Raw genomic sequence first — 106864 nt, 5'->3', positions numbered from 1 at the left:
TAAACCAGTTAATGTCGACTTGAATACTCCCCTGGCAACGCAAGGTCAGTTTACTCGAAACCTCTTGCTAGATTGTGGGCTATGACGGTATTGTTTGCAATAAATTTGCATGCTTGTAAAAAAAAAATCATTTTAAAATATAATTTATATTATTTTTTAATATATTTTTTTAATTAGAAGTTTTTTAAACTTGAAATTTATGCAAATTCATATTATTTTATATTTAATTTTTATCAAATAAATAAAAATGGTGAGATTCAAACTCGTGACCGTTTGATTATCAAGACTTGGATACTATATCAAAAAATCATCTCAACCTGATAACTTAAACTATAAAATAAAATAAAATTTTAAAATATAATTTATATTATTTTTTATCATCGTGGTATGCATATGCATTCTACATAGCATTGCGCATTGCATATTATTGAACAACAACTCCTTTTGTTTTTAAATTTCAAAAACATTTTAAAAAAATTAATTTTTTTAATTTTTTATTTATTTGAAATTAATATTTTTTAATATTATTTTAAAATAATTATTATTATACTCCCAAACAATCTAGATAATCAATCTGGTGGCTGCTGATAAAATGCCGGCGGATAGGAATGATGTGGCTACAATTAGAGAGGATCAAATAGGCAAAACCCCAATTGAGAATCCCAGATTTGGTGATTAGATGGTGACCACCGGGAAACCAAGCTGTAATTGTAGACTAAGAGCAAGCAACAGGCTTGTTCCTCTTGCTGAGAATGATGCAATTGCAACAACGGTGTTGGACCAACCGCACCAAGCCCAGCCCACAAGAGACATTAAACACTATACAGATCTAGAAAATGTATTTAAGATAGTTGTAATAATTGTTTTTTAATTTTTATTGAAAATATTTTAAAATAATATTTTTTTTATTTTTAAAAATTTATTTTTTACAGCTATATACCAAAACAATAAAAAAATAATTTAAAATAAAAAAAAAAAACTTTTTAAAACTCACGTGTTAAATACCTTCGTAAACAACACACCTATAATAGGAAGCAAATTGTAGAGGTGATCATTTTCAGTTCGGTTTGATTTTTTTTTAAAATAACTAAACTGAATTTTTTTTTAACCGAGACCGGTTTCGGTTTGGTTTTTTTGGACAAAAACCGGTTCAAACTGGTTTGGCTTGGCTCGGTTTTTTTCTGTTTTTGTTCAGTTTAGTTTTTTCGGTTTCAGGCTTATAAAATCAAAACCGAACCGAACCGGTCAGTTTTTTAAAATTTTAATCGGTTTAATCGATTTTTTTTTACGATTTGATTTTTTTAATTATTTTATTTTAATTTCTTCAGTTTAATCAATTTTTTGATTTTTTTTTCTCAGCACTAACACGTCTTTACAAAGCATGAGTGAAGCCCAAAAAGTCTACACATACAGCACGTAATAAAGGAACTGATTTTGCCTTTTCAATTGGAGATCCAACTCAATCTCCAGCCACTACTTCTATCCAGTTTTGCAAGCAGGCCTATACCATCCTAGCATACCTATCCATGTGGAGCAAGGCCTCTTTTTTTGGTTCATCATTAAAGTTTTGATGCTTTCAAGGTTTTTTTTTTTTTTTTTTAATCTCTTTTCTCCTTGTAATTTGTAAAGAAAGAGCAAAAAGAGGAGGAAAAAAAAGATTTTAATAATATAAATTTAATGACCCTAGAAAAGATCACAAATAGTGATTGAAGTGACCCCACAAGTTATCCCAGAAGAATTAAGAGGTTTATCATGGTAGTAGAAATGAATAAACACCAAAATAAAAGAAAAATAAATAAATAAACACAAAAAAATCCCCAGGGACCTAGCATGGTGCTTGTTGTGGTGGATGAACCCACACATCGGTACAATAGCAACCTATGCCATTTTATGTGGACATATGCGTTTGGAATTTTCTTGATTGATTGATTCCAAAGGACATGGACCGTGATTCAGCTCATCTATCCCAATCCTTTGTCAAGGGAGAAAATTAAATTAACAGTGCAAAATATAGCCGGCCAGAGATTATAGACACCCGGTTCTCTCTCGAATAAAAATAATTGGAAGAGAAAGCCATAAATTCATTAAAAATAATAATAATAATTAGACCACTGAGCATGCATGTTTCATTTATAATCATGTAATTTTTTATATCATGGTGTTTTTTTTTTTTTTTATCGTTGTCGCATGTCTGCAATAACCAAAAAATAGATTATGACAATCATATCAAAAAAATATGTATAGAAATTCTCAAATACACATTAAGTATATATCAAATTTACAATTAATATTAAATAAAATCCTAGTATGCATATTAGTCATACAATATAATTTTTAATAAATTAGAACAAAATCAAAGAAAGACACTTGCTTGTTGAAACAATTTAAAATTGTTCAAGCTTTGTTGTTGTTAAGGATCAATCTTTTATTTTCAAAACTTTATTACTCTTAACTCGGTGTAAAAAGTTTTTTTTCAATAAGCCTCTTAGGATTCCAACAACATTACCCTGTTTAGGTGCATTTCTAAACATGGTCCAATGAACCATGAAAAATACAACTTAATGATTCATCTATAAGGACTAAACCTAAGATATAAATTATGAGAAAAAATATAGATGAAAATAAAAGTTTTGAAACAAAAAAAAGATGCTGGAAATTAAGGTGAAGAAAAGTGTTAAATTTTGTCAAAACAATGCAGAATTATATAGAGAATTTTAGGAACAAAAGCTCATGGAACTCCTTCACTAACAACTTTGATCACCCTTTATTAAACAAGAGTTAAACATGAAAATTACTAGAGTAAATCAAATAACTTTAGAGTTGAAAATAGTAATTATGAAAAATACTCATCAGGTTAGGTTGACATGCATTTGTGTAAGTTTAATCCCAAAATTCACTTTTCTTAGGACCTCTCCTATCTAAAAGCTTAGGTACCTTTTGTACCCAATTTTAACTTATCAACTTTCCACTAAAAAAGTCACAAGACAAACATCTTTATTTCCAATGTGGGATAGAGCTTTTAGAGAGTTTTAAGTTTCATCAAAACATGCCACCAAATGGTTCTTTAAAATCAATTTTTCATTCACTTATAATTTATTTAAATCATGTTAATGTTCCATGTTAAAGAGTTTATGTTAGCGATTAAATTCCAACAAAGTTTTAACCCAAAATGTGAATGAAACGCCTTTTTAATTTAGCCTCAAATATGCCAATTAACTATGTTTTTAAATAATTTTTTCAACACAAACAACCATTTGGGGGAGGTTCATTGTTCATAGCCAACCCAATTGCAGTTCGACACATATATTGCTAATGGACATGTGACAATGCCAAAGTGGTTATATTGAATTTCAAAGGTACCAACCTTTGGCTTACTCCTAGATTTTCTTACATATTTTATCATAATAACAGTTATATAAAAGTGGAATGATAATATATCTGAGATGACAAAATATGTGATCGAGAGGTGTACGACAAAACAATTGAGATAATAAAAACACATGATTGAAATGTGCATGGTAATACAATTGAAAGGATAATAAATGGTGGTTGGTTACATGAAAACATAACAGGAGCATTAAAAAACATCTAAAAAGAAAAAAATCAGTATGGATTCAAACAGTATAATGACTATTTTACCTTTTATTGCTCTTGATAATTTTTTCTAGGAGATACAAATGTTATTTATAGATTGAACAGTGACAATTTTATCGTTCAACTTTGAAAATACACAGTAAAAATATTCTTTCACCCCTGAAATATAAAAAAATGGTCTTTCGTTAAGGTTTTTTTCATTTTTTTTTATTTACACAGTGAAACAACGCTTATACCCTTGATTGCTCAAAAAAATAACCTTGCATAGATGGGTTTATTTGTCTTTACATTTGTTTTACAAAGTAAAATTAGACATTTAACCTTTGACTTTTCAAAATTTAAAATGACTTTGGAGGGCATTTTTGACTTTGTCTCATGTTTTTTTTTTCAATAATGATATGCACTTGGGCCATATGTTTATAATCTGACTTATTAAAATATTAATAAATCAGTAAAATATACTGACGCATGCCACGCACAAAGTATCACGTCAGAGTCTTTCGTGCTATTTTGGAGGCACGTGAGGACACTTCTAGTGGCCAAAATAACCCAATCGCTGTCTTATCCAATGCACAAGGTTGTGCCACAGCTATTTGGGCGGCACGTTTGGCGAGGCGGGCGGCGATTCAGCGACACTGATTTTTTTTATCCTGCCCCACTTTTCTCTTTTATGGGCCTTGATATTCGTGTCAGGCCTTCAAACATTTAGTTGTATCCTCCACTTTGTAATTGTTTTGAGTTTAATCCTCATTCTTTTGATTTATATTTGTGTTGATTTTAATGCTTTTTAAAGTTTTTTTTTTCAATTTCATCCCTCCTCATTTAATTTGATTTAATTTTTATATCCAATCTAGCCCTTATTCTTTTGATTGCTATTTTTTATCCTTTGCATTTATATTTTTTTTCGATTTTGTCCTTTAGAATCTTAATTCATTTTTTTCTTCAAATTTTGGACCTTATTTTTTTCATTGCTCTTTTTCTATCTTTTTTTTCATTTATTTTGTTTTCAATTTAATCCCTAATTATTTTCTTTAAATTATATTTGGTGCAAGATTTAGTCCTCATTGTTTGTTTTTTTAAAAAAATTTATAATTGAGAATTTTGCTTTGTAATTTTTTCATGTTTGCTTTTTATAGGTTATTCTCAGTCTCATGACTCGGTTCACCAGTTTCAATGATTTACCTGGTTTGAGTTCAGTCTATTTTTAAAAAAATCCTTTTGTGAATTTTTTTTCTTTTTTCATTTTCATAATTTGATATTGACTTATTAAGCGTTAAGCTTTGTGATTTGTCCTATTTTTCTTTTTGTTTGGGTTATTTCTGTCTCATATCTCGGGTTGCAAGTTAATCGAGTTAACATGTGTTGACTTGTTTTTTTAAAAAATTGATTTTTTATTGGGTTTTATCTTATGCCATTAAATTCTTGACCCTTAGGTGTTGTTATTTTTTCCACCTTCTTTTATGTGGGGTTATCTCGGGTGCAAATGTATAGCGCATTCGCACGATAATATGTGGTTTATATTATGTGTGTTAAAAAAAACAGTTTATATATAATATTTGCATTATCTGACTCGACCTAACCTGTTAAAGTCGGATAATATGAATATTACGAATGATAATAGATAAAAAAACCTAATAAATGGATTTCACGAGTTAAGTGGAGGTTGAGATTTTTGAAACTCGCTAAACTCGACTTAACTCATATTACCCAATGTAAGGAACTTAAGTCCTTGATACCTTGATATATATATATATATATATATATATATTTTTCCTTCTCTCTCTCTTCATTTCTTTCTTATCTTGCCTTCACACTTACATTCATCTCATATTCTTTTAAAATCTTTCCCTTCTCTCTATTCCCCACTTTCACAAAAATTATAGTTGTTTCTTTTAAAGTATGATTCGATGAAGTGAAATTGTATTTTACAATTCTAATATTTTTTATTTGGTAACGAAGAGACCATGAGAAAACAAATGAAAATCTCAAGAATCAATATTAAACTTTATTTTTCTTAGTCAAAATACAAACCCAAAAGCACTTTATAGTTTCTTCCTGTTAGTCTATCTTTGTATCATATTACACTTTAACTATTTGATATAATGCTTAACTATGATTTTTGTTCCTTTTTATTTATATATAGAAATTGTGATAGCTTTTATATTGTCCATAATATATGCATTTTAGGGGTCTTATATAGTTCTAACGATTGCACCCAATATTTTGTTTATGATTGTCGAAGAGTAAGAAAATTAATATACCCAACCTTGAATATCTGTAATATCCATAAAGATTTTAGCCCAACCCGATATATTCAAACTGCTAGGGTCCAAAAGCTTTTTGAATGGATCAGATTTATATTTGTAAAATATCAGAAGTTGGTTAGATACAATTATGGATCAAAACCCGACTCACTATATCCACGAACACCCCTAGTTTATGTTTGGGATATGTATAAATAATAATAATAATAATAATTACATTCTTACTATGACTAATTTTGCAATTGGTACATTTAGGGCCCGTTTGTTTGCTGGAGAGTAATTTTCTCTTGGAAAGTGGTTTCCATGGAAAGTAAATTCTTGAAAAATAAATTATTTTTTGATGTTTGGTAGTGTCATAAAAAATAAATTGGAAAACACTTTCCAGTATTTGGCTATGTCATGGAGAATGAGATGGAAAATAACTTATTAATGTTTTAATTTTTTTTCAAGTTTATTAAAATGATGAAGACCAAATTTGTAGATAAAAAAGTTAAAAAAATGATGAAATTGAAAAGAAAAAATATCTAATTTCATAAATTTTTTCAAATAAAACAAATAACAATTAAAAGAATAGAGACTAAATCTGACAGATAAAAAATAATGAAAGAGGATGAAATTGAAAATAGAAATTTAATTTCATAAATTATTTCAAATAAAATAAATGACAATAAAAAATGAAGACCAAATTTGATAGATAAAAATTTTAAATTCATAAAAAAGATAAGAGAAAAATAAATAACAATAAAAAGAGGACCGAAGTTGGTATAAAAATCAAATTCTAAGGAGTAAAATTAAAAAAAATAAAGATTCAAAATAAAATATATAGCAATCAAAAGATTGAAGACTAAACATGATATAATTAATAAATAATAAGATATTTTTTAATTTCTCACAACTTCTGAAAAACTGTTTTCTGCCTAAAATAAAAGGAAAACGTTTTCTTGAAAATAAAATCAAATTTTTTTTTGATTGAAAAGTATTTTCATTGACCAACTTTTCTAATGATAAACAAGCACGTGAAAATTTAGAAGATAATTTCTAAAAAACCACTTTCATACAATAAAACAAAACAAAAGAAGTCTAATTATTATTTCTTTTTAACTAAGATCTTGATGTTGTTTTGGTATATTTATTATATATTAATAATCACATACTTTTTCGTATAGAATTTAAAGTTATGAGAATATTGCATGTCATTTTTAGTTATTTCATTATTAATAGCACTTTAAAATGTAATTTTAACTATATACGTTTGAATTTTTTTTTATTTAACAAAAACAATTTTAAGGAAGACATTTTAATTCAATTAACAGTAATTAAAATTATTTTTCTCGAACTTCTTTTTTTCAAATTATAACCACAAAACCTATAACAAGACCAAATATTAATTTCATGTGCTTCAAATGGAATCTAAGGCTTGATTCATTGTAAGAGCCAACTTATTAGACTGAGCAGCAAGATTGACGGGACAGAGCCTTCGGGATACCATCTGACTAAAGATAATAATAATAATAATAATAATAATAATAATGTGTCAGGACTCAGGAGATGTGGACCACCCAGAGAAGCATAAGTCAAAATAATAGACGATATGCACAGACAGCCTTTTCTGGTACATTAATTATTGTCCTCAATTGTACACATGGGGTTATTGCCACAAGAATTTCAAGAAAACATTTAGAGATGTCGCTGCTGAGTTATTATATACCATGAGAAAAATAAATAAATTAATAAACACCATACCTGATTTAGAATTATATAATCATAAGAAGTTCAGTTAAAAAATGTGTTATAATTTTTTTTTTCTAGTTTGAGAATAAAAAGGATATTTAATTAATTTAGAAGATTTTTTAAGTCAATTTAATCGAGATACACACAAATTAACCTGAACACCCTATATAAATTAAAAAAAAAACTTGCATGTTAATCTCCTTTCAAACAAGTATTTGTTTGATATATTTAGATGAACTTAATAATTATTTTTAGATATTATCCCAAAATCTAAACTTATAAATATGATCTTTAATTGCTAAATTTATTTTTAATCAATATTTCCTTTTATTTTCATCTTTTTATTTTTTTTCCAAAATTCATTTTTTAATATCAATCATCTAAGAAAAAATTGCATTCATTCTATTTTTCTATTTTAATGGTACATATCTTCAAAGTAGTTTTTGTAAATTGAAATTAAATTATTTCATTTCAGATTTTGGGCAAGTTATCCATCCGTATTGATATTATAATTACCAAAAAAAATAATTATTCCAAGTCATTAATTAATCGTAACAAATAGTTCAAATTTTCTCTTGTATTTATTGAAATATCAAAGATAAACTAATTAACTCTTAAGATGGAATAATTAAATGCTTTACCCATGGTCGTGGTCTATTTAGGCTGATTTTCAGGTAGAAGAGCACAATGATTGCTCCCGAGGCTGGTCCAAAAACTGAGTGGAATTGGACAAAAAGTATTACGTATAATACTAGCTGTGCACTATGTATGCACAGAAGCCATCGGCTCAGCCAAGGTAGTCTTTAGCTCAATAAAAAAAATCCAAGTTATCAACAATAAAAGGTAGTCAAAACATAACAATCTCAGCAGCTGTTTTGTTATCTCCATGGTAAATCAAACCGTGTTTGTTTGAACCGCCTTGGCTGCGCTGAACCTCTCTGGATCCAAAGTTCTTTAGCTATATATGCTCTCTGTTCTGACATAAGCTTTCATTTTCATTTCAGACAAAACAACCCCATCGTTTTTATCTGGCCTTTTCACTCGTTTCTCCGCTCTTTTTACGTCTCTTTCCACTGTTCTGGTCTTAAAATGAAAGTGTTGTTAGGCCTGTCCGTATGGACTGTTTATGGAGGCGTTGTAGTGGTTGGTGCAGCAAGTGAGAGTAGTGATACAACGAGGAAGCTTGATCAAACACCAACGTGGGCTGTTGCTGGTATTTGTGCTGTTATCATCATCATTTCTATTCTCTTGGAAAAAATTCTTCACAAAGTCGGAACAGTAAGTTTTCTTTTGTGTGTCTTTAATGCTTTTCTTTAATTTTTCTGAGTTATACTTGATGTTCTTTTACTGTTTTGCCTTCTTCGTAGCAGAGTTTGTTGGATACTAACATCACCAAATTCTTTAGCATCCTGCTTCTTTAATTCGCTTCAATTCTTCTTCATTGTTGCTGTTGGGGGGGGGGGGGGGGGGGTTAAACCATTAATGCTATGTCTGTTTTATATTATTTAAAAAAGAATTAAGAACTCTTAAGTCATGAATAAAACTGTGCATATTTCTTTTCCTATTTTTTTTCCTGCTTGAATCTTGTTCAATTTTCCCACTACTGCTATGATAAAAATGATTTTTTTTTGTTTTCCTTTATTCTTGTTTCTTCTAATGCCAACTTTACTTGGTTAAAATAATTGTTTTTCTTTCTGTCAAATTTATGATTTTTTTATTTGAGTCTTTAATTCCTAACTCGATGATTTTCTTCCTTTTTTTCTTTTCAATTCAGTGGTTTACAGAAAAGCATAAGAAAGCTTTGTTTGAAGCCTTGGAGAAGGTTAAAGCTGGTAAAGAACTAAGCTTTATTTACTAATACTAATGATCATGATTCTCTCCTTTAGCCTTAACTTTTTTTCTTAATGCTTTTTTATGTACTCCTTTAGTGGGATTGTTATGAGGAAATTCTGAGTTTGGAATGATTATTGCAGAGCTGATGATTCTAGGGTTCATATCACTGCTCCTGACTTTTGGGCAGAGTTATATTGCAAAAATCTGTGTTCCCCAAGATGTTGCGGGCACCATGTTGCCTTGTAAGAAAGAAGGCAGTGAAAAAAGTAGCAGCACCGAAGGGGAACATCGCAGGGCACTTTTGTGGTTTGATCGTAGATTTCTAGCTGGTGCTGAGAGTGCAGTGAAATGCAAAGATGTAAGTGTATATGCTGCAAAACTTGTTCTTCATGGTTGATAATTTAAGATTTTCTCATCGCTATAGGTAAATGTGCAAGTGGTAGACTATTGATGAAAGTTTCTGTCATGACTAGCATGCAAGTTTTGTGTGCTGTAAATGTATCAGTAATAGTCTTGTATAAAAGAAGGGTTGGAAATTGTTTGAATGACAACCAATTAAAAGCATCATTTTACTGGAAACAACTAAAAGAATGCTTTCTAAATAATTCCTTTTGGATAGTGGATGGTGGGGGAGTAGGTGCTGGCATGCCAAAGCTAAATTATATGATATTTGATGCTTTTATATGTATTTGCATGAGGCCACCTAGTTTAGTTGCATGATTAGAAGTGCCACAAAAAGAAGAAGAAAAACCCTCTGCCAGCAAACATATATGAGGCATGCCAAATTAGACACACATGTTTTTTGGAATGAAATAGAGTTGTTCTGATGTTGAGAGTAACGTGAAATGCATTTTGATTCTTGAAATAAGATTTCCAGAAGTTAATTGGTTGGTATTTGATGCTTTTGAGATAGTTACCTTCACAACTTAGGCCATGACATTTCAGAACTAACATTGAAGGAACAAAGTGATAAATGTGGGGGAAAGCTGATCGAAGTGACACATTCTAGTGTTTAATGGGATTGATGATTGATGCTGTTGGGTATAGTGCAGAACTAACATTGAATAGGCTTTCTGGAACTAGTGATCTTAGAACATGCCAAGTTTGATTAAAAACAATACACATGCTATTGTGGGATCTTGAATAAATCTAGAGCAACAGAAGAAACTGCTCGCTGCTAAATGATATTAGTTCCTGGTATTGAAATTTAATGTTATCTAACATTTAGGCATCTTATAGGGAGCTGCATGAGAAGTTGTGAGAATAGAAACCACAGTTTATCCAATTCTGAAGATCCTTTTTTCCTTTTATGAAATATTTGAAGGTACCATTGCTTCATGCTTTTGAACAATAACTTAAGTGTTGTAACTAGATAACCATTCCACTAGTTAGTGCCATACTTCTGTAGTCTTCTTGGTGTTGCTTGCTTTAGAGTAATTAATTTTTATACTAACTTTTATTTACTCGCATTGATCTGGTAGGATCCTAAAATTTCTCTTTGTTACCGTATGAGAGAATAACATTGAAACATGTCTTGCTCAAAATGATAACCGTTTTGATTTTTTCCTGCAGGGGTATGAACAGCTCATATCTGTTGAAGGATTGCATCAATTACACATCCTCATATTCTTTCTAGCAATTTTTCATGTGTTATTTAGTGTTATTACCATGACACTTGGGAGACTGAAGGTATGGAAATGTTCTTTTTATAATACATTTGTTTTGCTATGCTATTTACAAACATCTAATTGCCTGAATTGGTTATGTGCATTACTGGAAAATAAGATCTATAGTAATGACTAAACTAGAAAAAAAATTTAATGTCTAAATCTAGGTAGACAAGCCAGTTGACAAACTATCTTTCCCCTGACCTATAATGTGATGTACCAGGTCAAATTCTTAGCTAGTAGTAATTAGTTACTTTTTACAGAGTCGTGCCTGGAAGCGGTGGGAGCTGGAGACTTTGTCCCATGATTATGAGTTCTCAAATGGTATGCTGTCTTATCTTAAAGGCCAGATTCCACCTTTATACTCTAGCTTTAACTTTTCTTCATTAAATCCAAACATCATATTTGCTTATCTGGGTTTGTATGCTATATTGGATATTATCTTATGCATAGATCCTTCAAGATTCAGGCTTGCTCACGAGACATCTTTTGTGAGAGCACACACCAATTTCTGGAGTAGAGTTCCATTCTTCTTTCACGTTGTAAGAAATATATCAATTAACTAGCACCAAGTTCTTCCTCTTCCTTGTATATATATATATGTTTGGTGTGTTCAGTAGCACTGTATGGTCTAAATTTGTCTGTATATATTGCAGGGATGCTTCTTTCAACAATTTTTCAGTTCTGTTAGCAGGTCTGACTACTTGACATTGCGTAATGGATTTATCACAGTGAGTCTTCATACACAGATTCATTTTTCAAGTGCTGGATTGCTACTTTATTTTTGACAGTGCCATGTTTATGTAGGTCCATTTAGCTCCTGGAAGTAAGTTTAACTTCCGTAAGTACCTCAAACGGTCATTGGAAGATGACTTCAAGTTAGTTGTGGGAGTAAGGTAATGGTTCAACTCTCTCTCTCTCTTCATGTTATATTTCTTTGGTTTTTCACAAGATTTCAAATATTTATATATCCTGATTTATTTTGATGTTCTGGCAGTCCTGTTCTGTGGGCATCCTTTGTTATTTTCTTGCTCCTGAATGTTAATGGTAAGTTCCTCTTCTTTGGAAATTTTTAGAGCATAAAGCACTTACAAGTTGAATTTGAGGACAGTCTAATATGTTGATGTGCTGTGTCCCTTTCAGGATGGCAATCTTTGTTCTGGGCTTCAATAATACCTGTGATTGTAAGAAATCTATTCTCAGTGATCAATTTTCCTGGTTGAGAGCAAACATCATTGTTCTGACCATTCATTTTTGCAGATTATCCTAGCTGTTGGGACAAAACTTCAGGTCATTATGATGAAGATGGCTCTTGAAATCAAGGACAGACATGCAGTAGTCCAAGGGATGCCACTTGTGCAAGGCTCAGACAGATATTTTTGGTTTGGTCGACCTCAGTTGCTTCTTCATCTTATCCATTTTGCTTTATTTCAGGTACTGTATGGCGTCCTCCACAGATACTAAACCTTACATAACCTATAATTACATCGGAATTGTTAGCTTAAGATTCTTTGAATATCAAGGTTCTTTGCTTTATTCATAGTAATTAACTGTAAGTATGCTAATTGCCATTTTCTTTATTTCATGGTGAGTGCAGAATGCATTCCAGATAACATATTTCTTGTGGATATGGGTAATTCACTCTTTTCAGCAACTCTGTTATGCAATAATGTATTGTCTGCTCCTGTTCTTTACTCCTTTCATCCTTCGCTTAACATGTATGTTTACACATGCAGTATTCATTTGGGTTGAAATCTTGCTTCCATGACAATTTCGATGTTGTTATAGCCAAAGTTGCTTTGGGGTAAGCTTTTGTAATTTCAACAGATGGCCATTTCTAGTGATAAATCCATTACAAACATGTTATAGACGATATCATTATCAGTCACCTAATTTCAGCATGGAAAAAGACCATGCTCTGGACATTAGTCTTTATTTTAAAATGAACTGATAGACTAAATTTCCATGACCTTGCAGGGTTGGAGCTCTATTTCTGTGCAGCTACATCACACTTCCTCTGTATGCCCTTGTAACTCAGGTACCTTCAACTCCCTCTGGTATCTTTAGAAGCTTGAGATGGAACAAACATAATCAAGTAAAATCTTACAAAAGAAACTTCTAATTTCAAATTGTTTATTTGTTCTGAAAAGCAAGCCTTTGATCAACCAACAAATCATGTCCCCGTTACTAGAAACGATGGTTTTGTTTCAATATCAACCGCTAGTTCTGTTTCCTGACGCTTATTTCTCGAAGTTTTCTATGGTTTCCTGGAGACTAATCTTTATCATTGGCCACCTCTCAGATGGGTTCGCGGATGAAGAAATCAGTCTTCGACGAACAAACATCCAAGGCTCTTAAGAAGTGGCACATGGCTGTGAAGAAGAGGCATGGGAAAGGAGGAAAGACTCCTGCTCGGACGTTGGGAAGTGTGAGCCCGGCTGTGTCTACCGTCTCTTCCTCGCACACATTGCAACGTTTCAAAACAACCGGGCACTCAACCCGGTCATCATACTCTTATGATGATCAAGACGTGTCTGATTTAGAAGCTGAGGCATTGTCACCCACAACAGCAACTACCAGCTTTATCGTAAGAGTGGATGATGATCATGATGATGTTCACCCAACTGAAGTTAACTTGCCACAATATGAGGAAGAAGAAACCAGAAATGAAGACGATTTCTCTTTTGTCAAGCCTGCCCCTCCAAAAGAACCGTAGTTTGCATAAACTGATGAATCATCCTCGTGTATCAATTTCTGAGGGAAAATTGTGGATTCGGATAGTGAAATACAGAATTTAATTGTTAAATAATATATTTATTTTGTTTTATTTATTAAGATTAGAATAATATTTTTAGCTTAGTTTATATATAATCTTTTTGTATTTAGGTTAAACAATGTAATGGAGAATTTTAATTTTTTTTTTCATGTTAGTATTTGTTTTGTATTAATTGAATTATTTTAACATTAATTTTATTTTTGTATATTTATATAATTGATTGATATTTTTTTCGTTCTTTAACTTAGCTTAATCCCGCCAATATAGGATTTTTAGTTAATTTCAAATATATAAAAAAGAAACAGTAATATTATAGATATAGGTTCATATCATAAAATTTGTTAAATGAAAAATGAAAAAATGATGTATTTATTTAACATGATGAATTAAAAATATATTAACTACCAAATTAAAAAATATATATAAAAACATTAATTGAAAATGAAAATGAAAAGTTTATTTTTCATAAGAAGTAAAAGATAAATACAAATATAAATATTTTTTTCTTATATATATATATGATTTTTGTTTTTATAAATACATAAAATAAATACAACTAATCTATTTTAAATATAACAAAAAGTAAAATCAAAGATAAAGTATAATAAAATATATCCTCAATCAAATAATATTTTTGTTTGATCCTAACTTAAATTTAAAGTTAAAATAACATATCAATTAATTAATAAATTTCATAGTTCTAGGGGTATTAATTTATAAAGGTTTAATTATATTATAAAATTATAAGAACTATCCAAAAGATCTATTATCATTTTTAAAAATATTTAAATTAAACAATTAAAAAAATAAAAAAGATAATAATTAAAAATCAAATTTAAAAACTAAAAAAAATATAAAAAGGCATGGCCAAGACTAGGCCCAGCCTAAAAGGTTAAAGCCTAGCCTAAAAGGCTAAAGCCCATGCATGTTCGCCTAGTTCCCTCTCTGTATTTTTTTTAAATGGGAAAATAACACATCATTCGTTCAAATTTTTTTTAATTTATTGGATGATGAGTCGTACATCTAGATAGACCATAAGTTGTCCATTATTATTTTTTTTTATAATTAAAAGTGACCGGAAAGACATGGTTTAAGTTTTTAGATTAAAAAAAATTATTTTTTATTTTTTTTCACTTGAAAACATCCACAAAACCATTATAAAAATTTCAATAAACTTATTTTCAACAAAAAAAAAAAAACACACACTCTCTAATAGCTTTAAAAACTCAAACCCAACACACACACACACGAGTAAATTAAAAAAAAACATAAAATATTTAGGTTTGGAATTGGCCAAGATGTACATCTCAAACATTTGGGTTAGAAAAAAAAATTAATTTGCAATGTGTCATTCATTTAAAAAATGAGTCATTTGTCATTGTTTTTTACGATCCCTTACCATTTTTTGAATTTATTAACGGATTTTTGTTATCTTGTTAATCATTTAGATAAACTTTATTTTATATTTGTAAAAATGACATGAAAACAATCCACTCAATATTATAAACAAAAATTTAACATCAAAAGCCACTTTTAAACAACTAATCAACATACAAATGTAATCTTAAACTTTTTAGATCTAGAAATTTAAGTCCCCTTATCACTCAAATTCAACAATAAAAATCTAGATTAGGTATCCATGAACTGATTATCTAGGACTTTCATTAGATGGTGATCGTGTTAGGTATTTTGATCGGATTCAATTTAGTTGATATTTTCTCTCTTTTTACTCTCTCTCTTGTTATGTTTCTTTTATATATTTATGGCGTTCATTTTTATAGTTTTTAATTCTCAGATTTAACAATAAAAATTAAGTTAATTAAAATCAATTATCCAAATATAAATATAAGGATAAAGATTAAAATTATGAATGGTTTAAAATAACATTTGTGAACAAAAAGTTAATTTGGTTATGTCTATGTCTCTATTCTTTCTATCCACAATTGTTTTTCTATCAAACAAAGAAAATAATTAAAAACCAAAATTTATTTGCATTCAATTAATAATATGTAGACGAGCATCACGATCAAAATCAGAACATTTAAAAAGAGAGAATAAAAGAGAGAGAGAAAGCCAAGAACTACCATAACCCCTTCCATAAATTGGCCACAGTGTATCAAACAAGGAATGTCGGCTTGTGATGAAGATGGTTAATCAACGTCTGGGAACGCGGCTGTGGCTGCATTTCTAAAAAATTTAAATTTAATTTTTTTATTAAAATTTAATTTGATTTGTATATTTTGGATCATTTTGATATGCTGATGTAAAAAATAATTTTTAAAAAATAAAAAAAATCATTGGCATGCATTTTAGCACGAAAAATTATTTAAAAAGCACCCGTAACCACACTGCGAAATACACTCCCGGTGTATACAGACGGTACCATGATGTTCACAGTCATCGTTGTCCTCGCCACCGTTGAAAATCAAACGAATGTGTCCGAGCAAAAAATTCCGTCCGAGTTTCCTTTATCGATAATATACAGAGGGCGGGTTGCTAATATCTCGAAATACCACTGGCTAAAAATCCCATCCTGTTTAATATTTTTTTTATCATCACCACCATATACCCATTGAAAGCTTGAGACTGAAATTGCCTCCCAAACCTTGAGCTCTTGGAAGCCCTTCTTTTTGTTTCTATGTATATACATAGCTCGACAAGAACACAGGGAGAGGAGGAGAAAAATAAAAAAGAAAACAAAGAGGGGAGTAAATTGAACTAAGCACCGAACACGCATCTTTTATTTAAGATCGAATATCTAATACATTTGCTTGTGCTGTGAGGCTTATATGTAATAACATGATGAAGCCAACTAATTAAATTAAAAGTGATTTAGTCCGAGAGGCAAGTAGAGAGGTGGGAAAGCTCGCCTCGTGTTTTCTGCCTCCGGAGCTGGAGATGGAGGAGGAACCCCCTGCTTCCCATTTCCTTTTTGCCTCCTGCTCACTCGATCTGCAAATTGATGCCGTTAAATCAGAATTCTTACAAAGCTCTTCTGTTGAGACTACAGACAAATTGCATGATTAACCCCATAATATATATCAAGACAGCTTATATATCAAGAAATCAAGGTATTGAAAACAAAATTAGAAGGAGAGCAGCAGCTTATTTATCAGAATATTCTTACCGATCGAGACCACTAAGATCCCATCTTTGCATTAATACAAAGGATCATTTTGTGTGGTGACTTGAGAAAGAACTATACATGCTTGCAGGTCATTGAATGAATCTCAAAGAACTAACCTGCACTGAAGAAATAATATTGTCGTAAAAGAAATGCCGCAGCAGTGAGGATGAGGATCACGAAATAGTTGAAGGTGAGGAAAAACATTGCTTCTTTTAGCTAGAAATCACGTTTGCTTGTGAATCCCAACCATCTTAGCTTGGTTTATATAGACAGGGAGTCATTACGATTCACAGCAGTTAATTTAATTACTCGGACGTCACCCAAATGTTCGGGTCGGACATGACTCATTATAAATTAAAAAAAATGAGACCGGTTATATTTGCATTTCAAAAAGTGTTTTTAAAGTTTTTTTTTACTTCAAATTTTTTTTTTTATGTTTTCAAAAGATTTTGATATGCATGTCAAAAATAATTTTTAATAAATAAACAAATATTATTTTGATGCATTTCCAAGCGAAAAACACTTTGAAAAATAGCCACAACCATGCTCCAAAATACCAAAAAAAAAATATAACTCAATTCTCTCCACAATAAAACAATGTTGTTTCTTTTTCTTTTTATTTATTTATTTGTGTTGGTTTAGACATGGTTTAACCAGCTTTCTAAAATTCTATAAAATTAATCAATTTTTATTAAATCAATATATTTTGAATTTAACTTTAAAACTTACCGAGTCAAAATTTAAATAATAAATTTTCTGGATTAATTTGCCTGTTTAATTGTTTAATTGTATTGTCTTTTTTTTTTTTTGTAGAATAGCAAGGGCATATTACAATATCTATACTTAAACATCTTCTAATTAAAAAAATATTAATTTAAAGTTTTTAAAAACATTAAAATTTAAAAAAATATAAAAAACAAAGTCTAAAAAGAAAAAAAGCGCATCTAAGCAATATTTTTTCAAACTTTGCGGTCACACGCGTACGAGAGATATTGCTAAAAAAGGGTGACATTAAGAAGCAACCACCACCTAAGCAGTGTGCTAACATCTTTTCTTTCCTTTCTTTTCTTACCCAACTAATTCCTTTCAATCGATATGCTTAAATTAGCTTAGTAGGATTTTTGCATAAGTGAAAATCATAGGCATTTTTGGTTGGAATCTTTCTTTTATCAAAATTATAATAAAGTTCAAAAAATTAATTAAAAAAAACTAATTTCTCTTTAACCTTACATAAAAATTCATTTAAGCCAATCATATCTAAAAGTTTAGGTTCTAACAAAATTGTACCATTTTTTGCAAATTGAAAACACATTCTTCTTTATTTGTGTGCTAGATGAATTGTCTACATCTAGCTTAATTATATCATTTCGTAGATTTACACTGTAAAATATAAACCCGGTATTAAAATATCTATTTTTTTTCAAAAAACTAAAACAATAAAAAATTCTTTATTAAAAAAAAATGTTTTATTTTTATGCATACAACTGAATCTTGAAAGTTTTTCATATATATTTTCTAAAATTAATAAAATCACATTTTTATTATGTTTTTAAAAAAAATATCGTAATCAGTTTATGATTATCCATTAGAGTTTATGATAGCCCATTGTCTCTCTTTTCTTTTTTTTTCTTTTTTTTTTTCATTCCCAATATGATTTCTCAGATAATGGATTAAATGATTGAATTTAAACCTTTAGACAAATCTCAATTGCGAGGAATTATAAATAAGATTTGTCAAAAGAAAAAAAGCCTGTCTATTAGACAAATCTCAATCCCTCCTTTTTTTTTAATGTATATTAGATACGTTAATTTTTTTTAATAAAAATAATATTTAATTTTTGATAATCTTGGTAAAATGCCAAATGCTATTTACCTACCTGCGTGAAATCAAGAATTGTTTGTCAATAACTATCTAGTAGGTGATCCGATAGTAAAAACTTGTAACTAAGAGGTTTGTTTTTTTGTGGTCTTAGATTCGAGTCTTGTGGTTGCTAATATGATAGACACCAGAGACTTATATGGTCGTTAACTTTATAATCAATAGGATTAGTCAAGTTACGTGCAAATTGATTTAGAGATCTATTTTAATAAAAAATTGCTTGCCAACTGCCAACTGCCAACTGCCTGGTTACTATTTTATACGCAAGAGAAGGATAGGTTCATGGCGTAAATCACGCCTGACTGAAGCTGAGAGGGATTTTTTTATTTCTTCTTTGTCTGGAGTCCGTACCAAGTTAGACTTACCGCCAAAAGATCAAGTACGTTGGTTAAAAAAATCACCAAGGTCAGTGTCACTTTGAGACTAATATTATTATAATCTATACACTTGGAGAGGTCATCTTTACTGTAGGGGAAAAACCCATTATACTATAGCAAGCAATTCATGATGTAAAAAATCATTACACTATAGCCATTTATGATTGAATTAGCCTTGATGCACAGTATAAGTACACTGATGGCTCTTAGTTTTTAGTTTTTTTTACCATAGATATAGACTAAAAGACAGAGAAATAAAAACACATCTTGTGAGTGTGGAAAATTAGCTAAAGTTATTGGTAAGATGAATTGGGTTATTCGAGAGTATAATAATAATTGTATTTTACTGAGAGTGTGATGATAATTGTTTTTTAAAGTGTTTTTTTGTTTGAAAATATATTAAAATAAAGTTTTTTTGTTTTTTAAAAAATATTTTTGACATCAGCACATCAAAATGATCTAAAAACATATAAAAATATTAATTTGAAATAAAAAAAATAAAAAAATATATTTTTTAAATACTTTTAAAATATAAAAAATAACAGGCCGATGTAATCGAAAAAAACAAGTGGACAATTAATTTGACATGGTCCTATGAAAAAAGTGGACGTACAGGGTTTGTTTAATTATACGTTCTTATCTTAACATGAGAGAGCTTTCAGTGCTTAGCACTTTTATGTCCAGGTTTCTATATATTCTTTAGACAGAATTGAACTCGTCAATGGTTTCAGGACTGTTATATAAACAACTATTTAACAAAACAAATGTATAAATATCAGCCAAAATATTTAACGAAAGTGATATTTGTTAAGATTTTGGTATCAATTATTAATTATATATATATTAGTTATCTGAGTATTACATATTGGAAAAAAAATTAATGAAATATTCTAAATATTAATAGCCTAACTATTCATCTATGCTAAAAATGCAAAACTATCCTCTTTTATCTAATTTACAGCTTGACCGTTACTGCAATATTCTAGTCTCATTTCCCTTTATTAACAAATAAAAAAGGAGTGAATTACTTGTTTTTTAATCCCTGTAACCTAAGAATTGAACCAACATGAAGCTAGAAGACCCATGCATGGTATGGGTTTTGTTTTTTGTTTTAATTAAAAATGTTATGGCAAGCATGGCATATACAATATCATCGCAAAGGGAATTTGCGATAGTAAAACACTACTGCTCTCGATCCCTTTTGCTCTAACCTTTTTCTCAGCATGAAATACAAGGCAGAGAAAGAGACCAATAATGGCATTAGATTAGAGAAGAAGAGGATAATAGGTTGCACGAAAGAGACAGAGAGTTGAATCGCAACACTAAGACAAGAATTAGGTATTTTTGGAGGCACATATATATTGCAGGTATAACAAATAAGTAAGCAAAATAAATGAAGACTATTTTGTCAGAAAGGTAATATATATATATATATATATATATATAGAGAGAGAGAGAGAGAGAGAGAGAGAGAGAGAGAGTCAGATGCTAATGGTAATTAACGTTTGGAATGGTAATAATATTTTTTAAGGATGTTGGTAGTGTTAAAAGTAATTAATTATTGGAGCATGTCAACGAGAAGAGCAGTAGTCATGTACCTTCATGTCGATTATCCCAAAGTCAGATCTTATCACAATCCTTAACAAAAAAATTCCTAGCACTTGAAAATGACTGGGATTATTGGAACGAGTCAATGAGTAGTAGGTATGTGGAAGCTACTTTCACGTCAATTATCCCACAGTAGTCATGTCGAACATGGTTTTTTTTGGAACATAGAGTATATATACTAATGAGTTTTAAATTCCACATTGAAAAAACATGGTTTTTTCCATGGGAACATAGAGTATATATATGAAAGGGCTTCAAATCCCACATTGAAAAGATACTATGTTATCCTTTTAAGTTGAAATATTTAAACCAAAAGGTTTTTATCCCACATTGAAAAAACATGCTTTTTTTCATGGGAACATAGAGTATATATACTAATGGGTTTCAAATCCCACATTTGAAGAAAAAAAAAACCGGGTCTCGTTCGGGTTCGCCCGGGTTCCGGGTCGACCGGTCGGGTCGCCTGGGTTTGGCCGGGCTGTTGCCACAGCCGGTCTTTTATTAAACCCAGACCGGTCCAGCCACCGGGTCGACCCGCCGGGCCGAGCCGAGTTTAATAACAGTGCACATAACACTGTTCATTCTCTCCAATTTTATTGTAGATGTATATATATTTTTTCAATTTTTTTTTTTTTACGTGATTTCATTCTTTTTGGATCAAATTCAAAAACAATTGAATTAAATTTATTGACAAATAATAAAATTAAAAGATAAAGCACCAAAATAAAATAAAATAAAAACATTATTAATGGATGATGGTTTTACAGTTCACACAAAATGTTTACATTAGTCCTCCAACTTACAATCTATATATATTCCATCCCTCAATATTTTTTCAATTCAACGTTGGTGTAAAATTTTATTTTTGTTATTTTTAAATCCTTGATTTTAGAGATGAGTAAGGTTGTTAAAATCCAACAATAGAAAGAAAATCAGTATTTTCATCGATTCTGATAACCTAAATTGTTGATCTTGGTGTAAAGATTTTTATTTTAAAAAATAAGGCTCAAGCACAGTTTTCTCTTGCAGGCCTGCACGTGGGCTCTTCCTTTAATGGACAAGGCACCAGCATTTCTTGCCAGGCCCAACAATACTTGGCTTCTTTTCTCCTCTTGTTTTTTTTTTATAATTTTTTTTTTAGAAAAAATCATACTTTTTTATATATTTTTTTCTTAATATTTTTTTAAAATATATTTCATTAAACATCCTTTCTCTCTGATTTTTTTATTTTTTTATTTAACTTTTTTTTAAATAGTGGTTTTTTCTTATTATGTTGTATGTATTTAATTTTTGAAGAGTTTATTCTAATTCATTTAAAAAAAAATTATGTTATATATTATTGAAATGTTTTTTATATATAGTATTTATAATAAGTGAAACATCGGGAGACATTGTTTTTCTCTATAATTTTATTCAGTCAATTTTATGTGTGTGTTTATTTTCACTGTCATTTTATTAAATAAAAAATAATAATTTTAATAAACATAGTTATTGTACATTATTGAATAAAAGATTCATGTTTTGGAATCAAATATCTTGATCTATATTTGCCTCTCGACTTTTTCATATAAGTATTTAATTATCTTTAATGATTTTTTTTATTAACACAAATTATTCTCAATTTATATAATTAGATGCGTTAATAAGAATTTTTTTTTGCTTAATATTTTTATATGTAAAAAAAGCATGTTGGAAAAAGATGCATATGCAAGATATTTATTTTCAGATAATATTTGTAATGTGTAAAATTTCATAATATTTTTTTGCCTCTTATTTTATTTAATCAATTCCATGTATGTTTATTTTTATTTTTATTTAATTAAATAAAAAATCAATTTTTTGAACAATTTCTAATATTCTATTTATTATTAATGAATTTTATTTTTATTTATCATTAATGATTATTTATTTATTTATTAACACATATAGTTTTCAATTTATTTTATTAGATATACACATAAGTTTTTTTATTTTGATTTTTTATATATAAAAAACACTTTAAAAAAATCTTAAATTTTCTTTTTTATAGAAAAAAAACCAACCAGGGAGTCAAATAACTAGTCAAAACCATAACTTGATTTCATAAAAAAGTAAATGAGTTAAGCCCGTGGGTATAAAGTCAATAAGTCTAGAGTTATAAGAATCTTTACCATAACTTGCAAAAACCTATATTGAGCCCAAGTCTATAAAAGCTTTGGGATCACAAGCTGGAGACCCGCATGGTCAGGGACGGAGGCCTCGGGGGGCAGAAGGAGGCTTTTGCCACCCCTGGGCCCATATAGTTATGTATGCTAGCAGTTTTTTTTTTTTTTTTTGTTTTTTTTTAACACTGTAGACCCATGGTTTTGTTATGTCCAAATAATTTTGTTTTTTAACAGTGTATAAGTTTATGGCCACGGTTCCATTTCTTTTAAATTTCTTTTTTTTTTAATTTTACTCCTTTCACTTTTAATAATCTCATATTCTCTCCCTTTATTACGTCTATTTTCCTTCTTCTTCTTTTTTTTTCTTTCTTTTGATTTAAAAACTACATGTGTGCTAGGTCACAATTTAGTTTATTATTAGATTAAGAGCCACACTTCTTCGCGGGTTGGACTAATTTCTTTGCAGCTTCAAAAAATAATGCTAAAACATTATCATTGTATTTTAAATAGCGAAAAAAAATCAACAACTTTATATAATTAAAAGAAAACTAAAAAAATAATAATCGTCAAATCTCAGGAATCAAACTATAAAATAATAAAATTAAGAAAACAATCAATGAAAAAAAAGTATTAAAAAACAAAGCACAACCAAAATCAAGTGAGGTTGTTACACTCACGAGTAATATCATGCAGACATGATAATCCAATAGAAGAAAAATAATTTTAAAAAACAAAGTTTTATTTTAAAAAGAATTGAATAAAAAAAATAAAAAATAAAATGATGAAATGATGAAATAAAAAAAATAAAGGATAAAAAAATAACAATTAAGAGAATAAGAATCCCTTTCGAAAAAACAAACTAAAATGATAAACTAAAATTTTAAATTGAAGGGAAAAATTGAAAAAAATAATAATTAACAAATGAATTGAAAATAAAAAATAAAAATCAAGAGAATGATGACCGAATTAAAAAAAATAAGGATTATGGATCTAAGAATGAAATTGAAAACAAATTAAAATTTGATAAAAAGACTAAAAATCAAAATTAAAAATCAAAATATTGAGGGTCAAACCTTAAATATATATATAAAAAAAATTAAACTGAAGATAAAAATCAAATTCATGAAAAAATTCAAAAAAAAAAAACAAAGAAAACCAATTTTCAATGAACTCAATGATGATGGATGAAAATTTTAAAAATAACTGAAGCCAACTCGATCCAATCTTCACAATTTATAACACAGATTATAAGGTAGGATCACAACATAAAAAGCAAACCCAAAAAAATAACAATGTAAAATTTTAAACCAACCAAAATAACTAGGGTAAACTTGAAAAAACAAATAAAAAAAGTGATTTAAAAAGATGTAGATTTGAAAAGAAAAGGAACCAAATATGACACACACAAAATAAAACCAAATCATAAGGGGTGAAATTGAAAAATAATTTCAATTAATAAAAGGATAAGAACAACTAAAACTAATAATCAAAATGATGAGAACCATATTTGATATAAAAATAAAACATCAAGGGATAAAATCCAAAGACAAATTAATTTAATAAAGGATTCAAGACCAGAAACATCACAATTAAAATAATAAGAACCAAATCTAATATAAAAACTAAGTGTAAAGGGATGAAATTGAAAAAAATAATTAATTTAATAAATGATCCTAGATCAAATACGTTGCACTTAAAAGAATGAGGATCAAACATGATATAAAAATAAAGTATCAACAGATGAAATTGAAAAAATAAATTAACTCAATAGATGATTCAAGACCAAATATATTACAATCAAAAGAATAATGACCTAATTTAACTTAACAAACAAATAACTAGTTTTTTTTTTTTACAATGGCCAGCATAGTTTTCTAGGAGGAGAGAGGAAAAAGAGGGAGGAAGGAAAAAACTCATTGACGAAGCTCCTCCACATGCCGTCGGAGAACACACGCCTCACCACCATGATGAAGGGTAGTGAGGTGCATCGAACGCTGTCCTGACAGGTGGTATTCGATATTGTGTGGCGCATGCGCCACCTGAACAGTGTGGGCGGTACCATCCACTTTTGAATTTTAATATATATATTAAAAAATCAAATCACCCCTAACTCCATATAAAAATTAAAAGAAAAATTCATAACAAAAACCTAAAATGACCTTGCATTTATAGTAAAAAAACAAATATGAAAAACCCGGAAAGCCCCTAAACTAAAGGTAATTTTTTTCAATGGTCATTTGGTAATTATACTATAGAAAAAAACATAAAATTATTAATGAACACCTTCTTTAATGTAATTATTAACAAGCTCCATGAAAAAAACTCATATCAAAACCCAAGCTTGCCCACCAAGAACAATATAGTAATTTTAATATGGATTGTACTGTGTATAATCAACAATAAAACACTGATATGTTTTAATTTTTTTTGGTAATCCATGTCTTTACGTATCAATCACAATTCATGACTATATATATATATATTAAAAAATTACAAACAAAAGTGATAATACCACGGTAGACAAAATATCATAGCCTTGCTGGTGCGCATGATGCTTCTAAAACTGCCTGATCACTATCCCTATAATCCCAAAGCTGAACTCGAAGGTAGTCTGTGTGCCCATTGATCCCTCCATTGAGCCGCATTTTCTTTTCCTTTTTCTTTACTTTTATTATAATCCATCAACAATAATTAGAACACGACAGCCCATGTTCCCTGTACATTCTTTAAGTTCTTTTTTTAAGGACTTCTCAATCCATGTTTACAGATGGTACGGTTTTATGGTACTTTCTGTATATTTCTTTTCTATCCAAGTAGAGAAAATTCTTTGGTTAATCGGATATTTTTCTTCTTTTTTACCTTAGATATTATATATAATTATATTTTAAATTTGTAATAATAAAACATACCACTACACAAATAAATATTAGTAATTAATTCTACCAGATAGCTTAACTGATCAGATCTTGGATTTACTTATCAATAATTACGAGTTTGAGTTCCCTCAGAAAAGATTAATAAAAATATCTGAATATTTATAATAATAATAATAATAATAATAAAAGATGTTAGTAACTGTTTTGATAAGTACCGTACCATAGGATTTAATTCCATGATGACATGACACAAACCAATCAGCTTTTACCTTCCACAGACGGAACTGGGGCCTGGGGGTGCTATTTCAATTAATAAAGCTAGTTACTGTCGTTTGAATCGATATGCACGTGGCATCAGTTACCTATCATGATGGTATTGGTCATGTCACACACTGAGGTCTCATGCATCCTTGTCAATTTTGGACTTCACATCCACCTCAATTATGAGCGTAGATTACTATTATTTTATTATTTTATTTTTTAAAATTTATTTTTATTTCAGCATATCAAAATCATTTTAAAAATTAATTTAAAATTTTTACAAAAATATTTCTCAACCATAAAAACAAACATAATTATATATATATATATATCCTTCAAATAATTTTTAAGTTATATTATAATGAATATATTATCTTTGGCCCTAAGAAATACAACTCAATATATTCATATCCCAACAAGATATGCATCAAGGCAATATTGACATGACCTAGTGACTATTCATTAGATGTGTATGTTTGAGACAAAAATATGGTTAATTTTTTTTAATATATTATTTTTAAAGCACAAACCACACCTAACTAAATATAAAAACTACATGTTTTTTTATTGTTTTTTCCGTGTGATCCACCAACAAAAACCCAACCACGGCTCGATCCTAAACAAACCCCCGCCAATAATTATGAAATTTTGGCACATGTTTTTACCATGATATCCACCAACTAATGTTTGAATGCTTGCCCAGGAGAAGATAATTTCAATTGGATGTGAAGTGGGAGTCAAGAGAAGGAGGGTGAGAGAGTGGCTGTTTGCCAAACTTTGCACATGTTTAGCAAGGCTATTTCTGCCAATAGCCTTGAACTTTCGGCAACAATTCACTGAACATTATCCGTTTTCTTTCAACCTCGTTAATTGAATGCACTGTGCTTCTCTGGTCCTATAATTAGGTATAATTAGAAGACCTCATTGCCTTCTTTTTTATGAAGAATATTTACTTGGCATTTCTCATGCTTTCTGGGTTGTTTTGAGCCCACACTCCACCCCCATGGAATTAACGGATAGTCTTTCTCTCTGGGGCACATAATGTGTCGTCTCTTCCAAAAAGGAAAATGAAAAAAATGATATATCTTAGAGCAGCTGCCAACACCACTTTGACACCAACTTAATGAGACAAATACAGTTAATGCTTGCCGCAATTTGTTTAGCCGGAATAAGTACGTGTGTGCCTCCGTCAGACAGTCAGTCGATTAGGAGTCATCCCCGACAAGGTTGCTGTTAAGCATACTTTTTTATTTAAAAATAAATTAAAATAATTAATTTAAAACCAAAAAAATTCAATTTATTTAAAAGCTCCCAAATACCTTCAACTTAAACTAATTAACCAAGGATATATTGATTTCCTCTCAAGAGTAAATTGGCTGACAGATACATTTGCTTTTTGGGATTAATGAGAATTCCTTCACCAAAGTAATGTGAATGCAGAATTGCATTAGTAATCTTTAGGACTTTTCCCCCCCTTTTCTTTGAATAAGGATCATATGATTCACCGACAGCTTGTTAATGTGTTATAATTTCGATTAAATTATACCTTTTAACTTAAAATAGTAGAAGTCGATTCGGGGTGTTTGGAGTGGCGTTTCAACTGGAATTTTTTTTTTAAAATTTTATTTATTTATTTATTTTTATGTATTTTAAATATTTTAATGTTAAAAATGAATTTTAAAAAATTATTTTAATATATTTTCAAGAAAAAAACACTTTAAAAAGCAGAATAACTTGAAAAAAATAGCTAATAATATGTATCAACTAGCCAAAACAACATTTTACACTTTCGGCTCATTTAACCTTATCTACAAAGATAAAAATTTCTTCTAATGGCAGGATTAGATTTAGGCTTTTTCTGGTTAAAAGTAAGATAATTCCAGTTATCAACAACATTAATAAAATAATGTCATATGCTCCTTAATATTGAAAAACAAGCTAACTAAAAATACTAATTTTATTTTAACACGCTATGCTTAAATTTACTTGAATTAATTATATGAAATCATCATCATCTTTATCATTAAATTTTTTACTCCTCAAACTTCATAATATATGTATTATTCTCCAATATTTCACTAAGAGCTTAAATAAGATTTTATTTTTGCGTTACAATCTATTTTTTTAAAATAATTTTAAAATTGTTTTTTTTAAATATTAAATTAATATTTTAGATAATTTTGATGTGTTAAAGTTAAAAATAAAAAAAATATTATTTTAATATATTTTTAATTAAAAAATACTTTAAAAAAATACTCTTCACTACAATACTAAACAAATACTACATTTAAACAAAAGATGAAATAAAAAATTTGAGATGTATCAATTCAATTCGAATTAAAGTTAGACTGAAGAAAGGATTTACACTGAAATGATCCAAATAATATTCCAACAATTAAAACAAAAAAAGAAGAAATTCTTAATAACTTAAATTATTATTATTATTATTATTATTATTATTATTATTATTATAAGGGTACCAAAACTCCAAAAGATATTATTATCTCAACCAATTGATTAAATTTAAAATCAAACAAATTGGTCCAACCAAGAAATTGCAGGGTATCTTATCCATAATAATAAAAATAAAAATAAAAATAAAATAATAATAGAGTAAGGAAAATTTGAGATGTATCAATTCAATTCGAATTAAAGTTAGACTGAATAAGAAAGGATTTACACTGAAATGATCCAAATAATATTCCAACAATTAAAACAAAAAAAAGAAGAAATTCTTAATAACTTAAATTATTATTATTATTATTATTATTATTATTATTATAAGGGTACCAAAACTCCAAAAGATATTATTATCTCAACCAATTGATTAAATTTAAAATCAAACAAATTGGTCCAACCAAGAAATTGCAGGGTATCTTATCCATAATAATAAAAATAAAAATAAAAATAAAATAATAATAGAGTAAGGAAAATTTGAGATGTATCAATTCAATTCGAATTAAAGTTAGACTGAATAAGAAAGGATTTACACTGAAATGATCCAAATAATATTCCAACAATTAAAACAAAAAAAAGAAGAAATTCTTAATAACTTAAATTATTATTATTATTATTATTATTATAAGGGTACCAAAACTCCAAAAGATATTATTATCTCAACCAATTGATTAAATTTAAAATCAAACAAATTGGTCCAACCAAGAAATTGCAGGGTATCTTATCCATAATAATAAAAATAAAAATAATAATAAAATAATAATAGAGTAAGGAGGACCTGCCCCCCCTACTTCCACTGACTCTGTAATTGCTCCCATCCCCCTTTCATTACATCCCCATGGGAACTGAAACTGCCTACCAATCTTTGAATCTCTTGAAAACCCCAACCCACCCCTCTTTTTGTTTATAAAAACAAGAACCTCCTCCAAGAATTCAATTCTTGATATCTCCATTTACTTCATCAACATTCCAACAACTCAACATCCCGATCCTTGCTCTGCTCCACTGCAATCATTCATGCCTCGCTTTACCAGAATACTCAACACCAAGGCGGCTGAGCCACCAGCTGCGGTGAACCTGGAGTCCGACTTTGTCGTTATATTAGCAGCTCTTTTATGTGCATTGATATGTGTGGTGGGCCTCATAGCGGCGGCTCGCTGTGCCTGGCTCCGCCGTGTCACCGGTGGCGCCTCCAGTGGACCACCTCCTCAGGCCAAAGCTAACAAGGGTGTGAAGAAGAAGAACCTCCAGCTTCTCCCCAGGTTCACTTACTCTGCTGGAGGTGGGGGCGCCACCACCAGTTTTGGAACAACAGAGTGTGCAATTTGCTTAGGTGAGTTTGTTGAAGGAGATGAAGTGAGGGTTTTGCCTCAGTGTGGACATGGATTCCATGTTGGATGCATTGACAAATGGCTCGGCTCTCATTCCTCTTGTCCCTCTTGCCGTCAGATTTTGGTGGTGGCTAGGTGTCAGAAATGTGGTCAGTTTCCTGCTTCCACCTCCTCCTCCTCTTGTGGTGGTGGAAATGCCACTGAGGTTGAGTTGAGCACTAGAGAAGATGGCAATGCCAATGATGGTAATATAAATCGTGCCAATGATGCAGGCGCTTTCTTGCCTTGACAAACAGAGAGAACAGCTTTGGGTTGTACTGTGAAGCTGCTTAGCATAACCAAATTACAGATCGTAAGCTGTGTGTGTGTGGGTGTGTGTATATATCAGCGAATTTTAATGTGCTATATCATTTAGTACATTTTTTGAATTTGAAGGCTAATTTATCGCTCTCCATGTCTTCATTTTGAGCATTGATATATAATGGGCTATGAAGTTTCCAGTTTGAACCTTCGGGCCAGTTATTGCACAACAGGATTAAGCTCTTACCAGGTTAGATCTTAAGCATGGCTGGTTTTCGCGCAATGAGATTAAATTATTTCAGGATTAGGTTCTGAGCATTGTCATCCGTACCTGGGCTGATGAGACACCGCTTTGATTCAAGTGTTATTATTGGACTAAACACTCGTTAGTTTTATAATCTCTCATTAGCTCTTTAATCACCCTTTTGATTGTCTTTGCGGCTGGATCTATCTAAACTTCCACTGGAAATGAAGGAGAGGCACTTTAAAGTCAATTTTTTCACACTTCAGCTTTTGAAGATTCATTTTCTATCAAGAAAACTTCCAAGGGGTCATTGACATTTGATACCCACCTTCCACTTTTGCTTAAATTATAGCATAAATCAAGATTCGAGCTCGTGCAATCATCCAGCATCTACATATTCCTTTTTGAATAGTGTTCTCTTTGCGTTCTAATTTCTATACCTTGTAGTACTCGCAATTTCTTTATAAATTATTTCCCTCTCGATCCATTACCTGTTTGCCATCTATTTCGAATTCCAGTTTCTTCAACTCCCAACTCGTTTTCTCTGCGTATGGCATCACATCACAAAAATAGTGAATTGGCACGCAAGAGAAATCAGGAGAAGAGAGAGAGCATAAAGTAGATGCCTTAGCCCTTATCTTATGCGTTCTATCCAATCTAATGAATCCAAGGTTGGAAAGTGGTGATATTCCAAAAGAGGCTCGAGAAGGGTGACTGTTCTTTATCCTACAGAAAGCACACCATCTACCACAAATCCGAGGTTATCCTTGTAGGAAAAAGATTGTAAATATCTCATACATCGGGGTTGAAAGGGATAAGCGATGTCTTTTTTTTCCTCCCAAGCATAATTGCAAAGCACTATAGGGACAAGCAACAACCGCCTAGACAATGAAGCGAACATGGAAGGATACAGAGAACTCACTCGCTTATGCCACCAGCCTGAACGTGTAAAGAATTGCGATAAATAATGTTTTTTTAAATAATTCTTGTTTGTAAATATATTAAAATAATTATTTTTAATTTTTTTATACTAGATAATTTTTTTAAAGTACAATTGAATCACAATGCAAAATAAAACCTTAGTAACTAGATAAACTTCTCTTAACTTTCCCCAAAATCCAGATAAGAAAATGCCATCTCTTCATGCAACTTCTCACTCGCGTGCCTTCCTTATTGAGTGCAAATAAGCTTCTGACTTTTAAATGTCTCAACACAAATTCCAGCCTAACATAGGTATGGTATTCAAATGAAATTGAAGGCGTAGAAGTGAACTTGTTCCATGGTCAAAAAGTTGAGTCTCAATCAACAAAATAAAGGGTTCCATTCCTAGAATAACAAGACTTCTTGAACTTGCATTTTCTACAAACATGGAGAGATCATCTAACATTCAACATCTAAATCAAGGTTGTCAATTCTATTCTGATTAGTGTTTCATTTTTTCTTATTTTAGTTCTAGAGCATTTCAATATTCCGTTATGGATCTTGTGTTTTGTGTGTGTGACACACACACACACACACAATTCAAAATACTAATTCAACATACATATTTTAATTCAAATCTAAAAATAAATTAACTTCAAATTATACAATACAAATATAATGTGAAACATCTAAACATAATTTTCAATTTTAAAACATTTCTAAATAGTCAAGACTATAGAGAACTTTAATTTAAAGTAATTCAACATTAACAAAATACCAAAATATTGAGAAAGTAAAAGGTTTAACACAAAAGAAGTATAAATCAAACATTATCTCCATCATTAACATATAAATAAGGATCTTGATCTTGTGGTGGTATGGAAAGTCATCAACTAGACATTCCAGTAGATGGTCATTTCCACTCAGTTCATCACACCATCAAAATGGATATGTTTATCATCTAAAGTTAAAATAGACAAAGGTGTCTTAATAGTCTCCTAACTTAAATCCTCCCCATAAAAAAGGTTAGGTTATTCACAAATTCACTCATTCAATAATTCAAGGTTATCAAGGCTAATGAAATTTAAAACATTTTTTTTTGCTCAAATTCCTATAAGAAAATAACATGAATATAACTATATATATTAGTGATAAACTCAATTTTTTTTAAAATAATACCAATGCTAATGAAAATAGTAATAATCATTTTTAATCTTATTTATATGAATCAGTGACCATCCCCAAAGCATCCATTAAAAGGCACCAATTATGCATATTATAAGGTTTGAAACTACGAGGATTCAAGAGGGATTGATTGGACTGATTCTGGATATTTGAGCTAAGAAGTTGGAAATTTGTTAGACTAGACCTTTATGTACTGTTTGGACCATATCTGGAGCTATAAGTGAAATTTTTCTATAATTCTAGTTGAGTTGGAAACTAAACATCTCAAGCTTTCTATGTATATTTTATAGTCCCGGTAATTCATTCAGATGAGAGATAACAACATGTTTGAAGTTAGGTCAAAAGTTGTTGTATAAGTTTTTGCTATTTGTTTCCTTATGATTTGTAAACTTCTTTTTAGCAAGAATTCTTTTTCTATAAGAACAATATAGGTGGAGACAATTGGAATTATTTTAGTAAGGGTTTCCATGTCAGCAACTTGTATTTTCTCTTGTTTTGTAGATTTCCACATTGACAAGGTATATGTATCATTTAAGAACATTAAAGGCGGTTTTGGACTTATATTCTTCAATGCACAATTTTACTCTGTAAAGAATATTTTTCGATCCAACTATTAGATCGAGCTAAAGAATTTTCTGATAGTTTTAAAGGCTTGTTTTTATATAGAGTTAAAATTTCATAGTAATCAAACATTGAGAAGGCCTTTTGATAAGGTCTAGAAACTACTATGTGGGAGTTGTATTAGTTTTTTAGTTGATTTAGGATTCTTTTTTCTATTTTATTTAGAACTCTTTTATTATTTTTTCAACATTATTTAGGGTGTTTTTACTTATTATAAATAGAGTTATTTATCTTGTATTTAGTTTTTTTTTTTTACAGAATTTGATTTCAAAATAATTTATTGTGTGATTATGAAATGATTCTCTTAATTTAGTTCTTGATTGAGCTACTATGACTTATCAAAGAACTAACCAAGCTTCGTGGTGTCTTTTATACTTGTTCGCGTCTCCTTATAGACATTGTGTGGGGGCTTAGTTTCTATACTTTTTGTGCCTCGATACAAGTAATCATTATATCAAACTCAATCACAAGCCTGAATGTAACTTTCTTAGAAAAAAATAGATTCGACTATGGTTTTTTTTTTTTATCTTTATATCCATTAGGTTCGTATCAAATGGTATTAGAGCGAGGCTTTAAATCATGTTATATCCCTTTTATCTTCAAGTGTTTCACATAGTTTATTGTTACCGAGTTCTTTATCTTCTCTAAAAACTAGTTGCAACATCAAGTTAAAAAAAAAAGAAATTATTTGTGATCTTGATTAAATAAAGTTTTATAAAAGAAAGAATAAAGAAAAATCACAAGAAAAATAAATTTTTAGGGTTTGTTGCAAATTTTGATTTAAGAAACATAGAATTCAACCACTTTTGATTTAAATCTAAAAACAATATTAATTCTTAGGGTTTCTTGGAGATAAATCTTGATTTGAGATATTTTAAGTTTATTTGGTTGGTCTTTCTTGAATTTTTTTTTTTTAAAATAGGTAGTTTTTGCATATTTGTTTTAGTTTTCACCACCATATATATATATATATATATATATATATATATATATATATATATATATATATATATATATATATAATGCTTTTGTTATTTTTAGTGGTTTAAATCTTATACCATTAGTTTCTTAATTTTCATAGTCTTTATTTTATGTCTTCGTATCATTCATATTTTGCACGAATTCATATTGATATTTTGCGATTTCATATTTCTAGTTTTGTATTGATAGTTTTCAATCTTTATTGTTTATTGAGTCTTTATATTATTTGATTATGTCATTAAGATATTAATCTTTATTTTTTTGTGAATTAGTTCTTTAAATAACTGAAATCTTGAGAATTAAGTGGTAAAAGACGAAGGTGAGCATATTAGAGTGAAAATAAAATTTTTTACGTAAAACATGAAAGAAATGAGATCTATTGAGTGTAAACACGTGATGAAGTGTGTGTATTGCTACTAACTTAATTTTCAACTCTTGACGTGTCAACTAAGAGTGGATCACCATCACCAAAAGATAGGAATAATCCTGAATCATGTTATTTGACCATGCAATAATAATTAAAGTTAATTCACCTAATTGGGATGATTGGTTTGAAAACTTAAGTGGCTAGTCTTTAAGATGGGTCAGACCGTAGAGATTTGGAAGGAAGAAGGTCTATGAGATGAGTTAATTTACCTATAGAAGAATCTACAACAAAAAATAGAGATGAAAAGACCAAGAATTTTGATGATAACTATGTTGGTAAGTTTCGGCCATATAGAAACCAAAGTCCCGGGATAGTTCAGTCACTTGAGCAATTCAACTATAGAAGAGCAGACATGGAGAATAGATTTTAGGATGGTTTTGATAGAGATTTGGGTTTACATTTGGACATTATTAAGATGAAGATTCCAACTTTCAAGGCGGAAAACTATCTGAAAGCTTATTTAGAGTGAGAAAAGAAAGTGAAGTTGATTTTTTACTATCACCATTACTCTAGGATAAAAAAGTAAAACTTTTTATTGAGTTTACTAACTATACTATTATTTGGTGGGATCGACTTGTATTGGAAAAAATAAGTAATAGAAAGAGACCCATGAAAACTTGGGATGAAATGAAAACAATCATGAAAAAAAAGTTTTTTTCTAATTATTATTATAGAGAACTATATCAAATATTATAGAGTTTGTGTCAAGATCTAGGAGTGTGATGAATTATAACAAAAAAATAAAAATTGTTATAATTAGAGCTAATACCATTAAAGAAACTACAATGCTAAGGTTATTATTGAATAGAAAGATACTAATGGCATAAATTGTGAAGACACCAGCAAGTGTGAAAACCAACATCAGCAAGTGATTTACGCAAATGTGAAAACCAAAATTTTTCTTTTTGCTGCAGTGCCTATGATAGAAATTTGATTTACTCTCCTCTCCTAAAACACTTTCTTTGCCAACGATTTATCTCTGCTAGACTGCCATACTAGCCACTGCTGAACCAACATGAGCAAGTGCCCAACATTAAAAATGACAAAAAAAGAAAGAGGGGTAGGACATTGACAGGTCCAAAAAAAGAACAGGGAATCATTCCAGTAGAACTAAAACAACAGTGAAATTTGATCTCTAGTAGGATGCTCAGGTCAATCATTCTTGGAACCCACAGCAAAGAACTCGGTGATGACTTCAAGGGGCATGCCCTTTGTCTCAGGAACCTTCAAGAAAACAAAAATCCATGACACCGCGCATCCAATGGCATAGATTGTGAAGACACCAGAAAGGCCAAAGAAGTTTAGCATAACAGGAAGCGAGTACGTGATCGTGATGTTTCCAATCCAATATGTCAGAGAACATATTGTGATGCAAATGCCACGAACACGAGTCGGGAAAATTTCAGCACAGAGGATGTTTGGAATTACTCCGAAGCCCATGACGAAACAACTCAAATAGATCATAACACTGCCAGTAGAGATCACTGCTTTCAAAGACGAGTCCATGTTGACAATACTGCCAAGGACAAAAGCAACTAGCGATGCTACCAAGATAGGAATGGTGTACAGCAAAATAGATCTGAAGGAAGCAAAAGAGTCTGTTGGCAGAAGTGGCTCTCAACTAGAAATATAAATAACTCATAGTTTCTAAATGAACAAAACCAAAAATTCTTTACTAGAAGAAACTGACCTTCTGCCAGAGACATCCATTAGTCTCATGGCAAGAAATATGCAAGGAAGCATCAAGAATGTAGTGAGAATACTCATCAAGTAAGATGCAGAAGCTGAACTCAAGCCCAGACTTGATAGAAGAACTACCACCCCTGCTTGCTCAAGAATCTGGGGTGTGTAGTAGAGAACACCATTTATGCCAGCAACCTGTAGAAACAAGAAGATTACACATGAGGCATAAATAGGAAAAAAGATGGAACATTTAATAATCTACGTTTAATATTATAATCGATGATTGATAAAACAAGAATTAGTTCATTGATGAACGACAAAATGTTATGCATCAGAGCAGGTGAAGGATTATTGTTGAATTGCGTTCTTCAGCCAAATGATAAAACCAAATAAAACCGATGTTTTCTCTCAAACAAAGCAGTCAGCTAGGAGAGTTATGAAATTCAAAGATTCGGTTGTTGAAATCCAGAAAGAGCAGAATTTGCTACAAGGAACAATCGCATATAAACAACTCGTGTTGCAAAATGTCCTGATATACCTGCTGGAGTATTTGAAGCCCTACTCCAACAATCAATGCACGCTTAACTCCTGGTTCAAAAAGGTCACCGCAGCTTGGACCTTTAGCAGCAATTTCTGATGGGTGAATAGCTGCTAGACCTTCTGATGCTTGACCCAGTATGTCCTTAGAACAAACAGCAGGTTGGCTAACCAGAGCAGCAGCTTGTACAAACTCATCTTCAGGAATGTCAATTCCAGCAGAGGAAGTAACTGAATGCTTCTGAGAACCAATCGTACCTTCCTGGTGCAAATATATCCTCTGAAGCCCTCCTTCCTTACTACCATCTTTACCTATCTTCTCAGACCATTTATATGCCAGCTGCCATCCGCCACCAATACCCATCGCACCTTCTTCCCCAGAATTTACGAGGCTGCTATTGCGCCAATGACTGATGCCCTTTTCCATGCTAGAATGTTGGTGTGATAGTAACGGGCTTCGCAAATTGTCATCAGAATCAGCTCTAGAAGCTTCTGGATAAGAGTCCTCGCCATCCTTGTCGCCCTCTTCGTCCCACTGTTCATTTCTACCTTGATTTTCTCCAACACTCACCATGCTTGCAGTGTTTGGAAAAAGCAAGCTGCGTGTGCTTCCCGTTGTAGGCATGTTCTCATGGACACTTCCAAATAGAGTGACAAGTGGATCCATCAAAGGCACGGTTTGGTTTACCAAACTGCCGTTACGGGACAACATCCCTAAACTACTGAATCCAGCGGTGACTGGTTTGGCAATCCACGAGACACCTTCCTCGGGCCCATATAATTTAACATGTTCTTTCGCATCAGTTTCACCAGTGATCTCATTGGCTGGGCCAATAATGTACTCTTCTATTGTTGTTTCGGTCCCAACACCAAGACCTTCAAGTAGCAAAGCCAGCTCACCTGCAGATCATAGGAGCTTTAGATTTGCCACCAAAAATCTCAACCACATGGAAGAAATAGAAGAGTTCCACTGAGAATGCAAGCTTATAAACAAACCTGAAACGTCTTCCCTACCACGAAGTCTCTGCAAAACCTGTTTAGCTTCGATCATCTTTCCTTTACTCACAAGCCACCTTGGAGATTCAGGCAAGAAAAAAAGCGTCAATGCTAGATAAATGACAGCGGGGATTGACAGAGTCCCAAGCATCAGCCGCCAGCTTGGTGAATCCATCATTGACATGAAAAACACCATGCAATATGACAAAAACATTCCTCCTGAGCCCATAAACTGTGGAAGTGTATTTAATTGCCCCCTCATCTCAGATGGAGCCGTTTCAGATATATATAAAGGAACAAGAGTGACAGCAAGACCAACTCCAAAACCATCAAGTAGTCTCGCCAAAAGTAGGACATAAACATTGGGAGCCCATAGTATAATTATGCTGCTTAGAAGATAAAGAATTGACGACATTATCAGCATCGGACGTCTTCCGAAGATATCTGATACTGTTCCAGAAAATGTTGTGATAGTAGTGCCACCGATAATTGACATGGCTACAATCAGCCCTTCTACTGCTGGTTGAGACTGCAAATTTAACTCCTCCTTGATGTAAGGAATGGATCCTGAAAACAGAAGGCCACAATATTTAGTTCCACAACGCAAATTGATACGAAGCCATGTTTTTTTCCCTTCTTCCGAATCTTATATAGACTTTAATTTCATTACTGTAAATCAAAAGCCTTGTGATGCACCTAAAGTTGAGATTTCCATTAACTCTATGGACTCAAAACTTCTATGTCCTTTAATATCTTCATATTCTCAGCAACCGAAGAAAGAGTTGAGGATAAGAAAAACCAAAAATACCAGCTTGCTCATGAATCAAGAATCACAGCATGGAATGCAAACGACCAGAATGCAACTTTAACAATAAATAATGCAATGAACAAAAAAGATATTTGATTTCTATATTATATGAAATTAAATAATGGTATACTGGCATGTAAATACCTGCAATGGTTGAATTATCCCATCCTTGTAACAGATTCCCCACCGTAGCAGCAAGTGCTACAAGAACAGCTCCCCTCATCTTTACAACCAATGAACAACCCTCCTTTCCCTGGAATAGAGTTTATATCAGAGGAGAAGGGATTGCTGTCAAGCTTTTCAGATCAAACACTTATATGGGCTGTCTCAAAAGTATAGGATTCACCAAGCCTGCATAAAAAAATGTCAAGAAATTAATACCAATACCAACTATATATATGTTGTGAAAAAAATCACTGCCAAATCGAAGACAAGAACTCATGATCCATTTGACGGCATTGAATCTATACTAATGCATGCTCATGAAAATAAGTTATGAAGCAATTAAATCGGTTTGGTTTGCACATTTAGTAATTTTCCAAAAACATTGAATCTTTCTCTATAACTTTGGAGAGAGAGAAGGTACCTGCCAAGAATGTCCAAAAGACATGGTTGAAAAAATGTCTATGATCAATATTACCAGTTCAAAATCCAAACACAAAAGGAAACCAAACAGAGAATGACATTAGGCCATGTCAGCATGTTAATGTTAGTAAAATAACTAATTTTTCATATCCAGGTTCTTCCTTTTTTAAGCAATTCAAATGATAGACATTGTCTGCTTAATTTAAGATGTTGTGTGGCACAAGGAATACAAATCATAGCTTCTTATTTCCCAAGTGGGAGACAGACAATCACCCTCTATTAATCTTAACCTATTTTTCACCTTCCCTCCTAGCAATCCTATTCATCACCAGTGAATTGTCTAAACAACACCAACCATTTAACGATTAGTGTCTGAAATTTATTGGTTAAGTCCACCGTCAATACTCTACAAATTAATTCGAAATGAATAGCCTTATTACTCTGAAATAGAAAGGAAAAAAAAATAACAAAGAAAGAAAGTCCCGATGATATGTCAATGAATTGGATAAATCACTTGTATAATCACATACTGCTAGCAATAAACATCCCCATCGATAAAATTAATTTTGCCACCTGCCAAAATGGATTGATACACTTCCATCTAAACTTCCCTTCAACATAAATATGCAATCCAACACGCAGTAATCAACAACCAATGACAAACACAAAAAGAAAACAACATAAACACAGAGCATCAGAGTTCAGAATTGAGGCCAGTCGAGCGGAATATTTCATAAATTCACTACTGTCAGCTTGGATGACATACCTTTAATTGAACGGAATGATGGACTCGAGTCTTCATATTTGCAAGTATCTATGGAATAACACGTAATGATTAAAAAAAAAGAAAAAGAAAAGCATGATCAGTGCTCCTACTTTGTTTTATTCTTCTGTTTTGAAAGGTGAATTTTTAAGTTAATGTTAGTGTTTCTACCGCATGTTTTGTCCCTTAATTGTCGCTTTGCATTCCTAAACAATGGCAAGGTTTCCATGTATATGACTATTTGAATGACAAGACACAATACCAAAATCAAATGATGTTGTCTATTGTGGCATCCTCGGTGAAGGTGTAGTGGCATGCACGTTTGTTTTTCTACGAAGCCTAATTGTTGAAAGCCCAAGATGGAAAGCAGCATGCCCAAGATCTAAGCTTAGGCTTGTGGTCATCGAATTTGGGTCTCTTTGCTCGGTTGATTGATGTTCTTTTTACTCTTAGTTTGTTTTTCTTTCTTTCTCTGTTTTTTTTTTTACCTAAAAGGTATTCTCAAGTTAATTTTTATACAATAAGCTCCTTTTTTTTCTTCTTATCTTTAAGAATTTTGAAAGAAATACTAACAAATAATATTTTCAATCAATCTTGATATGATTGTGATTTTGCTTTTTGTATTATATTTATTTTCGATTTGAATTTAATAAAAAGTGGAAGAAGAAAATTTATGTGAATATTATGATTTGATTATAAATAGTTTATTAAAAACCTAAATAAAAGATTTATTGTTGATATATGAAGAATAATAGATTATGCATGGGCATTAAAAAATATGTTACGCTACCTTTTTCAATTATTATCTAATTGCCAGGAAATGATCTTGCAATAATAAATAATAAATATGATAAATAACTTAGTCAAGTAGTATCATTGGATTGTTTAAAAAATATAAAAAACAACAACGAACGTTTAAGTTAGCTTTGGTTGTGCACATCTTAAGTAACAGTTAACGTGGCTTATCAGAATGTGTGTAGTCTTTTGGGTTGTGGAGGTTATATTTAGATAATCTTTTTAAAATTAGACAAGAAATTAAAATGTAACAAGTTTGGTGATGCATATAAAGAAAATGCTTTTTATTTGGGTTGGCAACTCAAACAAAGAAAAATCCATCACGGGGACCAATCCTACATGATTTCCTAAAAATTCCACCTAAATGCAAATTAAGACTTCCAAGAAAAATTAAAATAGCACCATGTTATTTTGTGTTTATGCATGAACTATTAAAACGACGTCTGCTTTTCTTAGCCATTACTTTCTCTCATTAACCTATTTTTTTCAAAGGGAGTCTACCAATCTTGCTAATAGCTATCTCCCACCAACCTATCTCCTCAAGGGGCACCGGTCTTTCATGTCAATCACCTTTGAGTGTCAGCTTTCTCACCAATGACACAATAAGAAACAATAACAACTCATCTTTTTAGGTTACCTGCAAGGGAAAATAATTATTCTCTATCATTACTTCACTCTTCATAAGGTAAGCTCACATGATCGAGATGTATAAATAAACAAACAAACCCATTTACAAGTTCAATCAAGAAAAACAATCATACATATAGTTCATATGCTCTTCATCATCCTTTTATTTCTTGTACATTATTTCCCCTTTTATATTTACTAACTTAAGTATCGAAGGGTCTCATATTCTAGTATGAAACTTGGTTGTTAGGAGAGTGTGGAACAACTAAGTTCAGTCACATTTAAGCTCGTTAACTGGTGGCCAAGTCTAGTCACCTTTTCAGCCCATCAACCAGTGGCCAAGTCCAGTCGCCCTAGTTAGCCCATCAAGCAAATGCATAAAGACCCATATCCAATTCAAAAAAAATAAAATTGACTTCATTAATAGCATTGTCCGTGGAAACCCGAACAAAAGCTAGTTTATTTTCATCTCACACCCTATCATCAAAAGTTCTTTTCATTGCTAATCACTTAGAAAATCCAAGGCACAAACGAATAATTGACCTCCTCACCACAATTACTCCAGCTCTTTTAGATCTTGAACAACTTTCTCGTCAAATGAAAGTGTTCACTAAAGTCATTCTAGCTACACAACAACAGGTTTGCACTTTTTCTTGACACGTGACACAATATCTAGCTTCACTGCACGTATTGGTAACAGGGTCTAATCCTCACTTTTGAAATACAAGGGTTGGATCCGGGAGGATGGTAAATGATAAATTAAGCTTTGGCTCGTCTTATTTGTTCATGTTCAAAATGAGCTCGAAAGCCACCACTCATACTCAATGAGCTTATCTGGTAAATTTTTGAATTTTGAATTCTTTTGAAAAAACATTTAAAATGTTGAAAATGACGCAAATAATCAAAAATATATTTTTTGGATTTTTGTTTTTTTTCTTTGCTATTTTTGGATTTTGTGGAAAAGTTTTTTAAAAAATAGGGTATAAAATAGGGTTATAATAATTATTTTGCTTTTGTGTGTGATGTTGAGCAACCATGGCTGGAAAAGAGCCCAACAATCCTTGGTGTTTATTTTGCTTTATTGTGTGTTGCAAAACAACCATGGTTGGAAGAAGTTACAGAATGTACTTATATAAGAGGGGATGAAGAGGTTTCCCAATAGATAAAGACATCTAGAAAATAATGTGTTGTTTTTTCTACATCAATTATTGTCATCTGAAATCCTGGTGGTGAGACCTATGATGTGACAGCCCACACAAAGGTATTGTGTTAGGTATTTATGATGGGATGATCCAAATAAATATATTATGTTAGGGGTCTATGGTGAGGTAGTCTGCATAAAGGTGTTACCCTCGATGAGGTGGCTCATACTCAAAAGGATGTTCTTGATAGAAGATAATTTTTAACTGAAGCCTAAACTTGATGATGAGTTCCTTTCAATCTAGAGAGACTGATGCAGGAGAATATTTACAAAAATAGATATTTTTCATAGTTATTTTTATCTCTTTCTATTTTTATTTTTCTATTCTTTATTATGATACTTTTCTAGTTTTTTTCATAATTGGATATAATTGTTTCTAGTTTATTTTTCTATTTAGTATAATTAGGGTTTTCTAGTTTTTTTTTCTATATAAAAGATTGTAATAGTTTTTTTGGCAAGTGGAGACATGAAGGAATAAAATTAAGTATTTTGATAGTGTTCTTATATATATGGTGTTATTGGTCTTTCAAGGTTTTGACTTGTAACAAACCCTTTATCACTACTTTCGTCTGCATCAAGAAAATAAAATATAAAAAATTCTATTTTATCTTTAATATGCATTAATATCAAATTTACACCGATAAAAAAATATTTAGATATTATTTTTTTACTTTAATTTGTATTCAATGTTGGAATTAATAATAGTATAATAACTTTAGTTATAAAACATAGACCAAGCTAATGAGCCAACTTGGGACCTAGTTGGCGTGAGGACTTGACCAATTTATTGACCTGATCTGACCTAATCCAATCAAAAAATCAAGGCGACTCGTGACCTGGTGTAAACTCCGGAGCAAACATCCATTGAATTTTAAATAAAAAATTAATTAAAATAATGTTATTTTGATCTTTTAAAAAAATAATTGATTTAAATCAACCTGAGTTGACTCTTTAAACCTTTGTTCCAGGTTGTATTTTAAAACTATAATAATTATTATTTTTGTTCTTCCTGTTTTTAGTTGGATAATATTAAAATTAAGAATTTTTTATATTAATATTTTAAAAATAAAAAAAAAATATTATCTTCATAAATATGTTTTTATATCTCTATTTTAGAAATAAAAAAAATTACTCCAAAATTATAAAAATAAATTCTTTAATAAACATGTATTTATTTTTTTGTACGGAGAGTATGAAACACTACCTTAGATTTAAAAAAGAAAAAAGAAAAAAGAAAAAAAAGAAGCAACTAACACAGCATAAATTAGGCAAGACATAAACCCTTGTAAATTCTTGCAGAGTTGCTGTCAGATTCTCCATGAAATTAACAACATCTGTCCTGTAAAATCCGATACAACTTTCAGACAGCAATTTTGATTCTGTGAAAGAGAAATTATAATAGGTTTTTGTTTTTGAATGTCTTAACAATTGAAGACAAGTAAAGAACAAGAGAGCTGCTGACATGGTTATGGAGAAAGATCAAAGGAGACTGAAAGCACAAGACTGCAGAGCAGCAACAGGATACTATGCTCTTTGTGCTGTTAGTGGAATGTTAAGTGCTGGAACCACCCATCTTGCAATTACGCCTCTTGATGTCTTAAAAGTAAACATGCAGGTGAATATCTTGCTTAATTCTGTTGTGGAATCTATTATTTGTGTTTTTTTATAGAAGGTTGGATTTTTATCATAGAATGATGTTCTTCGGTGATCCCCATCAAGTGAATAAGTTGTATTTAGGCCTTTTGTTTATTACTTAGTTTAATTGTCTTTTGGAGGGCATCGAACAAATAATATTCATGTTTTTGTTAATTTTGATTTGTAGGTGAACCCCGTCAAGTATTATAGCATATACTCATGTTTTACTACTTTATTGAGAGAGCAAGGGCCTTCTGCTTTTTGGAGAGGGTGGGCAGGGAAGTTCTTTGGTTATGGTGCTCAAGGTGGTTGTCGATTTGGTTTATATGAATATTTCAAGACCCTTTACTCCAACGTGTTGGTTGATTGCAACAGGAGTTTTATTTTCTTTATGAGCAGTGCCTCTGCTGAAGTTTTTGCCAATTTGGCTCTCTGCCCTTTCGAAGCTGTTAAAGTTAGAGTTCAAGCACAGCCCCATTTTGCTAAAGGATTGGCTGATGGGTTTCCAAAGGTTTATAGAACAGAAGGGTTTCTTGGGTAAGGAATTCATAACCCACGCCTTCATTCTTTTGGGTCCTTTTGGTGTCATTATGTGTGTGCTTCAAGGTTAAATTTTTTTCTCTATTGCAGTTTTTACAGAGGGCTTGTTCCGCTATGGGGTCGAAACCTTCCATGTAATTGCACAAGCCTTAAACTTCAATTACTCTAAATTACAGTTCAACTAAATGTTCATCACACCATTTACTGCATCCAACTTTAAGTGTTCCCTTTTATGTATATTATCTCTTTCAAGATCACTTGAATTTGAAATATGAAGGACTCAATAGTCTGAAATATGTGACCTTGATAGTTTCTCAATGCATGAGTACTGACACTTGTGACAACTTTTTCCACAGTCTCTATGGTTATGTTCTCAACATTTGAGCATTCCGTAGACTTTCTTTACTGTAATGTTATTAAAAGAAGGAAAGAGGATTGCTCGAAAGCTCAACAGCTTGGGGTGACATGTTTAGCTGGATACACTGCTGGCTCTGTTGGTAGCTTTATTTCTAATCCAGCTGATAACATTGTTGCTTCTCTTTATAGCAAAAAGGCTGATAGCCTCATTCTGGTATTATCCGCTATTCAAATTGTGTTTTAGGATACTTCTCTTTACTGTTAAAGAACATGACCTAGACAACTTTCTTTCACATAAGCAGGCTGTGAGGAAAATTGGGTTTTCCAACTTATTTACAAGAAGCCTTCCTATAAGGATAATGCTTGTTGGACCTGTTGTGACTCTGCAATGGCTATTCTATGACACCATCAAAGTTTTAAGTGGACTGTAAGTGCACTTTTCCTGACCCTTTTCCTTTATTAAGAAATTATTGCTGTTTGTAAGTTTGTATTAACAATCAATTATAAATAACCTTCACAATAAAATAGCCAGGCTACAATTTGTCAAAGGCGAAAGGAACTTCTCTAGAAGGATAACTTCAGAATAAATGAACCTCACAGAGCAACCTTCTAATCTGGTTTAATGACCCTAATCTGATATATGAAATACCATTTGAGCTCAGTAAATGAGCCACCAAAATCTCATAGTGATCCACATTCTGTAATAGAATAAAATTGAGTTTGGAAAAACAAAAGTCATGTTCTCGAAGGAAAAATGCCAAAGTTGAGAAGGGATGTAGAGTTTGACCCTTAAATGAATGAAATCATATGTTGTGTTCATTCATAGTCTCCAGGCTCTGAGTAATTAGATCCTTGAGACTGTTTACGAAATCCAAGTGTCCAACAATTTGCATTTTGTTGCTTCTGTACACTATGCACAGTGATAGCACATATCTGGAGAGGTTTCTGGTCTAGGGTATCCTAGATATGTCTTATTAGAGGAATGCTTATGGTATCAAACACTGCTGAGGCTTGGACTTGTGTTTTGCCAGGATAAGGTGTGTGCACAGATTGACCTAACAATGACGTATAACATGTGATCTCATGTGCTCTCTGTCTTTTACTTGAGGTGTCTATTTTCTCTTGAATCTATCTCCTATACATGAGCTGATGGCCTCTTCATTATAGATTGTTGGTCATTTAGGTCCCCCCAAATCAACTCTCCAAGATGCGACAGCTAATCTGCAGATTTTTCATTTAGATAAGCACTCACACACTGTCATGCATTAGATAAATAGAGTATAAAAGTTTTTGGCTGAATGCACCTCGGGGTTGATGATACCAGAGTTAGAATTGTATTCCAATTCAAGTTGAAATCCAGTTGCTACCTAATCAGCCAAGTTGCTGAGACCATGTTTGGAAGCAAGCATGAAGAGTATGATATTATTCGAACTTTCTTTGTTTCTGGCCATTATTTGAATTTTGAACTGAAATCTTCCAGGCCTACCAGCGGAGAAGTTAGGACTGACGTAAAAGTAGATGGAGCAGACAAGGCTAATGAAGTGAGATGATGCAACTACCATATGTCTATTTAACTACAGTCTATAGATAGTTTCCCCATTCAAACAAACAGAGAAGCACCGAATCTGTTTCACCTTTGTTGTTGAACTCAAAACTTTTGGATGGCAGCATTTTGAAGCCCTGCCATCGAATTTTTGGCTGCAGAAAATTATTTAGTAATATAGCTTGAGCAACTGCATTTTTTGTTCTAAGGTTTTGCAAGCTTTAATTCAACTTCTGCTGGCAACCTAGCATCATAAAGTTACAATCTATAATGTATGCCAGTCCTGCCATTGTTTGTAGAAAGTTGACTGTATTTCTGCCATTGTATGCCGATACTGTGTTTCTTTTTGTCTAGGGACAGTATCTGCAAGAAAATGAAATAGATAGAAGAGCTTTGTGTTTCTATGTTTGGAGCCCTTGGAAGGGATTTATTCAACCTAGCACCAGGTCTCTTTGTTTTTAGGCATCAAACATTGTTACAGTAGCTTCTTGATTTCTGATGTGTACTTTGGACCGAGTCCTTAATTCTATCTAGGCGATCTGTCTTTTTAAACTAGGTTTGTACCCACATCAATGAATTTCACATCTTTGTCAGAAAATAAAGGAGAAAACAGGATGAATATCAAGGTAAAAAATAAAAAAAACATCGGGCCAGTAGCCCACAAGGTTTGGCAGCCCAACTGCATGCATTTTTAGGCAAAGGAAACATGTTTGAGTAGATGGAAATTCCATCAATCGAAATTTTTCTGCTGCTGTTGAAAAAAAAATGGTATGTAGCTAATTTAACGCAACATGAAGAGTCAAAATTCTCATGCATCAACTAGCTAGACCAGCTCAGAATCAGGCATCTTCCAAAATTAAATCATTGATCAGCTAAAATTGCCAGTCCTCAACTAATAAAACTACCATTCCAAAAGCTAGTGATACGCATGCTTCAGATCTGACCGCAACCTTGCTACAGCATATAGCATACTGCAAGCATACAAGGCAAAAATCTCAAATGGTCGGCATTCAGTTGGAAAACAAATTAACAGAGTTGAGGCATGTATCTTAGCAATCCAGCAATATTGATGATACAAAACCAGCAACAGCAAGCCAACTTTCAGTGTCCATTTTTTGTTCTCCATAGTTATGAAGAACTCTGATGAAATAACAGAGCTTCTCCTTGTTTCATTAGTGAAAAATAGTATTTCAAACAATCTCTTTCATAATAAAACATGTGATGTCGAGCATCAACATACTTTCAGTAAGGACTATCAAGCGATTCAACCTTTTAGGGCAAGATAGCACCATTAATATTTTTGACAGTAGGCCCACATTAATGGCTCATACATAGCTGTCAATCAATGAGTTTCTCATCTCATTCACTATAGCATTTGGCTGAGCTTCCCTCAACTTGAAAACACTCTCAATGACAGAAAGTTCAGTAGCAGTAGTGTCTGAACCACAAAATGCAGTCCAGTCATTCACTGTCAGGCCAGCAGCTATCACTTCACTGCCACGGTTTATTGTTCCAGCCACTAAAGGCACCTGAAGGAGGGTTGAAAGTTCATCCAAGTCTTCAATGGATGTGTGGGGATGGACCTGCAACACAAATTGATCGGTTCAGAACATGATAAGCATACTTGGATATTTCACATCTAGTTGCCTGAATAAGCATCAGCCAAGTATATTAAACATCTTACCAAGCCACCTTTGTTGGAGAAAGCACAGTAGCTGCCCACAAGAACATTACCAGCAATTGTCTGCCTAAAAACTTCTACTCCAAGAACATCGGCAATCATTTCCTCTGTTCCCTGATCAAAACAGTCAAGACTTGTAATTACAGAAAAATTACAAGAAGCTGAGAGCATGAACAAACCTCTAAAAGCATGCAATAATATAGAGTATTCATATCAAATCAATAGTCAACAAGTATATAGTATCAAAAGCACATAAATAGGGAATAAAGAATGAATTCTAAGGAAGAGCTCAAAATACCTTGTCAAGATCAGTGTGTGTTAGAGCAACATGGTCATTGCAAGCTACACAATTTCCCAACGCAGATAATCTCTCATCAACTCTCTGAACCACAACTTGATCAGGTAGACTGTTTCTCAAGTGTTGAAGTTCTAAAACAACAATGATCTGTTAAACCATCAATTCGGCATCTTATACAACTACCCCAAACACCATTTTCACAACTGTATTACTCACCTTGATCAGTAGTAGTATGCGGCACAAGGAGTCCATTTTTGTTTCCTACCATTAAAACCAAAACCAATAACACAAGTCAGAATTTCTTTGTAAGACATCACAAGGCTGCAAAATAACAAAGAAAATAAAAGGCCTTTACCTGCACAAAGTCTACCGAGATTCAAGTCTCGCAGTAAGCAAAGCAAACATACATGAGCAATTTAGATGAAGAGTATATCATAAGTTAATTAGTTCATGTTTTTATTATTTTTAGTTAGGAATGAGTACTCACGTGATGAGTTTCTATAAAAAAATTTAAATGTTCTTATTATATTCATTAGGATTCGGGTATTATACTGTATTAGATTTGAAATAGATTTTAGGTTGAGTTTGACAATATTCATACATTATCCATTACCTATCAAGTAAGATAACTATTAAAAAAAACCCACTCATTTAGAGTAGTAACTGTCTAGTTCGGATTAAATTATCATCCATTATTTTTAGTATTATTTGTACGGAGTGAAATTGGAGAATTTAACTAGAAACAAAAAACATATTTTTTAAAGCAAATTAAATATCCTAAGAAAAATCGGCAATGAATTGAGTTAAATAAAATAACAGTTATTAAACTCGATCCTTGACCCTGGGCTGGGTTTCAAAAAACGTTAACACGGAGTTGACCTGATTTGACCTCGTCAACCTAGGCTGTCAACTTGCTACCTAGTCTATTCGGTTAAGACTCGATTTGATTTAAAAAAAAAATCAAAATGATTTTATTTTATCTTTTTTTTAAAAAAAAATCTTGAAATGTTGTGGTTCTAGGTCAACCCGGGTTTATCTACTCAACTCGTAACCTAAATTGGGTTTAATAACTTTGAAAAAAATATGAAAATACAAATTCAATAAAGAGTTTTTAAAAAGTAAATGTATTGATTGATTATTATTTTTCTAAAACACTGCATAAAAAATATTTTATCTACACTTCACTCCCTATTTGAAATTTTGAATACAATTAGGTGTTTGGGATTGAGTTTCAACCTATTTTTTGTCCAAAATTTTTTTAAAAATTCTTTTGCTTCAAATTAATTCTTTTAGTGTTTTTGGATCATTTAGATGTACTAGTATCAAAAATAAATTTTAAAAAATAAAAAATATTATTTTGATGTATTTCCGAGTGAAAAATACTCTAAAAAAAAATTTTGGAAGTGCAATAGCCCATTAATGAAGTCTTGACTTAGAGCTTTTTTATTTTGAGAGCTAAAGGCCCAACAAGTTTCTTCCAACCCGATCTGAAGAGTGTGTTATCATCCTTTCCTTAGTGCCCCTAATTAACCATTTCTCCCATATTTGATACCAATTATTGAGGAGATTTTGAGCATTGGACTCTCCAATAAAAAGAAATTCCTTTTATCCTCTTTAATTTTTTTTCATTCCAAGTACGAGCAGGATTTAATTCAAATCGATTGATACTTAAAGATGATTTCAGTAGTTAAATTAATTGAAGTCGCAAAATCAACAAAACTACTCTATGACAAGTTGTGCTATCAACTTATTGCATCTCTATTTCCTAGGATTTTACACGAGACTAGTTTTGTTTTCTGCATTCCTTTACAAGTATAAATTTGAGGTGTAACAAAGAGGCTTGTGATCTTTTTTTTAAACAAATGACGTAAATCCATAACATAGAAGATTCATTCGATCAAAACCTGGTAAGAAAAAAAACCATAAGTAGATAATAGTCAAACTCCATTTATTATAAAAAAATCCAAGTTAAAAATAGACAAGTCATGGAGAACATATTGATAGTGTAAGTAACCCTAGGCCAACAATTTAACCTTGAAAGCTTCTGCCCGATTGTTTGTCTAGATCAATATTCAAATAAAACTTGTGGGAGTTGCTATGATGTGAACTGATTGATTCGGCAAGTCCAAGATCAACTTGGATTACTAGAAAAAATATGAGTTGGCCTAAAAAAAAAGATGATATTTTTTTTCTATTGATTTAATATTGAGACGGCGACATATATATTGGATCACACACGGTCAATCGGGGTGAACATCAAATGTGCTACCTGAATAATAGACATGACCATAAGGCACTAACTTGGTCGGCTAGCTATCTCTTTCCTTTCCCTTTCTCTATTCTATCAATACTTAGGTGGGATGGGATTTGGGCTCTAATTAAAAAGTTATTATTGGATTAGAAAGTTATTATTGAATTAGAGATTTAATTAAATAAAAGTTGGACTCTAATTAAAAAATTATTAGGGAATTACATATTAAATTGAATGAGTTAAATGAGATTCAGAACTTAATTGAAGAGTTATTATCAAATTAGGGATCAAAGTGAAAAAAAAAAAAGTCGGCACATGCGCTAGCTTATGAATAGGAGTCGCCGGCTTCAAGCAACGCGTGCAATCTCTTACCGCCCCCAAAGGTGATATTCTTTGGTGTCTATAGTAGCATCTCGACATCTTTATTCTTTTTAGGTGGTGCGTGTAGGATACTCACCATTATTTTCTTCCCTTTTTTTCTTTTTTTTTATCTCTCTATCTCCCTTGGATTCTGCAATTTGATTTGTTTCTTCTTGCTTTATAGCTTTTCACTTTTCTTTTATAAATTTTAGTTCCTCTTGTTCAGATTTCTTTGAAAATGAAAAATCCAACCAATTTTCCGCACAATTTAGCGCAAACCCAATGATTTGATGTTTTCGACTTTGTGAGAAGGGCACAACAATTGATGAAATTAAAATACCAAGGCCAATCATGAAACAAATCAATACAAAAGGATCAAATAAAAAAAAGTAACATGAAAAAAAAAACAAAAACAAAAAAAACAATTGCAATGTGTGAATCCAGGCAGACTAGGAGGACTTCCAATTACCCAACCGGGAGGGAGTCGTCTCGAGGAGATTCGGCTTGCCTCAATATCTAATCCTTTTGAAATGGTAGTATAGTCCCTTAACTTTTGTGATGTTTGAGTTGGTCCCTACCAGTTACCATTAACACTAACTACTAACCATTCCACTTGTTAAAAAAAAATCATTTGAATTCAAAGCCTTGGAATTAAAACTCTCGAAGTTTAAACTACAGGCGTGTCTTCTTAGGAATCATGTGCCACTATATATTTCATGCCACAGAGGTATTAGTCTCTGGAACAGGAACAGCGCGACAAGCTAGGCCATATTTCAAATGCAAGATTAGCACCATCATTCGACGTTGATCGCAGTCACATTAGTGATCGACAAAGTAATCCATCTATGCAAATTAATGTTGTTGAATGGTGCCCAGACAAATAAAAAGGTGTTTGATCAAGGGATCGATCTGGGAAGAAAAAAGAATATAATGCAATATAAACTTAGAGATGCCAAAGTATAATAATATGCTAATCATACAAGACGAGAAAGGGAGTGTGCATCTGGATTACAAAGCCAAGCTGTTAGCTTGTCCATACCTAAAAGCAAAAGATCGAGTCCTATAATACTCAACCTCCTCCTGCTGCCACTTTCCATCATCGAAGTTCTTTGTATAACTACACATATCATAGTTCAAAAACACATGCCTTTCGTTGCTGCTTCTGTTTTTTGCATTCAAGATCCTGCAAACCTTCCTCTTTAGCTTCACAACACAAGCCAAGACCGCCCTCCTCCCCATTCCCACCACTAACTTTATCTTTCTTCTCGTAAATCTTCCAGCCACCCTTTCAATGGATTCCCATGCTCTCATTGTCACGTCGGCATGTTCCATATTCCTCTCTTCCCTGTAATGATCTACATCACTGGAAGACAACAACCTGCTGCAAGGAGAGTCTGTTATTACCATCTAACTTCCTCGCTTCTTTGATAAATGTCTCTACATGCCTTGTTTGTTAATGGAGGTACATTTATATTGACTAGGCGATTTGATTGTTTTTTGTTCAGAAGTCAGAATCAAGGACATGAACATTGTATTTAATTTTGTTGCAGCGTGAGAATGGCTGTTGCCTTAATACTATATACATGTAATTAGGGGAGATAGATTTGGTCACTTTGACCTAGCAAAGAGGCACCACTCGTGAAGAATCCAATGCTTTTTTTTTAATCGTTGAGATTATTCTATAACCAAGCTTTCATGTATTTCAACCTAGATCATTTCACATGTACTTGGTATATTATACAAATTTTCTTTTCCTGCAGGTCTTCTATTATATTTAAATCTCAGATAATAACATTAACATGTATATATATCCACTTGGCACCCAAATCAACATTTCAAGCGTTGGAGAATATCCAATGTTTAGGGACTTAAAAATTTGCTAATTTATGGACCGTGGAGAGCCCCCCTTTCAAGAAACCAGGAATTCCCCTTAATTGGTGGCAAATTGAAGGGCAACTAGGGCATTGTAATGTGATTTAATGAGTTAGTGTATTCCTAGATAAGGGTGCTTTTTATGCCGCGGACCGACACGATTTTTTTTTCAACTTAAAAAAAATACTAAAGCGATGCAAGTGTTTCTATAAAGTTTTAAAAAATTAATATTTGTGTTATTTACTCGAATATATTTAATAAACTCGGTTAATTTAAATAATACAAATAAAAAATTGCAACAACAATAAAAAAACTGGAAAAAAAATTGACAATGTAAAATAGATCAAAAAATCGGACTTGAGCCTATCCGAGATAGCATGTCAAATCTGCAACTTGGTCGTGATTTCGGGGTTACTATGTCGAAAGCATACTAAATAAAACTATAGGGCTCAATTATCAAACAATTCAATGTTGAATGGTAAAATTAAAAAAAAATTATAAAAAGCAAAGAAAAAAGATATCTGAGCTAACCCGGATTAACTCGCTAAACTTGTAATAATAGGCACAAGATTGAGATAACCCTATATATAGAAAGAAAATTAGAAAAAAAAAACACAAAGATCAATTACTAGTAAATAAAATGTTGAAGATTAATGATTTGGAAAAGAAAAAACATTTAAAAAAAAAGACTAGAAAAAGATCAAAGTCAACTTATGCTAACTTTTGAAACTTGCGATACTGGTCATGAGGTTAGGACTAACCCATAGAATGAAAATCCTAAAAAATAACGAAACAAAATTCTAAATCATTAAAATAATGAGAGATGAAATTTAAAAAAAAAATGCAATAAAAAATGATCCAAAACAAAAGAAATGAGAATTAAAAGAATGAGAATTAAATTTGATATAAAATAATTTGAAATCAAATGCTGATGATGAAATTGAAAATATAATTCAATTAGAAAAATGATAACAAAAAACAAACAACAATCAAAAGAATGAGAACCAAAATTTGATATAAAGATTAAATCAAATCAAATGATGAGGGGCAAACTAAAATAAATCAATAAAAAAAAGATTAAAAAATAGCAATCAGAAGAAAGAGGATCAAATTAGATCCAATAAAAAAATGAAATAACACATTTATATTTTGGCAAGAGAAGAGGGAGAAAAGAGAGAGAAGAAGAAAAAATTCATTGGAGCCTAACCCTCACGCTGTTGTGTACATGGCCACATCACCAAAAAGAACACAGCGGGACGCTTCCATTGCCGTCCTAGAAGGTGATGTCTGGACGTGGGATGATGTAACAAGCACCGTTCGAAGGGCACATGCATCGTATACGCCAGCTACTTTTCATTTTAAAAAATATTTATATTAATCAAAAGACCAAATCATCTCTATCAACTTTTTTATTACAAAAAAAAAACAATTTGAAAATATGAAAAAAAATCATTGGATGTAACTTTAATACTTTTTGCTTTTAAAAGTAATATAATCTTTATATTATGTTTTTAAAACATATAAAGACTGAATTGCCCCTGTTCATTTTTTAAAAAAAATTATTTTTTAGAGTAACATAGTTATTATATATTTAAAAAATGAGAAGAATGAATTATATTTGATAAATCTCATACTAACTAATTGACCCTATGAAAAAAAATCATTTTACTCCTAAGAACAAGTTGATTGATTTTTTTGTTGAAAGAGTAAAATAATAATTATAGTATTGTAATGAAAAATAATTCATGTTCTATATGCATAATGGATTCACCGTGCCTTTCAGTTTTTTTATTAATATTTTATTGGCCATGGCAGGATCGTTGAATAGAGAGGTGGTTGCATTCCGAGATGCTATTGTCACTATCAGTTCTGGTTATAGAAACATCTGCATTGGCCCACGAAACTACCACCATTATTCATTTATGATCTATGCTCTCTACAAACCATGCTGCCCTTATAGCATGTGAACCACCGCATATTTGTCAACGAGGCCATAGTTATAAGTTGTACCACTCTAATCCCTGTAATTAAAAATAAAAAAAAAAGTTTAAGATGATCCTTGATTTGGAAAATTATTTTCATAAAAAATAAATTTATAAAAATATTTACCAATATCATGAAAAACTTATTATCAAGTAGTTTAGTAGGTGGGATTATTTGGAGCATCTTCTTTATGCTTTGAAGGGTGTGCGGTAATGGTTGCAAGTGTTTTTTTTTTAGAAATATATTAAAATACTTGAAGCATCTTCTTTATGCTTTTGAGGGGGTGTGGTAATAGTTGCAAGTGTTTTTCAATCGGAAATACATTAAAATACTTGGAGCATCTTTTTTATGTTTTTGAGAGGGTGTGATAGTGGTTGTTTTTCAAAGTGATTTTTGCTCGGAAATACATTAAAATAATATTTTTTTTATTTTTTAAAAATTATTTTTGACATCAACACATCAAAATAATCTAAAAACACCTAAAAAATAATTTAAAGTAAAAAAAATTAAAAAAAATAACTTTTTTAAAAAATACTTTTGCGAAAAAAAACTAACAAACGAGAATGATTAGCCAACTTTCAACACATCCAGTGATTGGAAGTAGCTGTGTTCAATTAATTGAGGATGTGACAATGCACCAACCAGATCTAACCTGATTTCTATTTTGGATCGTCCTGGAATTTAGCATTATCTTCTGGCTTTTTCTACCCCTATAGCTTTATATCATGAATGGCCACATTAATAATCAATCATATTGTTTGTCCTTGTATGTATTCTGGGTGAGGCCTTCGAGTTTTTTTTTATACCTACAGCTGCTGGCTTCCCTTTTCTCCCTAAAAAGCTTCTTGTTTAAAGGAGAGGTCACTTCAATATAATAATAAGATTCCGTCACTACTTAGTGTGTATAACCCACCATCTTTTGTCTATGATTATGTAATGATGCATGTATGGCATTGCACAAGGCAAAATTAAGCAGCTAACAACAATTTCAAGCTGAGTGCAAATCTATATTAGTGAGAGCTGAATTCATATCGGAAACATCAAATTTTACATTAAGATCTACATGTCACCACTTTGGTCAAGTTGTCAAGTTTCAGGGGCTGTGTGGTATCAGAGGCTTGGATTCTGTACCAGTTTCCATGGCAATAGATTATTTACAGTTGGAAACAACAAAGTACTTGACAGATAACACACAGGATGGATTTCAAATCCAAGCTTGCCAGCTCTAATCTAGACTGATCATGTGAAGTTGTACGAAGCCCAGGAAATTATCAGCTTCTTTGCCACAAAATCCTGCGATGCCTCCCAACTAACTGAACCTATCAGGCCACTGATGTTTCCCTTCCGAAGTGGGGATAGATAGGTGTCTCCCTCACAGATCACAGGTCATGAAAAGTGGTTTTCGAATGCACTCTCTTGGAGAATACACCTCCAACCCCTTTGATGAGCTGTAAAGGAGACAAACAGGGTAAAGATATACTCGATTGGCTCTCGGTATTCATGGGCATGGAGCTCAATAAGATGATATTGTTAGCTCTGATTCTGGCATAATAGCCAGAGGTAATAATGAACTGCCGTTCATTGTTTTCTTCTCTTTCAGTGTTTTCACCATATGTTGGTCGTTATTTCGAATGAATCCAAGTACAACTATAATATCACAAATACCAAGCAAGAAAATGATTAACTAATGGCTAAAATGAACTTAAAACAATGTCATTTTTGTGAAATTGACATGTAAATATGTATCCGTTGTAAGCATGCTAAAAATAAAGATGCTCATCTTCCAACTTGTTAATTTAATCAGTCATCATTCATCAATTAATTTCTAGATAATCGGAAACATGAGATGCAGTGTACGTAAGCTCTTTTGTCTACGATCTTCTGTAAAGAGTCTAGCAAATAAACAAACTATATCGAAGTAGACTGCCGTTGAAGAAACACATGCATGTGCGGCTAGGTCAACTACATATTAAGTAAAACAAAATCAAGGGAGCTAACAATAAGCAACTTATTGCGTGCATGATTTCGTTTGCACTCAAGAAATTACGGCATAGCATTAATTAATCAACTATACTCTCAGTAAGAAATCATCAGGCACGTGAAAAAATGGCCATATAGCTATAAAAATGTTGGTTTATTAAATGTTTGGCAAGAACGGCAGATGTTAATGTTTACTAGAAATGCAACAAAAGCATTAGACAAAAGAAATTTTAAATTCTATTGAATCTAAAATAGAGAAACATATTCTATTACATGTGGTAGAGGTAAGGTTAAACTTCTTCGTACAATTAAGAATACACAGCATAGTATTTTCCTCGCCCTCCTATCTGCCGGCTGAATTGTACACCTCATTACGGTTCAAGGACAAACAGATACAAATGGAATAAAATGAAAAGAGCCAACTATAAAAACAAAACAATAATGAAAATCTGCAATTTGATGATCAAGAGTGAGAACCGTTTTATGAACTGAGTCCCCTGTTTGATGTGTGGATTTGTTGCACTGACATTTCTGCTTTCCAAACTGCTAAAACCTCTGCAAGATGAGAAACAAAACCTTGAATCAGTCATGCTGTAAGCATGCCACTTAATTAAAATCTGCAGCTTTATAACTGCCACCATCAATTCAAAATGAAACAACAAAGGCACAATCTGCAGCGTGAATTTATCAAAATCTGCCTTAGAAGAAGTAACTCTTCATTTTTATTGCATGCCAACCCCCTCCTCTTTGAAGTTTAAGCGAGCACACGCGCTGGCAGTGATCAGAAAAGGTCTCAGCCATGGTTTCAGTCCACTGATAGAAGTACATGATGCTGAAGATGATTCAAAAACTTACCCGACATAAAGATCGTGTTGTTTTTCATGTTACAATTGTTTTGATTCAGGCTTTCACATAGTCTAGGCCATTGCGCTTCCTTTTGTTAGACTTTGAAAAGAAGCAAATTTGAGCCCAACTCTTTTTCTGCTTTACAGGTTGGACTTTGACATCACTCTTTTCAACAAGTTCAACCATGTATTGAACAGCAGCCTGAGAAAACAAAGAAGGAAAAAGAAGTAAGCGAATTAAGCCTTACAATAGAGATCAGATCCTACGTAAACATCAAATGCAAGAGAATATAAATTACCTGAGCACCCTTTTCAGCTATATGTCTTGGTGGTACTTCCAAAGGATTTTCTTCAGCACGTAAGATACGTAGTCGTGTTAGCATCCTAAAAGAGTCTGGAAGGGCGTGTATCTGGTTATTGCTAATATCCAGCTCTTCAAGATTCTCAAGGTTCCCAATAGACCTTGGTAAGGATTGCATATCAGCAAAATTATTTCCTATATTCATCTTGACAAGCGAGGTAGCAAAACACAAGCTCTCAGGCACTGACTCAAGCTCGTTGAAACTTACATCGAGCTCCTTCAAGCTTAATAGAGATGACATTGTTGTAGGCAACTGTTTGATGTTATTGTACCGAACAGATAGAACCTCCAAAGTCTCTATCTTTCCAACAGCTTCGGGGAGTGCCTTGAGCCTGTTATAGTCTGCACGAAGCTCCTTTAGTGAGGAACACTTTCCGATAGTATGTGGGATTTCTTCAATATCATTTGTCTCCACATTTAATTTCTTCAGACTAACAAGTGATCCTATTGTATCAGGGAGTGAAGAGAGCCTATTTGAGCTCAGATCAAGATCCTGAAGTCGTACCAATCTGCCAAATGTGGCAGGTAGAAAGGATAACTGGTTACCCCTCACATCCAGAGCAACCAAACTAAGAAGATCCCCAATAGATCCTGGGAGTTCGCCAATTCTATTGGAATGCAAATCCAACTTCGTCAATGACGAAAGACCTCCAATAGTTTCTGGCAACGCCACAATCCTGTTCTCAGACAAGTCCAGTGTAACCAAACTCGATAGCTTGCCTATCGAATCCGGTAGCCAATCAACTTGATCCATCAACTTGTTTTGTAGATTAAGCTCTTGAGTTCCTTTTTTCGAAGACACTTCAATCAAACTCGCAAGCTTAATTAGACTCAACTTCTCCCCATCTTGACCTACACAATTCACAAAACAAAATCAACCTTAACATCACAAACACTATACACTTGGAAATTATAAAAAAAAAACTAAAAAAATGCCCATAATTTATCAAAATCCTATAAATCCATTCAGCAACACAAAGCATAACTACTATTAAAAATTACAGGTAACACGTTATCATTGAGATAAATCTGGGAGATTAAGACAAGCAAAACCCGTTAAAGAAGTAACACAAAAAACAAGGAATTGAAGCTTACTTGAACTGATTGAACTAGCTTTTAAAGTAGAATCCACAATCTGCGGCGTAGAAGAAACACCAATCCCATCAGAATATAACGAAGATTTCGCCTTCTTCACATAACTATCATCTCTAGTAAACAATTCAGCACTCCTCGTCGGCTCTTTCTCTGCATAATACAATCCGGACGTGGTAGCCATAGATGATCTATCAATCGAAGAAGAACCCGCCGCAGCAGCAGCAGCGCTCCCCTTAAACGAACTACTGCCCCCATTAGCATAATTGGAAGAAGAACCAAACCCAGAAACAGAAGTGGGAGAAGAAGAAGTAGGAGGAGGAGGAGGCCAAGAGAGGCATTTGGAAGCTCTTTGAATGAATTCATCGAACAGGTTATGAACATTTTCAAGATCAAGCAATTTTACAGCCTCCAATTTTTGTTCTTTGGTTTGAAAAAAGCTCAACTGTTTTTGCATTTCTTGCAGGATCATGAACAACTCTTGAGGAACATCTGGGGTCTTTGTCTGCTTCGAAATCGCTTCCATTCTCGCTTGCTCTTCCTTTTCGACATTCCGAATCAATGTCTTTGCTGCTTCTACTTCCTCGATCCCTGGTCTTGTCGGTAAAGATCTATGAATCCTCATAATTTCCTCCACCGCTTGATCAACAGATTTCACATTCGTTATTTCCATGGTTGCTGTCTCAAGCCAGAAGGATAAAAAAAATTTGATGTATTTCAAGAAATTGGAGGGGAAAGAATGGAGGGTTTTGGAGGGAAGGAGAAGGGTAGTATAGGTAATTCGAAGAAGGTGGAGCTTTTTAGCGTCGTGTTGTTAGAAATCCAGCTATTTTCTTCCATGCTCTGCGTGTTCTCTGCTGGTATTTCTGGGCGGATTCTGTGGTTTTTATTAATATTTGTTGGGATTTTTAAAAATTATTATCAAGATTTTATTTATTTATTGATTGAATATGGATGATAATGTGATAGAAATTGATTAATGAGTAGAGAGTTTGATCGGTTATCAAAGAGGATAATTGATCTGCTGCTGCTGCTAATTGTTAGTTAGTTGCCTTTTTTATTTGTCTTATTCCACTTTTCTATATTTTTTTCCATTTTTGCCCCTCGGCTCATCATCATGCTGTGTGTCCAAAATGAGGCGCCGTGTGGGAAAGCTGCCAAACAGTGTTTTATAAAATTTTAATTTTTTTTATATTTTTAGATAATTTTAATATATTAATATTAAAAAATAAATTTTAAAAAATAAAAATATATTATTTTAATATATTTTTAAATAAAAAATATTAAAAAAAAACAACAACTATCACCCGACCAACCACTTAATTAGTTATGTACTGTATTTTCCTCCTCTGTGGTATAAAGACAAGGTGCTGCAAAAAAGAGCTCCCCATGACAAGGGCAGGATGGATGTTAGGGACGAAAAACTGTAAAGGGGAGGGCAGAAGGGTAAATAGGCGGGGGCGTCATTTTCTAAAAACAGTTGGGGTATGCCAAAAACAATTAAAAAAAAGAGGCAAAAATAGTGAAGGGCAAGAGAACTGACAGCAGGGAGGAAGAAGAAGCAGCTGTGGGGGTGGAGTGAATGCAGTGTCCACTTGTCCGCCAAGTAATTGTGGACACGTGTGCTGTTCTTGAATTATTATAAAGTTAAGAAAAAAAAGGAAAAAGTGTCTCTCTCTTTCATTAATTTCACTATACAACTGTTACCAGCTGGCATAGCTCCAAAGCAAAGCTACTCCAGCCACGAACGTGTTTTTTTTCTTTGTTCTTCACTTTTCTATAATCTTTCTTACTTTCTTTTTCAGATTTCAGTAATTTTATGAAATGAAACGACAACATCAAGTAATTGACATGAGTGTAATGGAGCCAAGTATCTTAATTAATCTTTAAAATTTTGTTTAATGAGTAAAGGAAATCTATATCATTTATCTATCATTCTCCTAACCATCGTGGGATAATGGCCTCATCAGAGCCCCCAGACGAGGGGCTTGGATAGAGCACATGACTCGTTTCCACGGACGGCACCAACTGATGAAGTGTGTCCATATCCGCAGCATGATAGGCCCACCACAAAATATTATCCCACATGGCTTCCGGTGGGTTTTGTTTCTTAAAAGACGTCTCGCAATGAAAAATGTGTCTTTGGTGCCATATAAGCAACCAAGGCCCTCGTCTCCTAACCAATGTGGGATAATGGTCTCATTAGAGCCCCCCAGACGAGGGGCTTGGGTAGAGCACATGACTCATTCCCACAGGTAGCACCAATTGATGAGGTGTGTCCATATCTGCAGCATAATAGACCCACAACAAGGTATTGTCCCACATGGCTTCCAGTGAGTTTTGTTCCTTAAAAGGCGCCTCACAATGAAAAAGGTGTCATATAAGCAACCAAGGCCCTCGTCTCCTAACCAATATGAGATAATGACCTCATCACTTAGTAAACTTTATAATTTCTTCAATGAATCAATATGTACTAGTATAGATATTATTTGTTTATGAGCCAGTTCAAACTTCATGATTTACAGACCATTTATATACTCCAATCTTACCTATAAAAAATAAGAATCATATATCAGTGCAGAGCTGATTTAAGCTGAGAGCTACATTATTCTTCAAGACTGCTATTTAATAAAAAAAAGTCTTAAGAATATCCATTATGTTTTATAAAATGAATATTACTCTTACTTAACAAAATATCCTAAATACAAAATAAAAATTATTCAAGACATCACTTATCGGACATATATAAAAAATATAAATATATATTTCTTTAATATTTTAAAATACTTTATTTATAGTTTTCTTCAAGATCTCGTTCACTATAAATCGATTTTATACCGGTGAACCTCAAAATAAATTGTTTTTTTTTTCAGGTTTAATAATAAATATACTTTCGGTTTTGGGTCAGTACTCTTGCATCGGATGGTAAGAGAATCAAATTTAAAAAATAATCACTCATGCTTGAATCAACACATTTATGGCAGCATTTGTTTCTGGGCAACCCTTCTTGTATTTGCATCCAAGATAATGATATAGCATGAGCAAACATGCATGTGCATTGCATCAACTACGCAACTTAAACAAGTAATTACCTATTTATGACCCTTTTTTATAATTTGTGAAACCCAGTGATAGATAAATTATGAGACAGACAGCCTCACGTTCTATGCTTCTTACCTGTCTGTGTGAAGCTTTTATGATGAGAGTCTTTTCAGATTGATGCTGATGAGGACTGCTGCATCATATGATTCTTGAGTATGCTTCCTCTTGCGATATTGTCGCCATGCAACTTTGTTTTCTTAAAAAATCAATCTTGTTCTTATCCTTTTTCATATCACCCTACCTGATTATTCGATCTCAAGTGCCTAGATGATTTTATATCTAGAAAACTGTAAAACTTCTAAAGTTATTTCTCACTGCAGAAAGCAATGTTATTAGCTCGAGTTCTGAATTCCGATGGGCGGGATAAAGCTTATCTCTCACCAATCCTCCTCCTCCTCCTCCTCCTGTTGATCCAACCTTCATTTTTATTTTTATTTTGCAGATATGTAAGTTGTAATGGAGAGATTTTTCATTAATTTCAAGGCACGAAAATAATATGGTTTAACAGGATGAGAAAATGAGGAATAATGATATACTGATCATATATAGCGTTTGGTGCGTTCCCTTAAATAATAATTAAAAAAGAAATAAGATCCATAGATTATGGAAATATTAATTGTGAGCTTGCCATATTCAAATTTGATAAACGATATAGTTATGAATACGTGATAAAATATTTGCTAAACGATTTTTTTTTTTATGTGTAAATGATTTGATTAAGAATTTAACCTTAGCATAGAAAATCTAAACCGAGAAAATCCTTCCAATTTTGTTTTTTTTTTTTTAATATGTTAATATAAATTAATTGGAGAAACTGTAACATGGGCCACATTAATTCCACCCGAAGATGTTGCAGGACTTGCTATTTTAATATTTTTTTTAATAAATAAAAGGTTTAAACTTGAGACTTCTTATCATAAGAAAAAAAAAATAATGCATACTAAACAATAAAATTTTGACACTTGATATTCAAGTTAGGAGATTTTAAAAAAAAACTAAAAACTAAAAAGTAAAAGAGAAGGAAGTTTTACTATACCCTTCCTTACAAAATGAAAATATTATTCATTATAATAGTGAATTTTTCTCCATTCTTTAGCTTCTTTCTTTTTATATATAATTTATGATTTTTTTTTAATTTAAATTTCATCATTTAATATTAGATTTTTTTAGAGATTGGACTTCATAATTTTTTTTATAAGATTATCCTCGTCTTATAACCCTGACTACAAGTTTAACGAGTTAACTTTATTGAATTGAGTTTTTTTTAAATTTTCTAATTGATTTTTTTAAAAAAATTTATCCTTCAACATTGGATTTATTGAGAATTAGGCTTTATGAATTTTTTGTTTTCTTTTTATGAGGCTACCCCCATCTTATGATTCAGACCACGGATTTGACAAATTAACTCAGGTTGACTCGAGTCAATTTTTTTGTTTTTTTTTCAATTTCATCTTTCAAATATTAGTTGATTGGAAATTGAACTTCATAATTTATTTCAATTTTCTTTCTTTTGGGCTATTTTGGTCTCATGATCCGGGATGCGAGGTTGACAAGTTAACTCGGGTCATTTTTATTATTATTTTTTTCAATTCCATCCTTCAACATTGATTTTATTGGAAATTGAGCTTTATAGCTTGTTTTTTATTTGCTTTTCATAGGGTTATCATAATCTCATAATGCGACGTACAAATTGACAGGTTGACCCAGGTTGACCCAAATCGACTCAATATGTTATTGTCTCAATATTTATAAAAAAAAAATATCATCTTCAATATTTATTTTGAGTTAAACTATGCTTTTATGGGTCATCTAGATTGATTTTAGACCCTTTAAGTCGACTCGCTCACATCTGATCAATCTCACATTAGCAATGCCTAGATATTTTTTAATGATAAAAATATTTTGATTTGATCCACAACATAGTGCGGGCCAACAAATACTATTCAATGGAATAATTTTTTGACAAATTTTCCCCTAGCTAAAAAATCACCGGGCTAGGATTTGGGAGCAAGATAGTTTTTTTTTACCATGATTCAATGTCATTTTAAAATTATTTAGGGGTAAATTAGTCTTTTAATTTTTTAAAACAATTAAATTACTTCAATACCACAAGAACCAAAAAAGGATGGCTTAAGCCTAGGGGTTTTATGTTTTTTTTAATTAAAGTTAAATTGCTTAATTACTCCTGGGTTCAAAATTAACAAAACTAACATCCAGGGGTGTTTAGGTCTTTTCAACATGGTTTTTATGTTAGAACAACGAAATTACTTAAATACCACGGGAACAAAAAAAGGATGGCTTAAACCTAGAGGCTTTTATGTTTTTTTTATTAAGTTAAATTACTTAATTACCCCTAGGCTCAAAATTAACAAAACTATCCCCTAGTGCTGTTTAGGTCTTTTCAACATGGTTTGCATGTTAGTGTCAAGTTAACTCAGAGGCATTTTTGTATTTTAATAATTGTTTAATGTGAAAAAAACAAAAGAAAATATAGCACGCGCTAACAAGTGAGTTGTCCTTATGCATTTCGAGAGGCTCATGTAGGGCTATCTGGTCACCGAACAATGTCATTTTCTAGTAACGTTTGAAACGCCTCAACACCCTCTCTATGATAAGTTAGTGTGTGCGCCAAACTTACCTTTGGTTTGGCGCTAACGACCATTCAATTTTTTTTCCTTTTGTTCCTTCTATCCACCACGAATTTCGTGTCAGCCTCTTTAATTTTCACCCCTTAATAATATTTGGTCCTTGTTCTTTTTATTACTATTTTTTTATTTTGAATAATCTATAAAATTAGAATTATTTTTTAATTTCACCATCTTTCTTTTTTTATCTTTCAAATTTGGTTTCCATTCTTTTGATTGATATTTTTTGGGATCATTTTTAATCTATTTTTTTACAATTTCATCCTCCTTAGGTTTTTGTTCTCATCAATTTTAATCTTTGTTCTTTTGATTGTTTTTTTTAATACCGTGGTAAATTTATTAAATTGATTGTTTTCACAATTTAATCCTTAGACATTAAGTTAATTAAGAGTTAAGCTTCTTAATTGAATCTGAGTCTAGAATTTCACGGGTTGCGAGTTTTAGATATTAAACCAAGTTCAAGATATTCTCACTAGCTAGTTTTCTTGGTTTTTATTTTCCTTTATTTAATCTATTATTTTTTTGGGTTTTCATCCTTTGGGCGCATTTATTCAATTGGAGACTATGTTATGTTCTTTTTATTTATTTGCTTCATGTATAATTTCTTGTTGGTCTTGAAAATGACCTTGATTTTTTTGGCTAATTTCTTCAATTGATATTTTTTCAGATTTTATCCTTCAGTATTTGAAATAATTTCTTAAAACAATTTATAAAATTAAAATTCTTTTTCAATTTTATTCCCCTTTAAATTTTTAATCTTTCAAATTTAGTTTTCATTCTTTTGGTTGCGAGTTTGAGACCTTAGCTTAAGTGTAGAAGGTTTACCAGTGTTTGCTTGGTTTATTTTTTTTAATTTCATCATTTAACATTTATATTATTAGTGATTAGGTTTTGTTCCTTCCACATGATTTTTTGTGAATTTTCAAAGCAACCCGAGTTTCTATTTGATGTATTTTACAAGTTTTTTTTTCCTCAGTCAGGTTTATACCTCATATCTTGTTTTTTAAAAATGTTTTTAAGATACTTTTGCATCACCTAAACATCTTTTCTTTTACCGTTAAAAAAAATATTTAGCTGCAGGTCCACAAATCTAATAACTTACTATATTTGTTGTGTGTGAAAATTGTTTCCAAAATATGAATATATTAATCTACATAGGGATTTATAAGTGATATCTTAATTTTGCAATTTCCTTCCAAATTATGAAATCAGCAAACAAATCTAGTTAATGAGCACTAGTCTGGGCAGTATCAATTACAGATTTTATCAAATTCTTGTTTTGTTTTTTTATCCACTTTCTTAATAACTAGAGTTCTGCAGTCTGCACATCTCAAGTTATTAGACAACTTGAAACAGCCTGTTTCATGCATATCGGTATAATTGCTTGAGTTGGGGCCCGATAAGGTATGGCATAACATAACTTCTAGGGTTTTCTTGCTGCCCATCCACAGCCAATATATATAGCTAGCTCAATTTTTGTCTGCAGATGCCTTGGCAAAAGCAGCTGCTTCTGCTCTTTAATTCATATATCTTCATTGAAAACATAGAAATGAAATCGGAAATTGAAATATATATTATTTTTTCTTTTTGGATATATCGGCCTGATAAACCTTTTAATTTTTAACAAGTCTTGTAAAGTTCAAAATACATGCATACATACTTTTTTTTCTTCTTTTTTATGAAAATGCACGAACTAAAGTTTTATTAAATGCTAAGATACGCAAGAAAATATTTTTTTGACTTTTCTTTTCTTTTTGAAATGCTAATAAAAGCACAAGTAGAAGAAAAGATATATATATATTTTTTTTTGCAGGTCTTGGCTGTGGAGATCATCAAGAAAAAAATAGTGAAAAACCTAACTGATTATTTTGTGCTTTTGAGATCAGTGGGCATTTTGAAAGTTAAAACAAGACCAAACATATGCACCCTAATTTAGAATGCTTATAAAAAAGCAACAAGAGCAAAGGCATGCCACACCGTTTCCTTTAATGTCCATGTATCCGAGTAATCATGAAAGAAATCTTACTTACCCTAAGGTTTAGTTCATTGTATTATTAATTTTTTTTATATATATATATATAATCGTGAATGTCCGGGTTAGTTTACGTGTATCTCGACTAATTCTTTAAAATCCTGAAATTAATGATCATGTAAACCTCTAGTAACCCTGAAATTTATAGTAATTCAATTGATAACCTCTAAAAACAAGATGCAAGGTTTGCTCTTAAATTATTTTCAAAACATGTCAACAATAATTCCATGATAATGAACAAGCTTTGCCATTTCTTGGTCTTGAAACAAATAATGTACTCGACAAAGATCCACACACCACATGCCAAGACCACAGGAATTATATAAACATCAAGCATCCTTTTTTATTTTTAGTTTTTGCAAAAAGAAAATGAACCATGAATATTAACTCCCATTCACTTAGAACTGCCATTTATTACCCAGAAGAAAAAAAAACATGGCGATTCCTAGGTTTCTCTAATGAAATGTTACTCTTTCTTCCTAAGGCCAAACATCTTTATGCCCGTAAAAGACAAGAACCCAGATACTTTGGAAATCAAATAATATTCGAACAGCAACCCTTGTTATAGCTCAACCTACAAACTCGGCAAGAAACACGTAATTCCAGGGGCATTATGCATTATTCACATTCATGCTCTTGCAAATCTGGGTTTGAAAACACCACCAGTAAAATCACATACACTAAAAAGAAATTATGTCCTCTTCTTTTAGTTTTACTGCGTTAAGCGAAAGATGCATTAGCACATAAGTCATGAAAATTGGAGCTGAGGACATAGATAGAAAAAGATCCTTAAGGATTGACCTCTATATACAAGGAAGACAGACCTTTATACCTATTATGGAGATGGCAGATGCTCCTTGCTTCCCAAAAAGCTGAGTTTCCGGCTCCCAAACGGTGAATAAAGCTTCGGTGATTCAGCCTCACCCCCCCCCCCCCCCCCTAAAAATGTTTGAATTACTTCTTTTTTTTTAAAACAAATTGATGATTGTTTGAAGGTAAGGGAACGACAAGTCAAATTGTTTGGTTTCTTTTTGGCATGCTCCCCCTTTTTTACAGATTTTCTTTGTGTTTTTGGGTTTTTACTATGATCTCTCGTTTTCTTTCCCTCTCTCTCCCTTCTCTTTTTGTTTCTCCTGGAATGTGTATGTTAAATTCAAATTCCAAACGAACACATACTCTATCTTTTTTTTTAATTCAAATTTTAAAAATTGAATTTGAAAATAGATTTATATAGTTTAAACATAAAACTCACTATATTCCATAATTCTTCTATACATTATCAAATTGCACTCTCAATAAAAAAATCCATCCCTAATCTTTTAATTCTAAATTTTAATCCCTTTTAAAAAATTAAATAAAAAACAAAAGTAGGTTAAAATTGGATTATAACAAAGTTTAAGGTTACAATATAAAATCCAAAAATTAAAAGACTAAATAATTTTATATATTGAAACTAGAGATCAAGCTAAAGTTTTTTGTGCCTAATAGTAAACATGAAAAATGATCTATTTTATTAATTTTGATCATTCTTCTTTCAATTTTATTTTTAGCTACATTGTAAATTTTTATTTTGTAATATTGATATTTAATTTAATATTAAAGTTTTCTCAAGCACTTCACATGCAAGAGAGAATGCATAATGAACCAAATTTCAACACATAAAGCGGTATCAATATACCTTACAATGATAAAATTTTACAAATAAAAAAGTTCAATAAAAAAAAACACTTGAATAGTGCTTGCCACAAAAAAATAGAAAATTGTAGTTATTATTTTAATTATAAATAAAGTTAAAAAATGTGAAAAAAATACTGTTTTTCCACGTCTATTAACATTATAAATTACAATAATAATCTATAATAATGGCTTTTTTAAAAGGTAAAAAATATGTCTCTATCTCCATTGCACTATGGATTATAAAAAATTTGTATTTAATATATTTTTAATTTTTTAAAAAATAATTTTTATATTTAATATATTTTTACAGTCGGTGCTAATTGCTGAAGTGTTAATAGTCCTCCCTTGTAAAGTTATATGCACTCTGACCTTATTTACAAACATGGTGTGAATCTGTAAATAACCAAAAACATGTTACTAAATTACAAAAACAAAGAGTTTTGGAGGTCAATATAAAAATAAAAGAAATAAGGTCGACTCACACCACATAAAATCCCTTGTAGCAAAACCCTGAATTTTGCTACTCTTCTTTTCTTTGCAGCCGAAACGCAAAACACAAACTCGCATACAAAGAAGAGCCAGCCGCCCCCTTCATAAATTCACAGCCACAGCTCCACCGTCGGCTCGTCACTGCTCCACACTACTAATCCAAACACAAAGAGAAGAGAAAGCTATACACCAAGTTAAAAAAAGCCGCCTTCTGTAAGTTCTTTTTTTTGTTGCTTTTTTATAGATGGTTTTTTGCTTGTGCTTCTTGGTTTCGAAATATGATGCCTTTTGTTGTTTTTACTGATGGGTATTGTTTTTTCAGGTTAAGTGGGGATTAACAGATGGGTGTTGAGTTAACCCATCAATATACAGAATATAGAGCAATGGAGGATCAAGAGGAGGTGGAGGAAGGTGTTAGTATTACTGATTGGGATTTAGTTTATCATGTTAGAGATGCCCTTTTATCTGTCAAAACGGTAAGCTGTTTTCTGTTTTTGAATTTTATTTTTGATAGTTAATGATAAGTAGTTTAAGGAGAAATTGTTTAAATTGGTTTTGCTTGAAACTTTGATCCCTTTTCTGGTAAGAAACAGTAGAGTTGAATTCACATTGCTATAGGAATTGTATATAGGCGGGGATGTTGAGTGGCTTGGTTTGATTGATTAAACCAAGCTAACTTGGTGACCCTGTAGTTATGAACTGTTTCAGGGTTATGGTGGGTTGGGGATTCACACTGTACTTCATCTTTTGTATTCTCAGTCTAGGAGAGGTGCTTCATCGTTTGAAAGAACTGGGATTCGTTGTTTAAATAATTTAGGATTCGAATAGGAATGGAAGTTAGATTGAGAGAGAAGTGTTGTGTTTGTAATTGGTTGTGGAGTTGCAGAGACAAAGGCTTGTCTAGATTTATGGTGCATGCTGCACCATTTTTGTATTTCACTTGACTATGCACCTGCCTCCCTACTTTCTTGGGCTGATCATTTTTTTTTTTTTTACATTTTCTTGAAGGTTCATCTTTTACTTTTTGCTTGAAATTATTCTTTTGAATACTAAAAAAAATTGAGCGAACTAGAAGCTCTCGGGTTGACCGATCCATTTGTTCACTCTTTGAGCAGGAGTCCTCAACCCTAATACAAAAACAAACTAAACTGATATTTTTCAGTTTGGTTTTCATTTTGGTCTTTCTTGAAGAACAGTCCGGTTCCAGTCCTCAAAGTTATTTGGTTTTGGGTTCGACTCTGACCTTACTCAAAACCAACCAGTGAACACTAGTAAGGGTCAGAAGGTAGTTTTTCTAGCTAGTTGTTTCCAAAATAATAATAATAATGATAATTTTCTCACACAGGCTTGCTTGAATTCTTATTCAATTCATCTGTTCATTCAAGCATGTTGTTTTCCAATTCTTTGTTGCATTTTTGTAAGCAAGTAATAGAATGCTGATTTATTTTGGGTGTGCTCAGGGTGACAGGAGCAGTTACCACCAGCTTGTTGGGGTTTTGCATCACAGAGATCGTTCTGCTCCTGATAAAGTGGCTTTGCTTTTGGTGGGTTTTTTCTCTGAATCAAAACTATATTTAGTTTCACATTGCTTATTTGAAAGTTAGGATTCATGGAATTGTCAATTCAGCATTTGCATGTCAAGCCAACTATAGTCAACTAACTATTCCCTGATTTGATAATATTGTTTGTGCTCACTTTGCAGACGAGTCTAAAGGCACTATCTGGGGCAGTTTCTTACATAAACGACGTTGACCATGTCTCACTTCTTCAATCTGTAAGTTGGTCTTGTTTGGATTTGTTATTTTCTAATTCCTGTGTCATTGGATTTTTCTTTCTAATAAGTAGTTCTCTTGCCAGATTTTTGGAATGAGCATGTGGAACTGTGCGCCTGATGTGATGGATGCATTGCTTGAACTTATAATATGCTTGGTATGTAGTCTTAAAATTGCTTGCAACTGTATTTCTAGAGTGTGAGGCAACCATCATTTATTTATATATTTTTGGTCTCTACAGGCTGCTTCAAATGGAAAATATGTTGATTTATGTCTTGATATGCTTGTAAACAATTTTATGCCACCGATGGAATCAGATATGCTCCGGCATCCACGTGGTCAGGCAAAAAAGGACCAAGTTCTTCCTCGTGTGCATACTGGTCTAGAAGTTATTGTTGATTTGGTGCCTTTGGCAGCCTTGAAATTGTCTACAAATGTTGTACAAAAGAGGCCTATGTTCTTCAGGAAGGATTTCAACATGGATCGTCTAAAATGTCGCGTAAGTTCAATTTTCTGTTATGTTTTGGATTCTTTTTGTCTCGTTGGACGTGCTTGAGCTATCTTGGAATAGATGTTAGTTGGGTTGGGGAAATTTATATTAAAGTTCTTATTTGTAATTGCTGTTAACCTGGCCAGCAATGTCCTATAGATAATCTATCCTGAAATAGGGTCCTTTAAATTTTGCCTGACAGCTTTTGCCTAGGATTGTTGTTTAGAGTTTGTTCTTATTATTAATTTGCTTTTTACAGATGGAGATATATTTGAAGAATATGCTAATGTTGGAGGGTGGTGCTATTAGAGAATTTGTTGGGCACAGTATGCTCGTGGAAGTGGTGAATATGATGCTAGAATTGGACGTAAGTGGTTGTAATAAGTTGCGTCCTGGAATGTTTCTTATTTTTGCATCACCTTTAATGTTCAGTGGTTTTCCCTACAGGTTGCAATTGGTTGGGATGAATTGTTAAGGGATGATCCTAGTAAAGGCATCTTTACAATGGAGTTAGAAGATGAGGAAGAGGAAGCTGGTGACGATGGTCAGGCAAATGATGGTGAGGTATGATTGTGATGCAGATTCCACGAATGATGATTATAGAGTTTTATTAATTTCTGGAACGGACAAAAATAGGTGGAGGGTACCCCGTCCGTGTTTTCCCTTCAGTCCGTGTGCATGTTGATGATAGTCCAGTGAACTAATTACATGACCATTTCATTTCTGAGAGCTCTTTGAATGTTTCACCATCTTCAAATTTTGTGCATGGTTGATAGTTGTCCTGTAAACTAAATACATGTCTTCATTACAAGTACTTCAAAGCGTGGGAATTTCTTGACACCAATGCTAGTGCTTGGGTGTATTTTACACTCGTGTAAAACAATTTACCTTACTGTGAATCTACTGATAAGCTTGTAGAAGATCACAGTCATTAGTTGTTTGCACATACATGCTATTGATCCTGTCTGCACACTTGCAATTCTGATGTGTTTTATGTGGAGGTAGAAGAGTTACAAAAAAACTTGAAAACTCTGCACCATCAAGCTGTTTGGTGACAGCTTCAATGTAATTGTTTATAAAAATCATGTTGTCAGCCTCTACTTCTTGGTTTTAATTCTTGATGGTGCTCTTATGCTCCTTAATTGTGAGGTAAAATATCACCATCTGCATCGATATTCAAGATATAGTCTCAACAAGTGAATGTGTTAAACAATTCTCATTCCTTGATGGTTTTAATGTGTTGTATTTTTTAAGTGTATTGGTCAGCACACATGATAGTTCCAAATTGTATTTCTACCTTTTTTGTTTTGCTGTCCTAAGGGAAACTAATATTCTTGTTATTTGCCCAGCTTCCAAGCACGTTAACTCTCAGGAATTTAGGTAAAAATGTCACTGCTGACTTGCTGGATAGCTTGATGATACAATTTCTCGAGCATCTTGAAGCCTGTGCGGACAAGAAGCGTTTGAGTGAGGTATTATCTGAAGTTATATTCATCATGTCTGTATTTCATTAGGTTGCTTCATAAATAATTTTTTCCCTTGATGCTATAGGTATTTGAAACTCTTTTATCTTCATTCATGGCAACTATTTTGAACACGTACAAGTCAAAGTTTTCTCAGGTAAGCCCTTGTTCTTGCATTCATGCTTATGTAAATGGTTGGGGTATGGTAAGACTGCTGCGATGTTCATTAGATGCATGGCTGTTCCCTAGATCAACTAGTAGGGTCCTGAAGGAAGACTGAAAAAAAGAGAGGGGGGTGGGGGAGTGTAGAAAGAGGGCTGTCTGTTTGCATTTTTAATAGTGGGCTATATGTTTTGCATTTCAGGAAGAGTGCTGTTCTTACTTGTTTTTTTTTGTTTGTGCTTACAGTTCACGATTTTCTATGCCTGTGCACTTGATCCTGAAAATTGTGGTGTGAAATTTGCTCAAACACTCGTGGATTTGTTCATATCTACTTGCAACCCACCGGTTACGAGGTAATGTGGTTTTGGTAGACATGGAGATTAGGTGGCCAGTATTTTTATGCATTAATTTTGACAGGGTTGTTCACTCCTGAGTGATAAGGCACTTGGTGTGTCTCCAAACCTTTTTCCCTTGTGCAATGCAGTCCATGCTTTCTTTTATCTTCGACATTAAGTTTTAAAATAATGTTAATTTTTGCATGGGACACGATTGCGATGTTGACTACTGATTTTTAGTTTTAAATGAATATTTTGCATGTTTGATACAGGATGAGTGCTGTGGCTTATCTTTCTAGCTATTTGGCTCGTGGGAAGTTTCTATCTGCTGCCTTCGTCATGAACATGTTGAAAAGGTTAAGAGACATGCTTAAAATTCTGTTTTTGAACTACAAATATCAAGTCAATATTTTTGTTAGTGGTATTTTTTAAACAACTCTATAATATAAAGGAAAATAATTGAAGATAATTTATTTAATCTGCTGCTTGAGTTTATGGTGTTTCAGGCTGGTGGATTGGTGTTTGAGATATTGTGAAGAGCAGGATAGTGACATGAATCCAAAAGCACATCAAGTTTTCTATTCTGCATGCCAGGTATATGGAGCTTTGACAATAAGTTCAAAAGTTGTCTTGACATGGCTGATGTATTTTTTTGATATGATCTATTTTCCTTTTTTGGAAATATAAGCATGGACTATGTTAATTTTAAAATGTGGGTTCATGATATCATGTAATAGATAGTCTAATTTTTTTTACCTCTATTATACGAGGACATTCCATCCTATAGACATTTTATTACATGTCTATCATCACCATCACTGCTTCAGCTACCAAAAGGGAAGGTGTTAACACTGAAACTGAACTGCTTCCTTTGCCTTGAGGCAGCTTCACACGAACCACCACATTTTCCACTTTATAGTGCTTATCTCTCTGTAGTTCATTGCTACTTGGTAGCCCTGCCGCTCCCACAACTACTCATTTGTTGCTCCATTATTGTTGCAACGTTTATGTTGTTTGAAATTGCACATGTTGGAGTCCTGAACCTTTTCTTTCAATCATTGCAAAATCTATCCTGCATATTCTAATAGGAGGTTCTTAATTTATGATATGATAGATTCTTCCTGGTGGATGCAGTTGTAAAGCTGATTTATTGATGTTTACTTTCTTACCGCAGGGAATTATGTATGTGCTCTGCTTTCATATGAAATCAATAATGAATGTTCCTACCCTCAAATCACAGCTCCTCCTCATGCCTATAGAGCCAATATTGAAGCACAAATTGGGGCCATTGGAGGTGAGTGATGTAGAGCAAAAATAACCACCACGTCATCCCCCAACTACATTTTGGAAAAAAAAAACCTTGTGTTAGCAGGTTCTAAGCTTGTATTGGTTTTGTTGGATTAATAGGTCTGCTTGCCATCAATTGTAAATGAGTTTCTCAAACAAGCTAAAGCAGCACATCTGTTCACCATCTCCAAAGCATTCATCTTCGAAGATTTGCTGGAATCAGATCTTTCTAGGGATTTTGGTGGGCTGGAGAGGCTGGACATGTTCTTCCCATTTGACCCATGTTTGCTGAAGAAATGTGACAGGTTTGAATTTTACCTCTTACATGGACTTTTCTTTCAAGTCTTTGTGACATGTTCTTCCCATTATTCAACAGATTTGTAAGTCAAGTCACTATAACAAAGTAAATTATGACAAGTAAAATATTCAGGGGTATGAAGGAAGTGATTTTTGGCATAAAAAATAGATATCGTCATCCCTTTAACATAATTTGTTGAGAAGTTTCATTTTGTTTGTCCTTGGAATTATGTCAGAGGTTTCATCCGGCCAAACTTTATATACTGGAACCATGTCAAAACTACCTATGATGATGATGAGGAAGACAGCAGTGATGAAGACATTGCTGATGATTTTGGGGTTCTGAATGAAGAGAATTTCATGGAAGAAGGGATGGCAAGGAGTTTTGATCAAGATATCGATCTTGATGAATTTGACTACGTCATGAACAAGATGTCCATCACACCTAAGAACACGTCAGGTTTCCACTTTGGTGGTGAACGAATGCCTTCAAAGATAAGACCCTCAACAAGTCCAGAGTCCTTGTGATTCGCCTGAAAACATAGAAAAGGAAAACTGCATCTCACAAGTTAATGAAAAGATTATTTTGCTTAGTTGCTCGGCTCACCAAGTTTGGTCAGTAGTTTTGAATTTTGATGGTGCTGTAATCTATTCTTTGTCCAACTTTCTCGAACATTTTGTAAACTTATCGTATGAGGTTACAAATTTTGTGTCAATTCTCTCTTGTGCATTGATTTTCAGTCTGAACATAAAAAGAATAGGGAAGAATGTTGTTGCCAAGAAAAATTAGAGAACGAACGAGCTACTATTTTAAGCTTCGCAGGGAAACGGCATATGATGTTCAATATGTAAACGCTGGAGTGACCTATTCATCTTAATTTCCTGTTCTAAAGACTGGCATAGGAAACATAATTCAAATGATGAGCGGAAAGAAACAAAATTTAATTGGATTATAAAGCTGGCTACAATTAGCTATCAAATTCACGAGGTAAAGCAAATTTAAAGAATGTGGGGACTTAGGAAAATAATGTAGACAAGGTGTGTTTTGACGTTGATTGAAACAGTAAAGTGATGCTTTTGCTCTCATCAAAAAAACCTAATGGCCTTTCATTAGAGGTTATTTATTCTTTTTATATGTCCATTTAAGCATTATAAAATTGACAGACAGCTAAATTTTTTATTTAACAAAAATATATAGTATAGTTACTTAAATACTCTTAAAAAAAATATCTAACTTAGTTCTAGAGCTTTTATAATATTTCACTCACTACACAGTAAAATAATTTTATTTTTCTTAAAATCAAAATTTCCTTACCTTGCCTTGGTTTTATTAGAACATTTTTTTTGTGATTATCAAGTGGTTTTACAGACAATTTGATATTTTTATAAATATATATAAAAAAAATAGTTGGCACGTCCGTTGAATGCGTCAACGAATAAGTCACGCTGTCGTGTTTAAGCAGCGCATGCAGAGGCTAATGGTGGCCAAAAACCAGCTTCAATCATGTCGTTAGAATTGCCGCAGAATTCTTTTTCTTTTGAGACGACGCATTGCGATGTTGGAGTGGCAGTGCGATGCCAATGGCCTTTTTTCTTCTCCCTACAAAAAATACACCGGCCATTTGAAATTTCAGAATTGCCCTGTTATTTATTCAGATGTCAACTCCAGTCCTTCTTTTCATTTTTAATTTTTGTTCTTGACCCTTTCGTAAAATTTCAATTTGTTTTCAATTTCATCCTTCAATTCTAATTTATGATATGTTATTTTTTCCAATTTGATCCTCATTCATTTGATTTTTTTTTATTTTTTTGTTAATTGATTTTTATTTTTGATACCCTTCAATCAAAAATTGCTTTTATTTTTTATTTTAATTTTGATCCTCATTCATTTGATTATCTTTTTATCCTTTTGTTGAATTGACTTTTCTTTTCAATTTCACCATTCAATCCAAAATAAAAAATATTTTTTATTTTAACTTTGATCCTTATTTTTTTAATTGCTATTTTTATTTTGCTTTAAATCCTTATGTATAATTGAAAATATTTTTTCAATTTTATCTTTCAACATTTGATTAATTGTGAATTGAATTTTGAGTTTTTTTCAAAGAGGGTGTTTTCAGTCTAATGACCTGGGTTATGGGTTTGAAAAGTTAACGTGGGTTGACATCGTCCCTTTTTTTTTTACTTATTTTCTTTTCAGTTTTCATCATTCAACATTATATATATATATATATTAAGCTTTGTGATTTTCTTTCCTATTGGGTATCTTAATCTCATGATTGGGCCGCGAGTTTGACATATTAACCTTGGTTGGCTTGACTCTTATTACTCGGGTTACAAGTTTTTCATGCTAACTAGGGTTGACTCAAACTTTTTTTTAATCCAATTTCATCATTCCCTATTTAATAAGTCAATTATTGAGCTACATTGTTTTTCTCTTTTGAAAAAAAAAAGATTATTTTTTTCAAATTATCATGATTTTTTTTTAATTTGATCCATTTGTTGTTGTTGTTTTTTTTTTATCATATAATTAAAATAAAACTAACTTATTTGATTCAGTTGAGTTTATAGTACAAGCCATGAATTTTTTTTAAAAAAAAAATATATTTGGGGCATTTGAACATTATTTTTATATAAAAAATATTTCGGTCCCACGTCGTATCACGGGTCCATGGCTAGTTAAAAACTATTATTTGTAAACATTTTTAGAATAAAAATTCAACGGTAATATCAAAATATATCCGAAGTAAAAACAGTCACATCCAAAGGGCCCAATCAAGATACAAATTTATGTTAATCTCTTTGATAAACTGAAGTTCCAGATGAAGGGAAGCAGAGTAATAAATTCCTAATATATATGCAAACATCTTCTGGGTCTAGTTCATCTCCAAGGCATATTTGATATGTCCTATTAATTGTTGTTGGTACTTGGTAGTGAAGGGTCCAATGCTTTGGTTAAGAGGGAATCTAGGCAGACCAAATGATTGATTAAGAGTTTCATGGGATGCCGAGCTTCCAACTACCGATGATCCTGGAACAAGCTTTGGTGAAGTAGACAAATTTTGAACTTTATTCCTTAGCTTGGAATCTTTCTCATCTTCTGAATCTGCAGTAAAACTAGCAACAATAACTTACGAACAAAGCCAAATCTTAATGTCTCAGGAATAGAATGCTTTGAGAGTTATGGCAATAACAAAATAATACATCTAAAGAAATATATATATATATATATATATATTGATTGGTATTACGATGAGATATTCTGAAGCTTTTTTTCTTTTTATTTTTTTATTTTTCTGAAGGTAGCATTCTTGAGCTAGCTTGCATGGATCGAGGCAGACCATTCGTGTTGAGACCTGAGACTGGAGCATCCAATAACTTTCAAGTAATAGACTCTTACTCTCTATCTGTCAAGAGGGAAAAAAGTAGTTGGATGCCTTGTTGGGTTCCTTGAAGAGGCAGAGAACAAGCTTGCAATTCTAAGTCCAGTACAATTGGATCTAGGAAAAAAGAATACAATTAAATGCAACATGAATGGAACAATTTTGCATGGATTTCTTACTGGGTAGAAAAGATAAGAACAACAGTTTGACCTGAATAGGAGAGGCAGCTCTTAGAAACCACCAGCTGACCTAGCTAATGCAACACGTAAACCAGTAGTTCTGTGGTGCTGACCATTGATCTCTGAAAGGAAAGAGGATCCAGAAAGTGACTAGATTTCGAAAAATCCTAGCAGCACAGCCAATAAAAGGAAAGTTATAGGATGCTTAAGAGCAAAACTCTTGCATGAATCAAAATTCAGAATCACAAGTGTTGACTTGTAGTAAAAAGGTTGATTTTCTTTTTTCTTTTTTAAAATTAAATAGGTGAGTGATGAGGTTCACATAAAACCCCACAAGATGAAGTTCTTTTCGTGAACGATAGGTGAATTAAGAGATTGGAACTTTTGGACTTGGGTTGCATGAACACCTACAAAACAAGTCCTCTTTGTAGATTGTGGAGGCCTTCTAATGATTCCGTAAGCAAACAACTAGAGCTGTTAGGGAATTAAGCTATCCCTCCCCAGTTCAAGGGAGAAATGGGTCACATGGGCCCAAAAGAAAATGACACGTGTCTGGGTTTCATGACGCATTAGGGTTTTGATCTTGTATGTTGAATGGGTGTTTTATGTATAGTTCGGAGGAGTAAATCCCGAGCCCATCAGCACGATTATTCTTTCTTTGGTCAAGGGTAATGGGGAATCGAAAGAAGGAAAAACGAAAGGAAACCTCGAGGCAATGAACAAGCATCGGCTTGTAGTAAAGGCTAATTAACGGGCCTGCACTTAGGCCTATTTAGTGACTTGTTTACTCCATGGAATCATCATGAATAGCATTGAAGGCTGGGAACCATCTTTATACGAGGAGAAGATTATTTAACCAAAAAAGAATTTGATTCCAAACAACACGAGGAAAGTATAATGAAAGTGGCATATGGTGTTATAGAGTAGTCAAAAAGTAACAGCCCACCATCCCTTCAAACAAAGGGAAGCTAATGAACACAAAAGGTAAAGAATCTCAACATAGCTTTGAAAAAATGCGATCACGTTTGATTATAAACAATCTGATTTTGTGTTGATTATCAAGCTCACTAAACAATGTTCAAGATGGAGAGCACATCATCAAGGACAGAGGTCATGAAGCCATTATTCCTTAAAGCTGGCATACCTCTGGTTCTTTCTGTTGCTGGTTTTGTTTATGCCAGGATTGTTCTAAGAAGAAGTACAATAGCTAAACCTTTTCCATTGCAAACCACAGTAAGTCCTGTATTAGATACCATTGATTCTAACGATGATTTTATAGATGAAGCAAGCATTCATAGTCTCCAGTCTACATCTTCACCCATCAAAGATGATGACCAGGAGCACATGATCACAAGCTCCCAGGTTTGTAGTTCCACAGTAGCTTCACATATTCATTTTGAAGAGGAGATATTGGGTCTAAAAAATGAAATTGAAGAGCTCCAAAAGAGAGAACACAGCTTGGCGATGCAGTTTCTTCGCTATCGTGTTATGAAAGAGCAGGATTCTGTGCTTGAGGAGCTTAAGAACATGTTGTTATTGGAGACTGCTAGCGTCAAGTTCTTGGATAGGGAGATTTCATTAATAGAAGCTCAGACACAAGGGTTTGAGAATTTCATGGTGGAGTGTCGTAGAGTTCTTGAACAGATTGAATTTGCTAAAAAGGAAAATCGGTTGCTTGAAAGAAAGGTAAAGAAGCTTTCGAGAAGAACACGAGAGCAATCACGCGTTATAGGTGAAAAGAACGCAAGGATTAATGGTTTAGAAGCAGAAATAATGAGATTCTGTGATGCGCAAGAGATGAGGACCGATGTTATCAAGAAATTGGATGATGAAGTTAGGGAATTTGAAGCTGTTGTCAATCGACTACAGGAGGAGAAGAATGATCTTCTGGTGAAGCTTGACGCAGCAGAAAGTCAAGCTTCATTGATCTCAAAGGTCGATTTTTATCTTTTCCTTGTACTCTGGTAAAAGTAGAACTAATATACAACTAATAGTCTAGATTTCTACGACTTATGTGACTGATTACTATATGAATGCCATTGGATTAGACTGAAATTTGATGTAAAAGTAGGTGTCTTTTGCTGATTTTTCTTGGTTATCGTAGTCTCAGATTTTTCAGTTCTCTCAATCTGCAGATTGAAGCAGAAGGAATAGGAATGGAAGCTTATAATAGGCTTGTAAATGAGCTAGAACAACTACACAAGGACAGAGCAGCTGAAACTACAGAGCTTATTTACTTAAGATGGTCAAATGCATGCTTAAGGCACGAGTTGATGAGAAGTCATGGACATCAACAACAGCTACAGCTACAGATCGAGGACAAGAAAAACTACTTGGAATTAGAACTAGTAGGTCGAGAAATTGCAGACTGTGACTTGGAGCAGCAGCAACAGCATGAGAAACCTTGCTTAGGTGTGGCCAGCAGTAGTAAGACGTATTCAAAGAGGAAAAGGTTGCTAAAAAAGCTTAAGAAATGGGTGGAAGGGGGTGATGAAGGCATGCAATCAAACATGGATGAAAAAGGAAAGCATGAAATCAATTGCTTTGGAAGGCATTCTGTTTCAGAAGGGGCCGAGGAAGACCACCTGATTTATTCAAGGAGGTCTTGTTCTAGTGCATGAAAACTACTTCCATAACAAGCTGTCTTGCTTGGAGAATGTTGTTCTAACCATATGGAAATAACTCATCATGTTTAATGAATTAAACAGACACAATGTGGGTGGTGTTCATTATATTATATTACATTATCTTGCTTTAATGTGGCTGGTGTTCTAACCTTTTTTGGGGGAGGATTTAATATTGGACAAAAAGAAAACAGAAACGGGAAAATGGAAATTTTCTCCAATTATATTATTACATGGGATTTCAAGAATTGAGAAAATATGAGAAAAAATAATGAAAAACAAGGTGGGAGCTGTTTTCAATGAAGAAAATTATTGTAAGATTAGGGATTTTGAATTTTTATATTTTAAAATCTTAATTCCTTTCTTGTTTTTGTTTACACGAGGCTCCGTTCTTGTGGGCTTCTTCGGCCTCAATATTTATAGTTATGAGGAAATTAAATTAGCTTCCGTTCCTCGACAATTATCAGGGTAAGAAAAAAAAGGTTTGTCATTTCATTTGACTGCCCGAAGGCTTGAGTTTGGGCTGAAAATACGATAGATATTATGTTTTAAAATATTTTTATTTAAAAATATATATAAATATTATTTTTTATTTTTTAAATTTAATTTTCATATCAAAACAATCTAAAAAACACAATAAAAAATTAATTTAAAATTTAAAATATAAAAATATTTAAAAACATAATTTGAGTCTAATACCTTTCAAGTTTTTAGACTGTCAGTTTGAAAATATGATAGATATTATTTTTTAAAATATTTTTATTTAAAAATATATATAAATAATATTTTTTATTTTTTAAATTTAATTTTCACATCAAAACAATCTAAAAAACAAGATAAAAAATTAATTTAAATTTTAAAATATAAAAATATTTAAAAACATAATTTGACTCTAATACCTTTCAAGTTTTTAGATTGCCTTTGTTTTTCATCAGTTTTTGTGTTTGCGGTGAAACAAACGCAGCAAGGTGTTTGGTAACAAACCAAACGGTGTTTTGTACTGCGGGACCCACACTTCCACCAAACTTTTATAAAAATATTATTTTTATGCATTTTCAAATAAAAAGTACTTTGAAAAGCAACCGCAACTACGCTTCCACCAAACATTTTATACATGTTTTTTGCTACTCATAAATTTCAACAATAATTTTTACCAAACACGTATCTAAATCCAACTAACCACAGCTAACCATATTTTTTTAAAACCAGAACCACAAAAACTACCTCAAAAACAAACGCACTCTAGTATATTTGGGTTTTGTTTTGCTTTTTACTTTTTTTTTTTTTTTTAGCTCATTTGAATGAATGGGCTAACATTTCAAAAAGCACATTTAATTGTTAATATGATTCTCTTAACAAAATCCAAATTTCAAAAATCTAAAAAATACAAAGCACATGTTGCTGAAGAAGAAGAAAATAAAAACAAATAAGGAATCAAACCCAAGTCCTTGTAAGAAATGGTATGGCATATAATTATTGATATCCAAAGGAAACATATACGAATTCTGTGCTGCCCTTTCCATGGAATAATTTGCTCCATCGTTGGGTGGTGCTGCCGGCAATGCATTAACATAGCAATTTATTAGTATAAAAACGTTTTTGTAAGAAGCAAGTAATAAACACATACTAAATAAATGACTCAATTATAATTTCTTTCCTTGTTATTTTTCAGAGCAGATTAATTAATCCATGGAGTACAAAAAACAATTAAATAGTATTTTGACCGGATGTTTAATGTAATAATATTTTGTTTAAAAAATGCTTTTTTGGTCAATCCTTCTACACCATCTACTTGTTTTTTTACCTTTAATATTTTTAAAATAAAAAAAAGGGGAAAAAAGGGGAAATGAATGAAGAAAATTAAGCTATAAGATAATATAAAAATATAAAAATTATACTATGGGGATTGATTAAATAGTTTTTGCTAAAATTCAATCACTCCTAGATAATCATTTATCTCTTTCATGTGATCACAGCAAGGCAGAGGCTGCTCACAAGAACAAAGAAAGACCCAACGGCCACCACCCAAGAACACATCCCCTGGCTCTTGGGAGATGGGACTAAACTTTTAAGTAGTAAACAAACTCGCATCACTTCCCACTTCCAAACCCTAAAAGCTCCCTCGTTCCTTCTCCATCAAAACCTCTCTCTCTCTACCTCTACCTCTACCTCTAGATCTCAATCAACTCACAAAACCCAACTCACCTTTCTTTTCCTTCAAATGTAACACATCCGAGAAAACACACAAGAAAAGGGTGTCTTTTTAAGATTTACTACAACATGGCCTCAGCTTGTGTTAACAACATGGGCATGTCCCCTGAAAATTTCCCACCCAAAACTTACCAATCTTATGGCTGGTTGAGCCCGAGAATCTCTTTTAGCCGTGAAGAGGATAGTAATAACACAACCACCTCTAAAACCACCTCCGCCAAATCATCATCAGCAGCAGCCTCCTCAGCTCCTCTACCCCCACCTCATCCACAGCAACTAGATCCACCGGAGACCAAGGATTCTGTCGACTTTGAGTTCCGATTAGACAACTCCTTCACCATGCTCCCTGCAGATGAGCTGTTTTCTGATGGGAAATTAATGCCATTACAAATCAATACTGGTAACGCCAAACCATCTTTGCCACCATCTACTTCTACCTCGGTCAACGAGTTGACCGAGGCGGTAAGGCTGCCGGAGCCCGGGAGGGAGCCGGTGAAGTCTTGCCGGAGATTGGAGATGGAGATTTCTGGGACCGATCCATACTTGTTTTCCCCCAAAGCTCCCAGATGTTCGAGCCGGTGGAAGGAGCTTCTGGGGTTAAAGAAATTACACCAAAACCCTAAGCCTGAAACTCAAAAACCATCAACCAGGACGGCATTGTTTTCTTCGTCCTCGTCGAATCCCAAGTCCCTTAAACATATCTTGCACAGGAACTCAAAAACCTGCAATTGCAACACATCGTCCTCAAGCTCCTCCTTCTCCTACACCTTATTAGATAATTCATTGAGCCTCCCACTGCTAAGAGATTTGGATTGCGAATCGCTCTCCATATCTTCTTCTCGCTTATCGCTGTCATCTTCATCTTCATCCCACGAGCACGAAGATCTCCCAAGATTATCCCTCGACTCTGATAAACCAAGCACCAACCTCAACTTAATGCAAAACCCAGTTCCGAATCCATTCATTCTCAACCGAAATCAAAACCAAAACCCACCAAGAATGAGAATGGTGAAGCCATTATCAGAGAATGGAAACAACAATAGCGGCACCTCTTCAACTACAAGGGTAGGGAGGAGCCCAATGCGGAGGGCAGCAGGGGAGTCGAGTGAGGTTTCAATAAGTAGTGGGGTTTCAGTGGATAGCCCAAGAATGAATTCATCAGGGAAAATAGTATTTCAAAGCTTGGAAAGAAGTTCAAGTAGTCCAAGTAGTTTTAATGGAGGGCCAAGATTTAAACATAGAGGAATGGAGAGATCTTATTCGGCTAATGTTAGAGTGACTCCAGTTCTTAACGTTCCTGTTTGTTCTCTTAGAGGGAGTTCAAGGTCAGGTTTTGGGTTCGGTCAGTTGTTTTCTTCTTCACCGCAAAAAAGAGATGGCTTTAGCAAAGGGTATCAGCAGCAGCAGCAGCAGAATATTACTAGCAGCAGCAACAAGTACAGGTCTGAGAGAGGTTAACAGAGAAGAGAAGAGAGGCATAGAGAGAAGGGTAACAACAACAACATTTTAGTGTTTTTTTTTTTTTTGAATTTATGTTATTATGGGTTTTGTTTTAAGAAAAAAAAAAAAATACCACATGACATTGATGCTTTAGATGTTTTGTATATACGAGGGAAGGGGTTTCTCTTTGCTTCTGTTATTGTTGTTTCTTGTTAATGTTTGTTCGTAGGAAGTATCAAAAGTGTAGCTGCTCTTGTTCTATTGAGGTAAAGCTAACCAACCCAGATGCTCAAAATGCAGAACCAAATCAATTTATGTGCTGAGATTGTTGAAGGTCTATTTTCTCGATCTCTTTTTTTCTTCCCTCTCCTTTGTCTCCTCGAGAATCGGCAAGATGTCAATATCCCCCATTAAACCACAAATCGAATGGGGGGTTGCTCTGTTATTTTGATCCGATCAAATATTGTGCTCCAGCCATCAATCTACCCTGTGTCAAATATTGTGGGCTCTTCGTTTTCTTGATTGAAAGATATGGAATCTATGACTCTGTCTCTGCAGATGTTTCTTTTGAGAGACATTTGAGGGATGGGACTCGGAATTGGGAATTGTGCGTTTGAAATGCACTCTCTCTAGGGCAAGTGAGAGACTTCTTTTGAATCCCCTTCTGGGCTTCGGAGATTTTTCAAGCTTATCTAATCTGTCTCTGTCCGAGAAATATTTTTTAATATATTTCAGTCGTTTGTTGTTTTGTGGGAGAGTTTGGGAAATGATGCGAAGATTCAAACAGAGGCGCCAGCTCTGCTGATTAATCTATTGCACGTCAGTCTGATCCCAAAACCTCTCTGCCTAATTGGGGTGTCATGCACGGGATTTTACCATTCTAGCATAATTTATTTGTTAAAAATTTTAGAAAAATAATATAGATTAAAAAGATATTTAAAAAATAACATAATTTTAACTCAATATTATTTTGTAACTATCACTATTTTTTAAAAAAGCGGGAGAGGTAAAAACATATCTCAAGTACAAAAGTTAATAATTTTTTTTATAAATATTAAATAGTCAAAAAATAAGATTTAATATTCGATAATAGTTAATAAAAAGATGAGAAATAAACTGATGTGGCAGGTGAAAAAGAAAAAAAAAAGAATGGGTCATTAACAACAAGGATTTATTTAACTTAATTCCAAATAAAATTTCTAATAATTTACGATCTTATTTAGTGATCGTTTAGAATGATTAGAATTGTGAGTTGTCTAAATTTGTCAAAAACAGATTTCTCATTTAGAAGGATTAGACTTGTGAATTGTCATAAACAGATTTCTAGTGTGCTTCGTACTCAATTTTTTTTTCTCTCATCACATTAGCTTATCAGTTTTTATGTGGGGTGTTCTTTGTCCTTAATTTTTTTTGAGAAAGTAATTTGGGTTTTAGAATTTTTTGGATTCTAGTTTATTCTTAGTTTTTTAACTGATGTTTTTGGTAATTTAAAGCCGCAAACGAGTTTATTTAAATTTTTACGGTGTTTTCCATATATGTGAGGAGAAGAAATAGTATGAAATGGATTTTATGGTCCAAAAATCACCTCCCTTGATTTTTTAGACACCTCTATTGTAGTTAGATTTTAGATTGCAGAAGACGTCTCGTCTGCATCTTTTCTAAGAAAAAAAGGATGGGTGACACGTTTTTCATCTAGTTTAATAATAATAAAAAAAAAACCTAGACGCAGAAGCTTGGGTTGGCTAGCCCATACACCCAATTTTTTTTTTAAAAAAAATCATAGCATGCTAGGCCAGCCCAACTTTTTTCTTTGATATTTTTTTTTTAAAAATTACATCATTCAATATTGAATTTTCATTAGTTATCTTATGGATTTGTTTTTCAATTTTATCTTGTAACATTTGGTTGATTTTGAATCATTATTTGCAATATGTTTCAGTTTTTATTTTGTAGGATTATCACAGTCTCGCATGAATATTTGGTTATTTGGTTGGTGTTCAATTTTGCGAGAGTATATCTTTGTTTTTGTATGATTAAATAAAAAAATAATTTACAAAAAAGAATATTGAACCTGGTGAAGTTCATGACCCAATCCGCTGGTTTAATAGGTTAACTTAGGTTCAATTGGGTCTTCTTTGTTCCTTTTTAATTGAATATTTTATCTTCAATTTCATTCTTCGATATTTAGTTAATTGTGAATTGAGTTACATAATTCATTTCGATTTGCTTTCAACGGGAGTTATCACGGTCTCGTAACCCAAATTGCGAGTTTAGAAGGTTAATCCAGACCCATTCAATATGCAATCGTCTCAATACTTGAAAAAATACGATCGTCCAACTTATCACTATCTTAATATTTTTTAAAAATAAAATCTAATATGCATTAAATTCTGAATTCATATCTAATGAAAAACAGGTTAATAAAATCTAAATTTAATTTTTTTAAAAAAACAATCCAACCAGTGACCCGGACCAATTATCCGGTTCGAGCTAGCTAGTAGCGGAGGAACAAGGCATGTGGTAGCCGGGATTGCATTAAGATCCAATCTGGAGGTAAGATTTGGGAGGAGGGGGGAAATATATGTGGCTAGATGTTTCCGAGAGGGTATTAAAAGAGAAAACCCGAAGAGGCAGGCAGCGGAGGGGGGCAAGAGGCACTCATGGTAGTATCCAGGGTGGCCTACAAGATTTGCCTGATTTTTAAAACGACGGAGTCCCATGTGCTAAATTTCCGTAGTGGTGAGAGTGACGGAGAAAACATATAAAAAACAGAGGCATCTCTGGTTTTACCAGATTTCACGTTGTCGTTGTCCAGTGGGCCCATCATCATGTCCCTTTCTGCCAAGATGACAATTAACAAGACTCTGCCTGCTCCTTGCTTTGTCCGATACAGGTACTTCTTTTATTTTATGTTTTTACGAGGACGCTACTGTGCACTCCAATAATTAAGTTAAAATTAAACGGGATTGTCTTTTTATTCTTTCTTTTTATTATAGGTACATAAACAAATGCAACGAGGATTTTTCTAGGACTCCTTTTCTTCTTCTTTTTTGTTTTCTGAGATTTTTTTTTAATTTTCTTTCGTCCTCTAATATGAGATTTATTAAGAATAGAAGTTTATAATTTATTTCGTTTTATCTTCTTAATCATGAATTTTGCGAGTTAGTTGTGTTAATTCGAGTTATTTTTTTATTTTTTTTAATTCATCCTTCAACATTAAATTAATTGGGAATCGAACTTCATAATTTTGTTATTCACTTTCTATGAAGTTATCCTAATATTTTGATCCAGGTTTGACAAGTTAACTCGCATTGACTCGAATTATTTTTTTCTGTCTTTTTTACCCTTTTTTCAATTTAATTCTTCAAAATTGGTTTGATTGAGAATCATGGTTTATATATATATAGTTTTTTTTTCTATGGGGTTATTATGATCCAAGTCGCGAGTTAGACTTATTGACTCGGGTTTTTTTGTCCTTCTTAGTTGATTTTTTTTTAAAATTTTATTCTTTAATATTAGGTTAATTGAGAATTAAAGTTTATAATTTGTTTTGGTTTGCATTCTATAAAGTTATCACAGTTTCTTAACCTGGGTCACAAGTTTGATCAATTAACTAGAGTTGACTCGGGTGGTTCTTTGTGTTCCTTTTCTAATTGATTTTTTTTAATCTCACCCTTCAACATTGAGTTGATTGAGAATTAAGTTTTATAATTTACTTTGATTTGCTTTCTATGTTGTTATCCTGGTTTTATGATCCATATTTGACAGATTAACCTGAGTTGGCTTGATTCATTTTTATAATTGAATTTTATTTTTAATTACATCATTTAACATTGGGTTGATTGAGAATGAGTTTAATAATTTTTTATTTGTTTTCTATCGGGTTTACTTGGGGACTAAAATCCATCTAATTAATATGTCACTGTCTCACGAAGTTTTATTAAAAGTAAAGCCATGTTTTTTTTACTAATTATCAATATTGCATTAATTTTTATAAATAAAATCAATCAATTTAATTTGATTTAACTCCAATAAAATTTACTTTGAAATTCAAATGAGGTGAAAAGTTAGATTACAAGATTTCAAAATTGATTCAATTGCATTAATTTTTAGAAATAAAATTAATCAATTTAATTTGATTTAACTCCCATAAAATTTAGTTTGAAATTTAAATTAAGTGAAAAGTTAGATTATAAGATTTCAAAATTGATCTAGTAAAAAAATTCTTTATATTTTTAATATTTCAAAAAATTTATCCAAGATATGGCGAAATGGGGATCGATAGACTAGTTGTTCTTTAGTATTATATTCATTTCTTATCGTCTCTTATAATGATGTGGTGTTTGACCAGTCTTCTAAGGCCAACCAATTTTTGTCCATTGGTGTTTTGGTCTGTGACAACATGAAAGCAAGAAGCAGTCCACTTGTTTCTAGTTTATACTTTAAAGCATGTCTAACCACCATGTTCTCCTTTTGTTATACATGATGGATTTTTGGGGTGAAATTCCGTACTATAATTGATATATATATATATATGTTCTTGTTAGTTATAATGGTTAAAAGAGGGATTGCCAGTTTGAAATTGTATTAACTTTTTTTAAAAATATTGTTTAAAAATATTTTTTTCGGATTGTATATGATATGTTAAAAATAATTTTTTAAAACTAAAAAAAAAACGTAATTCAAAGATAACCGCTGCACTCTTAGAAAGCAGGATTATCATGGAGCAAACTCTCACGCAAAAAAAAGTTCAAATCTGTAGTTCAAGTAAATCTAATTAAAAATAAATCTCTATGAGCATAATGATGACGATAAAAATGCACATAAATCCACGAGGTGCGATGAAAACTAGAAAACTCCGATCAGAAAGGGACTTTCTGAAGCCGGAAAGATCAGCTAATCTCATCCATGCAAGGATTAGAGGCTTAATTTGAATTCTAATGATCAGGTGCTCAGATGATACATGGTTTTATCACTTATGAACGACAAGACGTGGGGTGTCCTTCCATTCCTTAATTATCACACATTTCATCAAAGCTATCAAGACATTTCCAGTCAGTTCGAAGAGGTCAAATGTCTGTGATGTAAGAAGCCAGAGCTCTCACCAATTTGGTGTTGCCAAACGAGTTAACAGGCAGGGAGGAAGAGCGGTAGATGGTAACGCTATTCTACGTGAATGCTTATATTATTATGTCACAATAAAGTTTCTTGTTTGTCGCTCCTGGTGTTCAGCAGCAGAGAAATGGGGTGGGAAATTCCTACCTGTAATGCTACGAGGCACACTATTCAGCACAGAGGGTTTATTGTATGTATATGCTGATAGTAATTAATTAAGAGTATTTCTGAGACACCTAATGTTAGGCCATCAATTTCTATGGCTGTTGGATCGGTGAGATCTCTCTCTCTCTCTCTCTCTCTGGGTGTGTGTGTGAGTAAGTAGGCGCCTGAAAAGGCTGGAAACGAGGGCATCAATGAATGAAAGAACGTGCTCATCTTCTGAAGAGATTCCCTGTTCTCCAATCTCTTTACCTTTCTATCATGCGCTTCTCTTTCAATTCATGCAGTAGATTTTGGGTTTTTTTTATTATTATTATTTGAATCTTTTTCTCTTTTCCCTTTTTTTATGTCGTTACTTGAAGAGGAAATACAAGAATGATGAATTATTTGGATTTGAGTGCGATGAAGTTATGTGATTAAAATTATCTTGATCAATTATTTAAAGTGAAATTAATTTCTTTTGCAATTCATCATATTCGATTTCATTATGCTGAATTAGTTAAACATATAAGCTAAGTCTAAGAACATTTACATTTTAGTTGCTAGCAATCCTCAATGTATCTCGCACTAGTTATTTCTGGAAACTTTTAATTAATTTAATATCTATAATATTTTTTATACGAGGTTTTGCATATCAGAATCGAGCTCTCTATTTATTCCTAAACTAATATATTTCTATGAACTTTTTCTCGCAGATTGTTTTACTCAAATCTAATATAATTATACAAGTAACAAATTAACCTAACCATCACTTCAATGGTTTGGTTTTTCTTGAAGGTGATGAATATCCTTCACATTGAGTTTCGAATCTCCCTTCACAACTACGTAATCTGGTGTTTTTGGATTGGACTTCTTCTGGGATCTGGGGCGAATGAGTGGTTAAAAAACAAAACCCTAAAAACTTCAAATTAATTAACAAAGATTAAAATTTATATGCAGCCATGGAAGTGGCGAGGTGACGCTCGGCAAATATTCCTGAACCTCCTTATCGTCTATCAAAATTTCCTCAGAATATATCTGCCCATCTCAATGTATATTGGTGGTACAGTGTGGTGGCATGTGAGCAACTTGAGTCCCATCATGGTATCTGGATGGTAGTATGCTATTTCATGAAAATTATCTGCTGCCATTAGCAATTTTGTCAGTTCCATCCCTACATCTCTGATTTACAACCCAGTTTTCTGTTCCAATGCCTCCTCTCTTCTTTTCCCGCCATGATCTGAGTCACAGAGGGGTCATGGACAGGTGTCATTATTACCAGTTTGAAGAAGGTTAACATTGTATGCTGTAATTTCCCTTTTCCTTTTTTTTTTTAACATCCTTGTATGAAATAGATCATGCCCGTCGTGAGTGTCATTCACTTCTCTCTTTGCCGATATTAGTCTTTATTTTGTAATGATTTGGTTCAAGCGCAGGCTCCCTACAAATCTCATGCATTATGCAGGCATGGCTGATCAAAATTTACTGCTTAAGTCAGAAATTGAAGATAGTTAAACTTAGATGATGACTAACAATAACTAATGAATTATACCTCAGCTGACATTCATCTACTCCTCTTCCAAGAGATTTGAGATTCATGATCTACCCTTTCAAGAGATTTAATTAAGATTTCATCTTCTTCTCCTTGAAAAAAAAAAAAAAAAACCCGAATAGCACATACTAGTTTCTTTTCTCTCGCATGATGCCACATAATCATTCTCAAAAACCTATTTTTACTTAATTTTACACCTATTAAAATTATTACTTTGAAGACTATCAATGATTTAAATTATAAATAAAAAATGTATTTATCCAGTTAAAATCATGTCTTTTTATTTACGCATTTTTTTTATTTGACATATACATGTCTTTTTTCTTCTTCTTTTTATCAACATCATGTTTTTTAATGCAAATACTACTAGAAAATTGGTGAATGTTGATGAAATAATTTGTTGGCATTTAGAATCATTGACAAAATATCTCATAGTTAAAATTAGCTTTTTTCGCTCATTTTTTGTTGGACAATCTGGTAGCATTCGAAAGTGTCGACGGAATAAACGCCAATGGAAAGAATATCCCGTCAGCATTTGCAATTTTTTTTTTGAAATCTCACAATCAACACAAAAAGAAAATTCTTCATCTTTTTCATAGATTAACATCTCACAGTCAGCACAAGAGAAAATCAACACAAAAGAATAATATGCATACATATAAAACTTGCAATAAAGCTAATAGTTGGGTAGATTCCATATTCTGTACAAAATTTTAAATTGTTTGATGGTAAACAATCTCCTCTCCCAATCCCACATATTAGTAAGTCCCAACCAATCTTGAAAACTGTATATAAACAAAAGCACTGAGAATTTATACTTCTAGAACCTCTTTTTCCTGTTCAATATTTTGTACAAAAGAATGATATACAAAACTTAGGAACTCAATCTAGATAAAAAAAAATAATAATAATGTTTCTGTTCACCTGTTTTTATTGACATACTTGTAAGAAAACAACAATGCAAACGAAGCGAAACAAATCCTACTACAATATCAAAATTTCAAGAAGGTGATCATCAATATGCACTATCACAATCTTTATATTTATTGATAGAATTTTCCATCGGTATTTGTAATATCATTTCATTGATAATTAGTTTTCCGATGGAATCACAGACGAAAATGCTCCGTCGGTGAATCTTTCGTCAGTAATTTTTTGTCCGTTGCTAATAAAAAAATATTCTTACCGATGTATTTACTAACGGAAAAAGCCTGAAAAAAAAAATACCTGCTTCATTCCATCGGTACTTCCCTCGAAAAAATATCGTATGTAATTCCGTTAATGATTATTTAAAAATATTTTTTTAAAAAAAATCTATTTTACAAAACTATAGAATAATTAAATTAATATAAATACTCAAAACTGAGTTGCTTGGAAAAAAGAAGAAAAAAATCAACTCAAACAAATTTGCAACAAATAAAAAAACAAAAAAATAAATTCAACTGAAAAAAATTCATATGAAAAAAATGAAGTTGCGATTGCTAAAAATAAATCAACTAAAAATTGATCTCATATGAAAAAAAATCCTACAATAACATTCATACAATTATTAAGAAAAAAAAATTAAAAATAAAATAAAAAACAAATATAGTGAAAAAAAACATGAAAAAAGAAGAAAAAAAAAAAATCTTACCTTAATGTAGTTGCAAGTGAAGCTGAGAAGAGAAGAGAAAAGAATGTTGATTTTTTTTAAATATGGGGAAGAAGAAGAAGAAGAAGAAGAAAGGAGGTCTGTCTGTTGTGAAATTAGGGATTCTAGGTTATTTTATTGGGGTGTTTTACCGATGGTTTTACTAATGAATAATTAAACATTAATATTTTTAATCATTCTGTTGATGATTCCGTCTGTAATATTTAATTAAAATTTTTAATTTAATAAAAAAAATTCAGAAACCACCAAATAACACCAATAAATTTTCAATCCGTCGGTGATTTTGTTTGTAATTTTTATTTTTAATTTTCAATTTAATCAAAATTTTTCAGAAACCCACCAAATAACACCGATAACTTTTCAATTTGCTAGTGATTTTTTCTGTAAAGAACAGTAATTAACAGTGCAATTGGGAAGTGAACAGTTCTAGAGCTCTCTGAAAAATACTGATATAATTTTTCGTTGGTGATTCCCTTTGTAATTGACATAATGAACAGTGTTAACAATTTACCAATAATTTTACCGACGAAAAATTTATTCCGTCGGTAATGCTGTTGGTATAAATGACACGTCATCGTATTTTTTAGCTTTGTTTTAATTTTTTTTCCCACTGTGAAATATTTCCGTCGGTAAAATTCACAGCAATTTATCGACAGAATAATATTTGCATCGGTATTTCTGTTTGGAATTATCTAGAAGTGATGCATGCTGCTTGAAAAATAGTTCTAGCAATCAAAACAATCATAATTTAATTTAATAATTAGTCATTGATAAACAAAATGATGGAACAATTAGTGGAACACCACTAAGCATATGCTTGCTGCTTGGAAGTGCTAAGCTTATTTCTTGTATAAATTGGGACCAATCCACATGACAAGTTACCACATTGCTTGTGCAGTATCCATATGACAAGTCTCCACGTTGCACCAATTCCGCTCCTGAATTTCAGCTATAATTGAAATTCCACATCAAGCTACTTGGAAGCATGCTTGGATATCATTCAGAAAATGCGACAAACATAGATAAAGAAACATCTTCATTTATGCATTAAGAGCTCCCAGAGAAAGAATATACCACCACCACCACCAACAATCACAAGCCTGAAGTTTGGATAATAAACAGTTTGCTGATCAGCAAACCTTACACAAATCACCAAAAACAAAACCCATAAAAAAGAAAATAAAAAAATGAAATATCAAGACATTGCAATATTATATTTTTTTGATTTATTTTTAATTTGTTTTTACTTGAAAATATTCAAAAATATCTTAGAAATCTCGGTAACCCCATTTTAATCCCAAGAAATTATCCTAAAATAAAAAAAAATCAAATTGAACAGAAATATTATAGATCTTGATTTACATTTTTTTGTCATGTTAAAAGGATAAAATAAAGACCAGTGAACTCTCTTCTATGAGACAAACACATAACACCCAAATTGATTATTTTTTTTGTGGTTAGAATGTGATTGATTAAAATCTTTTTTTTTATAGTTATTTTCTCTCTCATCTCTTAGAACCTAAAGACTAAAGCTTGATAAAAATAAAATTTTAGGACTAATTAAAATGTAAAAATATAAAATTCAAGGGACCAAATTGAAAAAATAAAAACTTCAAGTATCAAAGAGAATTTTTAGGCATTGTTATCTTACATTACAATCCATTGTGTCTCTGGGTGCAGAACTTAATAAAAATAGGTTGAAAATCGCTACCACGTGTTTTTATCAAAACAAAAAATAAAATGCGTATATAATTAAGAAATGAAATTTAAACTTAAGAAAACATATTATTATCTATAATCTAAATTATTAATATACTTTTATTCCGATTGTAATTTAATAAAAATAGGTTTTGAGAATCTGCAACGCTGGCATAAAGCTAGGCGGTTCTAACAATAACTAGAAAAGTGATTTTTTTTTTGTTTTTGTTTTTTTTTTATTAACTTATGTGACTGTGTTCATGCATGATGATGCCTACTGATGTGATAATTTGAGCAACAAACATGGCTGATGCATTATTTATACTACTTTATAAGCTAGCTGGGCCCTAGCTCCAAGCTTACTTGCTAAAAATCAAAGTATCCATGCTACATGATTGAACCGAACCGATTACGTGGAGTCATGCCAAACCCTATTATAGAGCTTTACTATAAATCACTTTATAATCCTTTCACGTGCCTAATGAACAGTGGCATCTGTGACCTGTAGCCTGGAAGGAAAGCCTACAAATTTAGGCTCAGGCTGGAGATTAAAAGCTAGTTGGGGGAGGCTAAGACCTAGAGGACAAGAGGGCTAAGTCTTCAAGTTTTTTAAATAGTTGCAGAAGATAATCCAATTCGTACCTCTCGTTACGTTTTTGGAATCCGGGAAAACCCCAAGACAACACAGTTCATAGCCCTGTTCCTTCAATTTTCTTGCCCACTTGGATCTTCCACAGTACCTTTTGTATTCAAGAGTTCTATCGCCTCATGACCTTTCAATTCTACTCCTCATGGCAGATGGATGCTCTATCTAACAATATATTACACAGCTGGGATCATCATTTATCCATACATTTGCGTCATGAACCAGTGATGATCTTAACTGGTTTTTTCTATGTTCTTACAAGATTTGAACCAGATGTAATTTTCACCCATAAGAAGTTAGTGGATTGAGAATTTGAAAACTAGTTATATCTAAATCGTTGGAGGAACAACACGAACCGAATAATCATTCAATCACTCCCATCGTTTGAAAACAAAGGCCCAGAATAGTCTTGCCAAGTTCTGCTGTTGCGCTACCAATTTGATTTGATTATTAAGAATCTTTGTCTTTTAAAGATAAAAAATGATAATGTCACTAAACACAATTACTCTGATTATTGCAGGAAAGGGTGACAGGCGTGGATAGATACGGTGGTAGAGAAATGTCACTATATATTTATGTTTTGGAATTTTCTGGTTTTTTCTTCTCAGTTCACAGTCTCACCCTAACTCTCTGTTGAGTGGGGAAAGCTGCAGTGATTGTTTTGACCTCATTTAGGGAAATGCGTAAGGGTTTCGATCATACTTTTTTTTTTGTTTGTTTTTAGGCCAAATCTTGACAGTTTTGCAAATTGAAAAACAAAGTAGAGAAAACAGTACGTTATGTCCTGTTTTTTTTTCAAGTTTCTTTAATTTGTCACGTTAAAAAAAAAAGAAAAAAGAAAAAAAAGGGGCAAAGCTATTTGCTGTGCATTGCGAGGAGAGATTCTATGGATTTAGATGATGTATTGGCCGTTTTGTTCTTCATTTCACTTTGCTGTGCATTGCGAGGAGAGATTCTATGGATTTAGATGATGTATTGGCCGTTTTGTTCTTCATTTCACTTAATAATTGCAGCAAGGGTAAAGTCATCTTTGTCAGAGAATCCAAATATCATTTATTAATTGATGGGGACAATTTAATCATTCAATGTTTTTAAAGAACAGTAAAAATATTTGTTGCTCTTACAAGCTAAAATAATTGGCCTTTCATACAGGGGATTTTGTGTCTTTTCCTGTTTATTTGCACAGTACAATAATATTAGTACCCTTCAAGGCTTAAAAAAATTGACCTTGCAAGGATATTTTTTTTTATTTTTACATATTTTTTGTTAAATAAAATGACATATTTAACCTTTGATTTAAAAAAAATCTAAGACTAACTTGAAAGGGCGTTTTTATCTTTGCAGCATGGTTTTTCTATCATATTCATATGCCATTGAGACTCGTTTAGTTATTTACATTATTAAAACTTTAATAAATCAATTAAAAAGGCTAATAATTGTTATACACGCGTTAGCGCGTCAACGTCCCATGCATCATTCTAGAGGTGCATGGGGAGTATTCTGGTGGTCAAAAATTATCGATTGTTGTCTCATCTAACATATAATGTGACAACGAAGCTGTTAGGATGACACATGTGGTCAGGATGACGGTGGTTCGATGGTTATGAAGTTTTTTTCTCCTCCCCTTCTCTTCTCTTTTCTAGACCTTGGTATTCATACTAAGCCTTTAAAAATTCAGTTGTGTTCTTAAGTTTGTATTTGTTTTGAATTTGGTCCTTATTCTTTTGATTTCCATTTTTTTTTTAAATGCTTCTTAAAGGTTTTTTTTAATTTCATCTCTCATTATTTAATTTCATTTGATTTTTGTATCTAATTTGGTCCTTATTTTTTTATTACTATTGTTTATCCTTTGCAGTAATTTGTTTTATTTTGTCCTTCAATTTTTTTTTTTGTTTTCAATTTTGATCCTTATTTTTTTGTTGCTTTTTTTTAATCCTTTTTCTTCATTTATTTTGTCTTTTAATTTAATCCCTATTTAGTTTCTTTCAATTCTTTTTTTTTCTTGTGCAAGGTTTAGTCCTCATTGTTTTAATTTTAATTTTTTTATGATTTAGATTTTTTTTATAATTTTTTAATGTTTGTCTTTTATAGGGTAATTTCAGTCTCATGACTCGGTTCACCAGTTTTGATGATTAACCCAATTTAAGTTTGGAGCGTTGTGATTTTTTCCACTTTCTTTTATACAGGGTTATCAAGGGTGCTGGGTGGTCAAGTTAACACATGTTACCTCGTTTTTCTATCTTTTTTTTTTTTACTTCGGTCTTTTTCTAGGACTTTTTTTTAAAAAAATTATTTTTAGATCCTGATTTCATATCGCATTTGGCAGGTTTGTAAAGTTAACCCGACTTGACTCATGTATTTTTCTTCAATGTATCTTTTTTTTACTTTATCGAGATTGATTTTTCTTTTTACTTTCATCATTTGACATTAGATTATTGGACCTTAAGCTTTGTAGTTTTTTTTTTTTAATTTTTTTGCAGGGTTATCCTGATCTTATAGCTCGGGTTACATGTTGGCTAAATTAACTTGGATTGACTTTATCATTGTCTAGACATCTTTATTTATTTTATAAAAAAAATTGATCTGGCTCGCAGTGTAGCACGGGTCACCACTCTAGTATTATCTGAAATTTACTCATGCTTTATAATAAAACATTATCAATACTAGCTAAAAGATATGGAGTCATTTTAACTATTCACATGAACAATGAATCATGTTAATATATTTTTTTAGTTGATTTATAATAAATTTGCTTTGTATTGAGTTAGTAGACACGTGCTGAAGTGTGTTTAAGCTCTCTCTCTTTTTTTTTTCTAGATTCTTTTATCTCTAACTCGGGTCTTTATATATTTAGCTTTGCCTCTTTATTTATAGGTAAGGATAAAGGTTTTGGAACCTTTATTTATTGGTGGTATGATCATGGTCATTGGTCCATATAGATTAATCTCCATCTTCCATAGTTTTACTCTTTGGCTGATATGCTTGATTTTCCCTTTTCACATAAGTTTTTGCAGTGTTTTAGAGTGTTGGAGCTGAATTTCTTGGGTCGAGCATGTAGTAAACATGCGTGCGAGGTGAGTGGTGTGTTTCTTAGGCTAAGTGGGAGGAGTGAGAGAGAAAAACGAGAGGCCAAAACTATGAGAAAAAGGAAAACAAACAAAGATGCACAAAAGCCATGGGGAAGAAGAAAGCGTTATTGGAGCCATGTATCAAAACAATATTATTTTTGTTTTTTTTTTTGTATAAAAATTAATAACTCACCATTTTATTAACCCTTCTTCTTTTTGTTTTTTAAATTCTAAACAATGTCATTTAAGTTTGGCTTATTTTCAAGATTGGTTCTTGGATCTTTAATTGTTTCATTTTTCTTTGGCAAATCTCAATACTTTTATCTATATTTCTTTTAATTTCAACCTTGATTTCATTGAAAGTAGTCTGCCCCTTTTCCAATTTTTCCTTAATTTCACACATGATTGTAGTAAAAATGCCCCTCAACTTCTCCATCTTTTCCAATTAGTCCATTTCAACCCTTCTCAATATTTCTTTTCAATTTCATCCCCGATTTTATTTTTTTTTCCAAATATTTTTAATCCCCTCCTTTTTTGTTTCTTTTTAAATATATTTTTTTAATTTTTTTTTCTGATTGGAATATTTTTCTTGGGTAAAAAATTGTGTTATGACAATGCTATTCTTTCTTGATTTAATAGGTGTTCTTCAATTCTTATTGTATGAGAAATCTTTTCCATGTCAAATTAGCATTTTCTTTTTAAATTATGTTAGGAAAATAATTTGATCTTCATGTATCATAATGAACTTTTACATAATGATTTGTACACATAAGCCAATTTATTTTGATAATTGTTTTTAATAATTGAATAAATATTATTCATTGATTGAAATAGAAATATATATGTAGGGTAGCAGCTTGTTATATATAATACAAATGTGGCAAATAAATTATTGATATCTTTAAAAAAGAATGCTTAGTTTTGATTGATATATGGACTTATTTGACAAAGAGACGAAACCATTGCGGTAAATGGTTTTGCTGATTCGTTCTTTCCTTCCTTTGTTTTGTTTGCACCATCCATTCTCTTGTTATTTCCTGAACTACATAAAACGACATCATTCTCTCCATTTTATTACTCATCCCAAACAAGCGCGAGCCCAATTCTCTTCCTGGGCTTGGGTCATGCCTCTTTTGGCCCACCTGATTTTCACTTATTGATTAAAAGAAAAACAATCACAAGGCCCGATGGTCACAAATAGAAAAAACAACTTAGACCCAATCATCGGCTTGGGCCTACCTTTTATATGGGCTTGGTAGGTGCTGCTCTCGGCCCTCCATTGTTGTTAGTGATATTCTCCTTAACTCTTTTTTTTTTTTTTTTCCCTGCAAGGTAATAAATCTGTTTCCCCTCTCCCTTCAGAGACAATGTCATTAAGCATTCACATTTTGTAACAGATTTCTTGGTTCATGTTTAATAAAGTATATGTTTTAAAAATAAAGTAAAATATATAATTATCCAATGGGAAAACATGAGCAAGCAATGCATTCATTCTGTTATCTCCTGCAATTTCTTTCTACTTAAGGGAGCATTTAGTGCATTTTAGGAAACATGAAGAAATTGCTCAAATGGTATCTTTTCTTAGTTGAGGTTAGTTATTAATATGTTATTTTATTATTTGTTTTGTTTATTTTTTATCATGTTATTTTAGCTTCATGATTGAGGAATAGTGTTTAACATGTTAACTTGAGCCGACTCGAGTTTTTTTTTTGTGTCATTTTTTTAATTGATTTTTTTTCTTATTTCATTATTTAACGTTGGGTTGGTCAGCAATTAAACTTAATAATCTTTTATTTTATTTATTTTATTTTTTATGAGGATATCTTGGTATTACGATCAAGGTTTTGAGTTTTGGCATTTTAACCCCGGTTAAGTCGGGTTTTTTTCTTTGTAAGAGGTTATCTTGGTCTCATAACCCGGGTCATGAATCCTTCAACATTGTGTTTACTTTTTATTGGGTTGTCCTCGTCTCATGATCCAGGTCGCAGGTTTGACGGATTAACCCAATTGACTAAGTTATTTTTCTTTTTTTTAATTGACTTTTCCCTCCCTTCAATTTCATCATTTAATATTATGTTTGATTGAGAATTAGACTTCATGATTTGTTCCAGTTTGCTTTTATTTATGTTATCCCAATCTCATGACCCAATAATAATGCTTAATGGGTTAACTCAGGTTAACTTGGCTCACTTTATGTGTCATTTTTTAATTAGAATTTTTACAAATTTCATCGTTCAACATTAAGTCCGATAAAGGCGATTGAAAATTGAGTTTTAAAATTTATTTTGATTTGCTCTCTATGGGGTTATCTTAGTCTCACAATCAAAATTGCGGTTTTGACAAGTTAACATAAGTTAAATCAGGTTATTTTTTTTAATTTTTTTTCTATGAGGTTATCTGAGTTTAATGACTCGGGTTATGAGTTTGACAGATTGACTTGAGTTGTTTTTTATGTTTTTTTTTGTTCTATATAGGGTTATCCAGTCTTCAGACTAAAGTCGTGAATTTGATAGATTAACTTTTGGGTTAAATTATGTTATTTTTTTGAGGTTATCTCAGTCTAATGACCCAGGTCATGGGCTTAGCGGATTGACTTATGTTTTTTTATTTTTAATTTTATCCTTAAATATTGAGCTGATTAGGGATTGTAATTCATAATTTGTTTTGATTTGCTTTCCATATGGTTATTTCAGTCTTATGACTCGGGTTATGGTTTTGAAAGGTTAAATCCATCCAATATATTGTTATCTTAATATTAAAAAAAATATCATATTGAAAATTTTTTAAGTCAAATTATATTTTTATGGGTTGTATGAGTTGTTTTTAGATTAACAAAGTCAATTGGATTATATCGGGTTAACTCTCGTATAATTATAAATTTTGTTTTACTAGAAAGAAATATTAGTAAAATCTAAATATTTTTTTTTTTATGTTAAAAAAAATTTAGACCAAGAACCCTCAGTGTAGCGTGTGTCTGTGATACAGTGAAATAGCTAAATTAGATGCATAAGGCCACTTGAAATTGTTCATCACACGACAAAGCAACGTGCCTAATTGCACAGAAGAAGCTAGTGTATAAATGATGACAATTATTTGGCCATTAATGGATAATATTGGAGAAATAAATTGAGGAGGAAACTGAGACATCAAAGGAAGCGTACGGCGGGCGTTTCTGACAGACAAGACGGCAACAATTATCATAAGTTGACAACAGATGAGAGAGATGGAGAGGTTTCTTGGGCTTGGCTGTTTTCAATGCAAACCTCCTCCTCTTTCTTCTTCTTCTTCTTCTTCTTGTTTTTTTTTTGACCTTTCCAGTGCAAGACAATTACTAGAAAAATAAATATCCTATGAGTTGTCCCTTTTCTACTCACTGCCCTCTAGGCTGTTTCCAACGGGATATTTCTCGTGAATTAGAGATGGAAATGGTATTTTACTGTAGTCTCTCTCTCTCTCTTTCTCTCTCTTTTTAATGTATAGATGATAAATTTATATATTTTTTTTTTAACCAAACAAGATTTTTTTATAATTTTTTTGTTCATACTTTATATTTTTATCATTTTATAATTGATTTATTTATTTATTTTTTGTTTTTAATTTCTTGTAATATTCTTTTAGTTCTTTTTAAAATATTACATTTTATTCTTTATACTTTCAATATTTGTCATTCTACATTTGGTCTATTTATGCCATTCTTGCTATTCTTATCTTTATTTTTTATAATTTGTTTATTTTTCTTTTCTTACACCTTTTCTTTTGAAAAATTATTAAATAGAGAGCAAGGAAATGGTATTTAAAAAAGAAAACATTTAAAAAACCTTGTATATTTATATTTTTTTGCTAAAGAATTTTCCCGAGATGAAATGCTGAAATATCTTGATAAAATTTTTGAGCTCAATCCGAGAAATGATGATAAAAACTGTAACGCCAATCATGCACCTGTTTGTGTCCGAAGTCAATTATTTATGTCTACTTGCTGCGATTGTCAAACAAGATTATTTCTAGTTCTTATGAGATGTGGAGTATGGAGCAATTATAGGTCTCCCCCTTGAGTGGGACCATAATTGGGATTTATCCTTTAGGGAAAAGTTGAAATTTTTTGTTTTTTAGCTGAAGCATTGAGGTTGATTTCCATGAAATTAATTGATGTTTGTTCTTCGTACAATTATGCGCCTATAAGTTTGATGCATATTCCCATATCATAAAATAAAATAAAATAAAATAATAATGTTTATGGAGAGAAAGTGATTATATATATAATCCTAGCAATATATTCATGGGGGCCATATTCATAACAGTGCCCATCGTTAATTAGATGCCATCGATGGCGGGTGATATCATTTAATAGAAATGACTATTCCATTGGATGATATATTGTTGTGGTTGGATATATTTTTTTAGATAAAAAAGATACTAAAAGTATGAAGAATTTTTTGAAAATGTTATTAAATCTGATTTAATAAATTAATTTTGAATTTTAGCAACCTAACTCTGGACCTACCTTGAGTTTTAATCTAGATCTCATGGGAATTAGCCAAATTAAATTGATTGATTCATGAATCAAAATATAATTTTGATGACTGATAATAACATGACTTAACTTTTAACAAAACTTCAAGATGATATTTTCTTTAACAAAAATTATTGAGATAGTGACATATTACATCGGTTTCAGTCCCCAAGCAAACCGTGTCACGGACTCCATTGAGTTTAATAATTTATTTTTTATATAATATATATATTTTAATTATGTGATAAAAATATATGGTCACAAAATGAAGTATCAATCTAAAAATAAAAACATATTTAAGATAATGATAACCCCAAAGAAAGCAAAAAAAATAAAATAAATCATATAGATTATTTTCCAACCAATCCGATATTGAAGGATAAAATTGAGAAAAAACTATTAAAAACAATTAAAGAACAAAAAAAAAAAACATATCCGGCCAATGGATGAACTCATCAAATCTATGATCTGAGTAACCCGGGTTAACACACCAAACTTGTGAAGCGGGTTATGAACTTAGTTGGATTATATTTTGTTTCAAAAACTATTTTTTATTTAACTACATGATAAGAAAATAAACGATTGCAAAATAAAATACCTAGTCTAGGGGACTTTTTGCTTTTTATTTTTCTAATATGCTTTTAAACTTTTTTTCTTGAAAAATATTAAAATAAACTTTTTAAATGTTTTTAGATTACTTTAATGTTCTATATAATTTTTTTTTAAAATATCATTTTAATATATTTTTTTATTAAAAAAAACATTTTAAGATATTTTGAATTGAAAAACAAATATAATGTAAAACCCCAATTATTTGACACTTGTAGTCCATTCATTGCAAAAGAACGCATCATTCTCCGTGAGAGTTTAAAACATGGGTCAGAAACCTTCTCTTCGAACTTCTGTTTGTGATGTGCTCTGAAAGACCTTTGGATTCTATTTTCACTGGTCCTGTTCATCCCTTGCACGTCCAAGTATGCCCAATTATGGGACCCAATCCATCGTTTTATAAATGTAAAAGTACAACGTCTTAGAAGCATCACCAATCCCATGGAAATAGTGAAAAGATTATTTGTCTACCTAAGAAAATATGCACACACTAAACCTATATGCAGGTTCTTGACCACAAGCAGTGGCTATGGTCGATGATGGCTTCTGCTACACTTGTTGCTCGATCTGTTTATATGGAAATCATATATTGATCCCATGAGTTTCTTTTCTAAACTAGGTATATATCCATGAAATGGTGCCCGTCGTATTTAAAGTCTGGCAAGTTACATGCAGGCTGTTGTACCTAATTTGATCAATTAGCTTCATTGAATTCCTGCATTCCTCAAGTCATTGTTCTTTTTCCCTTGATTTCTGGGTGGAGAGTGGAGAAGAAAGTCACTGAAAGAGAAGATATATATCACTTTAAGGAACTTCTAAATGATACTTCTTGCTGTGTTTAATTACTTGTTGACTTTAGGTTTGATACAGAAACGTTTCATCGAGTTGGCATTCGTACGTAAGCCGTGAAATCAGTCACAGGGATCAGTTGATTGGAGGGCTGAAAGGTCCTTAGAAAGACCACTAAATTATTCACTAGCGATTTGGATGTTCTCCCCTTTAGATGTCTCTGTTAACTGGCTGGAATGAAAGCGAAATTTGTTTGCATTCAATTTTATACTGTGCTTATCTTGGCCTTCCCCAGGAATTTTCTTCATCTAATAAATCCAAGAGATTGAAAAACTTTCTAAATGCGAATCTGGCATCTTTAGATTGTATTTTGTTTAGCAACTAGATTATTAATTTCACATAATTATATGATCATATTGATGTAATCTTTAGATAGATGCTGGCGATTCATAGCTTGTAAAATATGCTGGCGATTCATAGCTTGTAAAATATGCTGGCGATTCATAGCTTGTAAAGTCAATTATTATCATTCCAAGTAGTATGATAAAAATTTGCTCAGGTTTAAATTAAGTTGGAAGATTGCAAATCTTAGAGACTTATTTTAAACATTTACGATGGATATTGTGACTATGTAATTGTTTCCGTCTTTGCATATTAGCTCCTCTTTCATTATAATGTTCCCTAGAACAATGCAATATATATATATTCTTTTTCCTTTTAGTAATTTTCATTTTGGTTGCTATTTTTTCCCGTACAAATTAAATTAAATAAGATTTCAGCTTACAATTTATTTTAATATCTTTATGTAGGTTCTCGAGAAGTCAAAAAATATCTTGATATTAAATTGGTGTTCAATTTGACAAGATAAAATTCAATTTTATTGATTAAAAAATTTAAACTTTAAGGACCGAAATTGACAATAGAAAAAATGGCCCAATTTTTCTTCTTAACTATACTTGAGGCGGCTTTTTAAACTTTTGTTCTCAAAGTTTTTTATTTTTTCAAGTTTCATAACTTTTTGAGTTTTTCTTTATCCAAGATTTATTTTATTTATGTTTTAATCCTAAGTTTGAAAAAGGAGAGAGAGACGTCGTCGAAAAAAGAAGAAGAGAGAAAATATTAATGATTGTCTACATTCCAGCAATAAAAGACTCATTCTTGATGTTAATGAATTTCATTTGATAAGGAGAGTTTTATTAAGGTGTTTTTTACCTTTCATTTTGTTAGGTTCTAAGAGTGTTTTTTTAGGTGTTTTCAGATAAAATGGGTTTTTAGGTAAAAAAATCTACCCTGACTTTCTAGTGACCTCTTAGTCACTAGATTCTGCACCATTAGACAGTGGGTCTCAACTAAACAAATAATGTGTCATCTGCATTGTCCTTTTTTTTTTAAAAAAAATCTAAGATCGGACGATATGTTATCCATCCTTTAACATAAATAAAAAAAGAAGGTCTGACCTTATTTTTTATGGGCCAAGTACTCGGGCCCATAAAAAGTTAATTAGAGGTGATTAATTCAATCTAAAGAGTTGTCATCTAAGTATATAAAATGAAAGGATTAAAACATTGCCATCTTGAGAATTGTTTCCTTAGATCATAATAGATTTTTATTGGGTCACATTAGATCAGCTTTCACCCTGTTAAATTTGAAATCCGAGCAAGGAAAAGGCCTATCTCTAGGTTAGCAAAATAATGTAAAGATTATTTTTTACACGGGTTATATTTCTTTATTGAAAAAAAAATCAGGATTTAGCAAATCATTTTGTTTCAATGAAATTTTAATAATTCTATTTTTGTTTTTTAAAAGTAAAAGTTAATTGTTATATAATTAAAAAAATTAAAAAACTTTCCGCTGTTAAATATTTGAATCTATATTTATTTTTTGGTTTCCCACATTAACAACTCTTCTAAATATTTTATGATGCCTTGATCCTCTACGTATTTGATTAAGTGAGTGTATTAAATTTTAAATCCACAATAAAAATGTTTTTTTTTTTATGGTAAAAAACACACACTTGACAATAAAAATATATATTTTTTACATTGAAAGAACTATTAATCAAATCAACAGCGCACCGACTACTTTAGATTCCATTTAGGTA

General features: G+C 32.0%; 9 protein-coding genes, 1 long non-coding RNA gene and 2 other non-coding genes across 17 annotated transcripts; 7 read left to right on the top strand and 5 right to left on the bottom strand.

Moving 5' to 3' along the window:
* The first annotated feature begins 8346 nt into the window (after window positions 1–8346).
* LOC7492117 (MLO-like protein 8) lies at window positions 8347–14095 on the top strand. Its single transcript, XM_002307165.4, has 15 exons — window positions 8347–8867; window positions 9364–9421; window positions 9563–9780; window positions 10995–11111; window positions 11353–11413; window positions 11543–11631; window positions 11746–11820; window positions 11897–11985; window positions 12087–12136; window positions 12233–12273; window positions 12350–12523; window positions 12687–12722; window positions 12826–12893; window positions 13067–13127; window positions 13392–14095. Exons 1-15 carry the CDS (start codon window positions 8679–8681, stop codon window positions 13803–13805), a joined length of 1740 nt encoding a protein of 579 aa, XP_002307201.2. The 5' UTR covers window positions 8347–8678; the 3' UTR covers window positions 13806–14095.
* A 2483-nt stretch (window positions 14096–16578) lies between these two features.
* Window positions 16579–17319, bottom strand: LOC18099096 (uncharacterized). The gene is made up of 2 exons (XR_002981613.2): window positions 17109–17319; window positions 16579–16817 (listed from the first exon to the last, which is right to left on the bottom strand). It is a non-coding gene; the product is annotated as an uncharacterized LOC18099096 (long non-coding RNA).
* Window positions 17320–29370: 12051 nt separating this feature from the next.
* LOC7492116 (RING-H2 finger protein ATL8) lies at window positions 29371–30431 on the top strand. The gene has a single exon (XM_002307164.4). The coding sequence runs from the start codon at window positions 29611–29613 to the stop codon at window positions 30211–30213; it is 603 nt and encodes a 200-aa protein (XP_002307200.1). The 5' UTR covers window positions 29371–29610; the 3' UTR covers window positions 30214–30431.
* A 5019-nt stretch (window positions 30432–35450) lies between these two features.
* On the bottom strand, window positions 35451–40169 carry LOC7480447 (monosaccharide-sensing protein 2). 3 transcript variants are annotated; one of them, XM_002306383.4, is made up of 6 exons: window positions 39979–40169; window positions 38772–38978; window positions 37820–38386; window positions 36825–37723; window positions 36294–36481; window positions 35451–36182 (listed from the first exon to the last, which is right to left on the bottom strand). In XM_002306383.4, exons 2-6 carry the CDS (start codon window positions 38848–38850, stop codon window positions 35756–35758), a joined length of 2160 nt encoding a protein of 719 aa, XP_002306419.3. In that variant the 5' UTR covers window positions 38851–38978; window positions 39979–40169; the 3' UTR covers window positions 35451–35755. The 3 variants fall into 3 exon arrangements, with proteins under 3 accessions (XP_002306419.3, XP_024458060.2, XP_052309289.1); XM_024602292.2 differs by lacking the exon at window positions 39979–40169 and adding an exon at window positions 39214–39663; XM_052453329.1 differs by lacking the exon at window positions 39979–40169 and having other exon boundaries at window positions 38772–39149.
* On the bottom strand, window positions 40042–40230 carry LOC127905401 (small nucleolar RNA snR46). The gene has a single exon (XR_008059376.1). It is a non-coding gene; the product is annotated as a small nucleolar RNA snR46 (small nucleolar RNA).
* A 3596-nt stretch (window positions 40231–43826) lies between these two features.
* On the top strand, window positions 43827–46881 carry LOC7492115 (mitochondrial phosphate carrier protein 1, mitochondrial). Its single transcript, XM_002307163.4, has 6 exons — window positions 43827–44213; window positions 44421–44770; window positions 44864–44907; window positions 45130–45344; window positions 45433–45557; window positions 46611–46881. Exons 1-6 carry the CDS (start codon window positions 44061–44063, stop codon window positions 46678–46680), a joined length of 957 nt encoding a protein of 318 aa, XP_002307199.2. The 5' UTR covers window positions 43827–44060; the 3' UTR covers window positions 46681–46881.
* An 824-nt stretch (window positions 46882–47705) lies between these two features.
* Window positions 47706–52670, bottom strand: LOC7492114 (eukaryotic translation initiation factor 6-2). The gene is made up of 6 exons (XM_024601363.2): window positions 52303–52670; window positions 49008–49069; window positions 48869–48913; window positions 48653–48783; window positions 48358–48468; window positions 47706–48256 (listed from the first exon to the last, which is right to left on the bottom strand). Exons 1-6 carry the CDS (start codon window positions 52668–52670, stop codon window positions 47999–48001), a joined length of 975 nt encoding a protein of 324 aa, XP_024457131.1. The 3' UTR covers window positions 47706–47998.
* A 4642-nt stretch (window positions 52671–57312) lies between these two features.
* Window positions 57313–60422, bottom strand: LOC7480446 (plant intracellular Ras-group-related LRR protein 4). Of its 3 annotated transcripts, none has more exons than XM_052453327.1 (4): window positions 59400–60422; window positions 58243–59156; window positions 57950–58145; window positions 57313–57641 (listed from the first exon to the last, which is right to left on the bottom strand). In XM_052453327.1, exons 1-3 carry the CDS (start codon window positions 60067–60069, stop codon window positions 57999–58001), a joined length of 1731 nt encoding a protein of 576 aa, XP_052309287.1. In that variant the 5' UTR covers window positions 60070–60422; the 3' UTR covers window positions 57313–57641; window positions 57950–57998. The 3 variants fall into 3 exon arrangements, with proteins under 3 accessions (XP_052309287.1, XP_024458131.2, XP_024458130.2); XM_024602363.2 differs by having other exon boundaries at window positions 57313–57869; window positions 57954–58145; XM_024602362.2 differs by having other exon boundaries at window positions 57313–57653; window positions 57954–58145; window positions 59400–60421.
* An 8928-nt stretch (window positions 60423–69350) lies between these two features.
* Window positions 69351–75863, top strand: LOC7480445 (uncharacterized). Of its 2 annotated transcripts, none has more exons than XM_002307162.4 (16): window positions 69351–69554; window positions 69664–69817; window positions 70802–70885; window positions 71044–71115; window positions 71199–71270; window positions 71355–71612; window positions 71863–71970; window positions 72051–72167; window positions 72953–73075; window positions 73155–73223; window positions 73475–73581; window positions 73836–73919; window positions 74070–74157; window positions 74738–74857; window positions 74971–75155; window positions 75384–75863. In XM_002307162.4, the coding sequence occupies exons 2-16, from the start codon at window positions 69683–69685 to the stop codon at window positions 75673–75675; spliced, it is 1914 nt and encodes a 637-aa protein (XP_002307198.2). In that variant the 5' UTR covers window positions 69351–69554; window positions 69664–69682; the 3' UTR covers window positions 75676–75863. The 2 variants fall into 2 exon arrangements, with proteins under 2 accessions (XP_002307198.2, XP_024457657.1); XM_024601889.2 differs by lacking the exon at window positions 69351–69554 and adding an exon at window positions 70457–70626 and having other exon boundaries at window positions 69670–69817.
* A 3679-nt stretch (window positions 75864–79542) lies between these two features.
* On the top strand, window positions 79543–81467 carry LOC7480444 (protein CHUP1, chloroplastic). The gene is made up of 3 exons (XM_002307161.4): window positions 79543–79693; window positions 79773–80644; window positions 80845–81467. The coding sequence occupies exons 2-3, from the start codon at window positions 79784–79786 to the stop codon at window positions 81328–81330; spliced, it is 1347 nt and encodes a 448-aa protein (XP_002307197.4). The 5' UTR covers window positions 79543–79693; window positions 79773–79783; the 3' UTR covers window positions 81331–81467.
* Window positions 81468–83287: 1820 nt separating this feature from the next.
* Window positions 83288–85323, top strand: LOC7480443 (uncharacterized). Its single transcript, XM_024600547.2, has one exon. The coding sequence runs from the start codon at window positions 83614–83616 to the stop codon at window positions 85000–85002; it is 1389 nt and encodes a 462-aa protein (XP_024456315.1). The 5' UTR covers window positions 83288–83613; the 3' UTR covers window positions 85003–85323.
* A 419-nt stretch (window positions 85324–85742) lies between these two features.
* Window positions 85743–85820, top strand: LOC112327676 (small nucleolar RNA Z122). Its single transcript, XR_002982100.1, has one exon. It is a non-coding gene; the product is annotated as a small nucleolar RNA Z122 (small nucleolar RNA).
* Window positions 85821–106864: the final 21044 nt, after the last annotated feature.

This window comes from Populus trichocarpa, chromosome 5 (assembly GCF_000002775.5).
Source record: "Populus trichocarpa isolate Nisqually-1 chromosome 5, P.trichocarpa_v4.1, whole genome shotgun sequence".
In the NCBI taxonomy this organism is placed as follows: Eukaryota; Viridiplantae; Streptophyta; class Magnoliopsida; order Malpighiales; family Salicaceae; genus Populus; species Populus trichocarpa.
This window is presented reverse-complemented; position numbering and strand designations above follow the sequence as displayed.

Bases quoted from the DNA above. Each gene is read 5' to 3' on its own strand.
- LOC7492117 (XM_002307165.4), top strand. From the start codon at position 8,679: ATGAAAGTGTTGTTAGGCCTGTCCGTATGGACTGTTTATGGAGGCGTT. The intron at 11,821-11,896 runs GTGAGTCTTCAT...ATGTTTATGTAG, and splicing joins TGCGTAATGGATTTATCACA to GTCCATTTAGCTCCTGGAAG. The intron at 12,723-12,825 runs GTAATTCACTCT...TTACACATGCAG, and splicing joins CATATTTCTTGTGGATATGG to TATTCATTTGGGTTGAAATC.
- LOC7480446 (XM_052453327.1), bottom strand. From the start codon at position 60,069: ATGGAAATAACGAATGTGAAATCTGTTGATCAAGCGGTGGAGGAAATT. The intron at 59,157-59,399 runs GTAAGCTTCAAT...TGAATTGTGTAG, and splicing joins AGCTAGTTCAATCAGTTCAA to GTCAAGATGGGGAGAAGTTG. The intron at 58,146-58,242 runs GTAATTTATATT...TTGTTTTCTCAG, and splicing joins TAGCTGAAAAGGGTGCTCAG to GCTGCTGTTCAATACATGGT.
- LOC7480445 (XM_002307162.4), top strand. From the start codon at position 69,683: ATGGGTGTTGAGTTAACCCATCAATATACAGAATATAGAGCAATGGAG. The intron at 71,271-71,354 runs GTATGTAGTCTT...TGGTCTCTACAG, and splicing joins TTGAACTTATAATATGCTTG to GCTGCTTCAAATGGAAAATA. The intron at 71,613-71,862 runs GTAAGTTCAATT...TGCTTTTTACAG, and splicing joins TGGATCGTCTAAAATGTCGC to ATGGAGATATATTTGAAGAA.
- LOC7492116 (XM_002307164.4), top strand. From the start codon at position 29,611: ATGCCTCGCTTTACCAGAATACTCAACACCAAGGCGGCTGAGCCACCA.
- LOC7492115 (XM_002307163.4), top strand. From the start codon at position 44,061: ATGGTTATGGAGAAAGATCAAAGGAGACTGAAAGCACAAGACTGCAGA. The intron at 44,908-45,129 runs GTAATTGCACAA...CTTTTTCCACAG, and splicing joins ATGGGGTCGAAACCTTCCAT to TCTCTATGGTTATGTTCTCA. The intron at 45,345-45,432 runs GTATTATCCGCT...TCACATAAGCAG, and splicing joins AGGCTGATAGCCTCATTCTG to GCTGTGAGGAAAATTGGGTT.
- LOC7492114 (XM_024601363.2), bottom strand. From the start codon at position 52,670: ATGGTAATAACAGACTCTCCTTGCAGCAGGTTGTTGTCTTCCAGTGAT. The intron at 48,914-49,007 runs GTAAAGGCCTTT...TTTTAATGGTAG, and splicing joins TCTCGGTAGACTTTGTGCAG to GAAACAAAAATGGACTCCTT. The intron at 48,784-48,868 runs GTGAGTAATACA...TTGTTGTTTTAG, and splicing joins GCATACTACTACTGATCAAG to AACTTCAACACTTGAGAAAC.
- LOC7480444 (XM_002307161.4), top strand. From the start codon at position 79,784: ATGTTCAAGATGGAGAGCACATCATCAAGGACAGAGGTCATGAAGCCA. The intron at 80,645-80,844 runs GTCGATTTTTAT...CTCAATCTGCAG, and splicing joins AAGCTTCATTGATCTCAAAG to ATTGAAGCAGAAGGAATAGG.
- LOC7480447 (XM_002306383.4), bottom strand. From the start codon at position 38,850: ATGAGGGGAGCTGTTCTTGTAGCACTTGCTGCTACGGTGGGGAATCTG. The intron at 38,387-38,771 runs GTATTTACATGC...TTCTGTTTTCAG, and splicing joins GGATAATTCAACCATTGCAG to GATCCATTCCTTACATCAAG. The intron at 36,482-36,824 runs GTATATCAGGAC...TTGTTTCTACAG, and splicing joins GGCTTCAAATACTCCAGCAG to GTTGCTGGCATAAATGGTGT.
- LOC7480443 (XM_024600547.2), top strand. From the start codon at position 83,614: ATGGCCTCAGCTTGTGTTAACAACATGGGCATGTCCCCTGAAAATTTC.